The sequence below is a fragment of the Leptodactylus fuscus genome (genome assembly GCF_031893055.1).
Source record: "Leptodactylus fuscus isolate aLepFus1 chromosome 2 unlocalized genomic scaffold, aLepFus1.hap2 SUPER_2_unloc_1, whole genome shotgun sequence".
Lineage (NCBI taxonomy): Eukaryota > Metazoa > Chordata > Amphibia > Anura > Leptodactylidae > Leptodactylus > Leptodactylus fuscus.
This window is the reverse complement of record NW_027439802.1, coordinates 170642-299037: the sequence shown is the minus strand read 5'-3', so window position 1 is coordinate 299037 and position 128396 is coordinate 170642. Positions and strand designations below refer to the sequence as shown.

General features: G+C 45.9%; 1 protein-coding gene across 1 annotated transcript; it reads right to left on the bottom strand.

Moving 5' to 3' along the window:
• Positions 1-8913: 8913 nt before the first annotated feature.
• On the bottom strand, positions 8914-72943 carry DCHS1 (dachsous cadherin-related 1). Its single transcript, XM_075261143.1, has 21 exons — positions 72398-72943; positions 54083-55839; positions 45511-45687; positions 42344-42575; positions 41617-41853; positions 40501-41481; positions 40104-40291; positions 39932-40028; positions 38794-38951; positions 37877-38717; positions 23402-23641; positions 23175-23300; positions 22892-23101; positions 21872-22741; positions 21569-21682; positions 19222-19433; positions 18986-19140; positions 17441-17571; positions 15544-15830; positions 15307-15448; positions 8914-15085 (listed from the first exon to the last, which is right to left on the bottom strand). The coding sequence occupies exons 2-21, from the start codon at positions 55793-55795 to the stop codon at positions 12480-12482; spliced, it is 9717 nt and encodes a 3238-aa protein (XP_075117244.1). The 5' UTR covers positions 55796-55839; positions 72398-72943; the 3' UTR covers positions 8914-12479.
• Between the last annotated feature and the right edge of the window lie 55453 nt (positions 72944-128396).

Here is a 128396-nt window from a genome sequence, read left to right as displayed (position 1 = left end):
AGGACTTGCGATAGCTCCTTCTCACACTTGGGGTGAAGCAGACGGTCGCTTACACTGCGCCAAGTCCCATCAGGGTCCCATACATGGGGTGGGATTTGTTCTCCAGCATGGAGGTCACCACAGACAGTATCCTTCTGTCACCCACCACCTGTACTGGGTCCAAGGGGCTCCCCAGGACAGAGCTGGCCCTCCTGATCAGCCTGACAAGTCTATTCCTATCCCTGGCTGGTATACAGCGCCCCCAGCAGGCCACTCCAGAGAAGATGGAAAAGGCCCTAAGAAGTGGCCCCTGGACCTCACAGACCCTAAGAAGTGGCCCCTGGACCTCACAGACCCTAAGAAGTGTCCCCTGGACCCCCGGCCCTCGGCCTCCTGAGCAGGTAGAGTCTGCTGTGGCCCTTTCTGTGCAGCGCCTCCAGGTGATCGGCCCCGTCCAGCTTATTATTGAGGAGCACGCCCAGGTACTTATAGGTCCTGACTGTCTCCATACATGTCCCCTGGATCTCCCCCGGGGTCGGAGCACCTCTCCGCTTACTAAAGTCCTCCCCCATCTCCTTGGTCTTCCCAGCATTAATCCTGAGCTGGTTCTGCTGACCCTAGTCCACACAGTCCCGGTATAAGTCTCTGTACTCGCTGTCGCCCCCATCAGTGATAAGGCCGACTATAGCAGAGACATCGGAGGACTTCTGTAAGTAACAGCTGGAGGAGTTGTGCCTAAAGTCAGCAGTGTACAGTGTGAGCAGGGGCGAGAGCTGGAGCTTGTGGTGCCCCCGTACTACAGATCACAGTGTCAGACACACAGTCCCGGGCTCTCACATACTGAGGGCGGGGTGTCAGGTAGTCTAGGATCCAGTAGGACCGGTGATGGTCCCTCCACCAAGGTCCAGCTTCCCCCTCTGTAGTCCTGGGCTCTCACATACTGAGGGCGGGGTGTCAGGTAGTCCAGGATCCAGTAGGACAGGTGATGGTCCCTCCACCAAGGTCCAGCTTCCCCCTCTGTAGTCCTGGCTGATGGTGGTAAAAGCTCCGGAGACATCACAGGACATTCTTCTCACAGTGTTCCCGGGTTTCTCCAGGTGAGAGAGAGCTCTATGATGAGGAGGCCCAGAGCTAGTCCGGTGTGATGATGGGAGTAGTAGTCATGTCCTGTGTGTGCCTTCTGTATAATGATTGGAGTAGTAGTCTTAGGCCGAGTTCACAAGGAGCTTTTTGGTCAGGAAAAATCTCAGGAAAATGCCAGAGGCGTTTTTTGAAGCGTTTTCCGCCTGAAAAAATCAATGTAAGTCAATGGGAAGCGGAAAAAACGCTAGCGTGTTTTTGAGGTGTTTTTTAACCAAAACACGGCAGGCGGATCTTCCACCTCCCATTACCTTGCATTGATTTTTTTAAGGCAGAAAACGCTTCAAAAAACGCCTCTGGCATTTTCCTGAACAGATTTTTCCTGACCAAAAAACTCAGTGTGAAGTCAGACTTAAGGTATTTCTGTAACCCAGCGGAGCCTCCATCACTTCTTTATAACACTACTGATGTTTCCTTCCTTTGAATTTGGACACCTGGTGTGTTGTTAGCTGTGGTAGGAACCCCGCACCCCCACCCCCTCCAATTTCAAAGAACAGAAAGAGGGACAAAATATGCGGCGCGCGCCTTGGCAAATTTAGCTCCACCCTCTTCTATGTTGACTCCGCCCATCCACATCCATCTTTCCATGTGCCCCCCCCACAGTATAATCCTCCTACAGTCACCTGTACATTATACACCCCCACATTATAATGTTCCCTTCCAACTGCCTCACAGTATTATGTCCCTCTCCTGGTGCCCCAGTTTAAACTGGGGGCAAATAGGGGGGGACATTAAACTGCGGCAACTAGAGGCAGACATGTTTTCCCTAGTTTAATGTCTCCGTCCAGTGACCTCCATTTTTTAATGTCCCCCTCCAGCTGTCCCAGTTTAATGTCCCTCTCAATCTCCCCCTATTTAATGTCCCCACCCCCTCCATTTACCACTAGTTTAATGCTCCTCCTTCATCTGCCACCAGGTTAACAACACATTTATCTGCCCCTAGTTTCATGTTCCCTCCTATGTTTGCCCCCTGTTTCATGCCCCCCTTCACTTGTCCCTAATTTCATGTCCCCCTTTATCAGCCTCCAGTTCATTTGCCACTAATTTCATGTTCCCCTTCAATGCCAAGTGTCAGATGGAGGGGTGTAATGTACAATGTATAGTGTCAGATGGAGGGGTGTAATGTACAATATATAGTGTCAGATGGAGGGTGTAATGTACAATGTATAGTGTCAGATGGAGGGGTGTAATGTACAATATATAGTGTCAGATGGAGGGTGTAATGTACAATGTATAGTTTCAGATGGAGGGGTGTAATGTACAATATATAGTGTCAGATGGAGGGTGTAATGTACAATGTATAGTGTCAGATGGAGGGGTGTAATGTACAATATATAGTGTCAGATGGAGGGGTGTAATGTACAATATATAGTGTCAGATGGAGGGGTGTAATGTACAATATATAGTGTCAGATGGAGGGGTGTAATGTACAATATATAGTGTCAGATGGAGGGTGTAATGTACAATATATAGTGTCAGATGGAGGGTGTAATGTACAATATATAGTGTCAGATGGAGGGTGTAATGTACAATATATAGTGTCAGATGGAGGGGTGTAATGTACAATATATAGTGTCAGATGGAGGGGTGTAATGTACAATATATAGCGTCAGATGGAGGGGTGTACTGTACAATATATAGTGTCAGATGGAGGGGTGTAATGTACAATATATAGTGTCAGATGGAGGGTGTAATGTACAATGTATAGTGTCAGATGGAGGGGTGTAATGTACAATGTATAGTGTCAGATGGAGGGGTGTAATGCATAATATATAGTGTCAGATGGAGGGGTGTAATGTACAATGTATAGTGTCAGATGGAGGGTGTAATGTACAATATATAGCGTCAGATGGAGGGGTGTACTGTACAATATATAGTGTCAGATGGAGGGTGTAATGTACAATGTATAGTGTCAGATGGAGGGGTGTAATGTACAATGTATAGTGTCAGATGGAGGGGTGTAATGCATAATATATAGTGTCAGATGGAGGGGTGTAATGTACAATATATAGTGTCAGATGGAGGGTGTAATGTACAATATATAGTGTCAGATGGAGGGGTGTAATGCACAATGTATAGTGTCAGATGGAGGGTGTAATGTACAATATATAGTGTCAGATGGAGGGGTGTAATGTACAATGTATAGTGTCAGATGGAGGGTGTAATGTACAATATATAGTGTCAGATGGAGGGGTGTAATGTACAATATATAGTGTCAGATGGAGGGTGTAATATACAATATATAGTGTCAGATGGAGGGTGTAATATACAATATATAGTGTCAGATGGAGGGTGTAATGTACAATGTATAGTGTCAGATGGAGGGTGTAATGTACAATGTATAGTGTCAGATGGAGGGTGTAATGTATATATATATAGTGTCAGATGGAGGGTGTAATGTACAATATATAGTGTCATATGGAGGGGTGTAATGTACAATATATAGTGTCAGATGGAGGGGTGTAATGTACAATATATAGTGTCAGATGGAGGGTGTAATGTACAATGTATAGTGTCATATGGAGGGGTGTAATGTACAATATATAGTGTCAGATGGAGGGTGTAATGTACAATATATAGTGTCAGATGGAGGGGTGTAATGTACAATGTATAGTGTCAGATGGAGGGGTGTAATGTACAATGTATAGTGTCAGATGGAGGGTGTAATGTACAATGTATAGTGTCAGATGGAGGGTGTAATGTACAATGTATAGTGTCAGATGGAGGGTGTAATGTACAATATATAGTGTCAGATGGAGGGGTGTAATGTACAATATATAGTGTCAGATGGGGGGGGTGTAATGTACAATATATAGTGTCAGATGGAGGGGTGTAATGTACAATGTATAGTGTCAGATGGAGGGTGTAATGTACAATATATAGTGTCAGATGGGGGGGTGTAATGTACAATATATAGTGTCAGATGGAGGGGTGTACTGTACAATATATAGTGTCAGATGGAGGGGTGTACTGTACAATATATAGTGTCAGATGGAGGGTGTAATGTACAATATATAGTGTCAGATGGAGGGTGTAATGTACAATATATAGTGTCAGATGGAGGGGTGTAATGTACAATGTATAGTGTCAGATGGAGGGTGTAATGTACAATGTATAGTGTCAGATGGAGGGTGTAATGTACAATATATAGTGTCATATGGAGGGTGTAATGTACAATATATAGTGTCAGATGGAGGGGTGTAATGTACAATGTATAGTGTCAGATGGAGGGTGTAATGTACAATGTATAGTGTCAGATGGAGGGTGTAATGTACAATATATAGTGTCAGATGGAGGGGTGTAATGTACAATATATAGTGTCAGATGGAGGGGTGTACTGTACAATATATAGTGTCAGATGGAGGGTGTAATGTACAATGTATAGTGTCAGATGGAGGGTGTAATGTACAATGTATAGTGTCAGATGGAGGGGTGTAATGTACAATGTATAGTGTCAGATGGAGGGTGTAATGTACAATATATAGTGTCAGATGGAGGGTGTAATGTACAATATATAGTGTCAGATGGAGGGGTGTAATGTACAATGTATAGTGTCAGATGGAGGGTGTAATGTACAATATATAGCGTCAGATGGAGGGGTGTAATGTACAATATATAGTGTCAGATGGAGGGGTGTAATGTACAATGTATAGTGTCATATGGAGGGTGTAATGTACAATATATAGTGTCAGATGGAGGGGTGTAATGTACAATATATAGTGTCAGATGGAGGGTGTAATGTACAATGTATAGTGTCAGATGGAGGGGTGTACTGTACAATATATAGTGTCATATGGAGGGTGTAATGTACAATATATAGTGTCAGATGGAGGGGTGTAATGTACAATATATAGTGTCAGATGGAGGGTGTAATGTACAATATATAGTGTCAGATGGAGGGGTGTAATGTACAATATATAGTGTCAGATGGAGGGGTGTAATGTACAATGTATAGTGTCAGATGGAGGGTGTAATGTACAATATATAGTGTCAGATGGAGGGGTGTAATGTACAATATATAGTGTCAGATGGAGGGGTGTAATGTACAATGTATAGTGTCAGATGGAGGGTGTAATGTACAATATATAGTGTCAGATGGAGGGTGTAATGTACAATATATAGTGTCAGATGGAGGGGTGTAATGTACAATGTATAGTGTCAGATGGAGGGTGTAATGTACAATGTATAGTGTCAGATGGAGGGTGTAATGTACAATATATAGTGTCAGATGGAGGGGTGTAATGTACAATATATAGTGTCAGATGGAGGGGTGTACTGTACAATATATAGTGTCAGATGGAGGGTGTAATGTACAATGTATAGTGTCAGATGGAGGGTGTAATGTACAATGTATAGTGTCAGATGGAGGGGTGTAATGTACAATATATAGTGTCATATGGAGGGTGTAATGTACAATATATAGTGTCAGATGGAGGGGTGTAATGTACAATGTATAGTGTCAGATGGAGGGTGTAATGTACAATATATAGTGTCAGATGGAGGGGTGTAATGTACAATATATAGTGTCAGATGGAGGGGTGTAATGTACAATGTATAGTGTCAGATGGAGGGTGTAATGTACAATATATAGTGTCAGATGGAGGGTGTAATGTACAATATATAGTGTCAGATGGAGGGTGTAATGTACAATATATAGTGTCAGATGGAGGGGTGTAATGTACAATGTATAGTGTCAGATGGAGGGGTGTAATGTACAATGTATAGTGTCAGATGGAGGGTGTAATGTACAATATATAGCGTCAGATGGAGGGTGTAATGTACAATATATAGCGTCAGATGGAGGGTGTACTGTACAATATATAGTGTCAGATGGAGGGTGTAATGTACAATATATAGTGTCAGATGGAGAGTGTAATGTACAATATATAGTGTCAGATGGAGGGGTGTAATGTATAATATATAGTGTCAGATGGAGGGTGTAATGTACAATGTATAGTGTCAGATGGAGGGTGTAATGTACAATATATAGTGTCAGATGGAGGGGTGTAATGTACAATATATAGTGTCAGATATAGGGTGTAATGTACAATGTATAGTGTCAGATGGAGGGTGTAATGTACAATGTATAGTGTCAGATGGAGGGGTGTAATGTACAATATATAGTGTCAGATGGAGGGTGTAATGTACAATATATAGTGTCAGATGGAGGGGTGTAATGTACAATATATAGTGTCAGATGGAGGGTGTAATGTACAATATATAGTGTCATATGGAGGGTGTAATGTACAATATATAGTGTCAGATGGAGGGTGTAATGTACAATGTATAGTGTCAGATGGAGGGGTGTAATGTACAATATATAGTGTCAGATGGAGGGTGTAATGTACAATGTATAGTGTCAGATGGAGGGGTGTAATGTACAATATATAGTGTCAGATGGAGGGGTGTAATGTACAATATATAGTGTCAGATGGAGGGTGTAATGTACAATATATAGTGTCATATGGAGGGTGTAATGTACAATATATAGTGTCATATGGAGGGTGTAATGTACAATGTATAGTGTCAGATGGAGGGTGTAATGTACAATATATAGTGTCAGATGGAGGGTGTAATGTACAATATATAGTGTCAGATGGAGGGGTGTAATGTACAATATATAGCGTCAGATGGAGGGTGTAATGTACAATATATAGTGTCAGATGGAGGGTGTAATGTACAATATATAGTGTCAGATGGAGGGTGTAATGTACAATATATAGCGTCAGATGGAGGGTGTACTGTACAATATATAGTGTCAGATGGAGGGTGTAATGTACAATATATAGTGTCAGATGGAGGGTGTAATGTACAATATATAGTGTCAGATGGAGGGGTGTAATGTATAATATATAATGTCAGATGGAGGGTGTAATGTACAATGTATAGTGTCAGATGGAGGGTGTAATGTACAATATATAGTGTCAGATGGAGGGTGTAATGTACAATATATAGTGTCAGATGGAGGGTGTAATGTACAATATATAGTGTCAGATGGAGGGTGTAATGTACAATATATAGTGTCAGATGGAGGGTGTAATGTACAATACCGAGTGTCTTGTTTTCAGATATCAAAGATCTAGAACAATTACCTGGAGCTATAAGCTGAACTTACTGGGCCCCAGTGCAAAGTCCGTACTGGCCCACCTACTATTATGTATTGCTCACATTCAGAAAGGCCCCCTGAGGCTCCGGGCCCCACCTGAGTCATCTGAGTTACATCCTTGCAGTTATTGATATGGGCAGTCACCGGTGTAACAACGGAGGACATAGTGATAATAAAACCTATTTAGTGAGAAGAAGAATCTGGGTATGCTCGCTGCCCCCTCAATGCTTCAGGAGACGTCAACACTTGGAGAAGTCAGAAAATGAAAGCTAAGGGCACAAACTATCCCCAATTCTCCAAAAATGGGGACAGTCTTTAAAAAAAAAAAAAAAAGATATTGTAGGTCTGGAAGCCGACGGTGTCATGGTGGGGAGAAGCCTGGCCTTGTGGATAAGACTTGTCTCGTATACAGTCACTTCACTCGGTCACAGTTCACACAGTCAGTGAGGTTTAGGGCATTGCCGCTGTTTCGGAGCACTTACCCTCCTGCCTTATCCAAACATATCAGACAGGATTCCAAGACATTAGAAGAATTTCAAGTGAGAGGTGACAATAAGGAGCCTTTGTGTGCACACATTTACCGTAGTGCGCGAAAATTTGTGAACCCTTCAGGTTAGCAGATCAGTCAAAGGTTTCATGCGAGTGTTTTCAGTCAAGGAGATGACAGGTGTCAGTGGCGACGTCTTATTCATAGTACAAGGATCGATCAATGTCTGAGCTTCACATCACTTCTTGTGGCCTGTTATCGTGGCCTGGACAAAGGAGATTTCTGAGGAGCCCAGAAGAAGAGGAAGGAAACATTTACAGAATCTTCTGTGTCATTATCCCCACCAGCAAAGACTACAACAACAAGAAGGTGTACAATAGTCCTCGAGGTCACACAGCAAGCCGATGGAACGTCTAAGGCTAGGATCACACTGGCATCTGTACCACATTTGGGGTTCCTGTCCCCAAATCTGCTTGAAAAATGCAGAGAGAAAAGTCCTCTATGTTTTTTTCAGGTGGAAACCCAGCGGACCCTTTATAGTTTATGGGACCACAAGTCTCAGTGGTAACCGCTTCTATGGTGGATTAGATTTCGGTTCTTTGGGTCCTCAAGTGGAGTCAAAGAACGGAAAGCCGAATGCCAGTGTGATCCTGGCCCAAGGTGACTAAAGGCTTTTCTGACATGAGCTGATTTGTATGAGTCCACCATCAGGAGGACACTAAGCTAGAATGGGGTGTCTGGCAGGATGGCAAGAAGAAAGTCACCTCTCAACAAAACAGTCAGTTTATAGGCTGTTTGGCCAGAAAGTTATGGAAGTTATGATGACATCAGACCATGAAGAGCACAATAGTAAGCTCGATTTAAGACTATCAGGTGCCACATGAAATCATTTTATCCAAGACTGACGGTGAGGGCTAAAACAAAGCCTTCCATCCATCACCACCACCCTTTATACAATCTGTATTGGGGTCAGAGGAAGACAAGATCGCCCTCGATGGAGGAAACAATCTGCTCAAAAATGTAAGAGACCAATTCTCCTCGACCCCTTCCTGGTATCTCTACCATTGTGGCCCTTCCATCCATTACCTGCCCTCGTGTATATCCTAGTTGCCTCCTGTCTGATTCTGACTTCTCGGTTCCATCGTCCTCGCCCTTGACTGCCCAGACGGAAGGTGAACAAACCACAACGGGGACGCTCCGCACTTGTCAATTCTCATTTATTTTATTACAAAGAGATTTCCACATGTTAAAAAGGAGTTTTGTATAAAAGTTGGCACTTGTGAACCGGTAACACAAAGGGAGGAATTGGGTACATAGCAGTGTCCCTTGTGCCCAGTATCCACCCTGTAATACAATAATCCTCATAACCCCCCTCCCCCGCCCCAATCACCCCAACATAGTCGTCTTAAATACAAAGAAAATGAAGCAACACGGCTGGTTTTCTGGAGTATAATAAATAAGTTTGTGAGATACACATAGACATGGCTGCTGGCTGTAAGGCTGGGGGCTGGAAATGTGCGAGGGTACAGACATAGTCATGGAACACGGACTGGTAGGAGATGAGCTTACGAGAGAGGTCCTGGGGCGGTAATACTGACTGGTAAGAGATGGCCAAACCTGAGACTCTGAAAGACTAGGACAGCCGGTCTGCCTTCCATCCTCTAGTCCAATTGTCAATATACAAGAAGTCACCATTGACTCCATCTTAGTCTAGGAAATCTCCTCCCAGTTATACTCGCTAGATACCATTATAGTACTGGGCGCCCTGGGAGGATAATACTGATATGGCGGTAACAAGACTGAAATAAATACTGGGGGTAATACTAAGATTGCTACTAAGGGTGGGGGTTATAATGACCTGGTGCAGCGTGCGGGTAATACTGACATTATACTAGCTACAGGTAGCTTATTCATCTCATCGTCTACTGATAAGCAGCGTCTTCAGATGGGGGGAATTGAGATGTGGTGGGGAATAGTCGGCGGCTTGTGGCACAAGCAGGTTACAACGTTCCTGACCAATAAGGTTATTACTAGAGTATAAGGATGGTTCGGGGTACAGGCCTGTGATATGAGAGACGGTTCCCTCAACGTCACATAGGAATAAGAAACAGCAACTGACCACAGACGGCAGAGAGGCAAGAGAGGGTGGAGACTGCAGAGAGAGAGGGCCGAGACTGCAGAGAGTCTTACAGAGGCAAGAGATGGTCGAGACTGCGGAGAGAGAGGGCCGAGACTGCAGAGAGTCTTACAGAGGCAAGAGAGGGTCAAAACTGCAGAGAGAGAGGGCCAAGACTGCGGAAAATCTTCCAGAGACAAGAGAGGGTCGAGACTGCGGAGAGTCTTACAGAGGCAAAAGAGGGTCAAGACTGCAAAGTCCTCTGAGGCGGACAATGAAGAGCATACAAGACACACAGGATGATGACCGCTCGATAAATGAGACAGCGTGCACTTCTTCCTGCGTCCCAACAGGTCACATGAGTTGGTTAGTACCGTACATGCAATAAGGGGGACGATGACACCGAGCACCCCCATTCCCCAGACACTATAGATATGGACACATAATGCTGTCTGACTACTTCATGGATTCACAGGATTTATTGCTTAGTCTGGGAAGACCCGTTCTCCTAACAAGGGAATCTTTGGCCCTCAGTTATATGAACCTTGTGGCTGGTTGTAGCTTCTGACTGGACGATGGCGCCACAGGAACCTACATGCATAGTGAGAGCAGAACCACATGTGTGACCTCAGGAACCCTCCACCCCCAGGTCTGTAGTAAGACATGTCCAGTCCATCTACTTCATCCTCCTTTACATTGTATGTCCATGGAGGGTGCTCGACAAGTGACAGTGTGAGGTCAACGGTAAGACACCATGAGTGGACATAAGGCATTGTGCATAAACCCAGGTCTAAGGGGAACCAGCAGCAGATTCTCCATAACGCTTAAGAGATTCCTTGGAGTCTTTGTTACCCTTTCACCACTTTTGGGGCTTGGTCCAGACCTAGTCTAGCATGTTAAACCATCTTTATCTAGGTCACCTCTCCTGGGAGTTCTGTTTTCATAGATTATGAAGGCTCCTATCTTCTGAATGTTCCTATTAGTAGCCGTCTGGAGATATTCCATACAGTTATCTTATCTAAACTGCATTACGTTTACAAAGCCTACAAGCCTGTTCACACATAGAAGAACCATAGTCAACTGCAAAGAGTCCCGATGTGTACTGCGCTGCATGTAGTAGCCATGGTCATGTCTATTGGTCATGTTGGGGGTTGTAGTATTTTACACCACAAAATTGTATGATGGTCACGTTGTGGACGGTCGTGTACAATGTGTAGTATATCATAGATATGTATGGTGGTCATGTCTAGTGGTCACGTGGGGCCGATAGTGTACAATGTGTAGTATATCATAGATTTGTATGGTGGTCATGTCTAGTGGTCACGTGGGGCCGATAGTGTACAATGTGTAGTATATCATAGATTTGTATGGTGGTCATGTCTAGTGGTCACGTGGGGCCGATAGTTACAATGTGTAGTATATCATAGATTTGTATGGTGGTCATGTCTAGTGGTCACGTGGGGCCGAGTGTGTACAATGTGTAGTATATCATAGATTTGTATGGTGGTCATGTCTAGTGGTCACGTGGGGCCGAGTGTGTACAATGTGTAGTATATCATAGATTTGTATGGTGGTCATGTCTAGTGGTGACGTGGGGCCGTGTGTGTACAATGTGTAGTATATCATAGATTTGTATGGTGGTCATGTCTAGTGGTCACGTTAGGGCCGGTCGTGTACAATGTGTAGTATATCATAGATTTGTATTGTCATGTGTTGACCAGATGGGCATGGCCCGGCATCAATAGAAAGGTATAAACCTCTCCAGAAGCAAATGTGACTGCTTGGCCACTGGGATTTGTCCAGTCGTGAACTGAGGATAGAAGCTGGACAACTTTTAGTCTTTGAAGAATTTTTCTTGGTCTTCTTGTTGGGAAATCTGAGCACCACAGACTATGCGAGAGGTCAGATAACTGTATACAATACCACCCAGCTGATCCTGCACTTCTACACCCCATAACATCTATAGATAACACATCCTAGATCCAACCTTTGAAGTGCAAATCTAATATTCATTACACGGGTCGTTCCTACTAACTCTACCTGGTCTCCAATTTCTTAGAGCCACCATCTTGCACTACACCTGTCATGTAAGCAAACATTTCTTAATCCGTCTTCATCACCTATCTGGTCAAGTGGTCGAGAGGCTTGGTCAAGCTGACATGGTTATACCATTTGTCTAGTCAAGTTCATGTGATCTTGGTGAAGAGCCTGGATAGGTCACAGCCCTTGCAGATTGTTTGCAGCTGCTGGTGAGCAGGTCCCGCCTGATATGTAGAAAATGGTAAAAAAAAAAAAAAAAATAGCTGCCAGTCTGGGGCAGGACTGCGTGTTGGTCAGCACTATGGCCGAGTGGAGCATTGATGTGACTAGTCTTTCGTTTCGTGTATTGTCACATGCTGCAGAGACATGAAGCTGCCTACCCCTGGTCAACAGAGGGAACCTTGAATGAAACATCATAGAAGGATTACCCTTCAATTTGGCCTCAGAAAACTAAAACGGGTTTGTTCCAACCCTTCTGACATTCTGTAATTTTTGGCTTCATACTCTGCAGGCTTTTATGGTCTTTTAGTCTCTTATGACAAGAAACTTTCTCACCAATTCATACTCTTGTTCTTCCTATGTGTCTGTATCCTCCACGTTCACGGATCTTATTAAATTCTTAACTCTCCATCACCAGAAGGATCAAGATTATGCTCTGTACTAAGGACAGAGGCGGACGGGCCCTGGGAGATACCAAATGGGGACACGACTGGTGAACGTGCTGCTAGAGGAGACAAAGATGGGGAGAAGCTAGGTGGAATAACAGAAGATGACAGAGAAGCTTCGTGAGTTATAGGGGAACGGCGTAGGGAGGAGAAGTTAGGGAAGGTTCTAGCCACCGCAGGCTTAGGAGGCACGGTTTTAGCACCGGGATGAGCAACAGACGTGATAAGAGGAGGTGGATCAATACGAGGTTGAGGAATTGCTTTTGGTTTCGGCTGGAATGGTTTTCTCAATGCTGATTCATCTTTGAGTCGAGCGATCTCCATGAACACGCTGGCCAGTGGCTGAAACTGGGGACACCAATTCAGCAAATAATCCCAGTTGTAGCTGCCGCGTAATTCCTCATCGCTAGCCACAATAGCTGTCAGAGAACCTTCTACAGATGGTTTGCCATCTTCAGGGAAAGAATAGTCCTTTGGATGGGACATATTTAACCCACATCCCACCCCCATAAAAGCGCCTCCTCCGCCACTATCATCTCGATAGAGTGTTGACTGAGCAGAGCCCTTTTTGTTCTTAAACCATTGTCCACTGTCCATAGAGGGGTCACAGGAGATATCAGACAGCTGGTCGGCATCTTGTTGTATCCCAGAATCTGGACCACGTGCAGATATGTGCTCTTGCATGGAAGATGTAATGCTTGCCACTCGTGGATATTCATTGATCATACGGATCTCATCATCTTCTGCAGCTTCAGCTGATCCCCGGCCACTGGAATGTGAGGGATCTAGAGAGCCGCCTCTAGTATAAGATCCATCAACAGTGGAAGATTCCATAGAATAGCCTGGAAGAGTTTGGTGATAAATTCGATCACCGCTGCCAAGTGCAGATTTATCGTGCCCCATTCTTTGAAGGGTGCTACCTTGTAAATTATCCAATTGGGCATCGGCATCATCGCTTTTCTTCTGCATCCCCCGGGACCTGCAGACTACAAGAATAATAGCCACTGCTGCTAAAACCACAACGACTGCCAATGATGAAGCTACAGATACTATTAGTAGTAAATTCAGGTCTGGGGCCAAACCAAATGATGTATGTGTGATGTCCACAGTTAGCTGAGCCACAGCTACACGTGAGGATGGGAGAGGGCTATGAGCGTGGACTTCCATAATGGTTTCTCTTGTCTCTCTTTTTGAGCGTCCTGAGCGATGTCTCTGACTGTCTACTTTCAAGTAGACCTGACCTGTTGTTTCATTAATTCCAAAGTAGGGTGATGGTTTAGAAAAGGAGTATAGGACTACACCGTCCGCCCCTTCATCCTCGTCTGTGGCCTGAACCCGCCCTATAATCTGTCCTTTGCTAGCGCCTTCTGGCACTTCGAAATTGAAGTATGGAGCCACAAATACGGGGTCATATTCATCTTCTCCCGTCACAAGGACTTGTACAGTGACTGTAGCAGAAAAGTTTCCTGCGTCTGTGGCTTTTATTATCATATTGAAGGCTTTACTGCGCTCAAAATCAAAGCTCTGCCGAGACAGTAGTTCTCCTGAAGTCCGGTTGACAGAAAATACATCTTTGCCAGTCATCAGTCCTGGTTCTGTCGATGGAAGCTCCACCACTGTATACAACAACTGGCCAAACATTCCCGTGTCAAGGTCGATGGCATGGATGATAGTCAGTAAAGTGTTTGCTGGTTGGTTTTCCCTAATACTGGTCGTCAGAATCTGTACTGGAAAGTATGGCTTGTTATCATTGATGTCGCGAACTTCCACAGTGACAGGAGCAAGTGCGAAATTTACCAGGCTGCCGGTGCCATCAAAAGCTAGGACTACCAGCGTGTGCACCGCCTGCCGCTCCCGGTCCAGCTGACGCACCAGCTTGATAGCACCTGTAGCTTCATTGATCTGAAAGAGTCGACTCTCATCCCCAGAGGTGATCCTGTAATGCACCATGCCATTTTGTCCAGAGTCAGAATCTTGGGCCAATACCCGTAGCACCTCCGAGCCAACAGGGGCGGCTTCACTAAGAAGTACACTGTAATCTGGACGTGGGAATACTGGAGGGTTATCATTGACATCCAGGACAGTGATAAGTACATGGACAGAGTGACTTCTCTGAGGGACCCCTCTATCGGATGCACCCAGAGTAAGATTATACGAGTGAGTTGCCTCAAAATCTAGTGTATCTGTTAAGATGATGGAACCAATCTGTTGAAATTGTCCATTCCAGAAGCGTAACCCACTCTGAACTTGGAAGACATTGCCAACATTCCCACTCAGAATAGTATAATCCAGGACTGAATTTTCTGGTGTCAAGTCTGCATCAGTGGCCTCTAAGATTAGGATGGTGCTGCCTAGTGGTAGATCCTCTGGTACAGCCGCCGTGTATTGTTGTTGTGGGAAGCTGGGGACATGGTCATTGACATCCATAACAAGGATCTGCACTGTTACAACAGAAGAAAGACTTGGGGATCCTTGATCTCGGGCTTCGAGAAGCACATCCATCAGAGGTCGGGACATGTCCAGCTCTATTGGCTGCTTCGTGAAAAGGGTCCCTGAAAATGGAATATTAAAAAGTTATTGATGAGACACAAAACCAAAACAAGATGTTAATGACAAAGTAAGTCGATGAGATCATCAGGTACAGTGGGTTAGAAATGTGAACTGTACGGTCACGTGAGAAAGTAAGTGCCCCCCTGTACATCGTAATATCTGCTCCGCCTAACACAGAAAACAAAGGAGCTGATGGGACCATAGTCCTTAGTAATAATAGTACCATTATCTGGATCGATGTGAAAGGCGCCACTGTCAGATGACAACACTCTGTAGGTAACTCTGCCCATCTCCCCGGAGTCTCGGTCAGTGGCAGATACAGTGATAAGTGGAGTCCACGCCTGAGTATGTTCCACGATTAGAACCTGAAAGGAGGAAATTGAGCGGTTACTATCAGACCTATAACATTAGAGGTATATATACCAGGCAGAGCATCTCCCTGTGCTGGGGGAGGGTATACCTGGTAGAGGCTCTGCTTGAACTCTGGAGTATTGTCATTCACGTCCTGTACAGTGACTCTGACATCAGCCCGTGTCTGGTGCTTCCCATCTGAGGTCTGTATTGTTAAAGTGAATGATGCCCTCTCCTCGTAGTCCAGGGGCTCTGTAAGCCATATCTGCCCACCATACCGGAAAATGCTGAATGTGCTTCCTATAGAACCATCAATGGTCAGTGTGTACCATAATGGAGGTCCAGAGTCCACATCATTGGCCGTAACCTGAGCGATTTCTGACCCAATGAGAGCATCTGTGGATGAGACGAACAATAGTTGTAATGTCTGTCCTATAACAAGCATATGGTGGTCAGTACAGGAGAGATACGGGTGACACTGTATATGGTGGTCAGTACAGGAGTGACAGCATATATGGTGGTCAGTACAGGGGAGACACGGGTGACAGCGTATATGGTGGTCAGTACAGGGGAGACAGCATATATGGTGGTCAGTACAGGAGAGATACGGGTGACACTGTATATGGTGGTCAGTACAGGAGTGACAGCATATATGGTGGTCAGTACAGGGGAGACACGGGTGACAGCATATATGGTGGTCAGTACAGGGGAGACAGCATATATGGTGGTCAGTACAGGGGGGACACTGTATATGGTGGTCAGTACAGGAGAGACACGGGGGACAGCATATATGGTGGTCAGTACAGGGGAGACACGGGTGACAGCATATATGGTGGTCAGTACAGGGGGGACACTGTATATGGTGGTCAGTACAGGAGAGACACGGGGGACAGCATATATGGTGGTCAGTACAGGAGAGACACGGGGGACAGCATACATGGTGGTCAGTACAGGAGACAGCGTATATGGTGGTCAGTACAGGAGAGACACAGGTGACAGCATATATGGTGGTCAGTACAGGAGAGACACAGGGGACAGCATATATGGTGGTCAGTACAGGAGAGACACGGGGGACAGCATATATGGTGGTCAGTACAGACGCGGGGGACACCGGTGTCACTGTATTTGGTGGTCAGTACAGAGGAGACACGCGTGTCAGCGTATATGGTGGTGTCACGAACTGAATTCACTGGGTCTTGAACCCATGACTTCCTGGCTATGTTCTGCGGCCTTAACCATTGTACCACTTGGAATCCTGTTTTGTTCTGGGCTTTACCTGGTCTGGTCTCTTCTGTTGGAGTAATTGGTTTATAAAGATCACTTGTTCTGTGGCCAATCACAGTTTAGCCCGTCCTATATAAACTCACCGCTCACTCCATCCTGTGCCTGATTATTCTGGCTGTCTGCTTCTTGTTGCCCTGAACCTCACCACTACTTTGCTGCTCCTGTGTACTGAACTTTGCTAACGTCTGACTACGGTTGATCTGCTCCTCCTGTGTACCGATTCCTGCAACATCTGACCACAGCTTATCTACTACTCCTGTGTACCGAACTTTGCAAACGTCTGACTACGGCTAAACTGCTCCTCCTGTGTACCGATTCCTGCAACGTCTGACTACGGCTGATCTACTGCTCCTGTGTACCGATCTCTGCAAACGTCTGACCACGGTTTATTCTACTTCTGAGGTACTTATCCTCCATTTATAACTATTTAAGTACTGTACCATTTGCCCCACCATTTGGACTCCAAATCTGATAACTAGCATCATTACAGGTGGTCAGTACAGGGGAGACACGGGGGACAGCGTATATGGTGGTCAGTACAGGAGAGACACGGGGGACAGCGTATATGGTGGTCAGTACAGGAGAGACATGGGTGACACTGTATATGATGGAGCAGGATAATAGGAGCTGTCGAACCACAAACTCAGCCTGTGGATTATTGCTGAGTAAGTTAGAACATTACGTGAGGCTCGGATATTATTACTAATTTAGGAGCCCCTTACCTTCCCGGATGCTGAGCTCCAGCTGAAGTGGGATAGTTGGACTGTTATCATTTACATCCATCACCACTAGGGTTAGTGTAGCTGATCCAGTTCGTGGAGGGGACCCCCGATCTGTGGCTGTGACCACCAACCTGGAAATAGACATTACAAATATAGAGTTAGTAGATGGAATCCAGACAGCCGCCTCAATACAAAGCAATATATCTCGGGCTGCATACTCATGGGCCGTATACGGGTCAGTGAAAAACGGAGTGTGTAGAACGGAAACAGCATCCACGTGCTGCATGTGTCCTCTGTGGAACCATACACTTCAGTGAATGCGCCACTATCGTGTTTTTGACATTGGGGGGGGGGGGGGGGTCAGGAGTCCAGACTCGGAATTCAGGGCAGGTGCTGGTCTTGTCTGTTTTGCCTCTGGACTCATGTGCCTCCCACATGGGCCACAGAAACGAATAGGTGAGTGTGTACACTGACCAAAAGAAAGGCCACGTGCATGGGACTGTGCTCGGTAGTGCTGCAGCATTCTGGGCACGAGTTGGAGTGTCCTTGGGATGGATCCCCTCGGCTTGAGTCAGAACTCTCATTTTATGGTCATTTTCACTCAACCATCCACGTTGAGATTTGCTGGTTATTTGGATCGTTGGTTCTGCCACAGAACCCAACTCATTTACAAATGGATGGATACAAATGGATTTTCAGCTTATTAGTTTTAGGATCAGTGGTAACGTTATGGTTTCCACAATAATAAAACGTTGTCTAGGTCCTAAGCAGCAGACCCCACCACCAACGTTTGTTCCAAGGTGTGTACAGAAGACATATTCTATTTGTCATGAACCTCCATTTCTTACTCCTTGATCCACGCAGCATCTTTCACATTGTTTCCTCCAAGGCTTTACGATAACATTTGTAGATGTGGTCCGACTAACCCACCAGGATCCTCCAGCGGGGCCAGGTTCTATCACAGCCATGGACCTCACTGGTCCATCAGTAGACAACTTAATTTGGTGGCAATTATGGTCTACTTTTTAAGGGTTGAAGAAGTCTGTGCCCCCAAATTGAGTTTATCTGGTGGACCCAAGGAACCCCAGTGCGACTCTGCTGGCTGAGAATTGATGTCCCACTTTGGTTAGTCATGTTCTCCTCCTCCCACGTGGTATCTGAGTAGTGACTTTGGCAACGAGTCTCTGCAGATTTGTCTGAGATGTTCTGTCACCTCCTGGACTAGTGGTCTGTGACTCCTTGTGGCCATTTTGGTAGTGGCTGTTCCGAGGAGAAGTCATTGCCGCATCAAGTTGCTCTATGCTGTGTATCGATGATGATGGATTCCTGATCCCTTGTAACCATTTCTACTCATCTCTTCTGGATTTCTTACACAGTCACATAGTGATTTTGTGGACAATGGTGACAACTTCCGTCTCACTTCTGTATGCAGTCACACTAATGTTGTTGGATATGACACCAACCAGGGTACCAAGTGCGATATAACGGGAGACATCTATAGGGGCACAGCACTGAGCACAGTAAGGACAATCACATCTTACTCACCGAGCCTCAGACCAGATCTCACGGTCTAGGATAACAGCGGTTGTCACAACACCTGTCTGAGGATCAATGCGAAATAGATCCTTCATGGGCTGGAATGGCTGAAACGCGTAGGTGATCTGAGCATTCATTCCTTGGTCTGTATCTTCGGCATGCACCTGCAAATAAACCAGTTGGTCGGCACGTGTTTTACTGGGGTGCGCAGTACTATGACCCCTGATCACCTCCTCGGCACTTACCTGTATGAGGCGACTCCCACCAGCCTGACCCTCCCTTATATAAGCCATATAGGAAGGAATCTGGAAGCGTGGAGCATTGTCATTGGTGTCCTGCAGCAGGATGCTGACCGTGGTGAAGGCATAATGCTGCCCCGTCTCTGCCTGGACCACAAGCTTATGGCGAGAGTTAGACTCAAAGTCTAGTAGTGTCGGCTGCAGCACCGTGATCTGCCCTGGAGCAAAGACCAGAAGTGGTGTCAGGGTGGACCGACGTTCAGGGAGCCAGGCCCTGAGATCCTTCAGATTTACTTAGACCTGATCTAGGATACAACACGTTACTGGTGGATCTTCTATGTAGTGATCTCTGAAATATAGATTACTAAAGGATCTCTGCCGTGTATATTATTAAAGGATCTCTGCCGTGTATATTACTAAGGGATCTCTGCCGTGTATATTACTGAGGGATCTCTGCCGTGTATATTACTGAGGGATCTCTGCCGTGTATATTACTAAGGGATCTCTGCCGTGTATATTACTAAGGGATCTCTGCCGTGTATATTACTAAGGGATCTCTGCCATGTATATTACTAAGGGATCTCTGCCGTGTATATTACTAAGGGATCTCTGCCGTGTATATTACTAAGGGATCTCTGCCATGTATATTACTAAGGGATCTCTGCCGTGTATATTACTAAGGGATCTCTGCCGTGTATATTACTAAGGGATCTCTGCCGTGTATATTACTAAGGGATCTCTGCCGTGTATATTACTAAGGGATCTCTGCCGTGTATATTACTAAGGGATCTCTGCCGTGTATATTACTAAGGGATCTCTGTCGTGTATATTACTAAGGGATCTCTGCCGTGTATATTACTAAGGGATTTCTATTGTGTATATTACTGAGGGATCTCTGCCGTGTATATTACTAAGGGATCTCTGCCGTGTATATTACTAAGGGATCTTTGCCGTGTATATTACTGAGGGATCTCTGCCGTGTATATTACTAAGGGATCTCTGTCATGTATATTACTAAGGGATCTCTGTCATGTATATTACTAAGGGATTTCTATTGTGTATATTACTGAGGGATCTCTGCCGTGTATATTACTGAGGGATCTCTGCCGTGTATATTACTAAGGGATCTCTGCCGTGTATATTACTAAGGGATTTCTATTGTGTATATTACTGAGGGATCTCTGCCGTGTATATTACTGAGGGATCTCTGCCGTGTATATTACTAAGGGATCTCTGCCGTGTATATTACTGAGGGATCTCTGCCGTGTATATTACTGAGGGATCTCTGCCGTGTATATTACTGAGTGATCTCTGCCGTGTATATTACTAAGGGATCTCTGCCGTGTATATTACTAAGGGATCTCTGCCGTGTATATTACTGAGGGATCTCTGCCATGTATATTACTAAGGGATCTTTGCCGTGTATATTACTAAGGGTGCATTCAATGGAGTAACATGCCACGTAATGTAGCACGTATACGGCGTGTGAGATTTTGAGCGCCGTAAAAGCTCCCATTGATTTCAATGGGAGCCTGGATCGTATACGCCACGTTATTTTGCCGTCGCAAAATAACGCGGCGTATACGATCCAGGCTCCCATTGAAATCAATGGGAGCTTTTACGGCGCTCGAAATCTCACATGCCGTATACGTGCCAGGTCACGCGGCACATTACTCCGTGTGAATGCACCCTAAGGCTGTATTCACACTGAGTAACGCTGGCGTTTTTTGTGCTTATTTTTGCACATAGCGCTGCGTATACGCCGCGTTAACGCCGGTCAACGCCACCGCAATATAGCGCGGCGTTAACGCCGCGTATACGCGGCGTTAACGCGGTGCTATGTGCAAAAAGCACACAAAACGCCTGGCGTTACTCTGTGTGAATACAGCCTAAGGGATCTCTGCCATGTATATTACTAAAGGATTTCTGCCGTGTATATTACGATTGGATCTCTGCCGTGTATATTACGATTGGATCTCTGCTGTGTATATTATGAGGGGATCTCTGCCATGTATATTACTAAGGGATCTCTGCCGTGTATATTACGATGGGATCTCTGCCGTGTATGTTATGAGGGGATCTCTGCCATGTATATTACTAAGGGATCTCTGCCGTGTATATTACGATGGGATCTCTGCCGTGTATGTTATGAGGGGATCTCTGACATATATATTACTAAGGGATCTCTGGAGTGGAGGTTAATATAAGATTCCTTAAGTAGAGGATACTATGGGATCCATGCTGTGTATATTAGTATGAGTTCCCTTCTGTGTAGATTACTTTAGGATCCCTGCTGGTTATATCACTATGGTGAGGATTATTCTGTGTGTAGGAATCGGGTAGGAGTTGGTACCTGTATTTGCACTGATGCTGAATACTCCGTTTTCATTTCCACTCAGGATACTGTAGTTGATTTTCCCGGAGGATCCGCCGCTGTGCGAGGCTCTGACTGATCCAACGACTGATCCTGCGGAGGATGGGAAGAATACAGAAGAGGCAGGTCAAGATGTGGTATAAGGCTGGGGGTGGGCACACAGTGGGTTAGTTATACATACGGGGGTGGGCACACACTGGGTTAGTTATAATTACGTTAGTCAGATGTTACTGACCTATAGCTCACCAGCATACTGTGTGAAGGCTTTACATGTTCACTTACCTTGCTGGCTATGCTCGGATAAGCTGAACTCCGTGGCATCCCTCTGGAATCTCGGACCCCGCGCTGCTTCCTCACGCACATGTATAACAAGGACAGAAGTGGTGGATAATGGCGGCTCACCCAGATCTGAGGCCTGCACAAAAACAGTGCGTTCTCGTGGGCTCATGCCATCCAGAGGTTCCAGAAGACGTACTTCACCAGTATAGGGATCCACAGAGAAGCGTCCTGTTCCAGAATGTGGTGCCAACCTATATAAGATGGAAGCGTTGGCGCCAGCATCCTTGTCTTCTGCTCTCATAGCAGCCAAAGTCCTCTTGATCGGAGTGTTGCGAGACAAATTGAGGTGAAATGGGCTGCGTAAAAATATTGGAGGATTATCATTGACATCCTTTACGATAACTGTCACACTCGCTTCTGCACTGCGTGGTCCAGATGGATCAGAATCCATCACCCATGCCAAGAAAGTGTACACAGCTCGTCGCTCACGATCAAGCTGAATGGCTGTGGTGATATGTCCGGTGAGAGGGTCAATATGGAAAGCGCCCTGAGTCCCATTGGAGAGATGGAATGTAGTTCGCCCGTTGTGACCATAATCAGGATCAAGGGCCGTCAATTTCAGAACTAAACTACCAACGGGGGCATCTTCGGAAATCTCGGCATTGAAAGAGGATTCAGAGAAAGTGGGAGAGTTGTCATTCAGATCTAGCACAGAGACTGTGATGGTGGTGGAGGCGCTGAGCGATGGCTTGCCCGAATCACGGACTATGACAGTCAGCTGGTATTCTGACACAGCCTCTCGGTCCAATGGTCTAGACGTAGAAAGGGCTCCGGTGGCAGAATCTAAGGAGAAGTCTTGTAATGGATCGCCATCTGCAAAGAAAATTTAAAGATGTGACTCTAACTCTACCAGTAATGGGTCGGTAGTCGTGACACACGTGGTGTCAGAGTCCAAACACCCACCTACATTACTTATTATCTTCATTCTTATATTCGTCACGTGCAGAAAATAAGGTCACTCACCGATCAGACGATATTGGAGCTGCCCATTGCTTCCCATGTCGGGGTCCCAGGCTCGGAGAACACATAGTGTAACTGGCTCCTGGTTCTCAGGAACTTCAAGGAAAATGCTGTCACTCTCAAACACAGGAGCATTGTCATTCTCATCCCCAACAGTGACATGAATCCTGACCTCCGATACCTTCGGGGGTGAACCACCATCCCGAGCGTATGCTGAAACAAATGAGGGGTCAATAGCCATGTAATCTACAGAGGTATTCAGACTGTGATGTCATTGTCTACGTACCCGTTAGCTTATAGGCATCTTTTTTCTCCCGGTCTAGCGGCTTCTTAGTGGTAAGGATTCCGGTTTGAGGATCGAGTAAGAAGTCATCCCCCGTAACCCCTCCATAGGTGACCTGTCCTCCAGGGCCTATGATCATTAAAGTACATAAGGTTAGCAGGACGGAAGGTTTACATTGAGATTTACAATTACCTCCCTTCTTAGTCACCCTCATTCCTTCTTCTACTCACCAAGATCTCTGTCCACCGCCTGCAGTCTGAGGACAGTAGTGCCAGACACCTGGTTTTCTTTAACATTTCCTTCATACTGGGCTTTCTCAAAGGAGGGAACGTCATCATTTACATCAAGAACTGAGATAGAAAGTGTCTGTGTACTGGATAGGCGAGGAGAACCATAATCCATGACTAGCAGAGTAAGGTTATAGCCTGCTGTCTCTTCACGGTCTAATGTTCTCACCACAGATAGAGCACCTGCATAGGAGAGATAATGTAATGAGTGTCAACAATGTATGCCAATAGTACTAGAACTCTCATCATTGCCACTAGCAGTACTACTCCAACAAGAAATCTAGGAAACACCAGCCCCAATACAAATTCCAACCCTGTCATCTGGAATACCAACACTACTACAAGTCCCGTCATCTGGAATACCAACACTACTACCAGCCCCGTCATCTGGAATACCAACACTACTACCAGCCCCGTCATCTGGAATACCAACACTACTACCAGACCCATCACCTGGAATACTAACACTACTACCATCCCCGTCATCTGGAATACCAACACTACTACCATCCCCGTCACCTGGAATACCAACACTACTACCATCCCCGTCATCTGGAATATCAACACTACTACCAGCCCCGTCACCTGGAATACCGACACCAATACCAGACCCGTCATCTGTAATACCAACACTACTACCAGACCCGTCACCTGGAATACTAACACTACTACCATCCCCGTCATCTGGAATATCAACACTACTACCAGCCCCGTCACCTGGAATACCGACACCAATACCAGACCCGTCATCTGTAATACCAACACTACTACCAGACCCATCACCTGGAATACTAACACTACTACCATCCCCGTCATCTGGAATACCAACACTACTACCATCCCCGTCACCTGGAATACCAACACTACTACCATCCCCGTCATCTGGAATATCAACACTACTACCAGCCCCGTCACCTGGAATACCGACACCAATACCAGACCCGTCATCTGTAATACCAACACTACTACCAGACCCATCACCTGGAATACTAACACTACTACCATCCCCGTCATCTGGAATACCAACACTACTACCATCCCCGTCACCTGGAATACCGACACCAATACCAGACCCGTCATCTGTAATACCAACACTACTACCAGTCCCGTCATCTGGAATACCAACACTACTACCAGACCCGTCATGTGGAATACCAACACTAATACCAGACCCATCATCTGGAATACCAACACTACTACCAGTCCCGTCATCTGGAATACCAACACTACTACCAGACCCGTCACCTGGAATACTAACACTAATACCAGACCCATCATGTGGAATACCAACACTACTACCAGCCCCGTCACCTGGAATACCGACACCAATACCAGACCCGTCATCTGTAATACCAACACTACTACCAGACCCGTCACCTGGAATACTAACACTACTACCAGACCCGTCATCTGGAATACCAACACTACTACCAGACCCATCACCTGGAATACCAACACCAATACCAGACCCATCATCTGTAATACCAACACTACTACCAGACCCGTCATGTGGAATACCAACACTAATACCAGACCCATCATCTGGAATACCAACACTACTACCAGCCCCGTCATCTGGAATACCAACACTACTACCAGACCCATCACCTGGAATACCGACACCAATACCAGACCCGTCATCTGTAATACCAACACTACTACCAGTCCCGTCATCTGGAATACCAACACTACTACCAGCCCCGTCATCTGGAATACCAACACTACTACCAGCCCCATCATCTGGAATACCAACACTACTACCATTCCCGTCATCTGGAATACCGACACTACTACCAGACCCATCACCTGGAATACCGACACTACTACCAGTCCCATCATCTGGAATACCGACACTACTACCAGTCCCATCATCTGGAATACCGACACTACTACCAGCCCCATCATCTGGAATACCGACACTACTACCAGACCCATCATCTGGAATACCAAGAATACTACCAGACCCGTCATCTGTAATACCAACACTACTACCAGACCCATCACCTGGAATACTAACACTACTACCAGACCCGTCATCTGTAATACCAACACTACTACCAGACCCATCACCTGGAATACTAACACTACTACCATCCCCGTCATCTGGAATACCAACACTACTACCATCCCCGTCACCTGGAATACCGACACCAATACCAGACCCGTCATCTGTAATACCAACACTACTACCAGTCCCGTCATCTGGAATACCAACACTACTACCAGACCCGTCATGTGGAATACCAACACTAATACCAGACCCATCATCTGGAATACCAACACTACTACCAGTCCCGTCATCTGGAATACCAACACTACTACCAGACCCGTCACCTGGAATACTAACACTAATACCAGACCCATCATGTGGAATACCAACACTACTACCAGCCCCGTCACCTGGAATACCGACACCAATACCAGACCCGTCATCTGTAATACCAACACTACTACCAGACCCGTCACCTGGAATACTAACACTACTACCAGACCCGTCATCTGGAATACCAACACTACTACCAGACCCATCACCTGGAATACCAACACCAATACCAGACCCATCATCTGTAATACCAACACTACTACCAGACCCGTCATGTGGAATACCAACACTAATACCAGACCCATCATCTGGAATACCAACACTACTACCAGCCCCGTCATCTGGAATACCAACACTACTACCAGACCCATCACCTGGAATACCGACACCAATACCAGACCCGTCATCTGTAATACCAACACTACTACCAGTCCCGTCATCTGGAATACCAACACTACTACCAGCCCCGTCATCTGGAATACCAACACTACTACCAGCCCCATCATCTGGAATACCAACACTACTACCATTCCCGTCATCTGGAATACCGACACTACTACCAGACCCATCACCTGGAATACCGACACTACTACCAGTCCCATCATCTGGAATACCGACACTACTACCAGTCCCATCATCTGGAATACCGACACTACTACCAGCCCCATCATCTGGAATACCGACACTACTACCAGACCCATCATCTGGAATACCAAGAATACTACCAGACCCGTCATCTGTAATACCAACACTACTACCAGACCCATCACCTGGAATACTAACACTACTACCAGACCCGTCATCTGTAATACCAACACTACTACCAGACCCATCACCTGGAATACTAACACTACTACCATCCCCGTCATCTGGAATACCAACACTAATACCAGACCCATCATCTGGAATACCAACACTACTACCAGACCCATCACCTGGAATACTAACACTACTACCAGCCCCGTCATCTGGAATACCAACACTACTACCAGACCCATCACCTGGAATACCGACACCAATACCAGACCCGTCATCTGTAATACCAACACTACTACCAGTCCCGTCATCTGGAATACCAACACTACTACCAGCCCCGTCATCTGGAATACCAACACTAATACCAGACCCGTCATCTGGAATACCAACACTACTACCAGTCCCATCATCTGGAATACCAACACTAATACCAGACCCATCATCTGGAATACCAACACTACTACCAGCCCCGTCATCTGGAATACCAACACTACTACCAGACCCATCACCTGGAATACCGACACCAATACCAGACCCGTCATCTGTAATACCAACACTACTACCAGTCCCGTCATCTGGAATACCAACACTACTACCAGCCCCGTCATCTGGAATACCAACACTACTACCAGACCCATCACCTGGAATACCGACACCAATACCAGACCCGTCATCTGTAATACCAACACTACTACCAGTCCCGTCATCTGGAATACCAACACTACTACCAGCCCCATCATCTGGAATACCAACACTACTACCATTCCCGTCATCTGGAATACCGACACTACTACCAGACCCATCACCTGGAATACCGACACTACTACCAGTCCCATCATCTGGAATACCGACACTACTACCAGTCCCATCATCTGGAATACCGACACTACTACCAGCCCCATCATCTGGAATACCGACACTACTACCAGACCCATCATCTGGAATACCAAGAATACTACCAGACCCGTCATCTGTAATACCAACACTACTACCAGACCCATCACCTGGAATACTAACACTACTACCAGACCCGTCATCTGTAATACCAACACTACTACCAGACCCATCACCTGGAATACTAACACTACTACCAGCCCCGTCACCTGGAATACCGACACCAATACCAATACAAATTCCAACCCTGTCATCTGGAATACCAACACTACTACAAGTCCCGTCATCTGGAATACCAACACTACTACCAGCCCCGTCATCTGGAATACCAACACTACTACCAGCCCCGTCACCTGGAATACCGACATCAATACCAGACCCGTCATCTGTAATACCAACACTACTACCAGACCCATCACCTGGAATACTAACACTACTACCATCCCCGTCATCTGGAATACCAACACTACTACCAGCCCCATCACCTGGAATACCGACACCAATACCAGACCCGTCATCTGTAATACCAACACTACTACCAGCCCCGTCACCTGGAATACCGACACCAATACCAGACCCGTCATCTGTAATACCAACACTACTACCAGACCCGTCACCTGGAATACCAACACTACTACCAGTCCCGTCATCTGGAATACTAACACTACTACCAGACCCATCACCTGGAATACTAACACTACTACCAGACCCGTCATCTAGAATACCAACACTACTACAAGACCCGTCATCTGGAATACCAACACTACTACCAGACCCGTCATCTGGAATACCAACACTACTACCAGTCCCGTCATCTGGAATACCAACACTACTACCAGACCCGTCATCTGGAATACCAACACTACTACCAGTCCCGTCATCTGGAATACCAACACTACTACCAGACCCATCACCTGGAATACCAACACTAATACCAGTCCCGTCATCTGGAATACCAACACTACTACCAGACCCATCACCTGGAATACCAACACTAATACCAGACCCGTCATCTGTAATACCAACACTACTACCAGTCCTGTCATCTGGAATACCAACACTACTACCAGACCCATCACCTGGAATACCGACACCAATACCAGACCCGTCATCTGGAATACCAACACTACTACCAGACCCATCATCTGGAATACCAACAATACTACCAGACCCGTCACCTGGAATACCAACACTACTACCAGCCCCATCATCTGTAATACCAACACTACTACCAGTCCCGTCATCTGGAATACCAACACTACTACCAGACCCATCATCTGGAATACCAACACTACTACCAGACCCATCACCTGGAATACTAACACTACTACCAGTCCCGTCATCTGGAATACCAACACTACTACCAGACCCATCATCTGGAATACCAACACTACTACCAGACCCATCACCTGGAATACTAACACTACTACCAGTCCCGTCATCTGGAATACCAACACTACTACCAGACCCATCATCTGGAATACCAACACTACTACCAGACCCGTCATCTGGAATACAAACAGTACTACCACTGCTGGTCTCATGGTATGGATTACCAACACTGGTACAAGTTTGGCAGAAGATTGAAAAAGGTTATTAGATCACTAGCTGGAAGTGATTTGTGTGGTTTTATGCCACAAAGAACCATGTCAGTTAATACCAGGATGTTGTGGGCACATATGTAACTGATGATGGGCATGTCGTAGGGGAGTCTTACTATCCCTCGATACAACCAAGGCTTTTGATTGGGTAGATTGGGAGTTTTTGTGGACAGTTATGAGAAAGGGTTTTGATTATAAATTTATGGGTTGGTTAGAATTGATTTATACCATGTGCTGCGGTTTGTCTCGGGGCAGAGGTCTCCTTTCTCCCAGTCATGCCTCCCCATTATTTTCTTCAGTTATCTAAGTTTTGTCTTGCCAGATTAGGCAGTTGGTAAAGTGGTAGTAGAAAGCAGTGGGGTGCAACAGGGGCAATATTGGTGGGGTAGTAGTCAGCAGTGGGGTGCCACGCCAAAACGGCATTTTTTAATGTGTTTTTGTTAGTACTTTTTCTTTATCGTTGGATGTTTTTTACGCTTAATATGGATTAAAGAACTTTTTCTACATTTTCCACGGAGTGATGCTGATCTTCATCTCTTTCTGATTATCCACAGTGGGGTAGAGGGCCCTGCCCGCGAGGGCTTACAATCTATGAGGGAAGGGGGTAGAGACAGAAGGAGAGGGGGAGACTGTACAGATGGCGGTGCGGTGATAGTGTTATTGGAGGTTGTAGGCCTTCCTGAATAGGGGAGTCTTCAGGGCCTTCTTGAATCCTGTGATTGTGGGGGTCAGTCTTATGTGTCTTGGTAAGGAGTTCCAGAGTATGGGGGATGCAGGGGAGAAATCTTGGAGACGGTTGTGTGAGGAGCGGATGAGGGCAGAGCGGAGTAGGAGGTCATTGGAGGATCTGAGGTTACGTGTGGGCAGGTAGTGGGAGATGAGGTCAGAGATATATGGAGGGGACAGGTGAGGATGAGGTCAGAGATATATGGAGGGGACAGGTGTGGATGAGGTCAGAGATATATGGAGGGGACAGGTGAGGATGAGGTCAGAGATATATGGAGGGGACAGGTGAGGATGAGGTCAGAGATATATGGAGGGGCCAGGTGAGGATGAGGTCAGAGATATATGGAGGGGACAGGGTGTGGATGGCTTTGTATGTTAGTGTTAGTAGCTTGAACTCAATTCGCTGGGCTATAGGTAGCCAGTGGAGGGACTGGCAGAGGGGAGCAGCCGATGAAGATCGGGGGGAGAGGTGAATTAAACGAGCAGCACAGTTTAAGGGGGACTGGAGGGGGGCGATGGCGTTTGCCGGGAGTCTATGGAGAAGGGTGTTGCAGTAGTCTAAGCGGGAGATTATGAGGGCCTGGACGAGCATCTTAGTAGTTTCAGGGGTGAGGAAGGAGCGGATTCGGTGGATGTTTTTGAGTTGGAGGCGGCAGGAAGTGTTGAGAGTTTGAATGTGTGACTTGAAGGATAGGTCGGAGTCCAGGGTTACCCCAAGGCATCAGACCTGTGAGACAGAGGTAATTGTGGCTCCGTTAACTTTGATAGATGGGTCAGGTGGAGGGGCCATACGCATACCTCCCAACCGTCCCGATTTCCGCGGGACAGTCATGATTTGGGTGACGTCCCGCGGTCCCGGTTGGAGGGAGGTATGTCCCGATTTCAACTCACATCTGCGTCCAGAGGACGCAGATCTGAGTTGAACAAATATGCGGCTGAAGCGAGGAGCTGACCTGTGTCAGCTCCTCGCTTCAGCCGCATATGTGTCAGCGAGACCGGCGGCAGCGGGGAAGCGAGGAGCTAACCTGTGTCAGCTCCTCGTTTCAGCCGCATATGTGTCAGCGAGAGAGGCGGCGAGGAAGCGGAGGAGAAGGTAAGTTTAATGTGGAGGTGGAACGTGAAACTAGGGGCAGATGAAGGAGAGGACGGCGTGACACTGGGGACAGAGATGGAGAGGACGGCATGACACTGGGGACAGAGATGGAGAGGACGGCATGACACTGGGGGCAGAGATGGAGAGGACGGCATGACACTGAGGGCAGAGATGGAGAGGACGGCATGACACTGGGGGCAGAGATGGAGAGGACGGCATGACACTGGGGGCAGAGATGGAGAGAACGACATGACACTGGGGGCAGAGATGGAGAGGACGGCATGACTGGGGGCAGATGAAGGGTGTATATGAAACTGGGGGAGAGATAGAGGGGGAACATATAATTTACGGGTGACTGTAGGAGGATTATACTGTGTGCGGGCACATGAAAAATTAACGAGTGGGCGGAGTCAACACAAAAGTGGGCGGGGCTAAATTTTCAGCGACGTGCTACGTGCGCTGCACATTTTGTCCCTCTTTCAGTTCTTCAAAAGTTGGGAGGTATGGCCATACGGGGTGGGGTGAAGATGATGAACTCTTTTTTCATGTTGAGTTTGAGAAAGTGGGAGGAGAGGAAGGAGGCTACGGCTGCTAAACAATCTGGAACTCTGGCCAGTAGAGAGGTCATGTCTGGTCCAGAGATGTAGATTTGGGTGTCATCGGCATAGCAGTGGTATTGCAAAACAATGAGATTATATGAGTTGGCCCAGGCCGAGGGTGTAGATGGAGAACAGGAGGGTTACTAAGACTGAGCCTTGGGGGACACCTACAGAGAGAGGGCGAGGTGAGGAGGTGGAGTGCGAGTGGGAGACACTGAATGTGCGGTCGGTGAGGTATGAGGAGATCCAGGAAAGGGCCAGGTCTGAGATACCAAGGGATGAGAGAATTTCTAACAGGAGGGAGTGGTCAACTGTGTCAAAGGCAGAGGAGAGGTCAAGGAGGAGGAGGAGGATAACAGAGTAATGGCGCTTGGCTTTGGCAGTTAGAAGGTCATTGGTGACTTGTGTTAGGGCAGTTTCTGTGGAGTGCCGAGGTCTGAAGCCTGACTGTAGTCTGTCAAAGAGCAGGTTGGACGAGAGATAGGAGGAGAGTTCTGAGTGAACATGTTGCTCAAGCAGTTTTGAGGCGTACGGAAGGAGTGAGATGGGACGATAGTTGGCTGGAGAGGACGGGTCGAGGGACGGTCTCTTAAGTATAGGAGTGACAGTGACAAGGGGACGTCCTCTACACCTAGACCAGTGACAAGGGGACGTCCTCTACACCTAGACCGGTGACAAAGAGACATCCTCTACACCTAGACCAGTGACAGTGACAAGGGGACGTCCTCTACAACTAGACCGGGGACAGTGACAAGGGGATGTCCTCTACACCTAGACCAGTGACAGTGACAAGGGGACGTCTTCTACACCTAGACCGGTGACAAGGGGATGTCCTCTGCACCTAGACCAGTGACAGTGACAAGGGGACGTCCTCTACACCTAGACCAGTGACAGTGACAAGGGGATGTCCTCTAGACAAGTGACAAGGGGACGTCCTCTACAACTAGACCGGGGACAGTGACAAGGGGACGTCCTCTACACCTAGACCAGTGAAAAGGGAACATCCTCTACACCTAGACCGGTGACAAGGGGACGTCCTCTACATCTAGACCAGTGACAAAGGGAGGTCCGCTACACCTAGACCAGTGACAAGGGGACGTCCTCTACACCTAGACCAGTGACAAGGGGACGTCCTCTACACCTAGACCAGTAACAATGGGACGTCCTCTACACCTAGACCGGTGACAGTGACAAGGGGAGGTCCTCTATACCTAGACCAGTGACAAGGAAACGTCCTCTACACCCAGACCAGTGACAAGGGGACGTCCTCTACAAATAGATTGGTGACAGTAACAAGGGGACGTCCTCTATACCTAGACCAGTGTCAAGGCGATGTCTTCTACACCTAGACCAGTGACAAGGGGACGTCCTCTACACCTAGACCAGTAACAATGGGACGTCCTCTACACCTAGACCGGTGACAGTGACAAGGGGAGGTCCTCTATACCTAGACCAGTGACAAGGGGACATCCTCTACACCTAGACCAGTGACAAGGGGACGTCCTCTACACCTAGACCAGTGACAGTGACAAGGGGACGTCCTCTACACCTAAACCGGTGACAGTGACAAGGGGACGTCCTCTACACCTAGACAAGTGACAAGGGGACGTCCTCTACAACTAGACCGGTGACAGTGACAAAAGGATGTCCTCTACACCTAGACCGGTGACAGTGACAAGGGGAGGTCCTCTATACCTAGACCAGTGACAAGGGGACATCCTCTACACCTAGATCAGTGACAAGGGGAGGTCCTCTACACCTAGACCGGTGACATTGACATGGGGACGTCCTCTACACCTAGACTGGTGACAGTGACAAGGGGACGTCCTCTACACCTAGATCGGTGACAGTGACAAGAGGATGTTCTCTACACCTAGACCAGTGACAAGGGGATGTCCTCTACACCTAGATCGGTGACATTGACAAGGGGACGTCCTCTTCAAATAGATCGGTGACAGTGACAGGGGGACATCATCTACAACTAGACCGGTGACAGTGACAAGGGGAGGTCCTCTATACCTAGACCAGTGACAAGGGGACGTCCTCTACACCTAGACCGGTGACAGTGACATGGGGACGTCCTCTACACCTAGACCAGTGACAAGGGGACGTCCGCTACAAATAGATGGGTGACAGTGACAAGGGGAGATTCTCTACAACTAGACTGGTGACAGTGACAAGGGGAGGTCCTCTAGACCAGTGACAAGAGGACGTCCTCTGCAACTAGACGGTGACAGTGACAAGAGGAGGTCCTCTAGACCAGTGACAAGGGGACATCCTCTACACCTAGATCAGTGACAAGGGGACGTCCTCTAGACCGGTGACAGTGACAAGGTGACGTCCTCTACACCTAGACCAGTGACAAGGGGACGTCCTCTACACCTAGACCAGTGACAAGGGGACGTCCTCTACACCTAGACCAGTGAAAGTGACAAGGGGACATCCTCTACACCTAGACCAGTGACAAGGGGACGTCCTCTAGACCGGTGACAGTGACAAGGTGACGTCCTCTACACCTAGACCAGTGACAAGGGGACGTCCTCTACACCTAGACCAGTGACAAGGGGACGTCCTCTACACCTAGACCAGTGACAAGGGGACGTCCTCTAGACCGGTGACAGTGACAAGGTGACGTCCTCTACACCTAGACCAGTGACAAGGGGACGTCCTCTACACCTAGACCAGTGACAAGGGGACGTCCTCTACACCTAGACCAGTGACAAGGTGACGTCCTCTACACCTAGACCAGTGACAAGGGGACGTCCTCTACACCTAGACCAGTGACAAGGCGATGTCTTCTACACCTAGACCAGTGACAAGGGGACGTCCTCTACACCTAGACCAGTGACAAGGGGACGTTATCTACACCTAGACCAGTGACAAGGGGACGTCCTCTACACCTAGACCAGTAACAATGGGACGTCCTCTACACCTTGACGAGTGACAGTAACAAGGGGACATCCTCTACAACTAGACCGGTGACAAGGGGAGGTCCTCTATACCTAGACCAGTGACAAGGAAACGTCCTCTACACCCAGACCAGTGACAAGGGGACGTCCTCTACACCTAGACCGGTGACAGTGACAAGGGGAGGTCCTCTATACCTAGACCAGTGACAAGGGGACATCCTCTACACCTAGACCAGTGACAAGGGGACGTCCTCTACACCTAGACCAGTGACATGGGGACGTCCTCTACACCTAGACCAGTGACATGGGGACGTCCTCTACACCTAGACCAGTGACAAGGAAACGTCCTCTACACCCAGACCAGTGACAAGGGGGCGTCCTCTACACCTAAACCGGTGACAGTGACAAGGGGACGTCCTCTACACCTAGACAAGTGACAAGGGGACGTCCTCTACAACTAGACCGGTGACAGTGACAAAAGGACGTCCTCTACACCTAGACCGGTGACAGTGACAAGGGGAGGTCCTCTATACCTAGACCAGTGACAAGGGGACATCCTCTACACCTAGATCAGTGACAAGGGGAGGTCCTCTACACCTAGACCGGTGACATTGACATGGGGACGTCCTCTACACCTAGACCGGTGACAGTGACAAGGGGACGTCCTCTACACCTAGATCGGTGACAGTGACAAGAGGATGTTCTCTACACCTAGACCAGTGACAAGGGGATGTCCTCTACACCTAGATCGGTGACCTTGACAAGGGGACGTCCTCTTCAAATAGATCGGTGACAGTGACAGGGGGACATCATCTACAACTAGACCGGTGACAGTGACAAGGGGAGGTCCTCTATACCTAGACCAGTGACAAGGGGACGTCCTCTACACCTAGACCGGTGACAGTGACATGGGGACGTCCTCTACACCTAGACCAGTGACAAGGGGACGTCCGCTACAAATAGATCGGTGACAGTGACAAGGGGAGATTCTCTACAACTAGACTGGTGACAGTGACAAGGGGAGGTCCTCTAGACCAGTGACAAGAGGACGTCCTCTGCAACTAGACGGTGACAGTGACAAGGGGAGGTCCTCTATACCTAGACCAGTGACAAGGGGACATCCTCTACACCTAGATCAGTGACAAGGGGACGTCCTCTAGACCGGTGACAGTGACAAGGGGACGTCCTCTACACCTAGATCGGTGACAGTGACAAGGGGACGTCCTCTACACCTAGACCAGTGACAAGGGGACGTCCTCTACACCTAGACCAGTGACAAGGGGACATCCTCTACACCTAGACCGGTGACAGTGACAAGGGGACGTCCTCTACACCTAGACCAGTGACAAGGGGACGTCCTCTACACCTAGATCGGTGACAGTGACAAGGGGACGTTCCTCTACACCTTGACGAGTGACAGTAACAAGGGGACATCCTCTACAACTAGACCGGTGACAAGGGGACGTCCTCTACACCTAGACCACTGACAAGGGGACGTCCTCTACACCTAGACCAGTGACAAGGGGATGTCCTCTACACCATGGCGAGTGACGTAACAAGGGGACGTCCTCTACAAATAGATCGGTGACAGTGAGAAGGGGACATCCTCTACAACTAGACCGGTGGCAGTGACATGGGGGCGTCCTCTACACCTAGACCGGTGACAGTGACAAGGGGACGTCCTCTACAAATAGATCGGTGACAGTGACAAGGGGACATTCTCTACAACTAGACCGGTGACAGTGACAAGGGGAGGTCCTCTATACCTAGACCAGTGACAAGGGGACATCCTCTACACCTAGACCAGTGACAAGGGGACGACCTCTACACCTAGACCGGTGACAGTGACAAGAGGACGTCCTCTACACCTATACGGTGACAGTGACAAGGGGAGGTCCTCTATACCTAGACCAGTGACAAGGGGACATCCTCTACACCTAGACCAGTGACAAGGGGACGTCCTCTACACCTAGACCGGTGACAGTGACAAGGGGACGTCCTCTACACCTAGATCGGTGACAGTGACAAGGGGACGTCCTCTACACCTAGACCAGTGACAAGGGGACGTCCTCTACACCTAGATCGGTGACAGTGACAAGGGGACGTCTTCTACACCTTGACGAGTGACAGTAACAAGGGGACGTCCTCCACAACTAGACCGGTGACAGTAACAAGGGGACGTCCTCTACACGTAGACCGGTGACAGTGACAAGGGGACGTCCTCTACAAATAGATCAGTGACAGTAACAAGGGGATGTCCTCTACACCTAGACCGGTGACAGTGAAAAGGGGACGTCCTCTACACCTAGATCGGTGACAGCGACAAGGGGATGTCCTCTATACCTTGACGAGTGACAAGGAGACGTCCTCTACACCTAGATCAGTGACTAGGGGACATCCTCCACAACTAGACCGGTGGCCGTGACAAGGGGACGTCCTCTACACCTAGACCAGTGACAAGGGGACGTCCTCTACACCTAGACCAGTGACAAGGGGACGTCCTCTACACCTAGACCAGTGACAAGGGGACGTCCTCTACACCTAGATCGGTGACAGTGACAAGGGGACGTCCTCTACACCTAGACCAGTGACAAGGGGACGTCCTCTACACCTAGACCAGTGACAAGGGGACGTCCTCTACACCTAGACCGGTGACAGTGACAAGGGGACGTCCTCTACACCTAGACCAGTGACAGTGACAAGGGGACGTCCTCTACACCTAGACCAGTGACAAGGGGACGTCCTCTACACCTAGACCAGTGACAAGGGGACGTCCTCTACACTTAGACCAGTGACAGTGACAAAGGGACGTCCTCTACATCTTGACGAGTGACAGTGACAAGAGGACATCCTCTACACCTAGACCGGTGACCGTGACCACTTTCACCACTATCATAGACAGAGATTCTTTATCGTGAGAGCAGTGGACTATGAAACTCACTTCCACATGATGTGGTGATGGAGGATTGATGGTTTAAAAATATTACAGGTTATGGGTTTTATATATTTGATAAATACAATATAATCCGGGTTTTATACTGATTGCTGAATTTGGAGTCAGTAAGGAATTCTTCATGGGGTAAATGGATTCAACCTCATGGGGTTTATTTTGCCTTTCTCTGAATCAACACTGTAGGGTTATAGGTTGGACTTGATGGAACTTTGTCTTCATCCATCCTCATCTACTATGTAACTATCTAATGTTCCATCAGTTTATTAATCGTTTCAATTTTGTTTTGAATTTTATTTCTCTAAGGTGGAGGGAGGGGGGAGAATATATTATAAATGTGATTCATGTAATAAAATACCGTAACAATAAAATTGTAAAAATAGAATAATGACTCTACAACCAGTCTCATCATCTGCAATACCGACATTATCCTCATATAGTATACCAACATTACTACCTGTCCCCTCATATAGAATACCAACATTACTACCAGTATCCTCATATAGAATACCAACATTACTACCAGTATCCTCATATACAATACCAACATTACTAGAAGTGTCTTACCCGTGCTTGGGTGTATCTGGAATCTGCCTTCCTCGTTGCCTCCAGTTATTTGGTAACCAATCCGGCCATTCTCCCCCAGGTCTGGATCTTGTGCCACCAGGAAAAGAGCGGTAGATCCTACAGGAAGGTCTTCAGATAACCAGACGACAGAGGGTGTGATGAAGTGGGGCCTGTTATCATTGCGATCACTGAGAAAGATTCTGGCAGTCACAGATGTGGAACGGCGTTGGCTTGCGTTTAATGCACAATCTCGAGCCTCCACCATCAGTAAGTAGGACGAGACTTTCTCCCGATCTAGTGCGTGCGCAATGCTCAATACACCCGTCTCTGCATCCAGGCGGAAGACCGTTTCTGCAAGCTCCGGCTCCTGACGCAGTAAGGAATATCGGACCTGACTGTTGGGGCCTGGTCCATCTCTATCAAGAGCTTCAAAAGTAAAGACAGAAGAACCAACATGAGCATCCTCTGCAACAACCAAAGTGAGTGGATCCTCTGGAAACACAGGGGAGTGATCATTTTTGTCCTGAACCTCAATTTCTACTTGAACCAGCCGAGGTGGTAAGTAGATTCCCGTCACTTCTCTCGCTTCCTCAATGCTCACTTTTAGGCTATACCTCGGCTGAGACTCAAAATCTAGTTCTTTTACCAAGAAGATGTTACCAGTCCGTCCATCCACCATGAAGGTCCCGGTTGAGTCCTCTAATAGGGTGTAGATTGCGGAACCATGAGGAGTTTTAGGGGAAACAGAACCCAAAAGTGATCCCGGTGGCAATCCTTCTATTGGTGTAAGGACAAGTGCACTGGGGTTAGGCTTTGTTGGGTATCTGGCAGATGGTAAAACCTGTAAAATACATAGCTATGATGCACACGCAATACCTTTGGGCATTGTAATGCAAATAATTGTATGGATCTAGTACCTGTATACGGAGAGTGGCCTCTGTACTTTTGGGAGGAGATCCAGAATCCCGGGCCTGAACAGTCATTGTGTACATGGATCGTTCTGCATGGAGTATGGAAGTTGCTGTCCGCAGCTCTCCTGTGTGTGGATGTAGGATGAAACGTTCTGCCCATGGACCTGCCAAGATGGTGGAACTGGTTACAAAGAGAAAACTGCAGTGACAAAGACGGATAAGAATGAAGCTATGGATCTGAGGTCAGTAAGAGTGACCTGGGATAACAGGGTGACCTCTGGTTATTGGGTGTCTGTATAATAGTTCTATATCAATCTTTTCTTCTTTCTGGACGTATTTTTGCCCAATATGCTGCACACACTAATACGCCCAGGAACATGGGGCACATTGTCAAGGAACTGTCTGAAGAAGACTTATTTTTCAGATTGTGGATATATCATGGACATGGCAGCCAAGTAGACATATTGTCATTCAGCTCACCGTAGAACTGCAGACCTCGCTGGACAATACACAGTAGATTACACCTAGCGATCACTAGCGACATCTTGGAGCATGACAATGTTTTCTCCAGGTTAGTATGATAATATCCACAAAACTAAATAACATCTCATCATGTCATCTGATATCATCTTTGACCTCATCAATCACCCATCCATCCATCAGTCAATCATCACTTTACTGTATATATAATATCATCTGTGATGTCATCAGTAGGGTTCAGCAGATCTTAAGATTTTAGGATCGATTTTAAAATCAGATTTCCGATCATTTTCCAGCCGATCGCGATCATGAAATTTGCTCGATCGCCAATCGGGATCCGATCTTTCCTGATCCCAGTCGCTCAACCCCATTAATGATATATACATGAATAGGGTTGAGCCGATCTTGAGATAATCTCCGACCTCCATCCCACCGGAAAAGAGCGGCATTGGAATTCCAAACGCAATCGTGAAATTTACTCGATCGCCGGACGGAATCCGATCTTTTCCGATCCCAATCGCTCAACCCTAGTCATCAGTCATCTGTGATGTCATCAGTCATGCCTTGTATCATCAACATCAAACTCTCACAGATCCAACATATTCTCAATCGTTCATCATCTCATTGATCTCTCATCTCTATGACCTTATATATGTGGTTATACCTGACAAGCTATAGGTTACAGTCCCGTTTTCGCCTTCATCGGCATCCTTGGCCAAGATGGAAGCTACAAATGCGCCAGACAATTTCCCTTCCATGATCTATAGGAGAACAGTTCTAGATTATTACTTTGGATGAACCAGGAGAAGGTGGAGACCTCAGTCTATGTCCATTACCTGTACAGTGGTGTCCCTCGCAGTGCTGGGATGCAGAAATACTGGATGGTTGTCATTCTCATCCAGCACAGAGACATGGATGGTGCCGGTCACGCTGCGTGGAGGCGCGCCTCCATCCTGGGCCGTTACCAGGAGCTGATACGTGGCTTGGTTCTCTCGGTCTAGAATCCGCCTTACTGACAACTCCCCTGCGCAGAGAACAGACATTTCAGGAGGACTGTCCCGGGGGCCATTACTACATTAACACTTTCACATCTTGTTTTTTTCTCAAATGTAAGGAGACAATTTTTTTTTTATTTTGGAGCTGAAGACAAGCCCCTGAGGATTCCAGGGTTTTCTAAGATGAGAATACGTAAACATAAGACATGTTACATTCCGTGGGAGTTCTTGGTCTTACCTGTGTGCGGGTGTATAGTGAAGTCAGTTTCTTGTGCGGGAAGTCTGTAGGTAACGCGTCCGTTTTGTCCGGCGTCTCTGTCGGTAGCGCTGACTCTTCCCACAATTTCCCCTGGTGGTCGGTTTTCGGAGATGCTCATGAAATACCTTTCCTCACTTAACCGTGGAGCATTGTCATTCTCATCGGTGACTCGAACACGTACGGTACACGTGGCTGTGCGGCCACCAGAACCCCCTGAGGCCAACACTGCTAGTACGTACACTTCTCGGCTTTCCCTATCCAATGCTCCTCGGACATATAACCATCCTGTTTCTGGCTCCACACTAAATCCTACTGCATCAGCGTCGGTTCTTAGCCGGTATCGCAATGGGTTTTCCTTTCCACCAGGAAGTAATGCTTGTACCTGTAAGAGTCTGCTCATGGGCGGGCTTCCTTCCCGCACCTCCACGCGATAATCGGATGCTCCACAAGCTGGCTCAGAGTCCTGTTCAATTACAAGAACGGTAATCTCTAACTCAGAAGAAAGCTGTGGGAAGCCACCATCAAGTGCAAGCACGCGAAGCTCATAGCTTTCCTGATTCAGGGGCCCGGTGATCTGGATCTGTCCAGAACTATCTATGGTAAAAGGACCCTGAGAAATAAGTTGATAATGAATCTGTGAATTGGCTCCTACATCAGGGTCTAAAGCTTTAGCAGTAAATATGATGGTGTCGATAGGTGTGGACCCCTGGACTCTTAGGGTGTGTGAGGATGACATGAAAGTTGGAGGATTATCATTAACATCAGTGATTCGAAGAGTGATCCGGGCTCGGGTATAAGCTGGGGGAGACCCACTATGAGCCTGGACTTCGAGAAGAAGTTCACTCTCTTGTTCTCGATCGAGCTGCCGTCGGGTAGACAATATACCAGACTGAGGGTCCAAGGATAAAAGTCCACGGGGATCGCCATATGCCAAAGAGTAGAGGATTACGCCAGGGGCACCTAGAAAGAAGGAGAGCAGATATACTCGCTTCACAATCACAATAACTATACAGAATCCCCCACACACACTCTGTGGTGAGGAAACATGACTGTCAGCAGAATGTAAATTCACATTTATTGTCATTCTGGAGGTACCTGGTGGGTTGGTGGCCTTTACACTGCCCACAATGGTGCCTGGTGGAGTGTCTTCTGGTACTACAAAGTCATACTGAGGCTGAAGAAATGTTGGGATGTGGGCAGAGCTCAGTAGGATGCTGACATTTACCCAGGCGTTTACTTCTGCTCTTACTCCACCACCATCCTGGGCTCCAACCTCAACGTGCAGAACAGAGCCTGCCCAGGTAGACAGAGAACGTGACACCAAGAGGGTACCTAAAAGACATTTCTGAGTGTCAGTCATAGAACAATGTCTCCGAGACAATACACATACCACCGTCTTGGGACATTACCACCACTGTAGGATTCCCAGGAGAATCTACTATCACCACCATAGAATTTCTAGGAGAATCTACTACCACCACCATCATAGATTTTCAAGGACAGTCTACTACTGCCACCATAGGTTTTTCCAGGAGAATCTATTACCACCACCACCACCATAGAATTTCCAGAATAATATATTACCCCCACAACAGGATGATGGGTGAAGCAATCGGTTTGAGTAGAGGCGCCATGTTCTCTACCCCCCATTAATGGTCAGGCTTTGTTCCTCTCTGGCAGGCTTCAGCTCAGATTGGGTTTTTTTTCCACTGTCCCTGACTTTATCTTCCCTGCTGTTTCACACAATGGTGGAGGGTCATTAAATTCAGCTTACATATAGATATCATCAGGGGTGAGGTATATCAGTTTGGCCTCCTCTTACCTGTGTCAGCTTCAATCCGCAGAAGCGGAGGGTTATTTCCTGATAAGATGTGGTAGGTCAGGGTGCCATGCAGTCCATCGTCCTTATCACGGGCAGTCACACTGATGATGGGTGTTCCTGGTGGGCTGAGGGCACTTACACTAGCGCCATATTCCAATGGATAAAAGACTGGACGGTTATCGTTTACATCTTCTACAGAGACCCGGACCAGGCATCCAGAGCTCAGGCCTCCCTGTGGGAACAGAGGAAGGGTGGACTCATAGGCTTCCTGCTATTATCACGCCACAAGCTCCAGCCGGTTACTACAAATCCCCGTCTCCTGAGCCCAGCACTGACCCTGTGCTGCGGATTCTAGCCGCCTATTCTTTTTACGTACAGACTTCTAGATTATTTGAGCACATTGATGCAGGTGTGGGAACATTTTCAACAGTGATATTTCTATACTCTCGGCCGTATGAAGGAAATCTCCACAATCTACACACTACGATAGATATTTCCATACTCCAGAACCTGCGACATATGTCTCCACACTCTGGATCCCATGACTGACGTCTCCATACTCTAGATCCTATGACTGATGTCTCCATACTCTAGATCCTATTACTGATATTTCCATACCCTAGATCCTATGACTGATGTCTCCATACTCTAGATCCTATGACTGATGTCTCCATACTCTGGATCCTATGACTGATGTGTCCATACTCTGGATCCTATGATTTATGACTCCATACTTTGAATCCTATGACTGATGTGTCCATAATTTAGATTCTATGACCAATGTCTCCATATTCTGGATCCTATGACTTCTGTCTCCATACTCTAGATCCTATGATTTATGTCTTCATACTCTGAATCCTATCAATGATGTGTCCTTACTCTAGATTCTATAACCAAAGGCTGCATACTCTGGGAACTATGTCTGATGGCTCTATACTCTGGGACCTATGACTGATGGCTCCACACTATAGAATCTGTGACGGATGGCTCCACACTATAGAACCTATGACTGATGGCTCCATACTCTGGGACCTATGACTGATGGCTCCATACTATGGGACCTATGACTGATAGCGCCATACTCTGGGACCTATGACTGATGGCGCCATACTCTGGGACCTATGACTGATGGCGCCATACTCTGGGACCTATGACTGATGGCTCCACACTATAGAATCTGTGACGGATGGCTCCACACTATAGAACCTATGACTGATGGCTCCATACTCTGGGACCTATGACTGATGGCGCCATACTCTGGGAACTATGTCTGACGGCTCTATACTCTGGGACCTATGACTGATGGCTCCATACTATGGGACCTATGACTGATTGTGCCATACTCTGGGACCTATGACTGATGGCTCCATACTCTGGGAACTATGTCTGATGGCTCTATACTCTGGGACCTATGACTGATGGCTCCATACTATGGGACCTATGACTGATTGTGCCATACTCTGGGACCTATGACTGATGGCGCCATACTCTGGGACCTATGACTGATGGCGCCATACTCTGGGACCTATGACTGATGGCTCCATAGTATGGGACCTATGACTGATGGCTCCATAGTATGGGACCTATGTCTGATGGCTCCATAGTATGGGACCTATGACTGATGGCTCCATACTCTGGGACCTATGTCTGATGGCTCTATAGTATGGGACCTATGACTGATGGCTCCATACTCTGGGACCTATGTCTGATGGCTCTATAGTATGGGACCTATGACTGATGGCTCCATACTCTGGGACCTATGACTGATGGCTCCATAGTATGGGACCTATGACTGATGGCTCCATACTCTGGGACCTATGACTGATGGCTCCATAGTATGGGACCTATGTCTGATGGCTCTATAGTATGGGACCTATGACTGATGGCTCCATACTCTGGGACCTATGTCTGATGGCTCTATAGTATGGGACCTATGACTGATGGCTCCATACTCTGGGACCTATGACTGATGGCTCCATAGTATGGGACCTATGACTGATGGCTCCATACTCTGGGACCTATGACTGATGGCTCCATAGTATGGGACCTATGACTGATGGCTCCATACTCTGGGACCCATGTCTGATGGCTCCATACTATGGCACCTATGTCTGATGCTCCATACTATGGGACCTATGACTGATATTTCCTTACTCTGCATCCTATTACTGATGTGTTCATACTGTACATTTTGTGACTGATATCTCCATAATCTAGAACCTGTGACTGATGGCTCCATACTATAGAATCTGTGACGGATGGCTCCACATTATAGAACCTGTGACGGATGGCTCCACACTATAGAACCCGTGACGGATGGCTCCACACTATAGAACCCGTGACGGATGGCTCCACACTATAGAACCCGTGACGGATGGCTCCACACTATAGAACCCGTGACGGATGGCTCCACACTATAGAACCCGTGACTGATGGCTCCACACTATAGAACCTGTGACGGATGGCTCCACACTATAGAACCCGTGACTGATGGCTCCACACTATAGAACCCGTGACTGATGGCTCCACACTATAGAACCCGTGACTGATGGCTCCACACTATAGAACCTGTGACGGATGGCTCCACACTATAGAACCTGTGACAGATGGCTCCATACTACAGAATCTGTGACGGATGGCTCCACATTATAGAACCTGTGACGGATGGCTCCACACTATAGAACCTGTGACGGATGGCTCCACACTATAGAACCCGTGACGAATGGCTCCACACTATAGAATCCGTGACGGGTGGCTCCACACTATAGAACCCGTGACGAATGGCTCCACACTATAGAACCCGTGACGGGTGGCTCCACACTATAGACCCCGTGACGGGTGGCTCCACACTATAGAACCCGGGACGGATGGCTCCACAATATAAAACCCGTGACTGATGGCTCCACACTATAGAACTTGTGACACGTGGCTCCACACTATAGAACCTGCAACGGATGGCTCCACACTATAGAACCCGTGACGGATGGCTCCACACTGTAGACCCCGTGATGGGTGGCTCCATGATTCGTATCTAGGGCTTTCTCTCCTGCCAGGTTTACCTAAAAGGGCCCATCGATTTCTCACTACTTCGCCTACATTTCTAATGTCTAAAAATAAGTGAGCAGAAGTTTGGACTTTTTTCTTCATAGCAGGTTATCTGATCTCACCCCATCTGTGGCCGTCACGTGGAGAAGGAAGAAACGTTCTCCATCATCTCTATCCAATGTGTCTGACAAACAGATTTCTCCGCTCTCTGAATGAATCTGGAACTGAGGAGGCGACGAGGGGCTGAGAGAGTACAAGACAGTCCCAAGACTTCCACTATCGGCATCTGACGCTGAGACCTGGAAAACAGTAAGAAACGTATAAGGTACAATGGCTGATCAGTGCCTGTGGCCAAAATGTATCTGTAGATTTCGGGACCCTGTCTTCCTGGTGGGAATGTCACTACAATTGAAAGCTAATAAGCTTTGGTTTCTGGGCCAATCTGGCAGCTCTACTTCATCTGCAGTGGGTATTTTGTAACCTAAAACACCCCCTTCCCCTGTGGTCGGGTGATGGACTTATGGTTAAAATCTTCCAAGACCGATTAATGACATTACTGTACAAGTCAGAAAATCAGAGATGTGATCAGCTTGGGGTAGCATGTCGGGATGATATAGACTGGATAATGTCTACCCTGTGATTTATACTGGTGTCAGGCCATAACCAATCCTGCCTAAGGTAGAAATGTAAACGTGTCCTGCAGATATGGGAATGATTACAGGTGAGGTCTGATGAGACATTGAGTTTCCCCCACTGTCCTACTTAATAGCAATCACCAGATGCCTTTTGGGTAGTGTAGCTCTTGGTGAGAGATCGTTAACTATTGGACATGCCTGAGATACATTTCCCTAGTTGACAGAGGGTGCGCATCATTGGACTGAGAGAAGCAGAGTAGTCAGTCCACAAATTTCCTGCCATCAAGACCAGTCTGACGTACCTGTTAGGAGGCAATATTACCAGTGGGTACATGAGGGCACCAGGACATGCCAGACAGACCACCAAGAGAGAGGATCATTGAATCCAAAAAGCACAAGCAGCTTCCACAGTCTCCTTGTACACCATGTAGACACAAGTTGTGCACCATTACACATCTCTGTCTCTGCCCCCACCATTTCCAGCTCCTTAGCAGAAGAACATATGGTGTCATCCTGCCCTTTAGGTTTCTTGCCATTGACTGTTGGCTACCATTACCATCATTTTCCATGGTACTGTGAACGAGAAACCTGACTGCTACAGGCTACAACCATATCTTCTTTAGTGATGAATTCAAGTCTCATTTGGGATACAGCAATGATCAGTTTGGAGTATGGAAGCCTCGTGGTGAGCGCTTCAATCTTACTTTTGCTGTGGGCTTGCACACTACCCTCTGTTGGTGTGATGATGTGAGGAGCGACTGCGTATGTTAGTTGGTCATCCATAGTTGTGATATGAAGGACACTAACAGCTCAATTATATGTTCAGGACATCCTGGCACTGCCACTTGTGGTGTCTCTCATGGCAGGGCGGAGAACTGGTACCAGTAGGATAAGGCTCACACACAAGGGTTTCCTAGAAATGTCTCCACCAGATTACAACAATTATTTCTTTGTCCTGCCCAGTCACGAAGTTTATCACCAATCCACCAATTATGTGACCAGTTGGGGTGTCACATGCTACAAGTGTGCAGGATCTACAGGCCCAGCTGCAACATCTGTAGGCAAATATTTTGCAGAATATCACACAGAACCTGTATACATATGGAACCTGTATGCTTCCATGTCTGGTAATATCTCATCATGTATCCAGTACATAGTTAAAACCAAAAAAAAACAATGCTGGACATATGCATGGAGACACCAACAGAATCCATGACTTTCTTTTTGCCACCGCAGCTTTTAGGCATTCCCATTGAGGTCACCATTCACTTTTGCCTACCTATAACATTGCCATCTTTACTTCTTCCAGGTTATGCTATTTTCTCTTTTTTGGTCTCTTTTAAATGGTCGTTGATGTTCACTCGTCTCCATCTCTTCTAATTGGTCGATGATATTCACTCGTCTCCATCTCTTCTAAGTGGTCGATGATGTTCACTCGTCTCCATCTCTTCTAAGTGGTCGATGATGTTCACTCGTTTCCAGCTCTTCTAAGTGGTCGATGATGTTCACTCGTCTCCATCTCTTCTAAGTGGTCGATGATGTTCACTCGTCTCCATCTCTTCTAAGTGGTCGATGATGTTCACTCGTCTCCATCTCTTCTAAGTGGTCGATGATGTTCACTCGTCTCCATCTCTTCTAAGTGGTCGATGATATTCACTCGTCTCCATCTCTTCTAAGTGGTCGATGATGTTCACTCGTTTCCAGCTCTTCTAAGTGGTCGATGATGTTCACTCGTCTCCATCTCTTCTAAGTGGTCGATGATGTTCACTCGTCTCCATCTCTTCTAAGTGGTCGATGATGTTCACTCGTCTCCATCTCTTCTAAGTGGTCAATGATGTTCACTCGTCTCCATCTCTTCTAAGTGGTCGATGATGTTCACTCATCTCCATCTCTTCTAAGTGGTCGATGATGTTCACTCGTTTCCAGCTCTTCCAAAGGGTCGTTGAAGTCGTAGGCGGGAGCGTGAATTATGGGACCCTAAAGCGGACACCAGGCTCAATATTTACAGCATGACTCAAAGCTCAATAGTACCATGGGTTCTAACAGACTGACTGCACAGGAACCCTGAAAATGATGACCTGGTGACTAGCTTGGTACTTGATCCATACCTAGGATTCAGAAAACACAAAATTAACGCAAGTCCCTTGCCATTGATAAGGAGACAACATCACTTGAGGGAGGCACTTCAAAGGGTCATTGATGTTCACTCGTCTTCACCTTGTCTACGTGGTTCTCAATGTTCACTTGTCTCCATCTCCTCTAACTGGTTATTGCTGTTCACTTGTCTCTTCTAAGTGGTTGTTGTTCACTCACCTTTTCTAAGTGGTTGTTGTTGGCCACCACAGCTTTTAGGTATTCCCATTGATATCACCATTCACTTTGCCATCTTTACTTCTTCCATGTTATGCTATTTGCTCTTTGGGTCTCTTCTAAATGGTCGTTGATGTTCACCTGTCTCCATCTCCTCGAAGTGGTTGTTGTTCACTCGTCTCCATCTCTTCTAAAGGGTCATTGATGTTCACTCGTCTCCATCTCTTCTAAAGGGTCGTTGATGTTCACTTGTCTCCATCTCTTCTAAAGGGTCATTGATGTTCACTTGTCTACATCTCTTCTAAGTGGCTATTGCTGTTCTCTCGTCTCCATCTCTTCTAAGTGGTTGTTGTTCACTTGTCTCCATCTCTTCTAAATGGTCATTGATGTTCACTCGTCTCCATCTTTTCTTAAGTGATTCTTGATGTTCACTCATGTTCATCTCTTATAAATGGTTTTTCAATCATCTCCATCTACTCACTAGGACTCTTCTGGTTTGTGGACTTAGGAGAGATGAGGTCCTCCTTGGGTGAATATGTCTGGAGCTTTGACCATCCTTATTCAATGAGCTCTCTGCTTGTGTCACAGATGGAATAACTTGGAAATGTTGCTGACCATTGCTCTGCTGATGCCATACATGGAAACCACTGAATGGATGTTCTGGAGAATCACAGAATTTCACAGTAACATTTATATCCAGCTCCATGTTCTTCTCATCTTTATTAGTGGTCACTGCCAGTGGCGTAAATACAGTGGTAGCAGCAGTAGCAGCTGCCACAGGGCCCGGGCCATTAGGGGGCCCGGCGACAGCCGCTACCGCTGCGGTTTTTTTTCAATAGGCAGTTACGGGCCCTATTCACTTGCCGATCCTGGCTGGGCCGGGATCGGCAAGTGACACCGCGGGCCCCACAAGGGCTATCATTATACTCGGGGGTCTTTGCAGACCCCCGAGTATAATGATCGGCGGACCGGAGAGGTAAGGGAACATAAAAAAACTGTTACTTACCTCTCCGCGATCCTGCCAGGCCTCCGTCCTACTGCTGTCTGACGTCTCTGACGTCACATGAACCCGGCATGCTTCCCGGGTCATGTGACGTCCGACGTCATTAACGAAGGACGCGAGAGGAGGACAGCACAGCACAGGAGCCGGGGAACAGGTAAGAAGCAACAGTGTTTTTTTTTTTTTTTATGTTTTTATTTCCCGGGTCTCCGATTATTATACTCTGGGGTCTGAAAAGATATATAGAGTATAATAATTGTTTATGGGTGTCCACAGAGGAACGTAATACTGTGTACAGGGGACACTATTGGGGTTAATACTGTGTGTGCAGGGGACACTATTGAGGTTAATACTGTGTGTGCAGGGGACACTATTGGGGTTAATACTGTGTGTGCAGGGGCAAGTAAGGGACATAATAGAGTGCGGAGGAGGGGGTCGGTCGAGGTCTTCGGCGTCAGTTGGGATGGGGGGGGGCCCCATGTCAAAAGTTCGCCACGGGGCCCCGCCATTCCTAGTTACGCCACTGGTCACTGCATTAACCCTTTGCTTACCAGACATCACATTACTTTACTCTCTGATGCATTACCATTGTTGGGATAATAATCTGTGAATTATCTCAAATCACTGCAACACTGGAGCAAAACGTGTAGAGTGACCTCCTATGGGGAACATCATAAAAACAGGAAAGAAAAATCACAGCAGGGATCGGATTGTTATCGGAGGGCGGGAATTATCCTGGGATTTATGGAAGGTATCATAATATAAAAAAGGACTGAACAGGCGTAATAATAATAAAATAGACTCCATACTGACAGCTCCATATGATCCAGGTGCTATACCGACAGCTCCATATGATCCGTGTGCTATACCGACAGCTCCATATGATCCGTGTGCTATACCGACAGCTCCATATGATCCGTGTGCTATACCGACAGCTCCATATAATCCATGTACTATACTGACAGCTCCATATCATCCAGGTGCTATACCGACAGCTCCATATAATCCATGTACTATACTGACAGCTCCATATCATCCAGGTGCTATACCGACAGCTCCATATGATCCAGGTGCTATACCGACAGCTCCATACAATCCATGTACTATACCGACAGCTCCATATGATCCATGTGCTATACCGACAGCTCCATATAATCCATGTACTATACCGACAGCGCCATATGATCCATGTGCTATACCGACAGCTCCATATGATCCATTTACTATACCGACAGCTCCATATGATCTGTGTGCTATACCGACAGCTCCATATGATCCGTGTGCTATACCGACAGCTCCATATGATCCGTGTGCTATACCGACAGCTCCATATAATCCATGTGCTATACCGACAGCTCCATATGATCCATGTGCTATACGACAGCTCCATATGATCCATTTACTATACCGACAGCTCCATATGATCCGTGTGCTATACCGACAGCTCCATATGATCCGTGTGCTATACCGACAGCTCCATATAATCCATGTGCTATACCGACAGCTCCATATGATCCATTTACTATACCGACAGCTCCATATGATCCATTTACTATACCGACAGCTCCATATGATCCGTGTGCTATACCGACAGCTCCATATGATCCGTGTGCTATACCGACAGCTCCATATAATCCATGTGCTATACCGACAGCTCCATATGATCCATTTACTATACCGACAGCTCCATATGATCCATTTACTATACCGACAGCTCCATATGATCCGTGTGCTATACCGACAGCTCCATATGATCCGTGTGCTATACCGACAGCTCCATATAATCCATGTGCTATACCGACAGCTCCATATGATCCATTTACTATACCGACAGCTCCATATGATCCATTTACTATACCGACAGCTCCATATGATCCGTGTGCTATACCGACAGCTCCATATGATCCATTTACTATACCGACAGCTCCATATGATCCATGTGCTATACCGACAGCTCCATATGATCCATGTGCTAAACTGACAGCTCTATATCATCCATGTGCTATACCGACAGCTCTATATGATCCAGGTGCTATACCGACAGCTCCATATGATCCGTGTGCTATACCGACAGCTCTATATGATCCGTGTGCTATACCGACAGCTCCATATGATCCGTGTGCTATACCGACAGCTCCATATGATCCGTGTGCTATACCGACAGCTCCATATGATCCAGGTGCTATACCGACAGCTCCATATGATCCGTGTGCTATACCGACAGCTCCATATGATCCGTGTGCTATACCGACAGCTCCATATGATCCGTGTGCTATACCGACAGCTCCATATGATCCGTGTGCTATACCGACAGCTCCATATGATCCTTGTGTTCTACCAATGGCTTTATATGATCTATACTGGTGGAAGCTCTGTGACCCTGGCCCTGACACACTGTAGAGAATTCAGCTTTAGACTCTGTGCCTGTTCACACTTTGCATAGATCTGGATGCCTCCAGCTGAGATTCTTTCATGCGCATTGTCTGCAGTCGGCTCCCTCCTGCCTTGGGCCTGGGCCAGGATACCGCTCTCTCTATCCCCTACCAGATAAGCAGTCTCCTGACAAATGAATACCAGGTGTTTGCTGAACAAGATGGAGATGTAAGGACAGAGCACCCACAGGAGACTGCAGGCCAGGAAGTATGTGCTCCCCCCCCCCCCCCCCGTAACCTGGGCAATGACCCCTCTGACCAGTCCAGCATCTTTCTGATTCTACTGAGGCCACTGATGCCCAATGACAGGTCTACCATAACTCAAATACCACATGGAGCCTATAAATCACTGCACAGACCCATCTCCAAGTCCCCCGACCTCCAGAACCTTCCCAGAAGTCTCTACCTTCATTCCAGCAGCAGAAGACGGAGCAACAGGTTTCACTCCTTGTTATCTTGACTAAACTGTAAGCCTGCGTGCCCAGGGATCAGTGGTCTGGGTGTGTCATCTGTACAATAACCTAAGTGGGGATTGCAGAATTGCACCTTTCAGGGTTTGTGGTTTTGCATTTTTCATGACTATCTCATCCACACTTATCCATGTGTAAGTATTCTGTACAGGAGGACAGGGGGTCACCGAGGAGGACACAAGGACTTTATGGAGTCCCCAGGACATCAGTCTCATCCATGTAAAGTACAGGAGACTGGTTTCTACTAGTTGGCCCTAAGAACAGAGTCTAGAATGACTTATAAGATGATAGCCGCCATGGTCCGCTAAGGAGAGGCTGGTATAGAGCGGATCCCTCCTCTCCGATCATAACAACCTTATATACCTTCCATCACAAAGAACTGCTGGCAGCAATGAGGGCTAGACAAGCGGCACAATATCCCACAACCATCTGTACCAGGATCAGAACAAGCAATACATATGTATTTATACAGTGTTTTATGTCACACACAGAAACTATGTGTGTAGTAGTCATGGAGTGCTTTATGTCACCTGTAGGGAGCACTATGTCTGCGATATAATCATGTAATAATATATTATATCGTCTGTGATATAGTCATGTAATATCTAATGTTATCTGTAGGGAACAGTATGTCTATGCTATAGACGTGTCATATCCTATATCACCTGTAGGGAGCAGTATGTCTGTGACATAGCCATGTAATAACCTGTAGGGTGCAGTTTGTAGTTCCCTGTATCACCTGTAGTGGGTGGAGTGTGTTGTTGTCGTGTAGTTCCCTGTATCACCTGTAGTGGGTGGAGTGTGTTGTTGTCGTGTAGTTCCCTGTATCACCTGTAGTGGGTGGAGTGTGTTGTTGTCGTGTAGTTCCCTGTATCACCTGTAGTGGGTGGAGTGTGTTGTTGTCGTGTAGTTCCCTGTATCACTTGTAGTGGGTGGAGTGTGTTGTTGTCGTGTAGTTCCCTGTATCACCTGTAGTGGGTGGAGTGTGTTGTTGTCGTGTAGTTCTCTGTATCACCTGTAGTGGGTGGAGTGTGTTGTTGTCGTGTAGTTCCCTGTATCACCTGTAGTGGGTGGAGTGTGTTGTTGTCGTGTAGTTCCCTGTTTCACCTGTAGTGGGTGGAGTGTGTTGTTGTCGTGTAGTTCCCTCTATCATCTGTAGTGGGTGGAGTGTGTTGTTGTCGTGTAGTTCCCTGTTTCACCTGTAGTGGGTGGAGTGTGTTGTTGTCGTGTAGTTCCCTCTATCATCTGTAGTGGGTGGAGTGTGTTGTTGTCGTGTAGTTCCCTGTTTCACTTGTAGTGGGTGGAGTGTGTTGTTGTCGTGTAGTTCCCTCTATCATCTGTAGTGGGTGGAGTGTGTTGTTGTCGTGTAGTTCCCTGTATCACCTTTAGTGGGTGGCGTGTGTTGTTGTCGTGTAGTTCCCTCTATCACCTGTAGTGGGTGGAGTGTGTTGTTGTCGTGTAGTTCCCTGTATCACCTTTAGTGGGTGGCGTGTGTTGTTGTTGTGTAGTTCCCTCTATCACCTGTAGTGGGTGGAGTGTGTTGTTGTCGTGTAGTTCCCTGTATCACCTGTAGTGGGTGGCGTGTGTTGTTTTGTAGTTTCCTCTATCACCTGTAGTGGGTGGAGTGTGTTGTGACGTAATTCCCTGTATTACCTGTAGGGGCAGTGTATATGGTGATCATATAGTATTCTGGTGTGTAGCAGTCATAGAACATGCCCATGTTTTAGGGATAGGATCCTATAACACTGATGGTGAGGTCCGTGTCACCTGAACACAACATTTTCTGGACACCATTTTACATCTTCTGATTTCTATTCAACGGACATAAAAGTCTATTTGTTTCTCACCTTTAAGAAGCAGCTTCCCCGTGCGGTGCCCTCGCTCAGTGTGGCGTTATATACGGTACTGGCAAAGATGGGCTCATTATCATTAACATCCAGTAGTTGGACCCTGACAATGGCAGTGGAGGTCAGTGGTGGCGTGCCGCGATCTGAAGCCACCACCGTCATCTGTGGCTGGGGATCTTTCTCATAATCCAGTGGGGCAGCTGTGGTGATGACTCCGGTTTCTGGGTGGATATGGAACCACGGTGAGTCTAGAAGGCTGTATATGACTTCTCCATTCTCTCCTTGATCTTTGTCCCGGGCTGTCACTTGGAGAAGGAAGCTCCCGGGATGTACAGCTTCTGGAACACTGTGGCTGTATTCTTGTCGGTCGAAGACTGGTGGGTTATCATTAACATCAGTCACCTCAAGAACAAATGAGGATTCTGCCCTTAAAGGAGGAGTTCCCGAATCTGTAGCAAGAACCCTTAGGCGGTAAGAGTCTCGCTCTTCTCGGTCTAGTAACTTGTCCACACAAATGAGGTAGATGATGCTATCTTTTGTGGTCAAAGCAAACTTTCCATCCCCACCTTCCAGAGTTACATCCACATCAGGATGTTCTCCATAGTCAGGATCAGATACAGAGATTCGAGCTACATATTGCCCAGGTGTGGCCCCCTCCGACACTCTTGGGGCTCCATCCTCACTCAGAAAGATGATGGTCATGCTGGGCTGGTTGTCATTGGAGTCCCGAACCTGAATAGATACAAATGCTGTGCCCACCTCTGGCTGAGCTGCCCCATCTTTTGCTTGTACAACCAGTTCATGAGTTTTCCGAGTCTCGTAATCCAATGGTTTGCCAAGCTGGATAAGTCCGGAATGTGGATTGATGGTAAAGAAACCCTCTGGGTCACTTTGCCTACGATTAATTTCATAGGTGATCTCCCCATTTTGACCCAGATCGGAATCTGTTGCATAGACTTGGAGGACGCTAGATCCTGGCAGAAGACTTTCTGAAATGAGTGCCTGATAGCGGCTCTGATTGAACATTGGCGCATGGTCATTGACGTCCAGGACAGATATATCCAATTTCATCTGTGAGCTACGACTTGGAGAACCGCCATCGTACGCCTCCAGAGTTAATGAATACGACGACCGGTTCTCTCGGTCTAAATCAGAGTTTACGACAAGTTCTACAGACAGTATACCACTGGAGGCTAGGCGGGTTTCTAGGCGGAATGCTTGCATGGGATCTCCATTTTTGATAAGGTAACCCTGAGTGCCCAATGCTCCACTGTCCAAATCCACAGCTGGTTCTAGGGGGTAGCTAGTACCTCGAGGTGTATGCTCTGGAATTCCAATTTCTAAACGACCTTTAGCGAAAGTGGGAGTGTGGTCATTGATGTCATCCACATGTATATCCACTTCCACAGTAACACCTTCTGGAGTGACTGCGATAAAGCTATAATGGTTCCGTTGCTCCCGGTCAAGAACCCGAGCGGTTTTAATTATGCCGGTGTGCTCATCAATCTCTAAATCACTAGTTACTCCACTTCCTTCTTGAGCGGAAATGAAGTACATGTGCCCGGTGGAGTCAGGCGGAAGTCCTGCGCTGATGTCACCAATGATGGTACCAGCCGGTTGTTCTTCATCAATGTGAAGCTCCAGTGTCCCCAAAGAGGCATAGGATGGAGAACAAGCCAAGAGCAGTAACAGGTAGACCCGGAGCGGCAGCATTCTTCCTACATCCACTTCAAGGTTGACGGTCACACGTCCTCGTTCTGCCAAGAAAATAAAGAAACGTTACGTATTAAAATACAAAGCAAATAAAATAATCTTTCGTCACCACCTGAGGGTTGATTGACCATCTGAATATTTGCCTTTTGCTACGTCGTGGCTTTTTACCCTCTTTGAGATCATCTTTTTTGACATGGGTGAGGCTGACCCTATGGTCCGAGTTGGTGGCTGCATTCCTCCACCTCCGGAGGACTGCTTCATCTTAGCTATCTTGGGTTTGCAGCTGCTTTTTCTAGATGTTTAAGGAAAAGACTTTTCTATTTTTTGTCCTCGTCCTGATAGAGTTACTGCCTCTAATCTAGTCACCACTACTCCAAGCAGATCACATCTGCCATTATTAACCCTTACACAGTGATGTATAATACTCATGCCCAACACGTGCAGCCGTGGTCAGCACGGGTCGCCCTGCCCCCATGTGATCCAATCGTTATTTGTAGTTTAGAATAATTCTATCGTTATGGTGATCCATACATCATATACAAGGAGCTATGATCCAGAGAGTACCACGTGTTATGTACTATATACAAGGAGCTATGATCCAGAGAGTACCACGTGTCATATATTATATAAAAAGAGCTATGATCCAGAGAGTACCACGTGTCATATACTATATACAAGGAGTTATGATCCAGAGAGTACCACGTGTCATATACTATATAAAAGGAGCTATGACCCAGAGAGTACCACATGTCATCTACTATATTCAAGGAACTATGATCCAGAGAGTACCACGTGTCATCTACTATATACAAGGAGCTATGATCCAGAGAGTACCATGTGTCATATACTATATACAAGGAACTATGATCCAGAGAGTACCACATGTCATGTAATATACAAGGAGCTATGATCCAGAGAGTACCACATCTCATCTACTATATACAAGGAGCTATGATCCAGAGAGTACCACGTCTCATCTACTATATACAAGAAGCTATGATCCAGAGAGTACCACGTGTCATCTACTATATACAAGGAGCTATGATCCAGAGAGTACCACGTGTCATCTACTATATTCAAGGAACTATGATCCAGAGAGTACCATGTGTCATATACTATATACAAGGAACTATGATCCAGAGAGTACCACGTGTCATCTACTATATACAAGGAGCTATGATCCAGAGAGTACCACGTGTCATCTACTATATACAAGGAGCTATGATCCAGAGAGTACCACGTGTCATCTACTATATACAAGGAGCTATGATCCAGAGAGTACCATGTGTCATATACTATATACAAGGAACTATGATCCAGAGAGTACCACATGTCATGTAATATACAAGGAGCTATGATCCAGAGAGTACCACGTCTCATTTACTATATACAAGGAGCTATGATCCAGAGAGTACCACGTGTCATATACTATATACAAGAAGCTATGATTCAGAGAGTACCATGTGTCATATACTATATACAAGAAGCTATGATCCAGAGAGTACCACGTGTCATATACTATATACAAGAAGCTATGATCCAGAGAGTACCACGTGCCATATACTATATACAAGGAACTATGATCCAGAGAGTACCACGTGTCATATACTATATAAAAGGAGCTATGACCCAGAGAGTACCACATGTCATCTACTATATTCAAGGAACTATGATCCAGAGAGTACCACGTGTCATCTACTATATACAAGGAGCTATGATCCAGAGAGTACCATGTGTCATATACTATATACAAGGAACTATGATCCAGAGAGTACCACATGTCATGTAATATACAAGGAGCTATGATCCAGAGAGTACCATGTGTCATATACTATATACAAGGAACTATGATCCAGAGAGTACCACATGTCATGTAATATACAAGGAGCTATGATCCAGAGAGTACCACGTCTCATTTACTATATACAAGGAGCTATGATCCAGAGAGTACCACGTGTCATATACTATATACAAGAAGCTATGATTCAGAGAGTACCATGTGTCATATACTATATACAAGAAGCTATGATCCAGAGAGTACCACGTCTCATCTACTATATACAAGAAGCTATGATCCAGAGAGTACCACGTGTTATGTACTATATACAAGGAGCTATGATCCAGAGAGTACCACGTGTCATATATTATATACAAGGAGCTATGATCCAGAGAGTACCATGTGTCATATACAATATACAAGGAGCTATGATCCAGAGAGTACCACGTCTCATCTACTATATACAAGAAGCTATGATCCAGAGAGTACCACATGTCATGTAATATAGAAGGAGCTATGATCCAGAGAGTACCACGTCTCATTTACTATATACAAGGAGCTATGATCCAGAGAGTACCACGTGTCATATACTATATACAAGAAGCTATGATTCAGAGAGTACCATGTGTCATATACTATATACAAGAAGCTATGATCCAGAGAGTACCACGTCTCATCTACTATATACAAGAAGCTATGATCCAGAGAGTACCACGTGTTATGTACTATATACAAGGAGCTATGATCCAGAGAGTACCACGTGTCATATATTATATACAAGGAGCTATGATCCAGAGAGTACCATGTGTCATATACAATATACAAGAAGCTATGATCCAGAGAGTACCATGTGTCATATACTATATACAAGAAGCTATGATCCAGAGAGTACCACGTGTCATATACTATATACAGGGAGCTATGATCCAGAGAGTACCACGTGTCATATACTATATACAAGAAGCTATGATCCAGAGAGTACCACGTGTCATATACTATATACAAGGAACTATGATCCAGAGAGTACCACATGTCATGTAATATACAAGGAGCTATGATCCAGAGAGTACCACGTGTCATCTACTATATACAAGGAGCTATGATCCTGAGAGTACCACGTGTCATATGCTATATACAAGGAGCTAGAGAGTTCTATGAAATGTGTTCTGTCACGGAGCAAAGGTATACGTCTTCCTCCGGATGGTCTTTTGAATCAACACGGACGCAAGAGGTCGGGAGACAACAGCAATTTATTGTAATCCACAAAGTTAGTAGCCGGCGGCGGTCACATCAACCGTAATAACAATAAGTCCACAGAAGTCACAATCCAATGATAGCTTTGGCTCCTTGGTCCTGTAACTAAATCCTGGCTCTCTGCAGAGCTGTGCACAGGCCGGCTAACACATACTAACTGCTAGCTATATACTATATACTAAGACTGTTACACCTATATCTGTGGGTGGGAAGGGCTGAGTCACAGATCCTTCCCCCCTCACCTATACCAAGGAGAGCAGAATCCCTGTCTACTATGGACAATGCACCATCCAACATCTTCTTGGAGACACTGATCAGATTATCTCCACCCATTGTCCTCACTGGTCCTCACTAGTTAGAGGTATTTGCATACAATGTGCTAACACACTAGACCCTAATCAGCCAACTACACATTGATGTATATAACAGGTTAGAGAATACATTCCACATGAAATATATATTACACATTGCCTATAGTATAGACTCTAACCATCCCGTGACAACCCCTCCCCCTCTCAAAACATGTGCATGACACAATTGGCCTACACAGGTAAATTGGGGAATGCACATCAGTCTCTATAGCTCATATGTCCTCCTGCCGGGATAACCCATCTGCGTTCTGGTGTTGGTTCCCTCGGCGGTACTGAATGGTAAAGTTGTAGGGTTGAAGGGCTGGCATCTGGCAGAAAATCCGGTCGATCCATGTTGGCGTCTCTCTGAGCTTGGCTTCGGGTCACTGCTCCCACAAAGTGGCACTGTAGATTTCCAACATCGTTGCCTAACAGAACATCGGCCGGCAGCCCGCTCATCACACCAATTGTGCATCGTTTTGGTCCATAACCATAGTCGAGTTCCACGGTAGCTTTAGGAATACGTTTCCGAGTACCTCCTGCCAACTCGATAGAAAGGCCAGGGCCCTCCTCTAGGGCCTCGGGTCGAACTACTCGGGGGTCCGCTACCGTTAGGAAAGCTTCCGAGTCCCGGAATCCAACAACTGTTCGGCCATCCAGTAGGACCTCCTGCAAGTGCTTCCGCTGAAGGTTTGCGGAATGTGTGGCAGAGGGCTGAATCCCATAGACCCCTGGAGGTGGAACAGATGGGTCATTCATGGAGTCATCTGGAAATGGGGCCAAACTTTCTGTCCTAGGGGTGGTTCCCAGGTAGTGAATAGGCCGGGATGCCACGGTGGCCCGTGCCCCCATGTTAACAGGGCAACTAGCTTGCAAATGTCCAGGCCGCCCGCACCCAAAACATCTGCGCTCTAGCATTCTTCCAGTAGGTCGTTGTCTAGGGACAGGGTTGTTCATAGCTGGAGGCCGATGGGCTGGGGCAGGGGTAGAGGGGGAATTGTAATCCTGAGGCCGGGCACGAAAGGTGGGTGGCTGGATGAAGGGTGTCTGGCGGACTGTGGTAGTTTTCCGCTCCTCTGCAAACAACCTCTTCCACTGCGGCTTGATGGTCAGGCCCTCATCTGCAAGGGAAGCAGCTTGCTCCACTGTGGCTGGGTTCCGTTCCAGCACCCACTCACGGATCTCAGCGGGGCACTGGGAAAAGAACTGTTCCTTAAGTATGACTTGGAGGATCTTATCGACTGTGACAGCCTCCTCTCCTTCTAGCCAGCGCTTGCATGCTTGCTTCAACTTGTGGGCGAACATGTGGAAGGAGCTTCCCCCATTGTAAGACAAAGAGCGGAACTGAACTCGGTAGGTCTCTGGAGTGACTGCATAATACTTCTGCACCGCTCTTTTAATGGCCTCATAGTCCCGCTGATCACTAGGGTCCATGGCTCTGAGAGCTTCCGCAGCCCCATCTCGTAGATGCCCCACCAGATACCGGACCCAATCCTTCTCTGGGACTTCCATCAGGCGGCACTGGTGTTCGAAGTCCTGAAAATATCCATCAACATCCCCAGCCGCTTCATCAAAGGTCTTGAAGTGTTTATGGGAGACATATTGTGGTTCTCTCACTGTTGGGCTGGGGGTCGACGTTTGATTATAATTCCGCGTAGTTATCTCAGCCATTCGCATTTCATGCGCCATTCTTTCCTTTTCATGCGCCATTCTCTGTTCCTCCTTCTCCGTTTCCTGAGCCCTCTGTAATGCTCTACTCCTTTGCTCTGCAGTTGCTCCTAGCCCCAGCACTGCCAATTCCTCCTCATACAAAACAACCCATCTGCTCTTTTGGGTCTGTACCTGCCACTCCTGTATCTCTACTGTCTCCTGGGGGCAGCCCTCCTCATGGTCGCTTTGCAGGGTCATCTCCTCCAGTGCCTCGATCAGTTGATCTTTCGTTCTTCCCTGGTAACTCAGGTTTAGTTCCCGGGCCCTTACTTGTAGACTTGCCATAGTCCAGTTCCTGTATTCTGAGGTTGTGGCTCCATTAATCGCTGGGCTGCTGTAGTCCATCTCGCTGTCCGCTGTTGATCCCACCGCTGCCAACCAGTTGTCACGGAGCAAAGGTATACGTCTTCCTCCGGATGGTCTTTTGAATCAACACGGACGCAAGAGGTCGGGAGACAACAGCAATTTATTGTAATCCACAAAGTTAGTAGCCGGCGGCGGTCACATCAACTGTAATAACAATAAGTCCACAGAAGTCACAATCCAATGATAACTTTGGTTCCTTGGTCCTGTAACTAAATCCTGGCTCTCTACAGAGCTGTGCACAGGCCGGCTAACACATACTAACTGCTAGCTACAACTATATACTAAGACTGTTACACCTATATCTGTGGGGGGGAAGGGCTGAGTCACAGATCCTTCCCCCCTCACCTATACCAAGGAGAGCAGACTCCCTGTCTACTATGGACAATGCACCATCCAACATCTTCTTGGAGACACTGATCAGATTATCTCCACCCATTGTCCTCACTAGTTAGAGGTATTTGCATACAATGTGCTAACACACTAGACCCTAATCAGCCAACTACACATTGATGTATATAACAGGTTAGAGAATACATTCCACATGAAATATATATTACACATTGCCTATAGTATAGACTCTAACCATCCCGTGACATGTTCCATATACTTGGTGCTATTATCTAGAGAGTATATGAGCCATATTCCATATTCTGGGTAGTATGAACTAGAGAGTATCACAACTCCGGTACTATATACTGGGTGCTATGATTTAGAGAGTACTATGGGCCATGTATTATATACTGGGTAGTATATTCTAGAGAGTTCTAGGAGCCATGTACTATATACTGGGTTCAATAATCCAGAGAGTACTATGAGTCAAGTGGTTATATGCTGGGTGCAATAATCTGGAGCGTAGCATGAGCCATATACTATAAATCAGGTGCAATAATCTAGAGAGTCCTCTGTGCCATTTACCATATACTAGGAGCTATGATCTAGAGAGTTTGTGAGCTTTCAAGTGAAGATTACTCAGGTGATCAAGTGCCAAATTACAGAATCTACCGTAACTAATGGCAGCCTTGCAGATATAGGTTACCCGGGGTCCAAAGGCCAATTATTGGGACCTGTCCAGCGCAGATTACCGGGATTTAAGGACCATCCACTTGGACCTGTCAAGTACAGATTACCAGGATCCAAGGACTATTTCTTGGGAACTCATAGGCACAGATTACCCGATTCCATGAACCATCTACTGGGTCCTCTTAGACACAGATTACAAGGGATCCACTGACTTTTTTGGACACATTTAGGTATGGATTACCCAATTCTATGAAACATCTCCTGGGAACTCTTAGGCACAGATTACCAAAATCAATGGACCATCTACTGGGAACTTTTAGACACAGATTACCAGGATCCATGGACCATCTGCTGGGACCTCTTAGATACAGATTACCAGGTTCTATGGACCATCTACTGGGACGTCTTAGACACAGATTACCAAGTTCTATGGACCAATTACTGGGACCTCTTAGGCACAGATTACAAAAATCAATGGACCATCTACTGGGACCTCTTAGACACAGATTACCAGGATCCATGGACCATCTGCTGGGACCTCTTAGACAAAGATTACAGATTCCTTGGACCATCTGCTGGGACCTCTTAGACACAGATTACCAGATTCCATGGACCATCTGCTGGGACCTCTTAGATACAGATTACCAGATTCCATAGACCATCTGCTGGGACCTCTTACTCACATATTATAAAGATCCATGGACTATCTTCAGGGAACTCTTAAGTACATATTACAAGGATCGATGGGTTTTCTACTAAGACCTCTTAGTCATATATTACAAAAATCCATGGACCAAGGTAGATACCATGAACTCTCAAGCACAGATTTCCAGATTCCATGGACCATCTGCTGGGACCTCTTAGACACAGATTACCAGGATCCACAGACCATCTACTGGAAACTTATATATTACAAGGATCCATGGACCATCTACTAAAAACTCTTACTCACATATTACAAGGATCCATGGACCATCTACTGGGGAATTTTAGGCATAGATTACCAGTTTCCATGGAGCTTCTATTGGGATTTCTTAGACATAGATTACTATAAACTATGGGCCATTTGCTGGGAACTCTTAGCCACAGATTACCAGATTCAATGAAGCATCTTAGTCACATATTATCAGGAATCATCTGTTGAAACCTCAGACACAGATGATGGACATTCTACTGGGACCTCTTAGACACAGATTACCAGGATTCATGAATCCTCTACTGGGAGCTCTTAAGGCACAGATTCCAGATTCTCTGAACCATCTACTGGAACCTCTTAGACAAAGATCGCCAGGATCCATGGACCATCTGGGAAATTTTAGGCATAGATTAGCAGTTTCCATGGAGCTTCTATTGGGATTTCTTCGACACAGATTACTATAATCTATGGGCCATTTGCTGGTAACTCTTAGCCACAGATTACCAGATTCTATGAAGCATCTGCTGGGATCTCTTAGTCAGATATTACACGGATCAATGGGCCATCTACTAGGATGCCTTAGTCACATATTACCAGGAATCATCTGCTGAAACCTCTTAGACACAGATAACCAGATTCCATGGACATTCTACTGGAACCTCTTAGTCACAGATTACAGTGATCCATAGACCATCTACTGGGACCTCTTAGTCACAGATTACAGTGATCCATAGACCATCTACTGGGACCTCTTAGTCACAGATTACAGTGATCCATAGACCATCTACTGGGACCTCTTAGTCACAGATTACAGTGATCCATAGACCATCTACTGGAACCTCTTAGTCACAGATTACAGTGATCCATAGACCATCTACTGGGACCTCTTAGTCACAGATTACAGTGATCCATAGACCATCTACTGTACAGATACAGTGTACAGGGATGTCTGGATCACTGCGGCCCCCTGTATGGATATAGTATATAGGATCACTGCGGCCCACTGTACGGATATAGTGTATGGGATCACTGCGGCCCCCTGTATGGATATAGTATATAGGATCACTGCGGCCCACTGTATGGATATAGTGTACGGGATCACTGCGGCCCCATGTACGGATATAGTATATAGGATCACTGCGGCCCACTGTATGGATATAGTATATGGGATCACTGCAGCCCCCTGTACGGATATAGTGTACGGGATCACTGCGGCCCCCTGTACGGATACAGTGTACGGGATCACTGCCCCCCCTGTACAGATACAGTGTACGGGAATGTCTGGATCACTGCGGCCCACTGTACAGATATAGTATACGGGATCACTGCGGCCCACTGTATGGATATAGTGTATGGGATCACTGCAGCCCCCTGTATGGATATAGTATATAGGATCACTGCGGCCCCCTGTACGGATATAGTATACGGGATCACTGCGGCCCCCTATATGGATATAGTATATAGGATCACTGCGGCCTCCTGTACGGATATAGTATATAGGATCACTGCGGCCCCCTGTATGGATATAGTGTACGGGATCACTGCCCCCCCTGTACGGATATAGTATACGGGATCACTGCGGCCCACTGTATGGCTATAGTATATAGGATCACTGCGGCCCACTGTATGGATATAGTGTATGGGATCACTGCAGCCCCCTGTATGGATATAGTATATAGGATCACTGCGGCCCCCTGTACGGATATAGTGTACGGGATCACTGCGGCCCCCTATATGGATATAGTATATAGGATCACTGCAGCCCCCTGTATGGATATAGTATATAGGATCACTGCGACCCCCTGTACGGATATAGTATATAGGATCACTGCGGCGCACTGTACGGATATAGTATATAGGATCACTGCGCCCCTCTGTACGGATATAGTATATAGGATCACTGCGCCCCCCTGTACGGATATAGTATATAGGATCACTGCGGCCCCCTGTACGGATATAGTGTATAGGATCACTGCAGCCCCCTGTATGGATATAGTATATAGGATCACTGCAGCCCCCTGTACGGATATAGTATACGGGATCACTGCGGCCCCCTGTACGGATATAGTATATAGGATCACTGCGCCCCCCTGTACGGATATAGTATACGGGATCACTGTGGCCCCCTGTACAGATATAGTATATAGGATCACTGCGGCCCCCTGTATGGATATAGTATACGGGATCACTGCGGCCCCCTGTATGGATATAGTATATAGGATCACTGCGGCCCCCTGTACGGATATAGTGTACGGGATCACTGCGGCGCACTGTATGGATATAGTATACGGGATCACTGCGGCCCCCTGTACGGATATAGTATACGGGATCACTGCGGCCCCCTGTATGGATATAGTATATAGGATCACTGCGGCGCACTGTATGGATATAGTATATAGGATCACTGCGCCCCCCTGTACGGATATAGTATATAGGATCACTGCGGCCCCCTGTACGGATATAGTATATAGGATCACTGCGGCCCCCTGTATGGATATAGTATATAGGATCACTGCGCCCCCCCTGTACGGATATAGTATATAGCATCACTGCGCCCCCCTGTACGGATATAGTATATAGGATCACTGCGGCCACCTGTATGGATATAGTATATAGGATCACTGCGGCGCACTGTATGGATATAGTATATAGGATCACTGCGCCCCCCTGTACGGATATAGTATATAGGATCACTGCGGCGCACTGTATGGATATAGTATATAGGATCACTGCGCCCCCCTGTACGGATATAGTATATAGGATCACTGCGGTGCACTGTATGGATATAGTATATAGGATCACTGCGCCCCCCTGTACGGATACAGTATATAGGATCACTGCGCCCCCCTGTACGGATATAGTATATAGGATCACTGCGGCGCACTGTATGGATATAGTATATAGGATCACTGCGGCCCCCTGTACGGATATAGTATACGGGATCACTGCGGCCCCCTGTATGGATATAGTATATAGGATCACTGCGGCCCACTGTATGGATATAGTATATAGGATCACTGCGGCCCCCTGTATGGATATAGTATATAGGATCACTGCGCCCCCCTGTACGGATATAGTATATAGGATCACTGCGGCGCACTGTACGGATATAGTATATAGGATCACTGCGGCCCCCTGTACGGATATAGTATATAGGATCACTGCGCCCCCCTGTACGGATATAGTATATAGGATCACTGCGGCGCACTGTATGGATATAGTATATAGGATCACTGCGGCCCCCTGTACGGATATAGTATATAGGATCACTGCGGCGCACTGTATGGATATAGTATACGGGATCACTGCGGCCCACTGTACGGATATAGTATATAGGATCACTGCGCCCCCCTGTACGGATATAGTATATAGGATCACTGCGGCCCCCTGTATGGATATAGTGTACGGGATCACTGCAGCCCACTGTATGGCTATAGTATATAGGATCACTGCGGCCCCCTGTACGGATATAGTATACGGGATCACTGCGGCCCACTGTATGGCTATAGTATATAGGATCACTGCGGCCCACTGTATGGATATAGTGTATGGGATCACTGCAGCCCTCTGTATGGATATAGTATATAGGATCACTGCGGCCCCCTGTACGGATATAGTGTACGGGATCACTGCGGCCCCCTATATGGATATAGTATATAGGATCACTGCAGCCCCCTGTATGGATATAGTATATAGGATCACTGCGACCCCCTGTACGGATATAGTATATAGGATCACTGCGGCCCCCTATATGGATATAGTATATTGGATCACTGCGGCGCACTGTACGGATATAGTGTATAGGATCACTGCAGCCCCCTGTATGGATATAGTATATAGGATCACTGCGGCCCCCTGTACGGATATAGTATACGGGATCACTGCGCCCCCCTGTACGGATATAGTATATAGGATCACTGCGCCCCCCTGTATGGATATAGTGTATGGGATGACTTCGGCCCCCTGTACGGATATAGTGTACGGGATCACTGCGGCGCACTGTATGGATATAGTATACGGGATCACTGCAGCCCCCTGTACGGATATAGTATACGGGATCACTGCGGCCCCCTGTACGGATATAGTATATAGGATCACTGCGGCCCCCTGTACGGATATAGTATACGGGATCACTGCGGCCCCCTGTACAGATATAGTATATAGGATCACTGCGGCCCCCTGTATGGATATAGTGTACGGGATCACTGCGCCCCCCTGTATGGATATAGTGTATGGGATGACTGCGGCCCCCTGTACGGATATAGTGTACGGGATCACTGCGGCGCACTGTATGGATATAGTATACGGGATCACTGCGGCCCCCTGTACGGATATAGTATACGGGATCACTGCGGCCCCCTGTATGGATATAGTATATAGGATCACTGCGGCGCACTGTATGGATATAGTATATAGGATCACTGCGCCCCCCTGTATGGATATAGTATATAGGATCACTGCGGCCCCCTGTACGGATATAGTATATAGGATCACTGCGGCTCCCTGTATGGATATAGTATATAGGATCACTGCGCCCCCCCTGTACGGATATAGTATATAGGATCACTGCGCCCCCCTGTACGGATATAGTATATAGGATCACTGCGGCCACCTGTATGGATATAGTATATAGGATCACTGCGGCCCCCTGTATGGATATAGTATATAGGATCACTGCGCCCCCCTGTACGGATATAGTATATAGGATCACTGCGGCCCACTGTATGGATATAGTATATAGGATCACTGCGCCCCCCTGTACGGATATAGTATATAGGATCACTGCGCCCCCCTGTACGGATATAGTATATAGGATCACTGCGGCGCACTGTACGGATATAGTATATAGGATCACTGCGACCCCCTGTACGGATATAGTATATAGGATCACTGCGCCCCCCTGTACGGATATAGTATATAGGATCACTGCAGCCCCCTGTACGGATATAGTATATAGGATCACTGTGGCGCACTGTATGGATATAGTATATAGGATCACTGCGCCCCCCTGTACGGATATAGTATATAGGATCACTGCGGCGCACTGTACGGATATAGTATATAGGATCACTGCGGCCCCCTGTATGGATATAGTATATAGGATCACTGCGGCCCCCTGTACGGATATAGTATATAGGATCACTGCGCCCCCCTGTACGGATATAATATATAGGATCACTGCAGCCGCCTGTATGGATATAGTATATAGGATCACTGCGCCCCCCTGTACGGATATAGTATATAGGATCACTGCGCCCCCCTGTACGGATATAGTATATAGGATCACTGCGGCGCACTGTATGGATATAGTATACGGGATCACTGCGGCCCACTGTACGGATATAGTGTATAGGATCACTGCGCCCCCCTGTACGGATATAGTATATAGGATCACTGCGCCCCCCTGTACGGATATAGTATATAGGATCACTGCGACCCCCTGTACGGATATAGTATATAGGATCACTGCGCCCCCTGTACGGATATAGTATATAGGATCACTGCGCCCCCCTGTACGGATATAGTATATAGGATCACTGCGGCCCCCTGTACGGATATAGTATATAGGATCACTGCGCCCCCCTGTACGGATATAGTATATAGGATCACTGCGCCCCCTGTACGGATATAGTATATAGGATCACTGCGACCCCCTGTACGGATATAGTATATAGGATCACTGCGCCCCCTGTACGGATATAGTATATAGGATCACTGCGACCCCCTGTACGGATATAGTATATAGGATCACTGCGCCCCCTGTACGGATATAGTATATAGGATCACTGCGCCCCCCTGTACGGATATAGTATATAGGATCACTGCGCCCCCCCTGTCCTCTGTGTGTCGTCCATGCTCAGGTCCGGATCTTCCCATCAGTGTGTAGATGGGGAATGTTTATCTGGAAGACTCCCTGGTGAGGTCTCTGGTTCGGGGTCATCTACTGCGGAGTGACAGAAGTGCGGCCGGAGACTCTCACATCCCCCGCACTGCCCCAGCCTCCCTGCAGAATGTTAGAGTGTCAGCCCAGGCGTCCAGTCTGGAGCACAGAGATGTTTACAAACAACCAAACTGGGACAGACTGGTCAATTAATGGGGGTATTAGAGTGTCAACTCTGTGGGGTGGGGGTATTAGAGTGTCAGCTCTGTGGGGTGGGGGTATTAGAGTGTCAGCTCTGTGGGGTGGGGGTATTAGAGTGTCAGCTCTGTGGGGTGGAGGTATTAGAGTGTCAGCTCTGTGGGGTAGTGGTATTAGAGTGTCAGCTCTGTGGGGTGGGGGTATTAGAGTGTCAGCTCTGTGGGGTGGGGGTATTAGAGTGTCAGCTCTGTGGGGTAATGGTATTAGAGTGTCAGCTCTGTGGGGTGGGGGTATTAGAGTGTCAGCTCTGTGGGGTGGGGGTATTAGAGTGTCAGCTCTGTGGGATAGGGGTATTAGAGTGTCAGCTCTGTGGGGTGGGGGTATTAGAGTGTCAGCTCTGTGGGGTGGGGGTATTAGAGTGTCAGCTTTGTGGGGTAGCGGTATTAGAGTGTCAGCTCTGTGGGGTAGCGGTATTAGAGTGTCAGCTCTGTGGGGTAGCGGTATTAGAGTGTCAGCTCTGTGGGGTGGGGGTATTAGAGTGTCAGCTCTGTGGGGTAGTGGTATTAGAGTGTCAGCTCTGTGGGGTGGGGGTATTAGAGTGTCAGCTCTGTGGGGTGGGGGTATTAGAGTGTCAGCTTTGTGGGGTAGCAGTATTAGAGTGTCAGCTTTGTGGGGTGGGGGTATTAGAGTGTCAGCTTTGTGGGGTGGGGGTATTAGAGTGTCAGCTCTGTGGGGTGGGGGTATTAGAGTGTCAGCTTTGTGGGGTAGCGGTATTAGAGTGTCAGCTCTGTGGGGTGGGGGTATTAGAGTGTCAGCTCTGTGGGGTGGGGGTATTAGAGTGTCAGCTTTGTGGGGTAGCAGTATTAGAGTGTCAGCTCTGTGGGGTAGTGGTATTAGAGTGTCAGCTCTGTGGGGTGGGGGTATTAGAGTGTCAGCTTTGTGGGGTGGGGGTATTAGAGTGTCAGCTCTGTGGGGTGGGGGTATTAGAGTGTCAGCTTTGTGGGGTAGCGGTATTAGAGTGTCAGCTCTGTGGGGTGGGGGTATTAGAGTGTCAGCTCTGTGGGGTGGGGGTATTAGAGTGTCAGCTTTGTGGGGTAGCAGTATTAGAGTGTCAGCTCTGTGGGGTAGCGGTATTAGAGTGTCAGCTCTGTGGGGTGGGGGTATTAGAGTGTCAGCTCTGTGGGGTAGCGGTATTAGAGTGTCAGCTCTGTGGGGTGGGGGTATTAGAGTGTCAGCTTTGTGGGGTAGCAGTATTAGAGTGTCAGCTCTGTGGGGTAGCGGTATTAGAGTGTCAGCTCTGTGGGGTGGGGGTATTAGAGTGTCAGCTCTGTGGGGTGGGGGTAATAGAGTGTCAGCTCTGTGGGGTGGGGGTATTAGAGTGTCAGCTCTGTGGGGTGGGGGTTTTAGAGTGTCAGCTCTGTGGGATAGGGGTATTAGAGTGTCAGCTCTGTGGGGTGGAGGTATTAGAGTGTCAGCTCTGTGGGGTGGGGGTTTTAGAGTGTCAGCTCTGTGGGATAGGGGTATTAGAGTGTCAACTCTGTGGGGTGGGGGTATTAGAGTGTCAGCTCTGTGGGGTAGGGGTATTAGAGTGTCAGCTCTGTGGGGTGGGGGTATTAGAGTGTCAGCTCTGTGGGGTGGAGGTATTAGAGTGTCAGCTCTGTGGGATAGGGGTATTAGAGTGTCAGCTCTGTGGGGTGGAGGTATTAGAGTGTCAGCTCTGTGGGGTGGGGGTATTAGAGTGTCAGCTCTGTGGGGTGGGGGTATTAGAGTGTCAGCTCTGTGGGGTGGGGGTATTAGAGTGTCAGCTCTGTGGGGTGGAGGTATTAGAGTGTCAGCTCTGTGGGGTGGGGGTATTAGAGTGTCAGCTTTGTGGGGTAGCGGTATTAGAGTGTCAGCTTTGTGGGGTAGCGGTATTAGAGTGTCAGCTCTGTGGGGTGGGGGTATTAGAGTGTCAGCTCTGTGGGGTGGGGGTATTAGAGTGTCAGCTCTGTGGGGTGGGGGTATTAGAGTGTCAGCTTTGTGGGGTAGCAGTATTAGAGTGTCAGCTCTGTGGGGTAGCGGTATTAGAGTGTCAGCTCTGTGGGGTGGGGGTATTAGAGTGTCAGCTCTGTGGGGTAGCGGTATTAGAGTGTCAGCTCTGTGGGGTAGTGGTATTAGAGTGTCAGCTCTGTGGAGTGGGGGTATTAGAGTGTCAGCTCTGTGGGGTGGGGGTATTAGAGTGTCAGCTCTGTGGGGTGGGGGTTTTAGAGTGTCAGCTCTGTGGGATAGGGGTATTAGAGTGTCAGCTCTGTGGGGTGGAGGTATTAGAGTGTCAGCTCTGTGGGATAGGGGTATTAGAGTGTCAGCTCTGTGGGGTGGAGGTATTAGAGTGTCAGCTCTGTGGGGTGGGGGTTTTAGAGTGTCAGCTCTGTGGGGTGGAGGTATTAGAGTGTCAGCTCTGTGGGGTGGGGGTATTAGAGTGTCAGCTCTGTGGGGTGGAGGTATTAGAGTGTCAGCTCTGTGGGGTGGGGGTATTAGAGTGTCAGCTCTGTGGGGTGGAGGTATTAGAGTGTCAGCTCTGTGGGATAGGGGTATTAGAGTGTCAGCTCTGTGGGGTGGAGGTATTAGAGTGTCAGCTCTGTGGGGTGGGGGTATTAGAGTGTCAGCTCTGTGGGGTGGGGGTATTAGAGTGTCAGCTCTGTGGGGTAGCGGTATTAGAGTGTCAGCTCTGTGGGGTGGGGGTATTAGAGTGTCAGCTCTGTGGGGTGGAGGTATTAGAGTGTCAGCTCTGTGGGGTGGGGGTATTAGAGTGTCAGCTCTGTGGGGTGGGGGTATTAGAGTGTCAGCTCTGTGGGGTGGGGGTATTAGAGTGTCAGCTCTGTGGGGTAGCGGTATTAGAGTGTCAGCTCTGTGGGGTGGGGGTATTAGAGTGTCAGCTCTGTGGGGTGGGGGTATTAGAGTGTCAGCTCTGTGGGGTAGCGGTATTAGAGTGTCAGCTCTGTGGGGTGGGGGTATTAGAGTGTCAGCTCTGTGGGGTGGGGGTATTAGAGTGTCAGCTCTGTGGGGTAGTAATACGGTCTCGCCCTGATGTCTCTCAGAGGATAGTGGCGGTCTGGGGCCCTCAGGTCACGTAGACACGTATGATACTCACCATTAGAGTGTCAGCTCAGGTGACGGCTGCTGTCTCGGGCTCGGCTGGTTGTCAGTATCACTTGGTGTTAATCCCGTTTCCATCCCCAGAGATCTCGCTCAGTCTCACTCCAGTTTTAGGCCAATGGTCGACGGTCTCTTTCCTTGCTGTTCCTGCACACAGCGGGAGGATGTCTCTTCCTTTAGAGCGGTAGTCTCAGTGCTTTGTTCTCATCCTGAGACTGTCTCTTTCATCCCCTTTGTGCAGATCTTCAGGGCGGTCCCTCTGCACAGAGTTTGCTATTGTTCTGTGTCAGATGGATGTCTCTTTTCCTGAGTGCAGTCTATGTGAGGGTGAGCGCTCTCTCCAGATGTTGCGGTGGCAGTCCCCTGCAGTGTGGTCCTCAGGATGCTAGCCGTGCCGCGGAGGTCTCGGTGCACTCCCTGCAGTCTCTCCTCGTCTGTCTGTCTCTCTGGCTGGGACAATGGATTGAGACAGCTGTGGATGTGAGAGAGAGCGCAGCCAGCACAGGCTCAGAGGGACGGAGCGCTGCTCTGAAACATGACTCTCCCCCAACCCACCTCCTCCTCCAGCTTCAGCCCCCTCACACCCCCTCCTCTACTAGTGCCCCCCTCCTCTACTAGTGCCCCCCTCCTCTACTAGTGCCCCCCCCCTTATACTAGTGCCCCCCCCCCTTATACTAGTGACCCCCCTCCTCCTCCACTAGTGCCCCCCCCCCCCTCCTCCAGTGCCCCCCCCCTCCCCCTCCACTACAGCCCCCTCCTCCTCCATCACTCCCCTCCAACTCTCCTCTTCTCATCTGGTAATTTATGCTGAATTCCAGGACCAGACCCAGCGCACAACATGGAAACTGTGGAGAGACCCCGAGCGCAACACTACACACCTCTGAGCACACTACACAATACTACACACCTCTGTGCACACTACACAACACTACACACCTCTGTGCACACTGCACAATACTACACACCTCTGTGCACACTACACAATACTACACACCTCTGAGCACACTACACAATACTACACACCTCTGTGCACACTACACAACACTACACACCTCTGTGCACACTGCACAATACTACACACCTCTGTACACACTGCACAATACTACACACCTCTGTACACACTGCACAATACTACACACCTCTGTGCACACTACACAATACTACACACCTCTGAGCACACTACACAATACTACACACCTCTGTGCACACTACACAACACTACACACCTCTGTTCACACTGCACAATACTACACACCTCTGTGCACACTACACAATACTACACACCTCTGAGCACACTACACAATACTACACACCTCTGTGCACACTACACAACACTACACACCTCTGTGCACACTGCACAATACTACACACCTCTGTGCACACTACACAATACTACACACCTCTGAGCACACTACACAATACTACACACCTCTGTGCACACTACACAACACTACACACCTCTGTGCACACTGCACAATACTACACACCTCTGTACACACTGCACAATACTACACACCTCTGTACACACTGCACAATACTACACACCTCTGTGCACACTACACAATACTACACACCTCTGAGCACACTACACAATACTACACACCTCTGTGCACACTACACAACACTACACACCTCTGTTCACACTGCACAATACTACACACCTCTGTGCACACTACACAATACTACACACCTCTGAGCACACTACACAATACTACACACCTCTGTGCACACTACACAACACTACACACCTCTGTGCACACTGCACAATACTACACACCTCTGTACACACTGCACAATACTACACACCTCTGTGCACACTACACAATACTACACACCTCTGAGCACACTACACAATACTACACACCTCTGTGCACACTACACAACACTACACACCTCTGTGCACACTGCACAATACTACACACCTCTGTACACACTGCACAATACTACACACCTCTGTGCACACTACACAATACTACACACCTCTGTGCACACTGCACAATACTACACACCTCTGAGCACACTACACAATACTACACACCTCTGAGCACACTACACAATACTACACACCTCTGTGCACACTACACAACACTACACACCTCTGTGCACACTGCACAATACTACACACCTCTGTGCACACTACACAATACTACACACCTCTGAGCACACTACACAATACTACACACCTCTGTGCACACTACACAACACTACACACCTCTGTGCACACTGCACAATACTACACACCTCTGTACACACTGCACAATACTACACACCTCTGTACACACTGCACAATACTACACACCTCTGTGCACACTACACAATACTACACACCTCTGAGCACACTACACAATACTACACACCTCTGTGCACACTACACAACACTACACACCTCTGTTCACACTGCACAATACTACACACCTCTGTGCACACTACACAATACTACACACCTCTGAGCACACTACACAATACTACACACCTCTGTGCACACTACACAACACTACACACCTCTGTGCACACTGCACAATACTACACACCTCTGTGCACACTACACAATACTACACACCTCTGAGCACACTACACAATACTACACACCTCTGTGCACACTACACAACACTACACACCTCTGTGCACACTGCACAATACTACACACCTCTGTACACACTGCACAATACTACACACCTCTGTACACACTGCACAATACTACACACCTCTGTGCACACTACACAATACTACACACCTCTGAGCACACTACACAATACTACACACCTCTGTGCACACTACACAACACTACACACCTCTGTTCACACTGCACAATACTACACACCTCTGTGCACACTACACAATACTACACACCTCTGAGCACACTACACAATACTACACACCTCTGTGCACACTACACAACACTACACACCTCTGTGCACACTGCACAATACTACACACCTCTGTGCACACTACACAATACTACACACCTCTGAGCACACTACACAATACTACACACCTCTGTGCACACTACACAACACTACACACCTCTGTGCACACTGCACAATACTACACACCTCTGTACACACTGCACAATACTACACACCTCTGTACACACTGCACAATACTACACACCTCTGTGCACACTACACAATACTACACACCTCTGAGCACACTACACAATACTACACACCTCTGTGCACACTACACAACACTACACACCTCTGTTCACACTGCACAATACTACACACCTCTGTGCACACTACACAATACTACACACCTCTGAGCACACTACACAATACTACACACCTCTGTGCACACTACACAACACTACACACCTCTGTGCACACTGCACAATACTACACACCTCTGTACACACTGCACAATACTACACACCTCTGTGCACACTACACAATACTACACACCTCTGAGCACACTACACAATACTACACACCTCTGTGCACACTACACAACACTACACACCTCTGTGCACACTGCACAATACTACACACCTCTGTACACACTGCACAATACTACACACCTCTGTACACACTGCACAATACTACATACCTCTGTGCACACTACACAACACTACACACCTCTGTGCACACTGCACAATACTACACACCTCTGTACACACTGCACAATACTACACACCTCTGTACACACTGCACAATACTACACACCTCTGTGCACACTACACAATACTACACACCTCTGAGCACACTACACAATACTACACACCTCTGTGCACACTACATAACACTACACACCTCTGTGCACACTGCACAATACTACACACCTCTGTGCACACTACACAATACTACACACCTCTGTACACACTACACAACACTACACACCTCTGCACACTGCACAATACTACACACCTCTGTACACACTGCACAATACTACACACCTCTGTGCACACTACACAATACTACACACCTCTGTACACACTACACAACACTACACACCTCTGTGCACACTACACAATACTACACACCTCTGAGCACACTACACAATACTACACACCTCTGTGCACACTACACAATACTACACACCTCTGAGCACACTACACAATACTACACACCTCTGTGCACACTACACAACACTACACACCTCTGTGCACACTGCACAATACTACACACCTCTGTACACACTGCACAATACTACACACCTCTGTGCACACTACACAATACTACACACCTCTGAGCACACTACACAATACTACACACCTCTGTGCACACTACACAATACTACACACCTCTGTACACACTGCACAATACTACACACCTCTGAGCACACTACACAACACTACACACCTCTGTATACACTGCACAATACTACACACCTCTGTGCACACTGCACAATACTACACACCTCTGTGCACACTACACAATACTACACACCTCTGAGCACACTGCACAATACTACACACCTCTGTGCACACTACACAACACTACACACCTCTGTATACACTGCACAATACTACACACCTCTGTGCACACTGCACAATACTACACACCTCTGTACACACTGCACAATACTACACACCTCTGTACACACTCTACACAATACTACACACCTCTGTACACACTACACAATACTACACACCTCTATACACACAGTACACAATACGACACAACTCTGTACACACTACAAAATACTACACACCTGCTGCTCCTCCTTGTTGGACCTTCTGCTCCTCCTTATAGGACCTGTTGCTCCTGCTTATTGGACCTGCTACTCCTCCTTATAGGACCTGCTCCTCCTCCTTATAGGACCTGCTGCTCCTTCTTGTTGGACCTGCTGTTCCTCCTTGTAGGACCTTCTGCTCCTCCTTGTTGGACCTTCTGCTCCTCCTTTTATGATCTGCTGCTCCTCCTTGTAGGACCTGCTGCTCCTCCTTATAGGACCTGCTGCTCCTCCTTGTAGCACCTGCTGCTCCTCCTTGTAGGACCTGCTTCTCCTCCTTGTTAGACCTTCTGCTGCTCCTTGTAGGACCTGCTGCTCCTCCTTGTAGGACCTGCTGCTCCTCCTTGTAGGACCTGCTGCTCCTCCTTATAGGACCTGCTGCTCCTCCTTGTAGGACCTGCTGCTCCTCCTTGTAGGACCTTCTGCTCCTCCTTATAGGACCTGCTGCTCCTCCTTGTAGGACCTGCTGCTCCTCCTTGTAGGACCTGCTGCTCCTCCTTATAGGACCTTCTGCTCCTCCTTGTAGGACCTGCTGCTCCTCCTTGTAGGACCTGCTGCTCCTCCTTATAGGACCTTCTGCTCCTCCTTGTAGGACCTGCTGCTCCTCCTTGTAGGACCTGCTGCTCCTCCTTATTGGACCTGCTGCTCCTCCTTGTAGGACCTGCTGCTCCTCCTTGTAGGACCTGCTTCTCCTCCTTGTTAGACCTTCTGCTGCTCCTTGTAGGACCTGCTGCTCCTCCTTGTAGGACCTGCTGCTCCTCCTTATAGGACCTGCTGCTCCTCCTTGTAGGACCTGCTGCTCCTCCTTGTAGGACCTGCTGCTCCTCCTTTTAGGACCTTCTTCTCCTCTTTGTAGGACCTGCTGCTCCTCCTTATTGGACCTTCTGCTCCTCCTTGTAGGACCTGCTGCTCCTCCTTGTAGGACTTGCTGCTCCTCCTTGTAGGACCTGCTGCTCCTCCTTGTAGGACCTGCTGCTCCTCCTTATAGGACCTTCTGCTCCTCCTTGTAGGACCTTCTGCTCCTCCTTGTAGGACCTGCTGCTCCTCCTTGTAGGACCTGCTGCTCCTCCTTATTGGACCTGCTGCTCCTCCTTGTAGGACCTGCTGCTCCTCCTTGTAGGACCTGCTGCTCATCCTTGTAGGACCTGCTGCTCCTCCTTGTAGGACCTGCTGCTCCTCCTTATTGGACCTTCTGCTCCTCCTTGTAGGACCTGCTGCTCCTCCTTGTAGGACGTGCTTCTCCTCCTTGTAGGACCTGCTGCTCCTCCTTATAGGACCTTCTGCTCCTCCTTGTAGGACCTGCTGCTCATCCTTGTAGGACCTGCTGCTCCTCCTTTTAGGACCTTCTGCTCCTCCTTGTAGGACCTGCTGCTCATCCTTGTAGGACCTGCTGCTCCTCCTTATTGGACCTGCTGCTCCTCCTTATAGGACCTTCTGCTCCTCCTTGTAGGACCTGCTGCTCCTCCTTGTAGGACCTGCTGCTCCTCCTTATTGGACCTGCTGCTCCTCCTTTTAGGACCTTCTGCTCCTCCTTGTAGGACCTGCTGCTCCTCCTTGTAGGACCTGCTTCTCCTCCTTGTAGGACCTGCTGCTCCTCCTTGTAGGACCTGCTGCTCCTCCTTATTGGACCTTCTGCTCCTCCTTGTAGGACCTGCTGCTCCTCCTTGTAGGACCTGCTGCTCCTCCTTGTAGGACCTGCTGCTCCTCCTTATAGGACCTTCTGCTCCTCCTTGTAGGACCTGCTGCTCCTCCTTGTAGGACCTGCTGCTCCTCCTTATTGGACCTGCTGCTCCTCCTTGTAGGACCTGCTGCTCCTCCTTGTAGGACCTGCTGCTCCTCCTTATAGGACCTTCTGCTCCTCCTTGTAGGACCAGCTGCTCCTCCTTGTAGGACCTGCTGCTCCTCCTTATTGGACCTGCTGGTCCTCCTTTTAGGACCTTCTGCTCCTCCTTGTAGGACCTGCTGCTCCTCCTTGTAGGACCTGCTGCTCCTCCTTGTAGGACCTGCTGCTCCTCCTTTTAGGACCTTCTGCTCCTCCTTATAGGACCTGCTGCTCCTCCTTGTAGGACCTGCTGCTCCTCCTTATAGGACCTGCTGCTCCTCCTTATTGGACCTGCTGCTCCTCCTTATAGGACCTTCTGCTCCTCCTTGTAGGACCTGCTGCTCCTCCTTATAGGACCTGCTGCTCCTCCTTGTAGGACCTGCTGCTCCTCCTTATTGGACCTGCTACTCCTCCTTATAGGACCTGCTGCTCCAGCTTGTAGGACCTGCTGCTCCTCCTTGTAGGACCTGCTGCTCCTCCTTGTTGGACTCTCTGCTCCTCCTTGTAGGACCTTCTGCTCCTCCTTGTAGGACCTGCTGCTCCTCCTTGTAGGACCTGCTGCTCCTCCTTATTGGACCTGCTGCTCCTCCTTGTAGGACCTGCTACTCCTCCTTATAGGACCTGCTGCTCCTCCTTGTAGGACCTGCTGCTCCTCCTTGTAGGACCTGCTGCTCCTCCTTGTTGGACTTTCTGCTCCTCCTTGTAGGACCTGCTGCTCCTCCTTATTGGACCTGCTGCTCCTCCTTATTGGACCTGCTGCTCCTCCTTATTGGACCTGCTGCTCCTCCTTATTGGACCTGCTGCTCCTCCTTATTGGACCTGCTTCTCCTCCTTATTGGACCTGCTGCTCCTCCTTGTAGGACCTGCTGCTCCTCCTTATTGGACCTGCTGCTCCTCCTTATTGGACCTGCTGCTCCTCCTTGTAGGACCTGCTGCTCCTCCTTATTGGACCTGCTGCTCCTCCTTATTGGACCTGCTGCTCCTCCTTATTGGACCTGCTGCTCCTCCTTATTGGACCTGCTGCTCCTCCTTATTGGACCTGCTGCTCCTCCTTGTAGGATCCTCCTGTTATAAAGTGTTTAACAATCCTCATACAATCCCAGACTAAACCTGCATGTGTGAATGCACCTGTATGTGGCCTCTGTGCGATCACACGCTGACACAAGTGCTTCTGATGGTGCCAGCCAGGCGACCGCTTCACAATCATTCAGCCATTGGTCACTGCATTTGCGTGATGTCAGAGAAATATCTGCCCCCTCAAGGATGATGAGAGTGCGAGTGGACAGTCAGTATCTGCACCTGTGTGGCCTCCTCGTATAATACTGTGAACTGTCCATATGGTACTTGGAGAGTAGCCTGTCCCGGTGTCAGATGGTGCAGTAGCCTGTCCCGGTGTCAGATGGTGCAGTAGCCTGTCCCGGTGTCAGATGGTGCAGTAGCCTGTCCCGGTGTCAGATGGTGCAGTAGCCTGTCCCGGTGTCAGACGGTGCGGTAGCCTGTCCTGGTGTCAGACGGTGCGGGAGCCTGTCCCGGTGTCAGACGGTGCGGTAGCCTGTCCCGGTGTCAGATGGTGCGGGAGCCTGTCCCGGTGTCAGACGGTGCGGGAGCCTGTCCCGGTGTCAGACAGTGCGGTAGCCTATCTCGGTGTCAGACGGTGCGGTAGCCTGTCCCGGTGTCAGACGGTGCGGTAGCCTATCTCGGTGTCAGACGGTGCGGTAGCCTGTCCCGGTGTCAGACGGTGCGGTAGCCTATCTCGGTGTCAGACGGTGCGGTAGCCTATCTCGGTGTCAGACGGTGCGGTAGCCTATCTCGGTGTCAGACGGTGCGGTAGCCTGTCCCGGTGTCAGATGGTGCGGTAGCCTATCTCGGTGTCAGACGATGCGGTAGCCTGTCCCGGTGTCAGACGGTGCGGTACCCTGTCCCGGTGTGAGATGGTGCGGGAGCCTGTCCTGGTATCAGACGGTGTGGTACCCTGTCCCGGTGTGAGATGGTGCGGTAGCCTGTCCCGGTATCAGATGGTGCGGTAGCCTGTCCCGGTGTCAGACGGTGCGGTAGCCTGTCCCGGTGTCAGACGGTGCGGTAGCCTGTCCCGGTGTCAGACGGTGCGGTAGCCTTTTCTTCTGGGTGTGTTTGTTCTTTTACTTATTGTGCACTATTGTGGACGTTATTTATGTGGAGTAACCCATTTTATTCTATTGATTTCATTAATTATTGATGAATATTAATCTTTATATTTAGATGTGATAAATCATTATTTCTTTGGATCACTGGATTATACACCGATACTATATATTCTATATCTCTGGATTATACACCGATACTATATATTCTATATCTCTGGATTATACACCGATACTATATATTCTATATCTCTGGATTATACACCGATACTATATATTCTATATCTCTGGATTATACACCGATACTATATATTCTATATCTCTGGATTATACACCGATACTATATATTCTATATCTCTGGATTATACACCGATACTATATATTCTATATCTCTGGATTATACACCGATACTATATATTCTATATCTCTGGATTATACACCGATACTATATATTCTATATCTCTGGATTATACACCGATACTATATATTCTATATCGCTGGATTATACACCGATACTATATATTCTATATCGCTGGATTATACACCGATACTATATATTCTATATCGCTGGATTATACACCGATACTATATACAGTCCTATGAAAAAGTTTGGGCACCCCTATTAATCTTAATCATTTTTAGTTCTAAATCTTTTGGTGATTGCAGCAGCCATTTCAGTTTGATATATCTAATAACTGATGGACACAGTAATATTTCAGGATTGAAATGAGGTTTATTGTACTAACAGAAAATGTGCAATATGCATTAAACCAAAATTTGACCGGTGCAAAAGTATGGGCACCCTTATCATTTTATTGATTTGAATTCCCCTAATTCATTTTTACTGACTTACTGAAGCACAAAATTGGTTTTGTAACCTCAGTGAGCTTTGAACTTCATAACCAGATGTATCCAATCATAAGAAAAGGTATTTAAGGTGGCCAATTGCAAGTTGTTCTCCTATTTGAATGTCCTCTGAAGAGTGGCATCATGGGCTACTCAAAACAACTCTCAAATGATCTGAAAACAAAGATTGTTCAACATAGTTGTTCAGGGGAAGGATACAAAACGTTGTCTCAGAGATTTAACCTGTCAGTTTCCACTGTGAGGAACATAGTAAGGAAATGGAAGACCACAGGGACAGTTCTTGTTAAGCCCAGAAGTGGCAGGCCAAGAAAAATATCAGAAAGGCAGAGAAGAAGAATGGTGAGAAGAGTCAAGGACAATCCACAGACACCTCCAAAGAGCTGCAGCATCATCTTGCTGCAGATGGTGTCACTGTGCATCGGTCAACTATACAGCGCACTTTGCACAAATAGAAGCTGTATGGGAGAGTGATGAGAAAGAAGCCGTTTCTGCACGTACGCCACAAATAGAGTTGCCTGAGGTATGAAAAAGCACATTTGGACAAGGCAGCTTCATTTTGGAAACAAAAATTGAGTTGTTTGGTTATAAAAAAAGGCGTTATGCATGGCGTCCAAAAAGAAACAGCATTCCAAGAAAAACACATGCTACCCACTGTAAAATTTGGTGGAGGTTCCATCATACTTTGGGGCTGTGTGGCCAATGCCGGCATCGGGAATCTTGTTAAAGTTGAGAGTCGCATGGATTCCACTCAGTATCAGCAGATTCTTGAGAATAATGTTCAAGAATCAGTGACGAAGTTGAAGTTACGCCGGGGATGGATATTTCAGCAAGACAATGATACAAAACACCAAAGCTCCAAATCCTCAGGCATTCATGCAGAGGAACAATTACAATGTTCTGGAATGGCCATCCCAGTCCCCAGACCTGAATATCATTGAACATCTGTGGGATGATTGGAAGCGGGCTGTCCATGCTCGGCGACCATCTAACTTAACTGAACTTGAATTGTTTGTCCAAAATCCCTTTATCCAGGATCCAGGAACTGATTAAAAGCTACAGGAAGCGACTAGAGGCTGTTATCTCTGCAAAAGGAGGATCTACTAAATATTAATGTCACTTTTCTGTTGAGGTGCCCATATTTTTGCACCGGTCAAATTTTGGTTTAATGCATATTGCGCATTTTCTGTTAGTACAATAAACCTCATTTCAATCCTGAAATATTACTGTGTCCATCAGTTATTAGATATATCAAACTGAAATGGCTGCTGCAAACACCAAAATATTTAGAACTAAAAATGATTAAGATTAATAGGGGTGCCCAAACTTTTTCATAGGACTGTATTCTATATCTCTGGATTATACACCGATACTATATATCTACAGTATATACTATATATAGGGTGCAGAGTATAGTACAGTGTGATATAAGAGGGTGCAGTGTATAGGACACTGTGATATAATGGGGTGCAGTGTATAGGACAGTGTGATATAATGGGGTGCAGTGTATTGGACAGTTTGATATAATAGGATGCAGTGTACAGGACAGTGTGATATAACGGGGTGCAGTGTATAGGACAGTGTGATATAACGGGGTGCAGTGTATAGGACAGTGTGATATAACGGGGTGCAGTGTATAGGACAGTGTGATATAATGGGGTGCAGTGTATAGGACAGTGTGATATAATGGGGTGCAGTGTATAGGACAGTGTGATATAATGGGGTGCAGTGTATAGGACAGTGTGATATAATGGGGTGCAGTGTATAGGACAGTGTGATATAATGGGGTGCAGTGTACAGGACACTGTGATATAATGGGGTGCAGTGTATAGGACAGTGTGATATAATGGGGTGCAGTGTATAGGACAGTGTGATATAATGGGGTGCAGTGTATAGGACAGTGTGATATAATGGGGTGCAGTGTATAGGACAGTGTGATATAATGGGGTGCAGTGTATAGGACAGTGTGATATAATGGGGTGCAGTGTACAGGACACTGTGATATAATGGGGTGCAGTGTATAGGACAGTGTGATATAATGGGGTGCAGTGTATTGGCCAGTGTGATATAATGGGGTGCAGTGTACAGGACACTGTGATATAATGGGGTGCAGTGTATAGGACAGTGTGATATAATAGGGTACAGTGTATAGGACATATAATGGGGTGCAGTGTATTGGCCAGTGTGATATAATGGGGTGCAGTGTATAGGACAGTGTGATTAATGGGGTGCAGTGTATAGGACAGTGTTATATAATAGGGTACAGTGTATAGGACATATAATGGGGTGCAGTGTATTGGCCAGTGTGATATAATGGGGTGCAGTGTATAGGACAGTGTGATATAATGGGGTGCAGTGTATAGTACAGTGTGATATAAGAGGGTGCAGTGTATAGGACAGTGTTATATAATGGGGTGCAGTGTATAGGACAGTGTTATATAATGGGGTGCAGTGTATAGGACAGTGTGATATAATGGGGTGCAGTGTATAGGACAGTGTTATATAATGGGGTGCAGTGTATAGGACAGTGTGATATAATAGGATGCAGTGTATAGGACAGTGTGATATAATGGGGTGCAGTGTATAGGACAGTGTGATATAATGGGGTGCAGTGTATAGGACAGTGTGATATAATGGGGTGCAGTGTATAGGACAGTGTGATATAATGGGGTGCAGTGTACAGGACACTGTGATATAATGGGGTGCAGTGCATAGGACAATGTGATATAACGGGGTGCAGTGTATAGGACAGTGTGATATAACGGGGTGCAGTGTATAGGACAGTGTTATATAATGGGGTGCAGTGTATAGGACAGTGTGATATAATAGGGTGCAGTGTATAGGACAGTGTGATATAATGGGGTGCAGTGTATAGGACAGTGTGATATAATAGGGTGCAGTGTATAGGACAGTGTGATATAAGAGGGTGCAGTGTATAGGACAGTGTGATATAATGGGGTGCAGTGTATTGGCCAGTGTGATATAATAGGGTGCAGTGTATAGGACAGTGTGATATAATAGGATGCAGTGTATAGGACAGTGTGATATAATGGGGTGCAGTGTATAGGACAGTGTGATATAATAGGGTGCAGTGTATAGGACAGTGTGATATAAGAGGGTGCAGTGTATAGGACAGTGTGATATAATGGGGTGCAGTGTATAGGACAGTGTTATATAATGGGGTGCAGTGTATAGGACAGTGTGATATAATGGGGTGCAGTGTATAGGACAGTGTGATATAATGGGGTGCAGTGTATAGTACAGTGTGATATAATGGGGTGCAGTGTATAGGACAGTGTGATATAATGGGGTGCAGTGTATTGGCCAGTGTGATATAATGGGGTGCAGTGTATTGGCCAGTGTGATATAATGGGGTGCAGTGTATAGGACAGTGTGATATAATGGGGTGCAGTGTATAGGACAGTGTGATATAAGAGGGTGCAGTGTATAGGACAGTGTGATATAATGGGGTGCAGTGTATAGGACAGTGTGATATAATGGGGTGCAGTGTATAGTACAGTGTGATATAAGAGGGTGCAGTGTATAGGACAGTGTGATATAATGGGGTGCAGTGTATAGGACAGTGTGATATAATGGGGTGCAGTGTATAGGACAGTGTGATATAACGGGGTGCAGTGTATAGGACAGTGTGATATAATGGGGTGCAGTGTATAGGACAGTGTGATATAATGGGGTGCAGTGTATAGGACAGTGTTATATAATGGGGTGCAGTGTATAGGACAGTGTGATATAATGGGGTGCAGTGTATAGGACAGTGTGATATAATGGGGTGCAGTGTATAGGACAGTGTGATATAATAGGGTGCAGTGTATAGGACATATAATGGGGTGCAGTGTATTGTATAGTGTGATATAAGAGGGTGCAGTGTATAGGACAGTGTGATATAATGGGGTGCAGTGTATAGGACAGTGTGATATAATGGGGTGCAGTGTATAGTACAGTGTGATATAATGGGGTGCAGTGTATAGGACAGTGTTATATAATGGGGTGCAGTGTATAGGACAGTGTGATATAATGGGGTGCAGTGTATAGGACAGTGTGATATAATAGGGTGCAGTGTATAGTACAGTGTGATATAAGAGGGTGCAGTGTATAGGACATATAATGGGGTGCAGTGTATTGGCCAGTGTGATATAATGGGGTGCAGTGTATAGGACAGTGTGATATAATGGGGTGCAGTGTATAGTACAGTGTGATATAAGAGGGTGCAGTGTATAGGACATATAATGGGGTGCAGTGTATTGGCCAGTGTGATATAATGGGGTGCAGTGTATAGGACAGTGTGATATAATGGGGTGCAGTGTATAGTACAGTGTGATATAAGAGGGTGCAGTGTATAGGACATATAATGGGGTGCAGTGTATTGGCCAGTGTGATATAATGGGGTGCAGTGTATAGGACAGTGTGATATAATGGGGTGCAGTGTATAGTACAGTGTGATATAAGAGGGTGCAGTGTATAGGACAGTGTGATATAATGGGGTGCAGTGTATAGGACAGTGTGATATAACGGGGTGCAGTGTATAGGACAGTGTTATATAATGGGGTGCAGTGTATATGACAGTGTTATATAATGGGGTGCAGTGTATAGGACAGTGTTATATAATGGGGTGCAGTGTATAGGACAGTGTTATATAACGGGGTGCAGTGTATAGGACAGTGTGATATAACGGGGTGCAGTGTATAGGACAGTGTGATATAACGGGGTGCAGTGTATAGGACAGTGTGATATAACGGGGTGCAGTGTATAGGACAGTGTTATATAATTGGGTGCAGTGTATAGGACAGTGTGATATAATAGGGTGCAGTGTATAGGACAGTGTGATATAATGGGGTGCAGTGTATAGGACAGTGTGATATAACGGGGTGCAGTGTATAGGACAGTGTGATATAATGGGGTGCAGTGTATAGGACAGTGTGATATAATGGGGTGCAGTGTATAGGACAGTGTTATATAATGGGGTGCAGTGTATAGGACAGTGTTATATAATGGGGTGCAGTGTATAGGACAGTGTGATATAATGGGGTGCAGTGTATAGGACAGTGTGATATAATGGGGTGCAGTGTATAGGACAGTGTGATATAATAGGGTGCAGTGTATAGGACATATAATGGGGTGCAGTGTATTGTATAGTGTGATATAAGAGGGTGCAGTGTATAGGACAGTGTGATATAATGGGGTGCAGTGTATAGGACAGTGTGATATAATGGGGTGCAGTGTATAGTACAGTGTGATATAAGAGGGTGCAGTGTATAGGACAGTGTGATATAATGGGGTGCAGTGTATAGGACAGTGTGATATAATGGGGTGCAGTGTATAGGACAGTGTGATATAATGGGGTGCAGTGTATAGGACAGTGTGATATAATGGGGTGCAGTGTATAGGACAGTGTGATATAATGGGGTGCAGTGTATAGGACAGTGTGATATAATAGGGTGCAGTGTATAGGACATATAATGGGGTGCAGTGTATAGTATAGTGTGATATAATGGGGTGCAGTGTATAGGACAGTGTGATATAATGGGGTGCAGTGTATAGGACAGTGTGATATAATGGGGTGCAGTGTATAGGACAGTGTTATATAATGGGGTGCAGTGTATAGGACAGTGTGATATAATGGGGTGCAGTGTATAGGACAGTGTGATATAATAGGGTGCAGTGTATAGGACATATAATGGGGTGCAGTGTATTGGCCAGTGTGATATAATGGGGTGCAGTGTATAGGACAGTGTGATATAATAGGGTGCAGTGTATAGGACAGTGTGATATAAGAGGGTGCAGTGTATAGGACAGTGTGATATAATGGGGTGCAGTGTATAGGACAGTGTGATATAAGAGGGTGCAGTGTATAGGACAGTGTGATATAATGGGGTGCAGTGTATTGGCCAGTGTGATATAATAGGGTGCAGTGTATAGGACATATAATGGGGTGCAGTGTATAGGACAGTGTGATATAATGGGGTGCAGTGTATAGGACAGTGTGATATAATGGGGTGCAGTGTATAGGACAGTGTGATATAATGGGGTGCAGTGTATTGGCCAGTGTGATATAATAGGGTGCAGTGTATAGGACATATAATGGGGTGCAGTGTATTGGCCAGTGTGATATAATGGGGTGCAGTGTATAGGACAGTGTGATATAATGGGGTGCAGTGTATAGGACAGTGTGATATAATGGGGTGCAGTGTATAGGACAGTGTTATATAATGGGGTGCAGTGTATAGGACAGTGTGATATAATAGGGTGCAGTGTATAGGACATATAATGGGGTGCAGTGTATTGGCCAGTGTGATATAATGGGGTGCAGTGTATAGGACAGTGTGATATAATAGGGTGCAGTGTATAGGACAGTGTGATATAAGAGGGTGCAGTGTATAGGACAGTGTGATATAATGGGGTGCAGTGTATAGGACAGTGTGATATAAGAGGGTGCAGTGTATAGGACAGTGTGATATAATGGGGTGCAGTGTATTGGCCAGTGTGATATAATAGGGTGCAGTGTATAGGACATATAATGGGGTGCAGTGTATAGGACAGTGTGATATAATGGGGTGCAGTGTATAGGACAGTGTGATATAATGGGGTGCAGTGTATAGGACAGTGTGATATAATGGGGTGCAGTGTATTGGCCAGTGTGATATAATAGGGTGCAGTGTATAGGACATATAATGGGGTGCAGTGTATTGGCCAGTGTGATATAATGGGGTGCAGTGTATAGGACAGTGTGATATAATGGGGTGCAGTGTATAGGACAGTGTGATATCATGGGGTGCAGTGTATAGGACAGTGTGATATCATGGGGTGCAGTGTATAGGACAGTGTGATATAATGGGGTGCAGTGTATAGGACATATAATGGGGTGCAGTGTATAGGACAGTGTGATATAAGAGGGTGCAGTGTATAGGACAGTGTGATATAATGGGGTGCAGTGTATTGGCCAGTGTGATATAATGGGGTGCAGTGTATAGGACAGTGTGATATAATGGGGTGCAGTGTATAGGACAGTGTGATATAAGAGGGTGCAGTGTATAGGACAGTGTGATATAATGGGGTGCAGTGTATAGGACAGTGTGATATAATGGGGTGCAGTGTATAGGACAGTGTGATATAATGGGGTGCAGTGTATAGGACAGTGTGATATAATGGGGTGCAGTGTATAGGACAGTGTGATATAATGGGGTGCAGTGTATAGGACAGTGTGATATAATGGGGTGCAGTGTATAGGACAGTGTGATATAATGGGGTGCAGTGTATAGGACAGTGTGATATAACGGGGTGCAGTGTATAGGACAGTGTGATATAACGGGGTGCAGTGTATAGGACAGTGTTATATAATGGGGTGCAGTGTATAGGACAGTGTTATATAATTGGGTGCAGTGTATAGGACAGTGTGATATAATGGGGTGCAGTGTATAGGACAGTGTGATATAATAGGGTGCAGTGTATAGGACAGTGTGATATAAGAGGGTGCAGTGTATAGGACAGTGTGATATAATGGGGTGCAGTGTATAGGACAGTGTGATATAAGAGGGTGCAGTGTATAGGACAGTGTGATATAATGGGGTGCAGTGTATTGGCCAGTGTGATATAATAGGGTGCAGTGTATAAGACATATAATGGGGTGCAGTGTATAGGACAGTGTGATATAATGGGGTGCAGTGTATAGGACAGTGTGATATAATGGGGTGCAGTGTATAGGACAGTGTGATATAATGGGGTGCAGTGTATTGGCCAGTGTGATATAATAGGGTGCAGTGTATAGGACATATAATGGGGTGCAGTGTATTGGCCAATGTGATATAATGGGGTGCAGTGTATAGGACAGTGTGATATAATGGGGTGCAGTGTATAGGACAGTGTGATATAATGGGGTGCAGTGTATAGGACAGTGTGATATAATGGGGTGCAGTGTATAGGACATATAATGGGGTGCAGTGTATAGGACAGTGTGATATAAGAGGGTGCAGTGTATAGGACAGTGTGATATAATGGGGTGCAGTGTATTGGCCAGTGTGATATAATGGGGTGCAGTGTATAGGACAGTGTGATATAATGGGGTGCAGTGTATAGGACAGTGTGATATAAGAGGGTGCAGTGTATAGGACAGTGTGATATAATGGGGTGCAGTGTATAGGACAGTGTGATATAATGGGGTGCAGTGTATAGGACAGTGTGATATAATGGGGTGCAGTGTATAGGACAGTGTGATATAATGGGGTGCAGTGTATAGGACAGTGTGATATAATGGGGTGCAGTGTATAGGACAGTGTGATATAATGGGGTGCAGTGTATAGGACAGTGTGATATAATGGGGTGCAGTGTATAGGACAGTGTGATATAATGGGGTGCAGTGTATAGGACAGTGTGATATAAGAGGGTGCAGTGTATAGGACAGTGTGATATAATGGGGTGCAGTGTATAGGACAGTGTGATATAAGAGGGTGCAGTGTATAGGACAGTGTGATATAATGGGGTGCAGTGTATAGGACAGTGTGATATAAGAGGGTGCAGTGTATAGGACAGTGTGATATAATGGGGTGCAGTGTATTGGCCAGTGTGATATAATAGGGTGCAGTGTATAGGACATATAATGGGGTGCAGTGTATAGGACAGTGTGATATAACGGGGTGCAGTGTATAGGACAGTGTTATATAATGGGGTGCAGTGTATAGGACAGTGTTATATAATTGGGTGCAGTGTATAGGACAGTGTGATATAATAGGGTGCAGTGTATAGGACATATAATGGGGTGCAGTGTATTGGCCAGTGTGATATAATGGGGTGCAGTGTATAGGACAGTGTGATATAATAGGGTGCAGTGTATAGGACAGTGTGATATAAGAGGGTGCAGTGTATAGGACAGTGTGATATAATGGGGTGCAGTGTATAGGACAGTGTGATATAATGGGGTGCAGTGTATAGGACAGTGTGATATAATAGGGTGCAGTGTATAGGACAGTGTGATATAAGAGGGTGCAGTGTATAGGACAGTGTGATATAATGGGGTGCAGTGTATAGGACAGTGTGATATAAGAGGGTGCAGTGTATAGGACAGTGTGATATAATGGGGTGCAGTGTATTGGCCAGTGTGATATAATAGGGTGCAGTGTATAGGACATATAATGGGGTGCAGTGTATAGGACAGTGTGATATAATGGGGTGCAGTGTATAGGACAGTGTGATATAATGGGGTGCAGTGTATAGGACAGTGTGATATAATGGGGTGCAGTGTATAGGACAGTGTGATATAATGGGGTGCAGTGTATTGGCCAGTGTGATATAATAGGGTGCAGTGTATAGGACATATAATGGGGTGCAGTGTATTGGCCAGTGTGATATAATGGGGTGCAGTGTATAGGACATATAATGGGGTGCAGTGTATAGGACAGTGTGATATAAGAGGGTGCAGTGTATAGGACAGTGTGATATAATGGGGTGCAGTGTATTGGCCAGTGTGATATAATGGGGTGCAGTGTATAGGACAGTGTGATATAATGGGGTGCAGTGTATAGGACAGTGTGATATAAGAGGGTGCAGTGTATAGGACAGTGTGATATAATGGGGTGCAGTGTATAGGACAGTGTGATATAATGGGGTGCAGTGTATAGGACAGTGTGATATAATGGGGTGCAGTGTATAGGACAGTGTGATATAATGGGGTGCAGTGTATAGGACAGTGTGATATAATGGGGTGCAGTGTATAGGACAGTGTGATATAATGGGGTGCAGTGTATAGGACAGTGTGATATAATGGGGTGCAGTGTATAGGACAGTGTTATATAATGGGGTGCAGTGTATAGGACAGTGTGATATAATGGGGTGTAGTGTATAGGACAGTGTGATATAATGGGGTGCAGTGTATAGGACAGTGTGATATAAGAGGGTGCAGTGTATAGGACAGTGTGATATAATGGGGTGCAGTGTATAGGACAGTGTGATATAAGAGGGTGCAGTGTATAGGACAGTGTGATATAATGGGGTGCAGTGTATAGGACAGTGTGATATAAGAGGGTGCAGTGTATAGGACAGTGTGATATAATGGGGTGCAGTGTATTGGCCAGTGTGATATAATAGGGTGCAGTGTATAGGACATATAATGGGGTGCAGTGTATAGGACAGTGTGATATAACGGGGTGCAGTGTATAGGACAGTGTTATATAATGGGGTGCAGTGTATAGGACAGTGTTATATAATTGGGTGCAGTGTATAGGACAGTGTGATATAATAGGGTGCAGTGTATAGGACATATAATGGGGTGCAGTGTATTGGCCAGTGTGATATAATGGGGTGCAGTGTATAGGACAGTGTGATATAATAGGGTGCAGTGTATAGGACAGTGTGATATAAGAGGGTGCAGTGTATAGGACAGTGTGATATAATGGGGTGCAGTGTATAGGACAGTGTGATATAATGGGGTGCAGTGTATAGGACAGTGTGATATAATAGGGTGCAGTGTATAGGACAGTGTGATATAAGAGGGTGCAGTGTATAGGACAGTGTGATATAATGGGGTGCAGTGTATAGGACAGTGTGATATAAGAGGGTGCAGTGTATAGGACAGTGTGATATAATGGGGTGCAGTGTATTGGCCAGTGTGATATAATAGGGTGCAGTGTATAGGACATATAATGGGGTGCAGTGTATAGGACAGTGTGATATAATGGGGTGCAGTGTATAGGACAGTGTGATATAATGGGGTGCAGTGTATAGGACAGTGTGATATAATGGGGTGCAGTGTATAGGACAGTGTGATATAATGGGGTGCAGTGTATTGGCCAGTGTGATATAATAGGGTGCAGTGTATAGGACATATAATGGGGTGCAGTGTATTGGCCAGTGTGATATAATGGGGTGCAGTGTATAGGACATATAATGGGGTGCAGTGTATAGGACAGTGTGATATAAGAGGGTGCAGTGTATAGGACAGTGTGATATAATGGGGTGCAGTGTATTGGCCAGTGTGATATAATGGGGTGCAGTGTATAGGACAGTGTGATATAATGGGGTGCAGTGTATAGGACAGTGTGATATAAGAGGGTGCAGTGTATAGGACAGTGTGATATAATGGGGTGCAGTGTATAGGACAGTGTGATATAATGGGGTGCAGTGTATAGGACAGTGTGATATAATGGGGTGCAGTGTATAGGACAGTGTGATATAATGGGGTGCAGTGTATAGGACAGTGTGATATAATGGGGTGCAGTGTATAGGACAGTGTGATATAATGGGGTGCAGTGTATAGGACAGTGTGATATAATGGGGTGCAGTGTATAGGACAGTGTTATATAATGGGGTGCAGTGTATAGGACAGTGTGATATAATGGGGTGTAGTGTATAGGACAGTGTGATATAATGGGGTGCAGTGTATAGGACAGTGTGATATAATGGGGTGCAGTGTATAGGACAGTGTGATATAATGGGGTGCAGTGTATAGTACAGTGTGATATAAGAGGGTGCAGTGTATAGGACAGTGTGATATAATGGGGTGCAGTGTATAGGACAGTGTGATATAAGAGGGTGCAGTGTATAGGACAGTGTGATATAATGGGGTGCAGTGTATAGGAAAGTGTGATATAAGAGGGTGCAGTGTATAGGACAGTGTGATATAATGGGGTGCAGTGTATAGGACAGTGTGATATAAGAGGGTGCAGTGTATAGGACAGTGTGATATAATGGGGTGCAGTGTTTATTATAGTGTGGTATATATCAGGGTGCAGTGTATATTATAGTGTGGTATATATCAGGGTGCAGTGTATATTACAGTTTGGATTTATCAGGGTGCAGTGTATATTGCAGTGTGGTATATATCAGGGTGCAGTGTGTATTACAGTGTGGAATTATTAGGGTGCAGTGTATATTACAGTGTGGTATGTATTAGGGTGCAGTTTATATTATAGTGTGGTATGTATCAGGGTGCAGTGTATATTACAGTGTGGTATATATCAGCGTGCAGTGTGTATTACAGTGTGGAATTATTAGGGTGCAGTGTATATTACAGTGTGGTATACAGTATATCAGGGTGCAGTTTATATTATAGTGTGGTATGTATTAGGGTGCAGTTTATATTATAGTGTGGTATGCATCAGGGTGCAGTGTATATTACACTGTGGTATATATCAGGGCACAACTCCCAACTTTTGAAGAGTCGAAAGAGGGGAAAAATATGCGGTCCCACTCCATCTCTCCCCCAGTTTCATATAACCCCTTCATCTGCCCCCAGTTTCATGTCCCCTCATCTCTGCCCCCAGATTCATGTCTCCCCCCTTCATCTGCCCTAGTGCCATGCCATGCCGTTCTCCCCCCCTTCATCTGCCCCTGTTTCATATGCCCCCTACATTACGTTCCCCTCAATGTTTAACACAAATACTTATACTCACCTTCCCTCACTCCCCCGCCGCTCTCCCCACTCTTTCACTCTACTCACAGAGTTGTAGGCCCGATGTGACGTCATCACATCACGACTACACACGCCGGAGCCGAAGCGCAGCGGTAAGGCAGGAGCTGAGCTGTGACAGCTCCTGCTTTACTCGCTTATATGTTCAACTCATTGGCATCCTCCAGGACATACCTCCCACCGACCGGGACAGGACACCAAATTTGTGAATGCCCCGCGGAAATCGGGATGGTTGGGAGGTATGTCAGGGTGTAGTGTATATTACAGTGTGGTATATATCAGTGTGCAGTGTATATTACGGTGTGGTATATACCAGGGTGCAGTGTATATTACAGTGTGGTATAGATCAGGGTGCAGTGTATATTATAGTGTGGTATATACCAGGGTGCAGTGTATATTACGGTGTGGTATATACCAGGGTGCAGTGTATATTACGGTGTGGTATATATCAGTGTGCAGTGTATATTACAGTGTGGTATATACCAGGGTGCAGTGTATATTACAGTGTGGTATAGATCAGGGTGCAGTGTATATTATAGTGTGGTATATACCAGGGTGCAGTGTATATTACAGTGTGGTATATATCAGTGTGCAGTGTATATTACAGTGTGGTATATACCAGGGTGCAGTGTATATTACAGTGTGGTATATATCAGGGTGCAGTGTGTATTACAGTGTGGTATATACCAGGGTGCAGTGTATATTACGGTGTGGTATATATCAGTGTGCAGTGTATATTACAGTGTGGTATAGATCAGGGTGCAGTGTATATTATAGTGTGGTATATACCAGGGTGCAGTGTATATTACCGTGTGGTATAGATCAGGGTGCAGTGTGTATTACAGTGTGGTATATACCAGGGTGCAGTGTATATTACCGTGTGGTATAGATCAGGGTGCAGTGTGTATTACAGTGTGGTATAGATCAGGGTGCAGTGTATATTACAATGTGGTATAGATCAGGGTGCAGTGTATATTACAGTGTGTTATAGATAAGGGTGCAGTGTATATTACAGTGTGGTATATATCAGGGTGCAGTGTATATTACCGTGTGGTATAGATCAGGGTGCAGTGTGTATTACAGTGTGGTATAGATAAGGGTGCAGTGTATATTACCGTGTGGTATATATCAGGGTGCAGTGTATATTACGGTGTGGTATATATCAGGGTGCAGTGTATATTACGGTGTGGTATATATCAGGGTGCAGTGTATATTACAGTGTGGTATATACCAGGGTGCAGTGTATATTACCGTGTGGTATAGATCAGGGTGCAGTGTGTATTACAGTGTGGTATAGATCAGGGTGCAGTGTATATTACAATGTGGTATAGATCAGGGTGCAGTGTATATTACAGTGTGTTATAGATAAGGGTGCAGTGTATATTACAGTGTGGTATATATCAGGGTACAGTGTATATTACAGTGTGGTATATACCAGGGTGCAGTGTATATTACCGTGTGGTATAGATCAGGGTGCAGTGTGTATTACAGTGTGGTATAGATAAGGGTGCAGTGTATATTACAGTGTGGTATAGATCAGGGTGCAGTGTATATTACAATGTGGTATAGATCAGGGTGCAGTGTATATTACAGTGTGTTATAGATCAGGGTGCAGTGTATATTACTGTGTGGTATATATCAGGGTGCAGTGTATATTACAGTGTGGTATATATCAGGGTGCAGTGTGTATTACAGTGTGGTATATACCAGGGTGCAGTGTATATTACAGTGTGGTATAGATCAGGGTGCAGTGTATATTACAGTGTGGTATATACCAGGGTGCAGTGTATATTACAGTGTGGTATATACCAGGGTGCAGTGTATATTACAATGTGGTATAGATCAGGGTGCAGTGTGTATTAGATTGTGGTGTATTCAGACTGCAGTGTATATTAGACTGTAATATATATCAGGGTGCAGTATATAACAATGCACAAAATATATCAGGGTACAATATACATTGAGGTGCAATGCTGCTGCCCGCTCTGTGGCCCCTCCCTCTTGATATTTTTCCGGCTCTATCAGTGTCTTCAGAGTTAATAGCTATGACTGGAACAGAAGAAGACGGAGACTGAAGAGGAGGAGGAGGGTCCATCACTTCAGTCACCCCAGAAGCACTGCAAAGTATTGGCTCCTTCACACTGCACAGCAAATGTACTGAGCCCCCCTTCTCCCCACCACACCGTGCTGCAAATGTACGGAGCTCCCCGTACTGTGCTGCAAATGTACTGAGCTCCTCGCACCGTGCTGCAAATGTACTGAACCCCCCTGCACCGTGCTGCAAATGTACTGAACCCCCTGCACACCGTGCGACAAATGTACTGAACCCCCTGCACCGTGCTGCAAATGTACTGAGCCCCCCGTACTGTGCTGCAAATGTACTGAGCCTCCCTGCACTGTGCTGCAAATGTACTGAGCCTCCCTGCACACTGTGCTGCAAATGTACTGAGCCTCCCTGCACTGTGCTGCAAATGTACTGAACCCCCCTGCACCGTGCTGCAAATGTACTGAGCCCCCCGTACTGTGCTGCAAATGTACTGAGCCTCCCTGCACACTGTACTGCAAATGTACTGAGCCCCCCGTACTGTGCTGCAAATGTACTGAGCCTCCCTGCACCGTGCTGCAAATGTACTGAGCCTCCCGCACTGTGCTGCAAATGTACTGAGCCCCCCCGTACTGTGCTGCAAATGTACTGAGCTCCCCGCACTGTGCTGCAAATGTACTGAGCCCCTCTGCACCGTGCTGCAAATGTACTGAGCTCCCCGCACTGTGCTGCAAATGTACTGAACCCCCCGTACTGTGCTGAAAATGTACTGAGCCCCCCTGCACACCGTACTGCAACTATACTCAGCCTCCCTGCACACCGTGCTGCAAATGTACTGAACCCCCCGTACTGTGCTGAAAATGTACTGAGCCCCCCTGCACTGTGCTGCAAATGTAATGAGCCTCCCTGCACACTGTGCTGCAAATGTACTGAGCCCCCCGCACTGTGCTGAAAATGTACTGAGCCCCCCTGCACCGTGCTGCAAATGTACTGAGCCCCCCTGCACCGTGCTGCAAATGTACTGAGCCCCCCTGCACACCGTACTGCAAATGCACTGAGCCTCCCTCCACACTGTGCTGCAAATGTACTGAACCCCCCGTACTGTGCTGCAAATGTACTGAGCCCCCCGCACTGTGCTGCAAATGTACTGAGCCCCCCGCACTGTGCTGCAAATGTACTGAGCCCCTCTGCACCGTGCTGCAAATGTACTGAGCTCCCCGCACTGTGCTGCAAATGTACTGAACCCCCCGCACTGTGCTGAAAATGTACTGCGCCTCCTGCACCGTGCTGCAAATGTAATGAGCCCCCCTGTACCGTGCTGCAACTGTACTGAGCCCCCCGCACCGTGCTGCGAATGTGCTTGCTTTCTCATCTCCCGAGCCGCACTATAATGTTGTATATTATATACTCTATTACATAAGTATAATAATATCCTGTAAATATGCGGCTGCACCTCCTCCCCCGTACTGTGTACACAGCTCCTCTGCAAACCAAACTACAAACCCTGCAGATATACCCTAACTAGCTGTCCCTGCTTCAAGATATGTGGGGGATGGGGGCCTCATATTCACACTCCTCCCCTTACTGAGACACACCAATTACACGCTGCAACATAAACAGTGTGAACAGCGCAGAGTCTGGGAGCGTCTCTTCCGTCCACTGCTGCTGTTCCCAGGATTTTCTTCCTCTTCCTCCGGATCCATTTTATTGCATTACATGGGAAATGGACAAAAATAGAACTTCCTGCACCGGACACAGCGAGTAAACAGGTGGAGGGGCCTGTGGTGCAGCAGGGGATGTCCTCTACTCACTATGTGTTACTGTAGTGCGGCCGGTAACATACACAGGTGCAGGGAAGGGGATACACCGAAATCCAGCTGGAAAGGCATATAATATACATATTATATAGTCACCACTAGGGGGAGCTCACTATATACAGATTATATAGTCACCACTAGGGGGAGCTCACTATATACAGATTATATAGTCACCACTAGGGGGAGCTCACTACATACAGATTATACAGTCACCACTAGAGGGAGCTCACTACATACAGATTATACAGTCACCACTAGAGGGAGCTCACTACATACAGATTATACAGTCACCACTAGGAGGAGCTCACTACATACAGATTATACAGTCACCACTAGGAGGAGCTCACTACATACAGATTATACAGTCACCACTAGGGGGAGCTCACTACATACAGATTATACAGTCACCACTAGGGGGAGCTCACTACATACAGATTATACAGTCACCACTAGGAGGAGCTCACTACATACAGATTATACAGTCACCACTAGGAGGAGCTCACTACATACAGATTATACAGTCACCACTAGGGGGAGCTCTCTACATACAGATTATACAGTCACCACTAGAGGGAGCTCACTACATACAGATTATACAGTCACCACTAGGAGGAGCTCACTGCATACAGATTATACAGTCACCACTAGGGGGAGCTCACTACATACAGATTATACAGTCACCACTAGGAGGAGCTCACTACATACAGATTATACAGTCACCACTAGGAAGAGCTCACTACATACAGATTATACAGTCACCACTAGGGGGAGCTCACTATATACAGATTATATAGTCACCACTAGGGGGAGATCACTACATACAGATTATACCGTCACCACTAGGAGTAGCTCACTACATACAGATTATACAGTCACCACTAGGGGGAGCTCACTACATACAGATTATACAGTCACCACTAGGAGGAGCTCACTACATACAGATTATACAGTCACCACTAGGAGGAGCTCACTACATACAGATTATACAGTCACCACTAGGAGGAGCTCACTACATACAGATTATACAGTCACCACTAGGGGGAGCTCTCTACATACAGATTATACAGTCACCACTAGAGGGAGCTCACTACATACAGATTATACAGCCACCACTAGGGGGAGCCACTACATACAGATTATACAGTCACCACTAGGGGGAGCTCACTACATACAGTATATACAGTCACCACTAGGAGGAGCTCACTACATACAGATTATACAGTCACCACTAGGGGGAGCTCACTACATACAGATTATACAGTCACCACTAGGGGGAGCTCACTACATACAGATTATACAGTCACCACTAGGGGGAGCTCACTACATACAGATTATACAGTCACCACTAGGAGGAGCTCACTACATACAGATTATACAGTCACCACTAGGGGGAGCTCACTACATACAGATTATACAGTCACCACTAGGAGGAGCTCACTACATACAGATTATACAGTCACCACTAGGGGGAGCTCACTACATACAGATTATACAGTCACCACTAGGAGGAGCTCACTACATACAGATTATACCGTCACCACTAGGGGGAGCTCACTACATACAGATTATACAGTCACCACTAGGGGGAGCTCACTACATACAGATTATACAGTCACCACTAGGAGGCGCTCACTACATACAGATTATACAGTCACCACTAGAGGGAGCCACTACATACAGATTATACAGTCACCACTAGAGGGAGCTCACTACATACAGATTATACAGTCACCACTAGGAGGAGCTCACTACATACAGATTATACAGTCACCACTAGGGGGAGCTCACTACATACAGATTATACAGTCACCACTAGGAGGAGCTCACTACATACAGATTATACAGTCACCACTAGGGGGAGCTCACTACATATAGATTATACAGTCACCACTAGGGGGCGCTCACTACATACAGATTATACAGTCACCACTAGGAGGAGCTCACTACATACAGATTATACAGTCACCACAAGGGGGAGCTCACTACATACAGATTATACAGTCACCACTAGAAGGAGCTCACTACATACAGATTATACAGTCACCACTAGGGGGAGCTCACTACATACAGATTATACAGTAACCACTAGGGGGAGCTCACTACATACAGATTATACAGTCACCACTAGGAGGAGCTCACTACAGATTATACAGTCACCACTAGGAGAAGCTCACGACATACAGATTATACAGTCACCACTAGGAGGAGCTCACGACATAAAGATTATACAGTCACCACTAGGAGGAGCTCACTACATACAGATTATACAGTCACCACTAGGGGGAGCTCACTACATACAGATTATACAGTCACTACTAGAGGGAGCTCACTACATACAGATTATACAGTCACCACTAGGGGGAGCTCACTACATATAGATTATACGGTCACCACTAGGGGGAGCTCACTACATACAGATTATACAGTCACCACTAGGAAGAGCTCACTACATACAGATTATACAGTCACCACTAGGAGGAGCTCACTACATATAGATTATACAGTCACCACTAGGAGGAGCTCACTACATACAGATTATACAGTCACCACTAGGGGGAGCTCACTATATACAGATTATATAGTCACCACTAGGGGGAGCTCACTACATACAGATTATACAGTCACCACTAGGGGGAGCTCACTATATACAGATTATATAGTCACCACTAGGGGGAGCTCACTACATACAGGTTATACAGTCACCACTAGGAGGAGCTCACTACATACAGATTATACAGTCACCACTAGGAGGCGCTCACTACATACAGATTATACAGTCACCACTAGGAGGAGCTCACTACATACAGATAATACAGTCACCACTAGGGGGAGCTCACTACATACAGATTATACAGTCACCATGTCATGGAGCTCACTACATACAGATTATACAGTCACCACAAGGGGGAGCTCACTACATACAGATTATACAGTCACCACTAGAAGGAGCTCACTACATACAGATTATACAGTCACCACTAGGGGGAGCTCACTACATACAGATTATACAGTCACCACTAGGGGGAGATCACTACATACAGATTATACAGTAACCACTAGGGGGAGCTCACTACATACAGATTATACAGTCACCACTAGGAGGAGCTCACTACAGATTATACAGTCACCACTAGGAGGAGCTCACGACATACAGATTATACAGTCACCACTAGGAGGAGCTCACTACATACAGATTATACAGTCACCACTAGGGGGAGCTCACTACATACAGATTATACAGTAACCACTAGGGGGAGCTCACTACATACAGATTATACAGTCACCACTAGGAGGAGCTCACTACAGATTATACAGTCACCACTAGGGGGAGCTCACTACATACAGTATATACAGTCACCACTAGGAGGAGCTCACGACATACAGATTATACAGTCACCACTAGGAGGAGCTCACTACATACAGATTATACAGTCACCACTAGGGGGAGCTCACTGCATACAGATTATACAGTCACCACTAGGGGGAGCTCACTACATACAGATTATACAGTCACCACTAGGAGGAGCTCACGACATACAGATTATACAGTCACCACTAGGGGGAGCTCACTACATACAGATTATACCGTCATCACTAGGAGGAGCTCACTACATACAGATTATACAGTCACCACTAGGGGGAGCTCACTACATACAGATTATACAGTCACCACTAGGGGGAGCTCACTACATACAGATTATACAGTCACCACTAGGGGGAGCTCACTACATACAGATTATACAGTCACCACTAGGAGGAGCTCACGACATAGAGATTATACAGTCACCACTAGGAGGAGCTCACTACATACAGATTATACAGTCACCACTAGAGGAAGCTCACTACATACAGATTATACAGTCACCACTAGAGGAAGCTCACTACATACAGATTATACAGTCACCACTAGAGGGAGCTCACTACATACAGATTATACAGTCACCACTAGGGGGAGCTCACTACATACAGATTATACAGTCACCACTAGGGAGAGCTCACTACATACAGATTATACAGTCACCACTAGGGGGAACTCACTACATACAGATTATACAGTCACCACTAGGGGGAGCTCACTACATACAGATTATACAGTCACCACTAGGGGGAGCTCACTACATACAGATTATACAGTCACCACTAGGGGGAGCTCACTACATACAGATTATACAGTCACCACTAGGAGGAGCTCACTACATACAGATTATACAGTCACCACTAGGGGGAGCTAACTACATACAGATTATACAGTCACCACTAGGGGGAGCTCACTACATACAGATTATACAGTCACCACTAGGAGGAGCTCACTACATACAGATTATACAGTCACCACTAGAGGGAGCTCACTACATACAGATTATACAGTCACCACTAGGGGGAGCTCACTACATACAGTATATACAGTCACCACTAGGAGGAGCTCACTACATACAGATTATACAGTCACCACTAGGGGGAGCTCACTACATACAGATTATACAGTCACCACTAGGGGGAGCTCACTACATACAGATTATACAGTCACCACTAGGAGGAGCTCACTACATACAGATTATACAGTCACCACTAGGAGGAGCTCACTACATACAGATTATACAGTCACCACTAGGAGGAGCTCACTACATACAGATTATACGTTACGTTGTATGTACGGTGCGCTGTATGTACGTTACGTTGTATGTGCGGTGCACTGCATGTACGTTACACTGTATGTAGGGTGCGCTGTATGTACGTTACGCTGTGTGTACATTACGCTGTATGTACGTTACGCTGTATGTGCCGTGCGCTGTATGTACGTTACGCTGTATGTAGGGTGCGCTGTATGTACGTTACGCTGTATGTACATTACGCTGTATGTACGTTACGCTGTATGTACGGTGCGCTGTATGTACGTTATGCTGTATGTACGTTACGCTGTATGTATGGTGCTCTGTATGCACGTTACGCTGTATGTATGGTGCGCTGTATGCACGGTGCGCTGTATGTACGTTATGCTGTATGTACGGTGCTCTGTATGTACGTTACGCTGTATGTACGGTGCGGTGTTTGTACGTTACGCTGTATGTACGGTGCGCTGTATGTACGTTACGCTGTATGTACGGTGCGCTGTTTGTACGTTACGCTGTATGTACGGTGCGCTGTATGTACGGTGCGCTGTATGTACATTATGCTGTATGTACGTTACGCTGTATGTACATTACGCTGTATGTACGGTGCGCTGTATGCACGGTGCGCTGTATGTACGTTATGCTGTATGTACGGTGCTTTGTATGTACATTACGCTGTATGTACGGTGCGCTGTTTGTAAGTTACGCTGTATGTACGGTGCGCTGTATGTACGGTGCGCTGTATGTACATTATGCTGTATGTACGTTACGTTGTATGTACATTACGCTGTATGTACGGTGCGCTGTATGCACGGTGCGCTGTATGTACGTTACGCTGTATGTACGGTGCGCTGTATGTGCGTTACGCTGTATGTACGGTGCGCTGTATGTGCGTTACGCTGTATGTACGGTGAGCTGTATGTACGGTGCGCTGTTTGTACGGTACGCTGTATGTACATTACGCTGTATGTACGGTGCGCTGTATGTACGGTGCGCTGTTTGTACGGTGCGCTGTATGTACGTTACACTGTATGTACGGTGCGCTGTATGTACGTTATGCTGTATGTACGTTACGCTGTATGTACGGTGCGCTGTTTGTACGTTACGCTGTATGTACGGTGCGCTGTTTGTACGTTACGCTGTATGTACGGTGCGCTGTATGTACGTTACGCTGTATGTACATTACGCTGTATGTACGTTACGCTGTATGTACATTACGCTGTATGTACGTTACGCTGTATGTACGTTACGCTGTATGTATGGTGCTCTGTATGCACGTTACGCTGTATGTACGGTGCGCTGTATGTACGGTGCGCTGTATGTACGTTATGCTGTATGTACGGTGCGCTGTATGCACGGTGCGCTGTATGTACGTTATGCTGTATGTACGGTGCGCTGTTTGTACGTTACGCTGTATGTACGGTGCGCTGTTTGTACGTTACGCTGTATGTACGGTGCGCTGTATGTGCGTTACGCTGTATGTACGGTGCGCTGTTTGTACGTTACGCTGTATGTACGGTGCGCTGTTTGTACGTTACGCTGTATGTGCCGTGCGCTGTATGTACGTTACGCTGTATGTACGTTATGGTGTATGTACGTTATGCTGTATGTACGTTACGCTGTATGTACGGTGCGCGGTATGCACGGTGCGCTGTATGTACATTATGCTGTATGTACGGTGCTCTGTATGTACGTTACGCTGTATGTACGGTGCGCTCTATGTACGTTACGCTGTTTGTACGGTGCGCTGTTTGTACGGTACGCTGTATGTACGGTGAGCTGTATGTACGGTGCGCTGTATGTACGTTACGCTGTATGTACGGTGCGCTGTTTGTACGGTACGCTGTATGTACGTTACGCTGTATGTACGGTGAGCTGTATGTACGGTGCGCTGTATGTACGGTACGCTGTATGTACGTTACGCTGTATGTACGGTACGCTGTATGTACGGTGCGCTGTATGTACGGTACGCTGTTTGTACGGTACGCTGTATGTACGGTGCGCTGTATGTACGTTACGCTGTTTGTACGGTACGCTGTATGTACGTTACGCTGTATGTACGTTACGCTGTATGTACGGTGCGCTGTATGTACGGTGAGCTGTATGTACGGTGCGCTGTATGTACGGTACGCTGTATGTACGGTGCGCTGTATGTACGTTACGCTGTTTGTACGGTGAGCTGTATGTACGTTACGCTGTATGTACGGTGCGCTGTATGTACGGTACGCTGTATGTATGATGCGCTGTATGTACGGTGCGCTGTATGTACGTTGCGCTGTATGTACGGTACGCTGTATGTACGGTGCGCTGTATGTACGGTGAGCTGTATGTACGTTACTCTGTATGTACGGTGCGCTGTATGTACGGTGAGCTGTATGTACGGTGCGCTGTTTGTACGGTACGCTGTATGTACGGTGCGCTGTATGTACGTTACGCTGTATGTACGGTGCGCTGTATGTACGGTGAGCTGTATGTACGGTGCACTGTATGTACGGTACGCTGTATGTACGGTGCGCTGTATGTACGTTACGCTGTTTGTACGGTGAGCTGTATGTACGGTGCGCTGTATGTACGGTGCGCTGTATGTACGGTACGCTGTATGTACGGTGCGCTGTATGTACGGTGCGCTGTATGTACGTTGCGCTGTATGTATGTGTGCTGTGTGTGCAGATGTAGAGGTGAGTAGTGCTGCAGGTTGATGATATTTGTCTCCTCCTCTATACAGTCCCCATATATAAGCGTACACAGGTGGAGAGGCTTGTAGTGCAGCACGTTGCTTCTCTGTAGTACAGTGTTGCTATAGATGGGGTGCGGTCATGTTGTGGGGGTTCTCTCTCCTCGTATCTTGTATTCCAGCTTAGTTGCCGGCTCTTTTTATGTTCTGCATCCTCAGCGTTTCAGTAATGAGGCCGGCGCGGCGCTGAAGGATCCGGTTCCTGCAGAAATGTAATATGATCTTTAGGGTTTATCTGCAGAACGGGGAAGGAAGAGCAAAGTAAGCCGGAGCTGTGAGAGCCGTGACGGTGTGTCCTCTGCAGAGCATCTCCTCTCATGGCTCTGCACCGTCAGGCCCCTCTGTTACTACTCTTGGAAATTTATGACTAAAGTGTTACCATCCCTTTTCTCATGGCAATGAGCCTTTACACACTGATTGGGCAGTGTCAGTTGATGCACAAACACCCCTCCCCCTCCCAACAGGCCACTCCCAGGTGTCAATTTTAAAGAGAAGTAACAGAGGAACAACAAAAAGTAGAAAAGCTGCTCTAAGATTGCTGATATATATATATATATATATATCTCATACAGAAGAGAAGTCAGAGGAGTGGAAGGTCCAAGTAATAACAGGGGAAACATTCCTACGTTCAGAGGGATTGACATGGTGGTCAGCTGACCGTAACATAAAGCTTCTTATCCTGGGTAGAGATTTTCACATGACTTTATCTGACAACCGACATAATGAATAGAGATGAGCAAACAGTGAAATATTCGATATTCGTTTTGAGTAGCCCCTCAATATTCTACTAATCGAACGAATATCAAACCCCATTATAGTCTATGGGAGAAAATGCTTCGTTTCTGTGTATTGTCTCCTATCTCTCTCTAGTATAACACTACACTAATCCCCAGAACCCCCCACACTGTATTATCTGTGTATTATCTCCTATCTCTCTCTAGTATAACACTACACTAATCCCCAGAACCCTCCACACTGTATTATCTGTGTATTATCTCCTATCTCTCTCTAGTATAACACTACACTAATCCCCAGATCTCCCCACACTGTATTATCTGTGTATTATCTCCTATCTCTCTCTAGTATAACACTACACTAATCCCCAGAACCCCCCACACTGTATTATCTGTGTCTTATCTCCTATCTCTCTCTAGTATAACACTACGCTAATCCCCAGAACCCCCCACACTGTATTATCTGTGTATTATCTCCTATCTCTCTCTAGTATAACACTACACTAATCCCCAGAACCCCCCACACTGTATTATCTGTGTATTATCTCCTATCTCTCTCTAGTATAACACTACACTAATCCCCAGAACCCCCACACTGTATTATCTGTGTATTATCTCCTATCTCTCTAGTATAACACTACACTAATCCCCAGAACCCCCCACACTGTATTATCTGTGTATTATCTCCTATCTCTCTAGTATAACACTACACTAATCCCCAGAACCCCCCCCCCACACTGTATTATCTGTGTATTACCTCCTATCTCTCTCTAGTATAACACTACACTAATCCCCAGAACCCCCCACACTGTATTATATGTTTTGTCACGGAGCAAAGGTATACGTCCTTCCTCCGGAGGATATCTTGAATCAACACGGACGCAAGAGGTCGGGAGACAACAGCAATTTATTGTAATCCACAAAGTTAGTAGCCGGCGGCGGTCACATCAACCGTAATAACAATAAGTCCACAGAAGTCACAATCCAATGATAGCTTTGGTTCCTTGGTCCTGTAACTAAATCCTGGCTCTCTGCAGAGCTGTGCACAGGCCGGCTAACACATACTAACTGCTAGCTATATACTATATACTAAGACTGTTACACCTATATCTGTGGGTGGGAAGGGCTGAGTCACAGATCCTTCCCCCCTCACCTATACCAAGGAGAGCAGACTCCCTGTCTACTATGGACAATGCACCATCCAACATCTTCTTGGAGACACTGATCAGATTATCTCCACCCATTGTCCTCACTAGTTAGAGGTATTTGCATACAATGTGCTAACACACTAGACCCTAATCAGCCAACTACACATTAATGTATATAACAGGTTAGAGAATACATTCCACATGAAATATATATTACACATTGCCTATAGTATAGACTCTAAACACCCCGTGACATGTGTATTACCTCCTATCTCTCTCTACTATAACACTACACTAATTCCCAGAACCCCCCACACTGTATTATCTGTGTATTATCTCCTATCTCTCTAGTATAACACTACACTAATCCCCAGAACCCCCCACACTGTATTATCTGTGTATTATCTCCTATCTCACTCTAGTATAACACTACACTAATCCCCAGAACCCCCCACACTGTATTATCTGTGTATTATCTCCTATCTCTCTCTAGTATAACACTACACTAATCCCCAGAACCCCCCACACTGTATTATCTGTGTATTATCTCCTCTCTCTCTTTCTCTCTAGTATAACACTACACTAATCCCCAGAACCCCCCACACTGTATTATCTGTGTATTATCTCCTATCTCTCTCTAGTATAACACTACACTAATCCCCAGAACCCTCCACACTGTATTATCTGTGTATTATCTCCTATCTCTCTCTAGTACTAACACTACACTAATCCCCAGAACCCCCCCCCCACTGTATTATCTGTGTATTATCTCCTATCTCTCTCCTAACAATACACTAATCCCCAGAACCCCCCACACTGTATTATCTGTGTATTATCTCCTATCTCTCTCTAGTATAACACTACACTAATCCCCAGAACCCCCCCACTGTATTATCTCCTATCTCTCTCTAGTATAACACTACACTAATCCCCAGAACCCCCCACACTGTATTATCTGTGTATTATCTCCTATCTCTCTCTAGTATAACACTACACTAATCCCCAGAACCCCCCACACTGTATTATCTGTGTATTATCTCCTATCTCTCTCTAGTATAACACTACACTAATCCCCAGAACCCCCCACACTGTATTATCTGTGTATTATCTCCTATCTCTCTCTAGTATAACACTACACTAATCCCCAGAACCCCCCCCACACTGTATTATCTGTGTATTATCTCCTATCTCTCTCTAGTATAATACTACACTAATCCCCAGAACCTCCCACACTGTATTATCTGTGTATTATCTCCTATTTCACTCTAGTATAACACTACACTAATCCCCAGAACCCCCCACACTGTATTATCTGTGTATTATCTCCTATCTCACTCTAGTATAACACTACACTAATCCCCAGAACCCCCCACACTGTATTATTTGTGTATTATCTCCTCTCTCTCTCTCTCTCTAGTATAACACTACACTAATCCCCAGAACCCCCCCACACTGTATTATCTGTGTCTTATCTCCTATCTCTCTCTAGTATAACACTACACTAATCCCCAGAACCCCCCACACTGTATTATTTGTGTATTATCTCCTCTCTCTCTCTCTCTCTAGTATAACACTACACTAATCCCCAGAAAACCCCCCCCACTGTATTATCTGTGTATTATCTCCTATCTCTCTAGTATAACACTACACTAATCCCCAGAACCCCCCACACTGTATTATCTGTGTATTATCTCCTATCTCTCTCTAGTATAACACTACACTAATCCCCAGAACCCCCACACTGTATTATCTGTGTATTATCTCCTATCTCTCTATAGTATAACACTACACTAATCCCCAGAACCCCCACACTGTATTATCTGTGTATTATCTCCTATCTCTCTCTAGTATAACACTACACTAATCCCCAGAACCCCCCACACTGTATTATCTGTGTATTATCTCCTATCTCTCTCTAGTATAACACTACACTAATCCCCAGAACCCCCCACACTGTATTATCTGTGTATTATCTCCTATCTCTCTCTAGTCCTAACACTACACTAATCCGCAGAACCCTCCACACTGTATTATCTGTGTATTATCTCCTATCTCTCTCTAGTATAACACTACACTAATCCCCAGAACCCCCCCCCACTGTATTATCTGCTATCTCTCTCTAGTATAACACTACACTAATCCCCAGAACCCCCCACACTGTATTATCTGTGTATTATCTCCTATCTCTCTCTAGTATAACACTACACTAATCCCCAGAACCCCCCCACACTGTATGATCTGTGTATTATCTCCTATCTCTCTCTAGTATAACACTACACTAATCCCCAGACTCCCCACACTGTATTATCTGTGTATTATCTCCTATCTCTCTCTAGTATAACACTACACTAATCCCCAGAACCCCCACACTGTATAATCTGTGTATTATCTCCTATCTCTCTCCTAACACTACACTAATCCCCAGAACCCCCCACACTGTATTATCTGTGTATTATCTCCTATCTCTCTCTAGTATAACACTACACTAATCCCCAGAACCCCCCACACTGTATTATCTGTATATTATCTCCTATCTCTCTCTCTAGTATAACACTACACTAATCCCCAGAACCCCCCACACTGTATTATCTGTGTATTATCTCCTATCTCTCTCTAGTATAACACTACACTAATCCCCAGAACCCCCCACACTGTATTATCTGTGTATTATCTCCTATCTCTCTCTAGTATAACACTACACTAATCCCCAGAACCCCCCACACTGTATTATCTCCTATCTCACTCTAGTATAACACTACAATAATCCCCAGAACCCCTCCACACTGTATTATCTGTGTATTATCTCCTATCTCTCTAGTATAACACTACACTAATCCCTAGAACCCCCCACACTGTATTATCTGTGTATTATCTCCTATCTCACTCTAGTATAACACTACACTAATCCCCAGAACCCCCCCACACTGTATTATCTGTGTATTATCTCCTATCTCTCTCTCTAGTATAACACTACACTAATCCCCAGAACCCCCCACACTGTATTATCTGTGTATTATCTCCTATCTCTCTCTAGTATAACACTACACTAATCCCCAGATCCCTCCACACTGTATTATCTGTGTATTATCTCCTATCTCTCTAGTATAACACTACACTAATCCCTAGAACCCCCCACACTGTATTATCTGTGTATTATCTCCTCTCTCTCTCTAGTATAACACTACACTAATCCCCAGAACCCCCCACACTGTATTATCTGTGTATTATCTTCTATCTCTCTCTAGTCCTAACACTACACTAATCCACAGAACCTTCCACACTGTATTATCTGTGTATTATCTCCTATCTCTCTCTAGTATAACACTACACTAATCCCCAGAACCCCCCACACTGTATTATCTGTGTATTATCTCCTATCTCTCTCCTAACACTACACTAATCCCCACAACCCCCCACAATGTATTATCTGTGTATTATCGCCTATCTCTCTCTAGTATAACACTACACTAATCCCCAGAACCCCCCACACTGTATTATCTGTGTATTATCTCCTATCTCTCTCTTGTATAATACTACACTAATCCCCAGAACCCCCCACACTGTATTATCTGTGTATTATCTCCTATCTCTCTCTAGTATAACACTACACTAATCCCCAGAACCCCCACACTGTATTATCTGTGTATTATCTCCTATCTCTCTCCTAACACTACACTAATCCCCAGAACCCCCCACACTGTATTATCTGTGTATTATCTCCTATCTCTCTCCTAACACTACACTAATCCCCAGAACCCCCCACACTGTATTATCTGTGTATTATCTCCTATCTCTCTCTAGTACTAACACTACACCAATCCCCAGAACCCCCCACACTGTATTATCTGTGTATTATCTCCTATCTCTCTCTAGTATAACACTACACTAATCCCTAGAACCCCCCACACTGTATTATCTGTGTATTATCTCCTATCTCTCTCTAGTATAACACTACACTAATCCCCAGAACCCCCCACACTGTATTATCTGTGTATTATCTCCTATCTCTCTAGTATAACACTACACTAATCCCTAGAACCCCCCACACTGTATTATCTGTGTATTATCTCCTCTCTCTCTAGTATAACACTACACTAATCCCCAGAACCCCCCACACTGTATTATCTGTGTATTATCTCCTATCTCTCTCTAGTATAACACTACACTAATCCCCAGACTCCCCACACTGTATTATCTGTGTATTATCTCCTATCTCTGTCTAGTATAACACTACACTAATCCCCAGAACCCCCCACACTGTATTATCTGTGTATTATCTCCTATCTCTCTCTAGTATAACACTACACTAATCCCCAGAACCCCCCACACTGTGTTATCTGTGTATTATCTTCTATCTCTCTCTAGTATAACACTACACTAATCCCCAGACCCCCCCACACTGTATTATCTGTGTATTATCTCCTATCTCTCTCTAGTATAACACTACACTAATCCCCAGAACCCCCCACACTGTATTATCTGTGTATTATCTCCTATCTCTCTCTCTAGTATAACACTACACTAATCCCCAGAACCCCCCACACTGTATTATCTGTGTATTATCTCCTATCTCTCTCTAGTATAACACTACACTAATCCCCAGAACCCCCCACACTGTATTATCTGTGTATTATCTCCTATCTCTCTCTAGTATAACACTACACTAATCCCCAGAACCCCCCACACTGTATTATCTGTGTATTATCTCCTATCTCTCTCTAGTATAACACTACACTAATCCCCAGAACTCCCCACACAGTATTATCTGTGTATTATCTCCTATCTCTCTCTAGTATAACACTACACTAATCCCCAGAACCCCCCACACTGTATTATCTATGTATTATCTCCTATCTCTCTCTAGTATAACACTACACTAATCCCCAGAACCCCCCACTGTATTATCTGTGTATTATCTCCTATCTCTCTCTAGTATAACACTATACTAATCCCCAGAACCCCCCACACTGTATTATCTGTGTATTATCTCCTATCTCTCTCTAGTATAACACTACACTAATCCCCAGAACCCCCCACTGTATTATCTGTGTATTATCTCCTATCTCTCTCTAGTATAACACTACACTAATCCCCAGAACCCCCCACACATTATTATCTGTGTATTATCTCCTATCTCTCTCTAGTATAACATTACACTAATCCCTAGAACTCCCCCACACTGTATTATCTGTGTATTATCTCCTATCTCTCTCTAGTATAACACTACACTAATCCCCAGAACCCCCACACTGTATTATCTGTGTATTATCTCCTATCTCTCTCTAGTATAACACTACACTAATCCCCAGAACCCCCCACACTGTATTATCTGTGTATTATCTCCTATCTCTCTAGTATAACACTACACTAATCCCCAGACCCCCCCACACTGTATTATCTGTGTATTATCTCCTATCTCACTCTAGTATAACACTACACTAATCCCCAGAACCCCCCACACTGTATTATCTGTATATTATCTCCTATCTCTCTCTAGTATAACACTACAATAATCCCCAGACCCCCCCACACTGTATTATCTGTGTATTATCTCCTATCTCTCTAGTATAACACTACACTAATCCCCAGATCCCCCCACACTGTATTATCTGCTATCTCTCTCTAGTATAACACTACACTAATCCCCAGAACCCCCCACACTGTATTATCTGTGTATTATCTCCTATCTCTCTCTAGTACTAACACTACACTAATCCCCAGAACCCCCCACACTGTATTATCTGTGTATTATCTCCTATCTCTCTCTAGTATAACACTACACTAATCCCCAGAACCCCCCACACTGTATTATCTGTGTATTATCTCCTATCTCTCTCTAGTATAACACTACACTAATTCCCAGAACCCTCCACACTGTATTATCTGTGTATTATCTCCTATCTCTCTCTAGTATAACACTACACTAATCCCCAGAACCCCCCACACTGTATTATCTGTGTATTATCTCCTATCTCTCTCTAGTATAACACTACACTAATCCCCAGAACCCCCCACACTGTATTATCTGTGTATTATCTCTTATCTCTCTCTAGTATAACACTACACTAATCCCCAGACCCCCCCACACTGTATTATCTGTGTATTATCTCCTATCTCTCTAGTATAACACTACACTAATCCCCAGAACCCCCCCCCCACTGTATTATCTGTGTATTATCTCCTATCTCTCTCCTAACACTATACTAATCCCCAGACCCCACACTGTATTATCTGTGTATTATCTCCTATCTCTCTCTAGTATAACACTACACTAATCCCCAGACCCCACACTGTATTATCTGTGTATTATCTCCTATCTCTCTCTAGTATAAAACTACACTAATCCCCAGAACCCCCCACACTGTATTATCTGTGTATTATCTCCTATCTCTCTCTAGTATAACACTACACTAATCCCCAGAACCCTCCACACTGTATTATCTGTACATTATCTCCTATCTCTCTCTAGTATAACATTACACTAATCCCCAGAACCCCCCCCACTGTATTATCTGTGTATTATCTCCTATCTCTCTCCTAACACTATACTAATCCCCAGAACCCCCCCCCCACTGTATTATCTGTGTATTATCTCCTATCTCTCTCTAGTATAACACTACACTAATCCCCAGACCCCACACTGTATTATTTGTGTATTATCTCCTATCTCTCTCTAGTATAACACTACACTAATCCCCAGAACCCCCCACACTGTATTATCTGTGTATTATCTCCTATCTCTCTCTAGTATAACACTACACTAATCCCCAGAACCCCCCACAATGTATTATCTGTGTATTATCTCCTATCTCTCTCTAGTATAACACTACACTAATCCCCAGACCCCCCCACACTGTATTATCTGTGTATTTTCTCCTATCTCTCTCTAGTATAACACTACACTAATCCCCAGAACCCTCCACACTGTATTATCTGTGTATTATCTCCTATCTCTCTCTAGTATAACACTACACTAATCCCCAGACCCCCCCACACTGTATTATCTGTGTATTTTCTCCTATCTCTCTCTAGTATAACACTACACTAATCCCCAGAACCCTCCACACTGTATTATCTGTGTATTATCTCCTATCTCTCTCTAGTATAACACTACACTAATCCCCAGAACCCCCCACACTGTATTATCTGTGTATTATCTCCTATCTCTCTAGTATAACACCACACTAATCCCCAGAACCCCCCCCACACACTGTATTATCTGTGTATTATCTCCTATCTCTCTCTAGTATAACACTACACTAATCCCCAGAACCCCCACACTGTATTATCTTTGTATTATCTCCTATCTCTCTCTAGTATAACACTACACTAATCCCCAGAACCCCCCACACTGTATTATCTGTGTATTATCTCTTATCTCTCTCTAGTATAACACTACACTAATCCCCAGACCCCCCCACACTGTATTATCTGTGTATTATCTCCTATCTCTCTAGTATAACACTACACTAATCCCTAGAACCCCCCACACTGTATTATCTGTGTATTATCTCCTATCTCACTCTAGTATAACACTACACTAATCCCCAGAACCCCCCCACACTGTATTATCTGTGTATTATCTCCTATCTCTCTCTCTAGTATAACACTACACTAATCCCCAGAACCCCCCACACTGTATTATCTGTGTATTATCTCCTATCTCTCTCTAGTATAACACTACACTAATCCCCAGATCCCTCCACACTGTATTATCTGTGTATTATCTCCTATCTCTCTAGTATAACACTACACTAATCCCTAGAACCCCCCACACTGTATTATCTGTGTATTATCTCCTCTCTCTCTCTAGTATAACACTACACTAATCCCCAGAACCCCCCACACTGTATTATCTGTGTATTATCTTCTATCTCTCTCTAGTCCTAACACTACACTAATCCGCAGAACCTTCCACACTGTATTATCTGTGTATTATCTCCTATCTCTCTCTAGTATAACACTACACTAATCCCCAGACTCCCCACACTGTATTATCTATGTATTATCTCCTATCTCTCTCTAGTATAACACTACACTAATCCCCAGAACCCCCCACAATGTATTATCTGTGTATTATCGCCTATCTCTCTCTAGTATAACACTACACTAATCCCCAGAACCCCCCACACTGTATTATCTGTGTATTATCTCCTATCTCTCTCTTGTATAATACTACACTAATCCCCAGAACCCCCCACACTGTATTATCTGTGTATTATCTCCTATCTCTCTCTAGTATAACACTACACTAATCCCCAGAACCCCCACACTGTATTATCTGTGTATTATCTCCTATCTCTCTCCTAACACTACACTAATCCCCAGAACCCCCCACACTGTATTATCTGTGTATTATCTCCTATCTCTCTCCTAACACTACACTAATCCCCAGAACCCCCCACACTGTATTATCTGTGTATTATCTCCTATCTCTCTCTAGTACTAACACTACACCAATCCCCAGAACCCCCCACACTGTATTATCTGTGTATTATCTCCTATCTCTCTCTAGTATAACACTACACTAATCCCTAGAACCCCCCACACTGTATTATCTGTGTATTATCTCCTATCTCTCTCTAGTATAACACTACACTAATCCCCAGAACCCCCCACACTGTATTATCTGTGTATTATCTCCTATCTCTCTAGTATAACACTACACTAATCCCTAGAACCCCCCACACTGTATTATCTGTGTATTATCTCCTCTCTCTCTAGTATAACACTACACTAATCCCCAGAACCCCCCACACTGTATTATCTGTGTATTATCTCCTATCTCTCTCTAGTATAACACTACACTAATCCCCAGACTCCCCACACTGTATTATCTGTGTATTATCTCCTATCTCTGTCTAGTATAACACTACACTAATCCCCAGAACCCCCCACACTGTATTATCTGTGTATTATCTCCTATCTCTCTCTAGTATAACACTACACTAATCCCCAGAACCCCCCACACTGTGTTATCTGTGTATTATCTTCTATCTCTCTCTAGTATAACACTACACTAATCCCCAGACCCCCCCACACTGTATTATCTGTGTATTATCTCCTATCTCTCTCTAGTATAACACTACACTAATCCCCAGAACCCCCCACACTGTATTATCTGTGTATTATCTCCTATCTCTCTCTCTAGTATAACACTACACTAATCCCCAGAACCCCCCACACTGTATTATCTGTGTATTATCTCCTATCTCTCTCTAGTATAACACTACACTAATCCCCAGAACCCCCCACACTGTATTATCTGTGTATTATCTCCTATCTCTCTCTAGTATAACACTACACTAATCCCCAGAACCCCCCACACTGTATTATCTGTGTATTATCTCCTATCTCTCTCTAGTATAACACTACACTAATCCCCAGAACTCCCCACACAGTATTATCTGTGTATTATCTCCTATCTCTCTCTAGTATAACACTACACTATTCCCCAGAACCCCCCACACTGTATTATCTATGTATTATCTCCTATCTCTCTCTAGTATAACACTACACTAATCCCCAGAACCCCCCACTGTATTATCTGTGTATTATCTCCTATCTCTCTCTAGTATAACACTATACTAATCCCCAGAACCCCCCACACTGTATTATCTGTGTATTATCTCCTATCTCTCTCTAGTATAACACTACACTAATCCCCAGAACCCCCCACTGTATTATCTGTGTATTATCTCCTATCTCTCTCTAGTATAACACTACACTATTCCCCAGAACCCCCCACACTGTATTATCTATGTATTATCTCCTATCTCTCTCTAGTATAACACTACACTAATCCCCAGACCCCCCCACACTGTATTATCTGTGTATTATCTCCTATCTCACTCTAGTATAACACTACACTAATCCCCAGAACCCCCCACACTGTATTATCTGTATATTATCTCCTATCTCTCTCTAGTATAACACTACAATAATCCCCAGACCCCCCCACACTGTATTATCTGTGTATTATCTCCTATCTCTCTAGTATAACACTACACTAATCCCCAGATCCCCCCACACTGTATTATCTGCTATCTCTCTCTAGTATAACACTACACTAATCCCCAGAACCCCCCACACTGTATTATCTGTGTATTATCTCCTATCTCTCTCTAGTACTAACACTACACTAATCCCCAGAACCCCCCACACTGTATTATCTGTGTATTATCTCCTATCTCTCTCTAGTATAACACTACACTAATCCCCAGAACCCCCCACACTGTATTATCTGTGTATTATCTCCTATCTCTCTCTAGTATAACACTACACTAATTCCCAGAACCCTCCACACTGTATTATCTGTGTATTATCTCCTATCTCTCTCTAGTATAACACTACACTAATCCCCAGAACCCCCCACACTGTATTATCTGTGTATTATCTCCTATCTCTCTCTAGTATAACACTACACTAATCCCCAGAACCCCCCACACTGTATTATCTGTGTATTATCTCTTATCTCTCTCTAGTATAACACTACACTAATCCCCAGACCCCCCCACACTGTATTATCTGTGTATTATCTCCTATCTCTCTAGTATAACACTACACTAATCCCCAGAACCCCCCCCCCACTGTATTATCTGTGTATTATCTCCTATCTCTCTCCTAACACTATACTAATCCCCAGACCCCACACTGTATTATCTGTGTATTATCTCCTATCTCTCTCTAGTATAACACTACACTAATCCCCAGACCCCACACTGTATTATCTGTGTATTATCTCCTATCTCTCTCTAGTATAAAACTACACTAATCCCCAGAACCCCCCACACTGTATTATCTGTGTATTATCTCCTATCTCTCTCTAGTATAACACTACACTAATCCCCAGAACCCTCCACACTGTATTATCTGTACATTATCTCCTATCTCTCTCTAGTATAACATTACACTAATCCCCAGAACCCCCCCCACTGTATTATCTGTGTATTATCTCCTATCTCTCTCCTAACACTATACTAATCCCCAGAACCCCCCCCCCACTGTATTATCTGTGTATTATCTCCTATCTCTCTCTAGTATAACACTACACTAATCCCCAGACCCCACACTGTATTATTTGTGTATTATCTCCTATCTCTCTCTAGTATAACACTACACTAATCCCCAGAACCCCCCACACTGTATTATCTGTGTATTATCTCCTATCTCTCTCTAGTATAACACTACACTAATCCCCAGAACCCCCCACAATGTATTATCTGTGTATTATCTCCTATCTCTCTCTAGTATAACACTACACTAATCCCCAGACCCCCCCACACTGTATTATCTGTGTATTTTCTCCTATCTCTCTCTAGTATAACACTACACTAATCCCCAGAACCCTCCACACTGTATTATCTGTGTATTATCTCCTATCTCTCTCTAGTATAACACTACACTAATCCCCAGACCCCCCCACACTGTATTATCTGTGTATTTTCTCCTATCTCTCTCTAGTATAACACTACACTAATCCCCAGAACCCTCCACACTGTATTATCTGTGTATTATCTCCTATCTCTCTCTAGTATAACACTACACTAATCCCCAGAACCCCCCACACTGTATTATCTGTGTATTATCTCCTATCTCTCTAGTATAACACCACACTAATCCCCAGAACCCCCCCCACACACTGTATTATCTGTGTATTATCTCCTATCTCTCTCTAGTATAACACTACACTAATCCCCAGAACCCCCACACTGTATTATCTTTGTATTATCTCCTATCTCTCTCTAGTATAACACTACACTAATCCCCAGAACCCCCCACACTGTATTATCTGTGTATTATCTCTTATCTCTCTCTAGTATAACACTACACTAATCCCCAGACCCCCCCACACTGTATTATCTGTGTATTATCTCCTATCTCTCTAGTATAACACTACACTAATCCCCAGAACCCCCCCCCCCACTGTATTATCTGTGTATTATCTCCTATCTCTCTCCTAACACTATACTAATCCCCAGACCCCACACTGTATTATCTGTGTATTATCTCCTATCTCTCTCTAGTATAACACTACACTAATCCCCAGACCCCACACTGTATTATCTGTGTATTATCTCCTATCTCTCTCTAGTATAACACTACACTAATCCCCAGAACCCTCCACACTGTATTATCTGTACATTATCTCCTATCTCTCTCTAGTATAACATTACACTAATCCCCAGAACCCCCCCCCACTGTATTATCTGTGTATTATCTCCTATCTCTCTCCTAACACTATACTAATCCCCAGAACCCCCCCCCACTGTATTATCTGTGTATTATCTCCTATCTCTCTCTAGTATAACACTACACTAATCCCCAGACCCCACACTGTATTATTTGTGTATTATCTCCTATCTCTCTCTAGTATAACACTACACTAATCCCCAGAACCCCCCACACTGTATTATCTGTGTATTATCTCCTATCTCTCTCTAGTATAACACTACACTAATCCCCAGAACCCCCCACAATGTATTATCTGTGTATTATCTCCTATCTCTCTCTAGTATAACACTACACTAATCCCCAGACCCCTCCACACTGTATTATCTGTGTATTTTCTCCTATCTCTCTCTAGTATAACACTACACTAATCCCCAGAACCCTCCACACTGTATTATCTGTGTATTATCTCCTATCTCTCTCTAGTATAACACTACACTAATCCCCAGACCCCCCCACACTGTATTATCTGTGTATTTTCTCCTATCTCTCTCTAGTATAACACTACACTAATCCCCAGAACCCTCCACACTGTATTATCTGTGTATTATCTCCTATCTCTCTCTAGTATAACACTACACTAATCCCCAGAACCCCCCACACTGTATTATCTGTGTATTATCTCCTATCTCTCTAGTATAACACCACACTAATCCCCAGAACCCCCCCCACACACTGTATTATCTGTGTATTATCTCCTATCTCTCTCTAGTATAACACTACACTAATCCCCAGAACCCCCACACTGTATTATCTTTGTATTATCTCCTATCTCTCTCTAGTATAACACTACACTAATCCCCAGAACCCCCCACACTGTATTATATGTTTTGTCACGGAGCAAAGGTATACGTCCTTCCTCCGGAGGATATCTTGAATCAACACGGACGCAAGAGGTCGGGAGACAACGGTAATTTATTGTAATCCACAAAGTTAGTAAGTCCACAGAAGTCACAATCCAATGATAGCTTTGGCTCCTTGGTCCTGTAACTAAATCCTGGCTCTCTACAGAGCTGTGCACAGGCCGGCTAACTCATACTAACTGCTAGCTATATACTATATACTAAGACTGTTACACCTATATCTGTGGGTGGGAAGGGCTGAGTCACAGATCCTTCCCCCCTCACCTATACCAAGGAGAGCAGACTCCCTGTCTCCTGTGGACAATGCACCGTCCAACATCTTCTTGGAGACACTGATCAGATTATCTCCACCCATTGTCCTCACTAGTTAGAGGTATTTGCATACAATGTACTAACACACTAGACCCTAATCAGCCAACTACACATTGATGTATACAACAGGTTAGAGAATACACTCCACACCAAATATATATTACACATGGCCTATAGTATAGACTCTAAACACCCCGTGACATGTGTATTACCTCCTATCTCTCTCTACTATAACACTACACTAATTCCCAGAACCCCCCACACTGTATTATCCGTGTATTATCTCCTATCTCTCTCTAGTATAACACTACACTAATCCCCAGAACCCCCCCCCACACTGTATGATCTGTGTATTATCTCCTATCTCTCTCTAGTATAACACTACACTAATCCCCAGAACCCCCCACACTGTATTATCTGTGTATTATCTCCTCTCTCTCTCTAGTATAACATTACACTAATCCCCAGAACCCCCCACACTGTATTATCTGTGTATTATCTCCTATCTCTCTCTAGTATAACACTACACTAATCCCCAGAACCCCCCACACTGTATTATCTGTGTATTATCTCCTATCTCTCTCTAGTATAACACTACACTAATCCCCAGACTCCCCACACTATATTATCTGTGTATTATCTCCTATCTCTCTCTAGTATAACACTACACTAATCCCCAGAACCCTCCACACTGTATTATCTGTGTATTATCTCCTATCTCTCTCTAGTATAACACTACACTAATCCCCAGAACCCCCCACACTGTATTATCTGTGTATTATCTCCTATCTCTCTCCTAACACTACACTAATCCCCAGAACTCCCCCCACACTGTATTATCTGTGTATTATCTCCTATCTCTCTCTAGTATAACACTACACTAATCCCTAGAACTCCCCACACATTATTATCTGTGTATTATCTCCTATCTCTCTCTAGTATAACACTACACTAATCCCCAGAACCCCCCACACTGTATTATCTGTGTATTATCTCCTAACTCTCTCTAGTATAACACTACACTAATCCCCAGAACCCCCCACACTGTATTATCTGTGTATTATCTCCTATCTCTCTCTAGTATAACACTACACTAATCCCCAGAACCCCCCCCCCCACACTGTATTATCTGTGTCTTATCTCCTATCTCTCTCTAGTATAACACTACACTAATCCCCAGAAACCCCCCCCCACTGTATTATCTGTGTATTATCTCCTATCTCTCTCCTAACACTACACTAATCCCCAGAACCCCCCACACTGTATTATCTGTGTATTATCTCCTATCTCTCTCTAGTATAACACTACACTAATCCCCAGAACCCCCACACTGTATTATCTGTGTATTATCTCCTATCTCTCTCTAGTATAACACTACACTAATCCCCAGAACCCCCCACACTGTATTATCTGTGTATTATCTCCTATCTCTCTCTAGTATAACACTACACTAATCCCCAGAACCCACCACACTGTATTATCTGTGTATTATCTCCTATCTCTCTCTAGTATAACACTACACTAATCCCCAGAACCCCCCCCACACTGTATGATCTGTGTATTATCTCCTATCTCTCTCTAGTATAACACTACACTAATCCCCAGACTCCCCACACTGTATTATCTGTGTATTATCTCCTATCTCTCTCTAGTATAACACTACACTAATCCCCAGAACCCCCACACTGTATAATCTGTGTATTATCTCCTATCTCTCTCCTAACACTACACTAATCCCCAGAACCCCCCACACTGTATTATCTGTGTATTATCTCCTATCTCTCTCCTAACACTACACTAATCCCCAGAACCCCCCACACTGTATTATCTGTGTATTATCTCCTATCTCTCTCTAGTATAACACTACACTAATCCCCAGAACCCCCCACACTGTATTATCTGTGTATTATCTCCTATCTCTCTCTAGTATAACACTACACTAATCCCCAGAACCCCCCACACTGTATTATCTATGTATTATCTCCTATCTCTCTCTAGTATAACACTACACTAATCCCCAGAACCCTCCACACTGTATTATCTGTGTATTATCTCCTATCTCTCTCTAGTATAACACTACACTAATCCCCAGAACCCCCCACACTGTATTATCTCATATCTCACTCTAGTATAACACTACACTAATCCCCAGAACCCCCCCACACTGTATTATCTGTGTATTATCTCCTATCTCTCTCTAGTATAACACTACACTAATCCCTAGAACCCCCCACACTGTATTATCTGTGTATTATCTCCTATCTCACTCTAGTATAACACTACACTAATCCCCAGAACCCCCCCCACACTGTATTATCTGTGTATTATCTCCTATCTCTCTCTCTAGTATAACACTACACTAATCCCCAGAACCCTCCACACTGTATTATCTGTGTATTATCTCCTATCTCACTCTAGTATAACACTACACTAATCCCCAGAACCCCCCCACACTGTATTATCTGTGTATTATCTCCTATCTCTCTCTAGTATAACACTACACTAATCCCCAGATCCCTCCACACTGTATTATCTGTGTATTATCTCCTATCTCTCTAGTATAACACTACACTAATCCCTAGAACCCCCCACACTGTATTATCTGTGTATTATCTCCTCTCTCTCTCTAGTATAACACTACACTAATCCCCAGAACCCCCCACAATGTATTATCTGTGTATTATCTCCTATCTCTCTCTAGTACTAACACTACACTAATCCCCAGAACCCCCCCACACTGTATTATCTGTGTATTATCTTCTATCTCTCTCTAGTCCTAACACTACACTAATCCGCAGAACCCTCCACACTGTATTATCTGTGTATTATCTCCTATCTCTCTCTAGTATAACACTACACTAATCCCCAGAACCCCCCACACTGTATTATCTGTGTATTATCTCCTATCTCTCTCGTAACACTACACTAATCCCCAGAACCCCCCACAATGTATTATCTGTGTATTATCTCCTATCTCTCTCTAGTACTAACACTACACTAATCCCCAGAACCCCCCCACACTGTATTATCTGTGTATTATCGCCTATCTCTCTCTAGTATAACACTACACTAATCCCCAGAACCCCCCACACTGTATTATCTGTGTATTATCTCCTATCTCTCTCTAGTATAACACTACACTAATCCCCAGAACCCCCCACACTGTATTATCTGTGTATTATCTCCTATCTCTCTCTAGTATAACACTACACTAATCCCCAGAACCCCCACACTGTATTATCTGTGTATTATCTCCTATCTCTCTCCTAACACTACACTAATCCCCAGAACCCCCCACACTGTATTATCTGTGTATTATCTCCTATCTCTCTCTAGTATAACACTACACTAATCCCCAGAACCCCCCACACAGTATTATCTGTGTATTATCTCCTATCTCTCTCTAGTATAACACTACACTAATCCCCAGAACCCCCCACACTGTATTATCTGTGTATTATCTCCTATCTCTCTCTAGTATAACACTACACTAATCCCCAGAACCCCCCACACTGTGTTATCTGTGTATTATCTTCTATCTCTCTCTAGTATAACACTACACTAATCCCCAGACCCCCCCACACTGTATTATCTGTGTATTATCTCCTATCTCTCTCTAGTATAACACTACACTAATCCCCAGAACCCCCCACACTGTATTATCTGTGTATTATCTCCTATCTCTCTAGTATAACACTACACTAATCCCCAGAACCCCCCCCCACTGTATTACCTGTGTATTATCTCCTATCTCTCTCCTAACACTACACTAATCCCCAGAACCCCCCACACTGTATTATCTGTGTATTATCTCCTATCTCTCTCTAGTATAACACTACACTAATCCCCAGAACCCCCCACACTGTATTATCTGTGTATTATCTCCTATCTCTCTCTAGTATAACACTACACTAATCCCCAGAACCCCCCATACTGTATTATCTGTGTATTATCTCCTATCTCTCTCTAGTATAACACTACACTAATCCCCAGAACTCCCCACACAGTATTATCTGTGTATTATCTCCTATCTCTCTCTAGTATAACACTACACTAATCCCCAGAACCCCCCACACTGTATTATCTATGTATTATCTCCTATCTCTCTCTAGTATAACACTACACTAATCCCCAGAACCCCCCACTGTATTATCTGTGTATTATCTCCTATCTCTCTCTAGTATAACACTATACTAATCCCCAGAACCCCCCACACTGTATTATCTGTGTATTATCTCCTATCTCTCTCTAGTATAACACTACACTAATCCCCAGAACCCCCCACTGTATTATCTGTGTATTATCTCCTATCTCTCTCTAGTATAACACTACACTAATCCCCAGAACCCCCCACACATTATTATCTGTGTATTATCTCCTATCTCTCTCTAGTATAACACTACACTAATCCCTAGAACTCCCCCACACTGTATTATCTGTGTATTATCTCCTATCTCTCTCTAGTATAACACTACACTAATCCCCAGAACCCTCCACACTGTATTATCTGTGTATTATCTCCTATCTCTCTCTAGTATAACACTACACTAATCCCCAGAACCCCCCACACTGTATTATCTCATATCTCACTCTAGTATAACACTACACTAATCCCCAGAACCCCCCCACACTGTATTATCTGTGTATTATCTCCTATCTCTCTAGTATAACACTACACTAATCCCTAGAACCCCCCACACTGTATTATCTGTGTATTATCTCCTATCTCTCTAGTATAACACTACACTAATCCCCAGAACCCTCCAAACTGTATTATCTGTGTATTATCTCCTATCTCACTCTAGTATAACACTACACTAATCCCCAGAACCCCCCCACACTGTATTATCTGTGTATTATCTCCTATCTCTCTCTCTAGTATAACACTACACTAATCCCCAGAACCCTCCACACTGTATTATCTGTGTATTATCTCCTATCTCACTCTAGTATAACACTACACTAATCCCCAGATCCCTCCACACTGTATTATCTGTGTATTATCTCCTATCTCTCTAGTATAACACTACACTAATCCCTAGAACCCCCCACACTGTATTATCTGTGTATTATCTCCTCTCTCTCTCTAGTATAACACTACACTAATCCCCAGAACCCCCCACACTGTATTATCTGTGTATTATCTTCTATCTCTCTCTAGTCCTAACACTACACTAATCCGCAGAACCCTCCACACTGTATTATCTGTGTATTATCTCCTATCTCTCTCTAGTATAACACTACACTAATCCCCAGAACCCCCCACACTGTATTATCTGTGTATTATCTCCCATCTCTCTCGTAACACTACACTAATCCCCAGAACCCCCCACAATGTATTATCTGTGTATTATCGCCTATCTCTCTCTAGTATAACACTACACTAATCCCCAGAACCCCCCACACTGTATTATCTGTGTATTATCTCCTATCTCTCTCCTAACACTACACTAATCCCCAGAACCCCCCACACTGTATTATCTGTGTATTATCTCCTATCTCTCTCCTAACACTACACTAATCCCCAGAACCCCCCACACTGTATTATCTGTGTATTATCTCCTATCTCTCTCTAGTATAACACTACACTAATCCCCAGAACCCCCCACACTGTGTTATCTGTGTATTATCTTCTATCTCTCTCTAGTATAACACTACACTAATCCCCAGACCCCCCCACACTGTATTATCTGTGTATTATCTCCTATCTCTCTCTAGTATAACACTACACTAATCCCCAGAACCCCCCACACTGTATTATCTGTGTATTATCTCCTATCTCTCTCTAGTATAACACTACACTAATCCCCAGAACCCCCCACACTGTATTATCTGTGTATTATCTCCTATCTCTCTCTAGTATAACACTACACTAATCCCCAGAACCCCCCACACTGTATTATCTGTGTATTATCTCCTATCTCTCTCTAGTATAACACTACACTAATCCCCAGAACCCCCCATACTGTATTATCTGTGTATTATCTCCTATCTCTCTCTAGTATAACACTACACTAATCCCCAGAACTCCCCACACAGTATTATCTGTGTATTATCTCCTATCTCTCTCTAGTATAACACTACACTAATCCCCAGAACCCCCCACACTGTATTATCTATGTATTATCTCCTATCTCTCTCTAGTATAACACTACACTAATCCCCAGAACCCCCCACTGTATTATCTGTGTATTATCTCCTATCTCTCTCTAGTATAACACTATACTAATCCCCAGAACCCCCCACACTGTATTATCTGTGTATTATCTCCTATCTCTCTCTAGTATAACACTACACTAATCCCCAGAACCCCCCACTGTATTATCTGTGTATTATCTCCTATCTCTCTCTAGTATAACACTACACTAATCCCCAGAACCCCCCACACATTATTATCTGTGTATTATCTCCTATCTCTCTCTAGTATAACACTACACTAATCCCTAGAACTCCCCCACACTGTATTATCTGTGTATTATCTCCTATCTCTCTCTAGTATAACACTACACTAATCCCCAGAACCCCCCACACTGTATTATCTGTGTATTATCTCCTATCTCTCTAGTATAACACTACACTAATCCCCAGAACCCCCCACACTGTATTATCTGTGTATTATCTCCTATCTCTCTCTAGTATAACACTACACTAATCCCCAGACCCCCCCACACTGTATTATCTGTGTATTATCTCCTATCTCACTCTAGTATAACACTACACTAATCCCCAGAACCCCCCACACTGTATTATCTGTATATTATCTCCTATCTCTCTCTAGTATAACACTACAATAATCCCCAGACCCCCCCCACACTGTATTATCTGTGTATTATCTCCTATCTCTCTCTAGTATAACACTACACTAATCCCCAGAACCCCCACACTGTATTATCTGTGTATTATCTCCTATCTCTCTAGTATAACACTACACTAATCCCCAGAACCCCCACACTGTATTATCTGTGTATTATCTCCTATCTCTCTAGTATAACACTACACTAATCCCCAGATCCCCCCACACTGTATTATCTGCTATCTCTCTCTAGTATAACACTACACTAATCCCCAGAACCCCCCACACTGTATTATCTGTGTATTATCTCCTATCTCTCTCTAGTACTAACACTACACTAATCCCCAGAACCCCCCACACTGTATTATCTGTGTATTATCTCCTATCTCTCTCTAGTATAACACTACACTAATCCCCAGAACCCCCCACACTGTATTATCTGTGTATTATCTCCTATCTCTCTCTAGTATAACACTACACTAATCCCCAGAACCCTCCACACTGTATTATCTGTGTATTATCTCCTATCTCTCTCTAGTATAACACTACACTAATCCCCAGAACCCCCCACACTGTATTATCTGTGTATTATCTCCTATCTCTCTCTAGTATAACACTACACTAATCCCCAGAACCCCCCACACTGTATTATCTGTGTATTATCTCTTATCTCTCTCTAGTATAACACTACACTAATCCCCAGACCCCCCACACTGTATTATCTGTGTATTATCTCCTATCTCTCTAGTATAACACTACACTAATCCCCAGAACCCCCCCCCACTGTATTATCTGTGTATTATCTCCTATCTCTCT

What these genes read in the sequence shown, in the direction of transcription:
- DCHS1 (XM_075261143.1), bottom strand. Translation starts at nt 55,795, where the DNA reads ATGCTGCCGCTCCGGGTCTACCTGTTACTGCTCTTGGCTTGTTCTCCA. An exon ending in GGGGAAGCTGCTTCTTAAAG is followed by an intron (nt 45,688 to 54,082) that starts GTGAGAAACAAA and finishes ACTGTTTTCCAG; the next exon opens with GTCTCAGCGTCAGATGCCGA. An exon ending in TCACATCGATCCAGATAATG is followed by an intron (nt 15,086 to 15,306) that starts GTACTATTATTA and finishes TTCCATTTTCAG; the next exon opens with GGACCCTTTTCACGAAGCAG.